We start from the raw sequence: 131,745 nt of genomic DNA on the forward strand, positions 1-131,745 counted from the left end.
GGAGAAGAATGAACCACGAGCTTGCGCAACTCTACGGTGAACCCAGTATCACGAAAGTCGCCAAAGCTGGAAGGGTACGATGGGCGGGACACGTTGTGAGAATGCCGGACAACAATCCCGCAAAAATGGTGTTCAACTCAAATCCGGCCGGTACAAGACGAAGGGGAGCGCAACGAGCTAGGTGGTTTGACCAAGTGGAGCAGGATCTTGGAAGTGTGGGGCGATCGAGGAATTGGAGGTTAGCAGCCATGGACCGAGTTAGTTGGCGTAACATTGTGGCGCAGGTCATGTCTTGAAGGACGTAGCGCCAGCAAAAGTAAAAGTAAAAAGTAAGTAAGATTTGATATAATTTAGTTTTCCGCGACTTCTTCACGCAGCGTAGCAAAAACCCGCCATCCTCCACTCAGTATGGCGTCAGTACTCCCGATTCAATCTCGCTCTCTCCTTTTCCCGTTCAGGCTCCCACCAGGGTTCAATCCATAGGGTTACAGTACATGCGCCATAAGGCTGCATGCAAGATGTGCGTATATCGCCTCCACATTTGTACTCTTATATCGCATCATTTACGATGGTGTGTTTACTGGGAACTCCATTTTAACCAAATTTTGAATAGTTTGTGGAACATGAAAATTGTCTAAAACTATAACTAACAAAGTAGTTACATCCATTTATTTTTAATTCATGAAAAAATGAACTTTGCCCTTAAAATTATTTGATTCCAAATCATTTTACATACTTTTGAATTGTTTTGTTTTTTGTTATTCTACAAAAATTACCTTAAAACAAGAACTTCCAGTAAAGAGTCATGTCAAATAGATATTATTTTTTTTTATTTATTTACTATTGTATTGGAGTGTACCATCTTATGATATATACGAGTTGAATAGTGCACATTGTAACCGTTCGTAAAACTATACAAGAGATTATTAGCAAACTCGGTGGCTTAAGCGCCACTCTCAATGAGAGACCACCAGTCGTGTTCAGATTTGCCCGACGTTTAGAGACTTTTTCTCTCTGGGAGAGTTTTGAACGGTTCTTGGTAAACAACACTAGAAAATCAAACGCAAGAATGACTTTTACTCCTGCACAGCCTTAAAGTTTAGGAAATTCAGAAGAGGATGCTTACTCAAAAGAGCTAATAAACGGAACGAAACGTAATGTAAGTTAGCGAGTAGTTTTATTTAAGCATAGTTAAACGTAACGGATAAAGTAACTAATCTTTCTTCAAAACTTTTATTTTAGGAATCGAATTCACCATTCATTCGGGTTGGACAAAAGAAAACCGTACGGAATGGAAAAAGAGCAAACATGGCCATGTATATAAAGCTCTTCACGTACCTGCGCAGGCTTTTACGTTGACTCGATGAAGGTTTGTTGACGGGGAACGGAACGTCGACTCCGCAGACTCGATGATGGCGACGATCGAACTCGGCGATGGCGGTAGCGAGATGGCGACCACCGTGCTGCAAATTGGCGGGCCGCGAAGTAACCCGCGTGCAAAATGGCCGAAGTATCGTTGCGGAGGGAGTGGCGGCTGGAACGGAAGCTTCCGATTTCGAACTGTTCACAGAGTAAGACGGCGATTTCGCCGAGTAATAACCGGGACGATCCGCTCCTGCCAATAGGAATATACGTACCCAGCGACCCGGCTTCGCGTACCTGTCCGCTAATCCGAGCGGGGAGTAATGCAGCCCTATCTTTGGGTTAGGATCGAGGTTCGCGGCGTGTAATTGGCGTCACGCTTCTACGAACCAAACTCTCGGAAATTGGTCCACTAGGAGTAACGGAATGGGACCTTACCTTCGGTAATTGGCGTCCGAAGGAGGAAAACTCGCTACAAAAGAGTTTTAGCGACTTCACTCACGTCTCCGTTTAGCTACCTAATTAAAAGGTGGGCCTTTGCACTGCACACGGGTCTGAACGATGAACGGACTTCCAGAATTCTCGACGAACGGACTATCAAAAATCACGATTCGGCGGTGACGGATGCCGAATGCTGACGTAAAATCCAGCCGTACGGAAAAAACGCAGAGCGCTGCATGTCCAACGCGATATCACATTAGTTTTAAGTTTTCAATCTTATAATTAAACATAATTACCTTTTTCCGTATTGAAATAAAATAAATGAACACTTTTGTGCAGAATCGCTCTCGGTCCTCTAAAGAAAGAAATACACAAAACGTTTAACACAACTTATTACTTTAACTCGCTCACTAACTTTTACCTTAATATTCAACTTTTCTTGCACCAGAATTAACTTAAAATATTTGAATTTGCCTGAACTGAACGTAACTTGATCACTCGACTCGCGCACTTCTGCTTTCCAGCCAACTTCGTAGCGAAATGAACGAGTTGAAGAAATTCTTGCGCCAAGAAACTGCCTTCTAACCGTCCAACTATTCAAACAAAAAGCAACTATTATAGAAAATCGCGCCAACTGCTTTTGCATGGCGTATGGTAGGTATGGCGACAAATCTGAATTACGCCTGTAGTCCGCCAAAATGTGTACATGGCGCTTTGCTAAGCTTTCACCAATTCGTTATGGCAAACGCAATCCACATATGCTTATGCTACATGGATCGCTGCATTTTACGAACGCAAACAAAATATTTTTATTCAACGCTATAAAAACTAAAATCCTTTTTTTGTTTTATTTTTATTTGTTTATTATGTATGTTTTTAAACTAAAATAGGGAAAACGTTACAACATATATTTCATTTTATGTAAACAATGGTTGTTTTAAAATGAATTTAAAATTGTTTTGAGGACTTTTCAATAGCTTTACAAAGTCGAATTATGCTTTATTCAAAATGTTTGAAAGCAATCAAGTTGTCTTCGAAAGCAATAATATTTCTGACTCAAGTTTAGAGGTTCCTTTTTATGTAATTTGTACCAATTTTTGGATTTGACAACTTTCGCAAAATAAGCCGCACCCTAGTGCACAGTCGTCGTATACGTATGCGCCCCAAGTCTTTAGAATGGGGAAAACGCTCCAGCCTCTTTCATGTCCGTGCCCATCTTGAGAAAACGATACTAAATCGGATAAACGTTCCGGAACACGGAGAGAGCAGTTTATTTTTCCCTTTTTTATCCTATTACGGCTTTTGAACCCTTCTTTCCATCGTTTGTCACCGAATAAGCAAACAATAAATAAAGGGGATTCATCTCGTTTGAAGCGGAGCTGGAGTACGATTGTGAGGGTACATGCCGGATTTAGATGCAGGATATCTATTTCGTAATAACTCAGACTACAATGGGGGGAGCTAAGACTTTGATTTCTCTCCAACAATTAACTTATTACAGTTACCTTTTTAGCTGATCATCATATACTGTTATACAAGGACTAACTGTTTGGCGTATTGCTTATTGTAGGAAACGAGTTTACAAAACTTAATAACAAAGAAAAACGCATAGCTGATCAATAAGTATTATTTTTACTTTTAAATTAGACACATAAATTATTCAAAGGTTAACACACTTGCTGAAAAGCTGAACACACTAAAAATAAATTTACCGGCAGTTCTGAAATCTAGCTGGCGACGTAAAAACCTGGCTGGAGAGTTCCAAATGATTTGACCCTCTAAAACCCAACCCCTTCTAGACGGAGTACTTTTTGGAATTATACATTTTGATTTCTGAGCTTAAAAAATACACATTTAGTTCGTTTCATGCTTGTGATAACACAATTTTTCTTGAAAGCGTAACTTTTATATAATATTAAAACAAACTTTAAATGGTTCGTCACTTTAAGTGTCGGCATTATGCTTTTTTCTTATACAATTTCAATAAAGATATATTTTTCTCTTTTTGACATTATTAAAATTACCTTTTGAATTGTTCGACATAGTGAATGTTGACGTATTTTTAAAACTTCTACAGTCACCCCACAGTTATGGATAGCACACATATATGGATCAAAGTTGCATTAAAACGGTAATATCTCGTCAAATATAGTCGGAATTACCCAAAACACATTTTACCTACATGAACCATAAATCTATATATCATCGCAATCAATTATAATATACTTAAGCATACTTTTTTCCGTCCGTAGGAAATAAAATGTTAACCGTGTTCCCAGAAGCGTTGAATCATAACTGTGGGCCAATGAAAAATATACCACAGTTATGAATCAACGATAAGACGATTCCGAAACAAACGCCAAAACGTATGCTTTCACTAACACACCATTCGTTTTCCTCGCAGATAAATTGCTGTTATAGTGATTTGATCCATAATATGAGTCGATTTGATCCATAATAAGGATCCTCCTCTCCCACTGATCCACATCTGTGGGGTGGACATCGTTTGAAATTTCTATCGAAATTGATATTTTTTCGTAAATAATCGGGAATTTTAAGGTGTAGTCTCAAAAGCAAATATATTCGGCAGTGCCAGGAAGGTAATTTTGTTTTGTACAGCGTCACCATGATTTTTAATCACATTTTGTTCTGAAAAATGACCCTTAGTTGATCCATAACTGTGGGGTGACTGTACCATATCGTGACAAAATGCACAGTAATACTCATATGTAATTTTCAAACAAACTATGTGTAGTTCGTCACTACAAGTGTCGGCATTATTCCTGTTTCATATAATTTAAAATGTATACATGTAATTTTCAGTTTTCGTCATTAATAAAAACATCTTTTGAATTGTTCGACATTATAGATATTAACGTATTTTTTAAAATCTTCTACCAAAAACTTCTCGGGACAAAAATACAAAACTAGCTTTAAATATAAGTATATTTCCCCCTTGTCCATGGATCGCATCACCGACCAGAGGTGACTCCCAGATCTTTTCCTCCCTCACTAATAAACACCCTTCCCGTGGTGATTGTGGAGATGCAGAGGTATTCTCGGTCTCTGGAAGCAATAATCATTACATCCTAACATTCCTTCCCCATCCCAACTGACTGTAAGGACTTGGCCGGCGCCCTTATTGATCAATAATATTAGATCTGCTAGATTTGCACTTCGAGAGCAAGCGGAAACTCTCATCCCTTATTCATTTGGATCGTAGTGCAATTATTACCACCGGTTCTGTTCCGGAAGTCTGATTCCCCCGAAGAAAAGGCTTCTTCGCTACATCTTTTTTGAACATTCAAATGTAACTGCGCAGACTTTGCGTTTTAGGAATCCCCGCTCAACAAACTGGGAACTCAATTCCGATTTGACTAGACTCAGGAAATAATGTAGAAGGAGTTGGAACAGACGCCGTTCAGCTGGATCAGAGTCGTTCAAGTCGGCTCGCAAGGCTTACAAGAAGGCTTTTCGTTCTGCTGAACGATCCGGCTGGAAAAAAATGTTTCCAGTTTGAGTGAAGTCAGTCGGCTGAACAAAATCCTTGCAAAATCTAAGGATTTCAAGTGAACGAAATTCGCTTACCTAATGGTGACTTTACTTCTTCCGATGAAGAAGTTTTAGAATGTTTATTCAATACACACTTCCCTGGATGTGTGGACATAGCATCTACGGATGAACCAAATGTCTTTTCATGTAGTTATGAGTCTCTGGCTTCGGCTCGCAGTATCGTTACTACTAAATCGATTCAATGGGCACATAATAGTTTTGCTCCTTTCAAATCTTCAGGAGCGGATGGGATTTATCCTGTTCTGCTCCAAAAGGGATTTGAGTTTTTCATACATATTTTGAAAAAGCTACTTGTAATCCGTTTTGCTACATGGTATATTCCCAGATCCTGGCGTGATATTACTGTAAAGTTTTTCCCGAAAGGAGGACGTGCGTCGTATGAAGAAGGGAAGAGTTTTAGACCAATCAGTCTGACCCCTTTTCTTCTGAAATGTCTGGAACGCATTATCGATCATCCAATCCGTGATGTTTATTTGGCAAACATGCCTCTTCATGTGAATCAACATGCTTACCAATCTGGAAAGTCCACAGTGACTCTTTTACACAAAGTTGTATACGATATCGAGAAAGCATTCGCTCAGAAGCAATCCTGCTTGGGTGTTTTCTTGGATATTGAGGGTGCCTTTGATAACGTGTCTTTCGATGCCATATTGGAAGCCGCACGAAACCATGATGATTACCAATTGGATTCATCAAATGCTCAAAAACCGACATCTCTTCTCGACATTGCGTCAAGCAGCGATTCGAAAATTGAGTGTTTGCGGATGCCTTCAAGGGGGAGTCTTGTCACCACTTTTGTGGAATCTCGTAGCAGATACGCTATTGAGGCAACTCAGTAATAGCGGTTTTCCAACTTATGGATGTGTCTTCTAATATGGCCATTCAGTTAACCCGAATAAAACATCTATTGTTCTTTTTACGGAAAGACGAAACCGCGATGGAATTCGACCTTTACGTTTTTTTGGCACTGAGATTAATGTAGCTGATCAGGTAAAGTATGTCTGAGTCGTACTAAATTCCAAACTTTCTTGGACACCTCACATTGATTTCAGAGTAAAAAAAGCTTGCATGGCGTTCGGTCAATGTCGGCGAACCTTTGGTAAAACTTGGGGCTTCAAACCCAAGTATATTAAATGAATTTACACAACAGTTGTTCGACCAATATTGGCATATGGATGTCTTGTGTGGTGGCAAAAGGGCGAAGTTAAAAAAAAATCCAATCAAAGTTGGGTCATCTCCAAAAGATGTGCTTGATGGCGATGTCTAGTGCGTTCTCTACAACTCTTACAGCAGCGCTCGAGGCCCTTTTCGACGTTATGCTACAACACACATATGGATTGGGACAAAATTGTCCTTGATCCAAGTGATCTCACAATTGCTTGTCACTTTCCTTACAGGAAATTTACCACACAATTCCCTTCACGGGAAGAATGGACGTCTGGCTATTTGGAAAGAAGTATATCAAACAATATAGTATGTTACACTGATGGCTCCCTTCTTGAAGGTAGAGCTGGTGCAGGAGTATATTCTCGTGAGCTAAGGCTGAATCAGTTTTACTCACTTGGTAGAAACTGCACCGTTTTTCAGGCGGAAATATTTGCTCTTATGTGTGGAGTGCAATCAGCAGTTCAACAGCGCGTAATGGGTAAAGTCATGTACCGTTTTGAATCATATTGCGGACAGCTTCATATTCCGGACACTCTACTTTGTATGGAAAACATTTCACATGAAATGTTTCAATTTTTGTTATTCAAAAGTTCTCACTTTCTAAGGCTTGTTTTAATAAGCTTTTTCCATAAAAATCTATGCACACTTACAATTCCCAACTGCCTTAGATGTCTCTTTAGTGGCTTGACGACTTCAATTGATGAGTTGACTTTTCTATTAATGATTTTCATGAGCTGTCCGGAATTCGAATCAAAGTGTCCGGAATAAGAGGCAAAAGTAAGGAAGCGTCCGGAATAAGAATCATGAAAAGGCCACACATTTCGATTGATTTTAAATTATTCAAGTTGTGGAAGCATATTCTTTAAGCACCATCCAAAAGTTAAAGTTTTCCGACGCTCGATAACGCTAAGAAATTATAGAGAATGATTCATTTTGTATGCTCTATGATGAGTTGTACTTCACTAAGGCCTTAAATGTCCGTAATATGAATCAAAACGGTACTTCTGTTCAGATACCGTTTTGATTCATATTATGAACAGCTTCAAATTCCGGACACTCTCGTTTGTATGGGAAACATTTCACACGAAATGTTTCAATTTTCGCCGTCCAAAAGTTCTCATTTTCGAGGCTCGTTTAATTAGGTTTTTTCCATAAATATCATTGCAAATTTATAATGCCCAACTACCTTAGACGTCTCAATCATAAAAAGGCCACACGTTTTGATTTATTTAAAATTATTCAAGTTGCGGACGCGTATTCTTTACCCACCATCCGAAATTTAAGGGCTTCCGACGCTTGATAACGCTAAAAAATCATACAGAATGATTTATTTTGTATGGTCCAAACTGGGTTATACTTCACTGAGGCCTTAAGTGTCCGTAATATGAATCAAAACGGTAGTCAGGCTGCTATAAAAGCTCTCGCTTCGGCCAAATCAAGGTCGAAGCTTGTTATTGCATGTCGAACTCAAATTGAGTAACTGAATTCAGTCAACTCTGTAAACCTTGTATGGGTATCTTCCATCGCTGGAAATGAATTGGCTGATGAGCTAGCTCGCGATGGAGCATCGCATGACTTCATTGGCCCTGAGCCGGCTATTCCAATTTCTAAGTGCTGGGTGAAGCTTCAGATAAACTCTTGGGCGGCAACTCAGCACAAGCAATATTGGAATAGTTTGGGTTCGTATCGTCAAACAAAACTGTACATTACTGAGCCATCTCCAAGGGTGGCGAATTATTTATCATATCTGTAAAAGCAAAATTGCAGTCTCTTGGTCAGAGCGTTGACAGGCCACTGCCGACTCAATTATTACATGGCAAATATTCAGTGCGCTGACTCATTTGTGTGTGATAGTTGTGACTCCGATTATGGAACTTTGTATCACCTGATATGTGATAATGAGCTATAGGCTCTCTTTACGCTCATACGTTTTACAGTGCCCTTTTTAGGGCGCTGTTTGAACCCATTGTTGTATGGAGCTACATGCTCTCAATTCGCTCTTGCGATTTTTCCTCTTCAAGGGACCCCGCTCCTATTTCCTCCCATCTTTCCGTTCCTTTTCTTCTCCCATCGCGTAGATGATGAAATAGGCTCAAATATGACGATGGCACAAATCTCTAAACTGGTGGGGAACGTACCTTTGGAGCCGGCTTTCTGATACCTGATCATCATTATCATCATTCATTCACTGGATTTGAGGACACTGAATTAGAATCAAGTCTCAAAAATTTTACAACTTTTTGATAAACCAGGAAGTTTTAGAATTGAATTTTGTGGTTTGGGCCTGATTCGCTGAACGGTTGTTTCTAGGCATATCCTGGATAGTTCGTTGCCTGCCGGCACGAAGCGAACGGCAGTTGAGGAAGTAAACGACGACTCCGAAAGAAGCGCAGACGTACGAACTGCAGTAGGCTTGAGCTTTAGTTTCAACTGCTATTGTTTTTCTGGAAATAAGGATTATATCACTAAGGTCAAACTACTAACTCTATCATAAATGGATAACGAGATCATATGAAACCATTGACTTACCATTGAATTATAAATTTATCGGCTAAGTGTCCGGCACTGGGGATTCTCTTGCTATTGGTACAGGGTGTACTGAATAAGTACGGACTGTCATCACTTTCTTCAGTTGGCCAAACAAACATGCTGTTTTAATTAAATCGTAACTTTTATTCAATAATTATTTAGATTGAATTTACATTGTGTTTGTTATTTTGATTATGTGTATAGATTGACAATTTTCGTACCATTAGGAGATAATTAAATAATTACATTAATTTTACTACATTATCAACAAGTTGCTATTCTAATCTCCAATCAGTTATAGAACATATTATGTTTGTCCATTATCATTTCGGTACGAGTTCTTATCCATAATTGAAGATAAAATTTCCATTTCGAATCGAGTGCGTACGAATAAGACTACGCATTTTGGGTATTTATATCTTGAAGGGTATTATTACAGAGCATCATCGAGTACATTCAATCCCTAGTGTATATTGACTTTGATACAAAAAGTTGTTTTTCTACAATCGTATCATTTTTATGCAGCAGGAGGGCTGGAGATTAGATTTGTTTAACAAATTAAAGAATAATATCGTCGATGATAACCTTGCAATATGAGTAGATGAACCCTGAATCGCAAAAAAAAAATCAATTCCCTATCAGAAGTAAGTCGGACCGTCGGGGTTGGGGTTGGACTTTTTTTCCTAGAACATATCAACCACTACATGATTCACAGCGTGCATGTCTTCAGGACTTGATTTTGAGACTGTTGTAATGTAGCGTGGTGAAGGTGGTACTGTTCCGTTTCCGCAAAGTTAGCGAGCGAAGAATGAGAAAATGGTTCGTGGCGTTCCGAGGTAATGTAACACACAGCCCGTAGCGATTTGGGGGAAAACATTTTTTACTTTGCTTCCATTGCTCTTTTGAACATGGTTAACTTTCGCTTCATCTGCTGACGTGCCTTTGTTTGAGATTCATAACACAAAACAATAAAAAAATGTTAAAAGTAATATACTGTTTGAAAATCATTATCTAAATATGTCGAACTAGAATCTGTAAGCACCGTAAAATGAGGTGTAAAGAGATGAAAATAAATTCAACTAAAATCTAGAGCATCTTCTAGTTTGTCAATAATTCAACAAAAGGCAGTTTCTTCTTCCGGCGTCTATGAGCCTTTGCATGCTCTCTTGATGAATGCAGATGGTGCTCCAAAAGTTTTCTCTCTCTTCCCTTTGATAAAACCATGAATACAGTAAGTTTTTTTTTTTCCTTTTTCTCATGCGTATTGTGCAAGGTACGAATAAATATGAGTAATTAGGTAGGTAGGTAAATTTGAATTCCTTTTAAATCGATTGTATAAACAATAGGGTAAATTGCCAATTATTACACAGGCTAACAATTGACCCAATTATTGCACACCCATAAGAAATACAAGGGATGTGTAATAATTGGCGTGTTTTTAGCCTGAGCAATAGTAGGCAATTTATCCTATGTGTTTGATTTTTTTACGGTAGGGTTGTACCGATCAATGTTAACCCGCTGATCAAATGATACCCCGTTTTACGGTAGTTTATACAGGCAATGCAACTCGTAATCCTCCGAACAAAACAAGAATTTCAGATGACTGATATATTCATCTTCTGGAGACTGTAACTTAAAAGACACCGACACGTTAATGCTTCCAGTGGACGATTTGCCCTTTGAAGGAAGCACCACACTAGACAACGGACTAGCATGCAACGCCCAGTGGCACAGTCGAAAAACTTTCCTGACGAAAAATTTTCCGGACTGAAGCGGGAATCGAACCCACACCCCTTGACTCGATGCGGCTAAATGCTTGGTAACACTAACCGCACGGCCACGAAGCCACAAACTTGTCAAACTTGATAGAGAACAACAACCGAAAAGCTAAACATTACATATAGTTTGCATTTGGATTAAATGGACAAATTGATGTGAAGTTTTGCGAAAAAGTTGCACGTCTTCTCAGTGAGAATCGAACTCACGACACCCTGATCTCTAGTTAGGGCGCGTTACCCCTACGCCATGAGAAGACTCATGATCGCAGAAGTTAACCTGAATTCGATTTCAGCTCAATCATCACGTGGTCTTTTTTCCGCAAAGTGCACCTCTTTCGGAAGAATTAGATGCCCATCCAAACACAATGCTTTCTATATGTATACAGTGACCCCACGCAGTTGAACCACCCACAATTTATGAATCGGCTGATTTCAAAATACAAAATTATTGTCAAACTTGACACAAAACATCACAGAATTATTTTTACTGATAAGAAACTATGTGTAAAAATAATTCTGTGATGTTTTTTGACAAGTTTGATAATAATTTTGTCTTTTGAAGCCAGCTGATTCATAAATTGTGGGTGATTCAACTGCGTGGGGTGACTGTATCCAATGCCTAGCCCGAGAGCGCATTGTTTTTTAGGTATAGGAATAGCACACTACACTAGCCAGCAACTGCGCTGGCTGAGGTTTCTATTGTGTGGGCTTCCAATGGGTTGCGACGTTCTCAAACGACTTCTCTCATGGCGTAGGTGTAACGCGCCCTAACTAGAGATCAGGGAGTCGTGAGTTCGATTCTCACTGAGAAGACCTGTAAGTTTTTCGCAAAACTTCACATCAATTTGTCCATTTAATCCAATTGCAAACTATATGTAATGTTTAGCTTTTCGGTAGTTGTTAAACTTCCACTCGGCTGGTTAGCCGTAAACCACGATTCATAATTAAAAACAAGTATTTGATAGAGAACTTAAATCCCTCAATACCCCACGCGTCCTTATCACCCTATTTTACGGTTTTGCAAACTGATTTATATAGTGTTTATGTTTAACTTAAAGTATATTCGCGGAAATTCATGACAGTGGTTATTTCTATCCTGGATGTTTCTTCAAATTTTGTTTTTCATTTGTCCTCCCTATGAACTACATACCCCTCTCACGCTGATGGGAAATGATGATTTCGTTCGCACCTGGCCAAACGATTAATGCTTCACTGACGGTGTACCGATGCTGACTCCTGGTGTGCCGGTTTCGAGATCGGTGTACTTTTCCATCTGATACATATCGATTAGGAGCCGGGAGATGGGCACGGTACCTATGGTTTCTTTGAAGAAAAGCGTTTCGATGGTTACGGAGCGGATTGTCCGCAGCAGTGGGAGCAGAAGCAACAGGCGCCCAAATCGGGTCGGCTGACGGGGATAGCGCACCCGTACGTGATCTGACAGGACACACTGGGCCTGGTCTTGCAGCATTTCCACCGGTTGGACGTCGCATAGCTCGGAAGTTTCTGAGAAGATAGATATGAATCAAAAAACTTTATAAATTATACATGTTCGTGGATGATATATTTGTTTCAGGAAATATCATAGATTATCAAGGTAGAGGGTGAGTATGCATATTTTATGACTTAGATACTCAGGGGCCCAGATAGCCGTAGCGGTAAACGCGCAGCTATTCAGCAATACCAAGCTGATGGTCGTGGGTTCGAATCCCACCAGTCGAGGATCTTTTCGGGTTGGAAATTTTCTCGACTTCTCAGGGCATAGAGTATCTTCGTACCTGCCACACGATATTACGCATGCAAAAAATGGTCATTGGCATAGTAAGCTCTCAGTTAATAACTGTGGAAGTGCTCATACGAACACTAAGCTGAGAAGCAGGCTATGCCCCAGTGGGGATGTAACGCCAGAAAGAAGAAGACTTAGATACTTAGGGGTCGTTCATCAATTATGTCACACTCTGAGGGGGAAGCGGGTTAAGGGCAGTGGTGGAAAGAATCATGCCGTTTACGCAAAATGAACCAATATTAAGCAGGATCCACGCTCACACGCTCATGAACCAACAGCGACCGATTTGCTCACAGATTTTTGGACAGGAGAACCAGAACAAAACAAATGTAAAAAAGAGCGTGATTGCTGGATGAGCAGAGTCTGCTCACAGTCGTTCTTTTTCCGTTCATAGCTATTTTTGTGAATAATTGGGTGGATATGAATAGATAGATTACGAACTAATGTACGACAGTATTGAGAAAATTGACCGATATATGGTGTTATTGTAGAAATATCACAGGGAATCGGGCGCGTGATTGCATGTCAAAATAAAATGTTGAGATGCCCTCTACAGTATATGTGTTCGGGTGATCGTGAGCAAAGAAAGCAAGAACGCTATCGCACAAAAAGAACTACCGATGCGATAGCATTTTTGTGTCGTGCATGAACAGTCTCTGTTCACCGTTTTACAGCACTGGTTAAGGGAACCGTTACAACCCATACACAATTTTCGAAACCTTAATACAAAATGTATGAAATGACGGGGGAGTAGGTGGGAGGTGTGGCATTTGAAAATGGCGTTACGTAATTTATGGACGTTCCCTTACAAATGTATCTTGAAAAACATATTTGTCGGACTTTAGACTAGGCCAAAATGGGCGAAAATTGGTACTTTTATCCTAATTCCATCACCCACAGTTATGGATCAATTAATGGTAAATCCAACCTTTTAGTTTGAATAAAACGAAAAAGAAAACATAAAGTTTAAATGGAAAATCACGAATTGTTCGCATCGCGAAGCACCTCACGAATAGAGACCAACGAACATGACGCAGGATTTGTGTGAGTGAGTTTGCACCCGCCTGCTCGGTAGAACATACCAAAGAAATAGCAAAAAGTTGGCCAACATGCACTTGCGAGCTACCGAGCAAGGTGTGATTTATCACGGGTTTGGCAAAAAAAATCAATTGTATATTTATTAATTCGGTAGTGAACTACCAGTTTGTAATCTGAAATATTTAACAATCAAAAGCGCAATTGTCTATGAACAGCTCAGAACACGTACACTGAAAATATGTATATATTGTTTTATATTACGAAATCGTTCGTTTGAACCACGAAATTATTCGTTGTTTACTGTAACGAATCAGTTTCGTAAAATGTATGCAACAAGCTTCGTAATAAAAATTAAGCTCCAAATCAAAACAAACAATGATTGTTAGTATGTACTAAACATTTCGTAATCGAAATTCGTTTATTTCGTATTGAGAACGAATATTTATAAGCAACGCATGAATCATTCGTAAAAAGAGCTAGAGCTTTAGTACATTGAAAGAAATGGGTTCGTGCATTTCACAAAGTACACAATTTGCTGGGATATATGAAATATTTGCTTCTTGTACTTCAAGTCAAGTTGGTAAATATTGATCAAAAGATAAATTGAATTTAAAATACTTACTTATTAAAGGAGGTTTATTATTTATGAAATATTTTGCAGTCGATGTATCATTTGATAGCTTTTAAACAACTTGATGTTAAAACAGTGCACTGTACGTACTGTAGTCATTTTATAGTATTTTTTGTATTTTCTCCACCTGCATTTCGGTCTACTTGGGCATTCTTCTTGGGTTCATACAAATATTACGTAACACAAAATTTGTCAATCTCATACCCCCTCCCTCTCCCACGTAACAGCTTTTGTATGGGAAATTTTATTTTTTTGTATGGACCGTAACGCCATGCAAGACCCCCTCCCTCCCCCTGTTGCGTTACGTAATATTTGAACGATCCCCTTGGGCTTCTTTATAAGGAACTCGGGCTTCCTGCTTTCAGTGTAGTAATTCGTATTGCGGTGATATGGAGATGAGTTGATAATGTGCCATATTTTATGAAGAAGAAAAGCAGAACTGGCGACTGGAAGCCCTAGTGATGTTGATACTGAAGTAGTACTTACTGGGGATTTGTTTGAAGTTGTTAAAGACTTTATTAATCTTCATACAAAATGTATGACATAATGTTTCCCGGTAATTCAAATCATGTTGTGTCTGAGAATGTAGAATAGGATAATTTGAAGTGATGAGGATAATTCTCGATGGAAAACTAGACGTAACCATCAAGAGTAGTACCAGATGTACAAAGAAGTAAATTTTATGAAGCAAAATAAATACGGCAGACTTTAGTGCGCTGATCGCTTAGTGTTGAAGTCGAAAAATAAGATAATATTCAGCATTGAATGTTTCACCTGTATCGAACATAACATCATTATTATATTGAAATTTATTTCTTTGATTTATTTCTATTAAACTAAGCTTACTGGTTTAAGTCATATAAAAACGTATTTAAGCCACTCTGGCAAGTTAAGTCAGTTGTAAATATTCAGCCATTCCATGAAGAACCGATCTAGTGGGGAAATAAGAATACACGTGTTTTTGGATTTTTTGATTAGGGTGACCATTTCCGAAAAAGGGTGACCAGAAAAAAGTTATTTTACAAAATTTTTATTTAAAAAAATATTATAACCGATTTTCAATCTTTTGGGACAAAATGAAAGCTAAAGACTTTGGAAGTTTGTTGTTTTGTAGTGCTCTAGTGTGCTGGTTGTTGTCATTATTTCCAAGCTTCTGTAAGGGACAATAAATCTCTAATGTTTTCTGTGTTTTTTTTACAATCGAATCCTCCAAGCCTAAACTTTCATCTGATCAAATGGTTTTGATATATTTATGTACTGTTTGTGCTCAACTTGTTTGAAAATCTTAAATTGTGCGTTTGTCCAATCCGGACCTTTTGATATGGGTCAATAGGGACCTCTTGATTTTCAACGAGCACTCAGTCTATTCCAAGAGCTCCATCCCATAAAAGTCTTCTCGGCTTTGTAAATAATCACAGAAGTAGTAATATTGATAGATGATTTCTTTGTTTCTGGTGCAATCAAGAAAAAGTCACCGAAAATATCTAAAATTTACGGTAGACCACCAACAAATAAAAAAAATTAATAAACCACTTACTTGAAAAGCTTCTCCTGCCTATTTTGCATACAGCTTCCCAAAATAGTTTGACAATACGATACAAAAAAAAGTTTACGAGTGCTGAAAACAATACACTCAACTTTCCTTTACTCTATATAATGTGTTTTGAGCTTGAAAATTTGGAGTTTGGCTTCGTTTTATAATTACTTTAGTATAGTGTACTTTGACCCTAAAATGTAAGTCGATACTTCTTCAACTTGATGTCCCGAGACTCGATGGTGTCTCTTTCAGGATTCCGTACAAGTTCACCTTGTAAACCCAACTGTTTCATGCAAAGTTTTAATGTGTTGAAATTTAACTACATTCAAAGCTGAAATGATTTTTTTATGTATTTTGCCAAAGCTCCAAAAAAATGTGTTATCCTTCTCCCATACACGACCATTTAAATCGAGTTACAGAGAGTTGACTGTATTTAATTTTTTATCAGTTTCGGATTTCACCCTAGTTTTTTTTTTAGAAATTCACATTTTACTTGAGCTAGTTCTGAATTGAATTATATTGAATTTTTTCACGTATTTAGTTTATTTTTTTATATTTGAGCTTTCAGAAGAAGTTCAATAAGCTTCGATACCAAATAAATCGCAGTTTTTTTTTTAAAACTACCATAGCAAAAACAATCAAGCACAGGGTGGTCCTAATTAGAACATGGAGGGTCCGAATTAAAATAGGTTTGGACCTTCTGCAGAAAATTTTGTGCAAACATGTCCTGATAGGAAGTATCACAAAACTCTCTGAGAAAAAAGTGCGTGCGCTTAATCAGGCTTTTGGGAAAATATTTCATGCCGTTCATCGTGCTGAAAAGATGTGGTCCGAATTGAACCATGTTTCCCTAAGCATTTCAAAATTCCCGAATTTTGCACATCCCCGATTTTGTAACATAAAAATCACGCATTGTTGCCAAAATCGGAAGGCACTGTACTTATCAACGAATCTCAAAATACTTTCGAAACTCAATAATTATTTTATTATGGGAAGTATGCACTTCAACAGAAAAGTAATCGCCTATCTCGATGTGTGGGAAATTTCTTGCGAGAAATGCTCAAGAAAAGCATTTTTCTTTGATTGCAGAACGCATTTGAAGAGAAATGTCAATCCAAATGGAGCTCACTGTAGAAAATTTCTTGACCATTTCTATGGCGCTCTGCACAAAAATCATTTGCTCTCTTTCACCCCTTCGTGAGATTAGTAAACAACAAGGTCACTAGACGTCAAAACCCCATACAAAATCAAAACAGTGCAGAGCTCTATACCTCATAGCAAATACCTCGAATGACATATTTCTGCCATTTGTGTGGTACTGGGGACGATTTTCAGCCTTGTTTTTATACGATCAAAAGTGCGAAACAATTTTCACCTTCAGCAAACCAGCCAAAATAAGAACAATTCTCAAATTATCACCTAAATCCTTTGTTTTATGCCTAAGCTCAATAATCGACGCAATATATAAATATGATTTTAATTCTTTCTACAGAAACCGTCAATTCGGTTACATATCGATGTGTTGCAAGTTTCAACCCTGCACAGTGGTTTAAAACTCAAAAAACACGATCATTAGCTTTTTCAGTTCCAAAGAGTGAAAATATTGCTATACTATGTTCGGCAAAGTTACTGCATATGTTAAGCGGCAACTTTTTACATTTTTGACAATTTGTCTTTATTATTTTTAAAGATGACCGTATAATTCGTAGTTGCTACTCCGTGATTGACCAGAACAATCGAAGTTGCACAGGGAATTATTAAATGGGGCTTGGGATTAGCTTACCATTTTTCAATGTGCACAAATCGAGAGCTCACATAACTCCCATACACCTAATTTGGCCAGGGCAGTCCTAGTTTGACCACTCTCATGAGAAATCAATGCGATTGGCCAATTTAGGAACCAAAGATAAATCTCTAGCCGAAACTGGTTCCGTTGGCCTATATTGACCTACGGGATTTTCAAAGCGAAACAATGGTTATAGCTCTGATATTTACACACATAATATGGATTGAAACCTTGCATTTGACATATTTGTAGTATAATTACGGCTACCCATTTAATTTTTATTGACATTTTCTCTTAGGCTGGCCAAAACCGGTGCTTTTACGCTACCTATATTTTTTTTTCTAAATTTCTGGTATTTCAATATTTACATCATGTGCTAGCAGAGATTTGTCCTTTTAGATAGCCTTTCATTATCTTCAACGATTGTAGAGATCATCTCGTCGAATAGGTTCTGAGCAATCAAAGCAGGCCGTAGGTTCGTTAATTACAATGAAATACAGCGACTATGGGGCTCTGCACTGTTTTGATTTTGTATGGGATTTAGACGTTTACTGGCCTTGTTGTTTACAAATTTTATGTAAAAGTATAAGAGAGAGGAAGATTGTTGTGCAGTGACCCATACGTTGTACCACTGGGACCGCGTATTCGCGACTACGAAGCAAAAAGAGATTCCACAAAGCACACGCACCAACGGAAATCCTCGTAAGGAACTGTCATCGTATGCGTGAAAAAAAATATCTCTCTCTTTACATGTTTTTAATTATGAATCGTGGTTTACGGCTAATCAGCCGAGTGGAAGTTTAACAACTACCGAAAGCTAAACATTACATATATTTTGCAATTGGATTTAATGGACAAATTTTTGTGAAGTTTTGCGAAAAAAATACACGTCTTCTCAGTGAGAATCGAACTCACGACTCCCTGATCTCCCTGAACGCAGAAGTTAACCTGAATTCGATTTCAGCTAAATCATCACGTGGTCTTTTTTCGCAAAGTGCACCTTTTTTGGAAGAATTAGATGCACATCCAAACACAACGCTTTCTATACATTCCCGAGGAGGAAAGAATAACTCGCCAATAACTTATGAATACCATATTTTGGTATCATACCACAATAGGGTATTGTTCAGTTATCAATACCTCATTTTGGTATTGTAGTGGTATTTGAAAAAAATATTTAAAACAATTTAAAATAATTCATTTTGGTATTCGACAGCTATTGAGGACTGCTGGAAGTATTGAACTAGTATTGGAAAATTTCACTTTTATATGAAAATCCATCAAGTATTATTTAGGTATTACAATACCTGATCTAATTATCAGCTTGGTATTTGTAGAATATGCAGAAGGTATTATTTGAGGTATTTTACCTTTTATGCAGGGCTCATTCATACCTCATTCAGGTTGTAAGTATTGGAAATTATCTGGTATGGAATACCTCAATTTGGTATTCAGTAGTTATTTTCTTCTGCTCGGGTATCCAATGCCTAGTCCGAGAGTGCATTATTTTTTTAGGTGCCGTAAACCGGGGTAACATTGATCATTTTTTTGAATATTTCTTAAATATTTCGTTTGAAAATGCATATGTTGCATGTTTTATATTTTTAAAACAAGTACTGCCAGCCATAGCTCGTGACTACATACTGCATTTTGTTTTTTGAAAGATTTAATCATGTTTAAAAAAAATGTTTTAAGTAATTTTTTGGTATAGTCGATATGGGGTAACATTGATCACCTATGTTAACAATATTCGGTATTATTGAAAATGTCGTTACTTACTGAAATCATGGCTCCCGAAGCCGAATATGAAGGTCAAACGTTTACAAGTCATTTACTTTTTGAGTTATTTTAAAATTAAAAACACCCCGACCTAAAAGTAGGCAATTTCCTAAGGAAATTCTATATACTTTACAGTAATTCGTTAATGCTGCCTAATTGAGCATACTTATGATAGTTTTGACAACGGAATCGTTTTCGGCGATGCCATTTTTAGTAAGAACCGCATTTTCCTTGCTCATATCTTTTGCAGAACTTATGTAAGACATGAATCTTCGTAGTGTCATCCTTACCCATTGAATTAATTGTTTCGAAAAATTGACAAATTTACGCACAAGGTAAACGCAATTTCCGCAAAAATCTTCACTTTCATTAGCTCATGAATACAAGAAAGAGAAGCACCATTCATGATTTGGAAATGTTCCATCAATAAAAGATGATACGAACATTTTACGAGATGCGTCATTCCGATCAATGTTACTCCGCTGATCAATGATACCCCGGATTACGGTATTGAAATTGCACACTACACCAGCCAGCAACTGTGTTGGCTGAGGTTTCTATTGTGTGGGCTTCCAATGGGTCGCGAATGTGTTTACTATGTAGCAAACACTCATACACATGCAAGATAGGGAAAGTGTACCAGTTATGGCCATAGTGGTTCCCTATTTGGCGATATGTGAAATTTTGATTACTTTCACATTTTAAATCGTTTTGAATGTTTTAACATCAAGATATATCTTAAATCTAACTACTACAACGCACAAAAGTTTTCAAAATTTGAAGACATTAAAGTAATCACGTATGGCGAAATAGGGAACCACTATGTCCATAACTGGTACACTTACCCTATAGGGCGTCCCAGAAAGTATTTTTTTTCTATCTTTATTAACGAGATTTTTAGTCCTGGGCTAGTTCATCTCGGGACCAACGGCTTTACTTCCCTTCCGAAGGAAATCGTCACTGAAATTTTTAGTGACTATCTCGGGGATGGGATTCGATCCCAGGTCCTCGACGTGAAAGGCGTGTGTTCTAACCACTACACCAGGTCCGTCCCCTGAAGTATGGGCACAACTTTGATAAAGAGAATCACAATAATTTTTCAAACAAATAAATATTTTTATGTTGTTGTATTTTTTCTTGGGGCATTGCAAATGCTACCTGTTGAAGCTTTGTTTGATAAAATAACTTTTAACATTAAAATTTGTGATTTAAAAAAATCAATTCCTATCTAGCCAGTACAGACTCTATTTTTGTGTTTTGTTGGAACTTAATTAGTAATGAATGTTTTTATGAAAATCCTGCGATGTGGTGAGTTCAAGCACATTGTATCTAACATGTTCCACAAGAATTTTTTTTTATTTAGTTTGGCTTTGCTAGGAATTTTTTGATAAAATGGTAAAATTCTAAAAAAAAATCGTTAGTTTTGCTCTTCACATAAGATAACTTCACGAAATCATAGCTTTTCAGGTATTTTATGTCAAATATATAGACTCTTGGATATTGTTGCCTAGATGTTATATTTTTACATGTTTTAATGGATATATGTATAAGGACTTGGTTTTGACCCTTTTAAGAATCGACCACAGCTGATAACGGATTTGAAGTTTCTTTTCGAGTTTCATATACTAAAGTTTATCATTTTCAATAAAATAAGCGATAGTCTGATCATTTAGCGTATCGGCAATAACAAATATACTTTGTCAGATTTTTGTTGAACGTACCTAGCACAAATTTCGTACAACAAAGACACCCAGATTTAACGCGGTTTGTGAAGAACTGATAAGTGGAGCTTCCAGAGATATAACACCATCAACAAGCAGGTAGCGGAAGAAATAGTCCAAAATTTAAAATATGCTTTTGATAAGTGCCTGAATTAAAATGTGTGAAAATAAGATTTTATCTGCACTATTCTCGAAATGGCAGTATGGTAAAGTCATGCCCATACTCTATGCCCTGGGTCGACGTGATTTGAGTCCATGATCCTCTGGTTGGTTTTGCTGAATAGCTATCCGTTTAGCACTATGGCTTTTTGGGTCCCTAAGATGCATATCTGTTCTATGCTAAATAAAAACATAGATTCATGAAGTATTTATCTTTCTTCATAGTTATACATTTCCCGCGTTAAACTTCGGTCATTTGAATCTGTTTTGCTGAGCTACACAGCTAAAAATATGTTGTAAATTTAAGTTTATTTTCATGTACATATTTGGAGCATCGAAATAAACGTAAATTTCAACGACCAATCCATTATTTTTCAATTGAATTCACTTTAAATTTACACGATCATATAATTTTCAACCATTTTTAGTTGAAAATTGAATGTATATTTATTTAAATTTACATGATGCTGTAATAACACACGAATTTGATTTATATTTACAGTAGATTTCAGTTTAAATCACATTGAAAATTAAATATTTTTTTCTGTGTACGCCTTAGTATTCTGTTCAACCATCAAATTGTATATGTCTATTAAACTGAATAAAGTATATACACACCTGGAGAAAATAGTATCACTGCCTTCATGCAGCCTAGTTCGCTGAGATCCGGGGAAATCTGCCGGAAGCGACACAGTATCTCTTGCATCGTTTTCATTTCCATCTGGGTGGCAGGATCATGCGGTATTCGATCACGCACCTGTGGACTCTCGAGCAATGCACTCAGATCCCAGGGAACACTCCATTGGGCGAAATTTAGCAGAAACAGCTCCTTCCACGATTCCTGTTGGTAGATTTGAGGTAAAAGGGGAAACGTATAAATGTCCATACAAATTCATTAGTCATCGGTTCGAACAAACCTGTAGCAAAAGATGCTGATCATTCTTGGACAGCGTTTGGAAGGGGATCAAACAGCGTACCCATCGCACTGACATGAATAAAAGTCGGGCGGTGGTTTCCTGTAATTGGAATGTTGACGATAATATCTGTTCGATGGTAATTTCTTAACAATAAAGGAAATACCTGTAGAATTTCCCAAGTGGGTAATCGTATTCCGGGGCTGTCAGCAGTCAAAGGTGTGGGATGTGGAATCAGTGGTGGAGGCGGAGGAGGTGGTTGGGGAACTGTTTCACCTGTTTCCGGTGAATTGTATCCTGGGAACATCAGATTGTTATTGTGCATTTGATACTGGATGAATTCCTGGCATTTATCGGAACTCATTATGATATCTAACACCCCAGTTTGGGACAATGGTGAAGGAAGACTGAGATTACTAGCATTGATTGGGGTAGGGCTAAGGACACTGGATCCACAGTCTATCGTCGAAGGTTGTGGACTGGTTAAGCCTTCTGATGGAGAGTCTACACTTATTGAACTTTTGGAATTTGTAGGTGAAGGAGGGAGTTGCTCTAAGGGTTTGTAGAATCGATGACTCGATGGCGGGAAGTCGAACGAAGACATTTTGTTCTGTTCTAGTTTGACAGAGGGTAACAATGAGGGAGGTAACTGTCCATTGCTGGTGGGAGGAAATTCAAATTTAGTTTGTTCTAATTTTACTGGAGGCAGGAGCGTTGGAGGCATGTGGTGTCCCAATGGGGCAAAGGACAAAGGCTGTGGATGATGAAGGATCGAGCTCTGTTGCATTGCTGAATGGTGCAGGTTGGCAAAATGAGGAACGTGGCCGTAGGACGATGTGTTCACGAATGGTCCTCCCAGATGATGTGGATGATGTCCATTTGGCTGAAGGTGTTGCAGCTTGGGTTTCCGCGGACCGCGTTCGTGTTGAACAGCTGGAACGGGAAAAAATCGCAAAAAAGGCACTGTAACCAAAGCAATGAAAAATTAATTACACTCGCGTCACGGAATGGAAGCATTAGTGGAAGCAAGAGTCTACCCAGAAGCCATCGTTCGATAGATCCGCAACTATACCCCAATCGATTGGTGAATGGCAAATTAAAATTGAACTTTTCCGGCGAAAGGAATGTTGAAAAAAGATCGCCTGAGGTGGAAATGGATGCATTTTAGAGCTCGTCAGACGCGTCGTCGATTAGAGCTGGGAATTTCAATCTGCTTTACTTGCAAGGGTTGATGGGGAAATCAGGAATTGTGTTTGGGTCTAGTAGTAGTACCATAATGATGTCTCTATAGATACTGTCGGTGCTAAAGGACATGTGAAACTGAAGCTGTCAGTGGTTGGAGTTTAACACCCGTTGACGAACGGGGTTCCATTAATTGTTATGTGTGAAACTTTGCAGCCTTTATTTTATATGAAGGGGAAAATATTTTATAGTGATTTATCAAAAAAGTGACTTAAAGTGACCTTCACAAAGTCACATCCAGAGATGTAATTGAAAATAGCTATGTCATTTGTTTAGCCTAATTCAAGCTGGTTGCACTATAGATAATCATTGAACCTGTTAAAATTATTTTGTTAATAATTAATTTATTTGGTTCTTCATAAATTATCTTAATAAAACATCACCAGTTAAGTTCGAGTTGGTGGATAAGTTTGTGTACCATGGGTCATAACATTAGATGACTACTGCAGCATAGAAATTCGTAGATGTCTGATTGCCGTGCTAACTACGGACTCCACAAGTATGACAAGTAAGTATGAACTACCGGACATATTTTTTTTAAACATACAGCATTACAATAATAGTTGTTTGCTTATAAAACCATTTATTCTCGAATAACACGCTTATTTCAAGGGAAAATGCCTACATTTAGGCGTATTCTACAGATTTACAATGTTTAATTTTGCAATAAAATAATCCAATACACGAGTTGTATAAATTTTGACATTATTTTTAAATTCAGGAGACCCAAATTCAGCATACAGTGTACTTTTTTATTCCATTACCTGTTTTATTATATGTTGATCAATTTCGCCACAATGTGTCATTTACATTTTTTTATATTTAAACAAAAGTTTATGAAATGATACATGGTAATCCACAAAAAAAAACGATTTCATAAACTGATAAATATTCGGACGCTAACAGCTGCACATGTTTAAAATTTAATATTTTTGAGTAGATGAAAAACCCGAATTCAGTACTATACCATTTAATTCCACTAGAGTTTGTATCCTTTGACAATTACGCGTATTTCGACCTCAACTGTAAGGCCGTCTTCAGTGTCGTGTACTAGACTTCGAATAAATCATTTTTACCAGAAGCCGTGCAAATTCGGGTTGCAGTATATTGTTTGGCATCTTTTTTGCTTTTTTTTGGCATCCCTGGATGCAAATTCATTTTCAAGTGTCGTTAAGTTTCTAGAAAGAATGGAGCAATATCAAAGTTTTAAAAGCGGTTTTCTTCGGGTTGGTCAATAACTCAAGAAAAACAAGAACGTCCAAATACCTTGGCAAATTGAAGAAACATTGTTATTTTCTACGATTTATTGTCCATTCTGAGGAAAACTTACTGTTTCGTTTTTGCTAAGACAAAATTCTATATGAAACCTTAACTTTATCGAATAATCATTTATAGTTGTAGGTGAGTCGAATAAAACTAAGGAATCGATTGAAAAAGATTTCTCTTGCCTAAGTCTGCCGTTTACGCAACTGACTTTTCGCAGCGGAAACAGTGCGCATTTGGCTGAAGCATGAATATCATGGTGCAAAATTTGTTTGATTTTTTCAGAGTTACTCACGCTATGTCCCAACCAACAAATTATGATCTGCTGTTTTAGACATAGCGTGTTACTTACGATACTTAATAGTTCTTCTATGAAATTGAAATTTAATCAATAACTATCACTATTTTTACAAGTTATTAAAAAAGTGCACAAAGTTAGGCTCTAGGGGTGCAACCAATGATGCGTACACAGGAACTTGAATATTTTTGTCATGGGACATATTTGTCACTCAAAACGGCTGAAGTTTAGCAGTAAAATGTACGTAACATATTGAATGACACTGTCCAAAGAAGTGACTTTTCGTGCATGTATAGCAAAATTATCACTACACAACAAAATTTCGCGGAAAATTCAGAAAAATTTCGTTTTGTTTCGAAGCATTTCGTTAGGATTTGAATTTCGTATCGGGTTTTGCGGAATATTTCAATTATTCGTTTCATTTTGCTACGAACAGTTTTGAAAATTTCACATATCGTTTCGTTTTGTATCGCCGTGGAAAATATTCATTTCACATATCCTTAGTTACGAGAGTGTGGGTTGACATTGGACCCATTAACGCAAGATATGGAAGCAGAATGTTGTCAAGGTCATTGTATAATTTTAAAATCCAGCTCAATCCATTCTTGTATGTATCCATTTATATTTGCAATGTGCAATCGAAGTGTTTTTAGTTTCTGGAGATATTTATTTTAGTGAGTATATGACTTTTTTTGTTTCTAATACGTAATTGTGTTAATTCTAAAGAAGGGAAATCTTCAATATAAATACATGCACTTAAAATGCAAATGATTAACTTGAAGACAACAATCAAGAGTCATGTCAAAAATTTATGTTACGATAGGTGAAATTATTTTCAACAATATTTTTTGGTAGCGTGACAACCATCTTCTTGGCGTTGAATTCCCATTCCAAATCTGCTCTTCAATTTAATGTAGTGAAAAAAGTTCCTTTACCTCTGTGCAAACAATTTTCACCACAAAATATTTATACGTCGAGTAAAGTAAAATTTGATTGAGTAGTTATTTTAGAAACAGAAGTCAAGTTCAAATTTAACGTAGCACAATATTCAGAATTTAGCATGGCGTGCATTCAGGTTCAAAATAATATTCTCGATTTTATTGCATAGAGCGTACAACTTATTTAATTCCCAAGTTTTCCCCATAATCATTCAAGAACAAGTCGAAACGAAATTTTCAATGAAAATATTTACATTTACGATTCCAATAACCATAAGAATAGCAAATACCCAAAGAAAACATATTAATGGAAGAAGTTGATTTTCCAAACAGTCCAGTCATTGAATTAACCATACAAGTTTGAAGAATAGCCTATAAATCAAACAAGCGAAAATGTATGGTAGAAGTACTAAGAGCTAAAATTACATTGATTATTGAATTGGTATGCCCGGACGAACGGCTTATTTATAAAAGCATAAATTTTGGTTAAAATATTAGCAGCACTAATTTCAATAATTTTGTCGACATTATAACTATAAAGAACAGCCTTCAGTTTAAAGAAGAGATAATCTCTGATGAAGTTTGACAGTTATTTGTGTACAACCAAACTCAAAAGATGAGCAGCAGGTCATATACAGCTATGTTCTTATTTTTTTTTTTTTTTTTTTTTTTTTTTTTTTAAAGGCACTTCGTGCTCGTGGCCACTACTGTGCCGGAATCAGTTTATCTGTATCTTCCTTACCGACACAATTCTATTTTTAGCTAATCTATATTTACATCTGCTTTTACTCTCTTCTGCTCTTTTGCTCTCACACCGAGCAGGTAGGAGAGTGTTCTGCTGTTGGTCCAATCGATTTCCATAAACCATAGTCAATTGCTCTTGCGGTGGTTCCTTTTGCCGTGTTCCTGAGTCGTTTGAGGCTAGCTGCCTGCGAAGTGGGTCAGTTTGTCTCAGTCACCATCTGATACTGACGGAGGATGGATGTGTTCCCCTAAGCACGGTCCTCCGTGCGGCGTCTTCTGGTGGCTAGACGGGTTATTTTTTGGAGGGGCTGGGAATTGAATCCATGACCTTCCGCTTATGAAGCGAAAGCGTTACCTCAAGGCTACGGACCCCCCTCAACTATGTTCTTATTATCCTTCTTATTCTTGGCATTAGGCCCCAGAACAAATTCTTAGTTTAGTTTTCTAGGAGTACTTTCACATTTATTAGCCAAAATTTTGCTATGCTAAAGGAGCTATTTTGCATTCTTATTTGGGCACACTGCATACTTCATGGTCAACGAAATGAAGGAAACGAAAAAATCCTGGATCGACTAGGAAACGAAAAAGTTGATACCTTCAACATGGATTTGCTTTATGGTCGCAGAAATTACCACAAAGCTAATGCAGGCCCTTTAGAGCATTATCATGCTGATCATTTATTCAAGTTTTGTCCTAGAAATTGGCCTCAAAGAATTTACAACTATATTACGACTGCAAAGCAACCGTATTTCAAAGGACATACTTTTGATCTTTGAAGCTCTTCACTTCAAATAACAAAAAATATAGCTAACTTTTCACATAGACGATATATCGAGGTTACGTTATATCGAGGCTACCTTATATCGAGGTATGACTGTATATCTGTGATTACACGTCCAATTGAAACTCTCTATTCTTCTTCTTGGCATTAACGTCCTCACTGGTACAGAGCCTGCTTCTCAGCTTAGTGTTCTTATGAACACTTCCACATTTATTAACTGAGAGCTTTCTTTGCCCAAGTTGCCATTTTCGCATTCGTATATCGTGTGGCAGGTACGATGATACTCTATGCCCAGGGAAGTCAAGGAAGTTTCCATTACGAAAAGATCCTGCACGGACCGGGAATCGAACCCAGACACCTTCCGCATGGCTTTGCTTTGTAGCCGCGGACTCTAACCACTCAACTAAGGAAGGCCCCAATGAACTCTCTATTGCGCATTCGAAAGGCAATGAGTTATTCTTACTTTGTATAAATTTCCCAAAAAACAATTTTTGAACTTAGTATACTCAATTTTAGATCAAGCTGAGGGTCGTGGGTTCGAATCCCACCGGTCGAGGATCTTTTCGGGTTGGAAATTTTCTCGACTTCCCAGGGCATAGAGTATCTTCGTACCTGCCACACGATGTACACATGCAAAAATGGTCATTGGCAAAGTAAGCTCTCAGTTAATAACTGTGGAAGTGCTCATAATAACACTAAGCTGAGTAGCAGGCTCTGTCCCAGTAGGGACGTAACGCCAGAAAGAAGAAGAAGATACTCAATTTTTACTGAAAGTTGTGACATTAAAAAAAAACACACTGAAATATTTCCAGCATATACATACAAATTGTATGAAAGCCAAAATAATCACCTAATTTTGTTATTTTTTTCTGTTGAATGGAAAACATCATCTGATAATGACATTTTCAATGTGTTTAAGTCAAAACCGACCATAATGTCACTTACACCCCTTTGCATTTAAGCAACTTATTTTTTGTAGCATAAAATTTTCTAACTTCCTATAACTTAACGGGGCCTCCCTTACCTTAGTGGTAATGTCGGCGGCTACAAAGCCATGCTGAAGGTCTGGGTCTGGGTTCAATTTCCGTTTGGTCCAGGATCTTTTCGTAATGGAAATTTCCTTTCCTTCCCTGGGTTGAGAAGCAGACTCTGTCCCATTAGAGACGTAATGCCAAGGGAAAAAAAACTCAACGACAATCATCGTAAAGTCACACTAATATTATTGTTGAATAGATCGCACAAATTTTCCACGCCAAATAATAAACGTAATGAATTTTCCGTCAGCTTATTCAAGATAGTTATAACTTTAGTATTCTCTCAATTTCTTTCACTTGAAATGTTTCCATCTTCAACTCATTCCCAACTGTGCAAAAGCATTAAATCAACCACAACATTAATGCATCTGGAGCGTTAGAGTTCATCTAAAATTATAGCGCATATCGAAAACAATTTCAAACACCGTGAAGCCCATCTATTCAACATTTAGGGGTCGCAGATCGTCAACACTAGGTATGTGTAGGCTAGCCTATACAATCGTCACTCACATGTGCTTCTCGGTCGGTGGCATCAAACCAAAAGCCGACCATCAAAAGCGCGTGGGAACAGAAGCACTTGCCAGAGCCGACAGCACTCACCCCATCCATCCACCCACCCACACCAGAGCATAAATATTTACTTACACATGCTATCCACAACAGACACCTTTGGCCGAACATCCCAACTGATGGCAGCAGGATCGTATACAGCTATTTACCTTTTCACACATGGCACAGAGTTTCTCTGCTTCCCCCCATGCGCTGTTGCAGCATCAGCATCAACCCCGACCAGCCGACGGGATGGAAAAACCGGAAAATCATCATGAGTAGCGTACTTGAAACACGAAATTAGTTAATTTATAATTAATTTAACCTCGGTGGGAGAAACGAAACGTGAAACTGATATTTAGATCCCACGTTGGGTTTTGTTTCCCTTTTTTTTTCGGCGAATAGGTGAACATTTGTGGGTAAAACGAAATCAGCGGAAACATACAGCTCCTACCGCAAAAAATAAAACACAATTTATGGCAAGCGCCGCACTAGACAGCGGACTAACAATTGTTAACCAACAAAGCACTGTGACAAACAGTCGAAAAATATTACACATGAAAAGTTTCCCAGACCTAAGCGAGAATCGAACTCGCACACCAAAATTTTATTTCTTTAAAACAGCAAAATTTTTGCTTATATTTCTTGTGTTGTAAATTCAGCAATCGATCCAGTAAAATGAAATTTGCTGGATCTTTCAGCAACTCAAATTCGCATAAAAATAATAGCATGTTTACTGCCCGAGTAGGTGGAAAAAGCTAACCAATATCATAATTTGTTGTTCTACAGTAATTAATGACGATAATAATCAGCTATTGGTTTGTTGGAGATAAGAGGTAAATGATCATAAATAATATCAAAAAATAATATGGAGAAGTATTGAACAATATCTTGTTAAGATATTATAAGATCAAAACAATATCTGGTAAGTTCATTGATTGACCAACAAATCAATATCAAAATATGATCTGACAGATGACGATGAATAAAAATAATCAAAAAGTCGGCAACCTAGATCGATACCTTGACCTTCGGATCTATAAATAGAGATGCTAACCAATCGGCTATGCCTACCAGTTGGAAGTTAAAAAGACACCGCATGCTTCCAGTGGGCGATTATGTCCTTTGAAGGAAGCACCACACTAGACAACGGACAAGCATGCAACGCCCAGTGGCACAGTCGAAATACGTTCTTGACGAAAAGTTTTCCGGACTGAAGCGGGAATCGAACCCACAGTTCATGAGAATGAGAGCATCGTTGTCTTCGCCTTCTGAGACTACTTTTCGCTTCTAGAGATTGTCTTGACGTCACACTGTTCAGTAGACTGATGCAAATTTTGAAGTTTTTGCTCCCCTATGCTTAAACGGTGTCAATTATGATGAAAATCATTCTCCCAAAATTTGAAGTGATTTGGAAGAAATTTGGTTGTGCACACGCCATTTGAAGTTTATATGGAAATTACTATGGAAAAGCCAAACCTTTTTTGTTCAGTCCTCTATCTGCTCGTCATAATAATATATGAAAAAGCGAACACACTCTTCCCATGTAAAATTTTCCCAGCTACAACTTTGCCGAAGACCACATTTTGTTTGGACGTAAGGATAAATTGTTATTCTTGATTTCAAAGTCTAAACCATGCTGAGATGATCATTCAATTACCTTCAGAGCAACACTGCTGTTTTGCTGTAGAACATAGTAGCCTGGATTACTTAGATCTATTCTTCCCGCCAGGAGCACCACTGTTGCCTGCCGAATAGTTGGTGAAGCTTACTGAAGGCAAACCCACTTTATGATGATGAATAACAATTTTTCCTGACGTGCAATCAAAATGTGGTCTTCGGCAAAGTTGTAGCTAGAAGAATTTCACATGAGAAGAGTGTGTTCACTTTTCCATAAAATATTATGACGAAGAGATAGAGGGCTGAACACAAAAGGCTGGCGTTTTCCATAGTAATCTCCATATAAACTTCAAATGGCGTGTGCACAGTCAAATTTCTTCCAAATTATTTCAAATTTTGGGAGGATGCTTTTTACCATAATTTAAATCGTTTAAGCATAGGGGAGCAAAAATTTTGAAATTTGCATCACTCTACTGTTCAGTCCTGCCATTTTGTTTTCGGATATGTTTTGTTTTTTTTTACATGTTTTCAGATGTTGAGCTATAGCGCTGAGATTTATAAAATCTTCGAACATATTTTCAATATCAAATTGAGATATGCGATCATAATTTGTTCGTATCGAGATGTGATTGTGATTTTCCGCCTTCCCGGGTGACCATTAGGCCGTCCCTTATTTTTCTTAAATGCGAAATGTTATAAGTTCGTCATTGTGAAGTGCTCGTTTTGGTAAGAAGAAAATCAGGTAAAAATTTGAAGTCCGTACGTGGACGCTAAGTGGTCCCCCAACGACTCTAAAGGTATTAGGTGTAGATGACTCCCGTTCGCCAAATCGAGCTCGCTGCTCTAGTGTACGCAACATGAGTACGAAAAGCCACTTGTAACAAATTGATAATTAGCAAATAACTATATGTAAAACAATATTTTATACTGTGGATAGCTTCATAACACTGCACGCTGACATAAAATTCATAACTACAAAGGGATCGTTCAAATATTACGTGACGCAACAGGGGGAGGGAGGGGGTCTTCCGTAGTGTTACGGTCCATACCAAAATTTTAAATCTTTCATACAAAAGCTGTGACGTGGGATAGGGAAGGGGGTCTAAAATTGGCAAATTTTGTGTCACGCAATATTTGAAAAACTTCTATGCTGATGATCAACGCGCGCAGGACAATTTGTTACTGGTGGCTCTTCGTACTCATGTTGCGTGCACTAGAGCAGCGAGCTCGATTTGGTGCACGGGGGCCATCTGCACCTAATACCTTTAAGGTCGTTGGGGGACCACTTAGCGTCCACATACGGACTTCAAATTTTTACCTGATTTTTTTCTTACCAAAACGAGCACTTTACAATGACGAACTTATAACATTTCGCATTTTAGAAAAATAAAGGACGGCCTAGTGACCATCCAGCAAAGTACATTTTAATTTGCTGAATAATCATCACTTGATTATTTATTACTCTCGTAGGATTTCTTGCTGGTTCAAAGCAATTTCAGGCCGCCAAATTTTGATTGATGCAAAATTTAAGTTAAGTTCGTAAAAAAAACAAATGCTATTCCGTTGCTAAAAACATTTAATTTCACAGTAAACAAAATCCTAAATTTTCTGGGAATTGGGAGGAACCAGTAAAGCCGTTGGCCGTTCCGGTATTGTTACCCTAGAAATAAACACTTGAGTTATTTATCAATAATTAGTGTTTAATTAAATATTGTACTTACTCAGATATACAAAAAAGGACGACTAATAGATTTTTTTTCTCACGAACCTCCATGCTAATTTGCAAATGAAAGTAAGGGATTTTTTTTTAGTTCCTCGGTTGACATGTACAACTGTTGCTGGAGTTCAGTAATTATGTTCACTGGTTTACAACAAAATTTCTAATCGATTGTTGATTATCAATCACCTGTCATATAATTTCAATAATCAATAAACCTGATGATGTTAACAATTACCCAGCAAGTTAAATTGCTGAATTCAGGTAAACAATTTCAGAAGTGCTGTACATTAGTAAAATTGTGTATTGCTGAATTGGTTTCACCGAACGAAATTGCTGGAAGACTGATCGAAAATTTGGTGTGCATACTAGCACAATGCACATAAAACGGGTGCACGACGTTAGGCATAAATACGATAGACATAATGGACGTTTGGCATAATGGACGATAGGCATAATTTCCAAAATCGTAACCTCTTTATAACGTAACTCGATAAAACGTAACTTTTTTTGGTTCCCATTTATTTTTTGAATTTTTATTATAAACATAGTTTAACATTAGTTTACGCTCTCACTGGAACCAAGCCTGCTACTAACTTCAGTTTTATATGAAAATTTTTATCAATTTTTGATTTAGACTTTGCATTAAGAAACAATAGATGAAACTCAGATTAGACTTGTGTGTCATCGTCGATCCATTTAACGTTTATTTTAAAATACATTTTTTTCTAAAACTGCTTGAGAAAATATTGAAGTATAGCTTTAGGAATTTCAACAGATATTCTACAAATAATTTCTCAAAGAATTGATGTTTCTCCTGGAATTTATCCACAGATTTCAACTAGAATCAACTGGAATCAGGCACCCTAGCCTCCAGAGATTCCTCCAATAATTTTTCCATGGACTCATCTTGAACCCTTCTGATAGTCATGTATAAATATTAAGACATATTACTCAAATAATTCCGATAGGGATCTCCCAGAAAACCCACTAGTTAACCCTCCGGATATTCATATTTAAAATTTCTGAGATTTTCTTCAGAACTGTTTCTAGGGATTTCCAGATTTTTTTCCAAAGTGATTTCAGAGATTCATCCAAGAGTTTCTAGGAAAATTTGATCAATATTGGATTAACGGATTCCTGTCTTGAGGATTGCTTGAAGAAATTTATCAGAACAATCTCATTGAGTTCCGCCAAGAAATGGTTCAAATGTTTCTCCAGGAATTTCTCCAGAATATGTTTAAGGACTGTTTTTCAATGAATTCTGGATTCTAGGAATTTCATATTTAGAGATTTTGAATATTTCCAACATTTTTTTTAATATCTCTTTAAATTCAACTGTGCCTTTGATCAAGAATTTCAACATGTAATTTCTTCAAAATATGAAGTGAATTCTTCAAATCATTTAGTCAACGATACTTTCAATACCCGAAGTTTTTGCAGGTGTTTCTATCCAGAGATTCATAAAATATTCCAGCAATTTTCCATGAATGCTTCCAGAACAATCCAGTAATAGTTTGTGGAATGCTCTTGAAATCATTCTTGAAAAATCGTATGGATTCGTCCATAAACCTGAAAAAAAAAAAAATTTTCTCGGAATATCTCCAGCAATTTCATAATTCATTTCTGCAGAAATCTCCGAGGATTTATCCAAGAATCATTCAATGTACTACTGAAATTTCTTCAAGGATTCTATGTGGAACGAAACCCTTCTTTGATAACATCAGGAATTTCTTATGAAAGTTCTTTCTGATTTTTTTCAGTGAGCTCTCCAAGTTATTAAGTATTTGTTTAGAGATTTTTCCATGGATTTTTTATGACACAATTTTATGCAGATTACTCCAAAAACTGTACAATTTCCCTAGATCTTCCAGAGAATTATCCTAGAATACCGCTGATAGTCCCAACAGGTAAGAAACTTTTTCTTTGAAAATCTCTTATGGATAGTTCTACTTTTGGATGAAGATTTATAGCAATTCTTCATGAATTCTTTTATTTATTGCATTGAATAATAATTCATAAATAATAAATTTTAGAATTTAACCATGAAAATAAAATTTACAACGAAAAAATAAAATTGGCTAAATAATGAATAAAAATTGTTATAAAGACTGAAAATACCAGCTAAGTGAATAATATCAATTTTGGAATCATTTTCTCATTAAAAAATACATGCTAAACTAAATTTAGGAAAAAAATTGCTTCTCCAATCACTTTTGGGTAATCGGCAAAAAATTATAGAAGCCGTCCAACCTACTTAACTTTCAATTGCAATATTTTTAGGGCTCAGGTGCCATAGCGGTAAACGCACTGCTCTTCAGCAAGACCAAGCTGAGGGCTTGGATTCGAATTCCATCGATAGAGGAATGTTTTCGTAATGGAAACTTTCTCGACTTTTCAGGGCATGGAGTATCTTCATGCATACAAAAATGGCCAATTGGCAAAGAAAGCTCTCAGTAAATTACTGTATACGACATTAGAGTGATGCAAATTTTGAAATTTTCGCTCCCCTATGTTTAAACGACTTATATTATGGTAAATAGCACCCTCCCAAAGTTTGAAATGAATCGGAATAAATTTGACTGTGCACAGGCCATTTGAAGTTTATATGGAGATTACTATGGAAAACGCCATCCTTTTGTGTTCAGCCCTCTATCTCTTCGTCATGATATTTTATGGAAAAGTGAACACAATCTTCTCATGTGAAATCCTTTCAGCTACAACTTTGCCGAAGACCACACTTTGATTGGACGTCAGGATAAATTGCTATTCATCATCATAAACTGGGTATGCATTTTGCATGCTCAACCAACTGCCCGGCAGGCAACAGTGGTGCTCCTGGCGGGTAGAATAGATCAAAGTAATCCAGGCTACTATGTTCTACAGCCAAAAATCAGTGTTGCTCTGAAAGTAATTGAATGATTATCTCAGCATGGTTTAGACTTTGTTATCAATAATAACAAATTTTCCTTACGTCCCATCAAAATGTGGTCTACGGCAAAGTTGTAGCTGGGAAGATTTCACATGAGAAGGGTTTGTTCACTTTTCCATAGATTATTACTTCGAGCAGTTAAAGGACTGAACACAAAAGCTTTGTCTTTTCCATAGTAATTTCCATATAAACTTCAAATGGCGTGTGCACAACCAAATTTCTTCCAAATCACTTGGGAAAATGATTTTTATCATAATTGACACCGTTTAAGCATAGGGGAGCAAAATTTTCAAAATTTGTATCAGTCTAATACGACATATAAGTGCTCAATAGAACACTAAGCTGAGTAGCAGGATCTGCTCAAGTCGAGACATAATACCAGAAAGAAGTGGATGAAGAACATTTTGCAATAAGAAAAAATGAATTAAAAAGCATGAACATTGTTCACTGCATCATAAATCAAAAATTAATGATGTACTAGTTTAAAGCAAATAAACGCGCTCATGGTGAGCTGTTTTATCAAAATTCCCGCTTAAGCCTTAACAGAACAACTATGATATTCCTGTGGTCACCTACACTGCTGAACCATTTCGCACCATTCCATTACACAGCAATCAACTTTCGGTGGCCAAAAGGATAAAACTTTATCTCCTGCGAGCGAGACATCAACCGTCTTAGAAGCGGAAAAGCGAAAAAGTACAACAGGAGTGAAAATGGCGTTAAAAGGGGATTATTGAACTCAAAATTTTGGTTTGTGGCGAAAGCCTCTTTCTCAGACGTGTTTGTCATTTTTCAACTCAATTTATGGTGGAGTGAGTGGAAGACGTTTCGCTTCGCCAGGAGCAGCTGCCGATGGCTTAGTTGCGAATTATGTTCTTTCCCAGCCTGAAGTTTCATACTGAGGTAGGGAGCCGGAAAGGAAGGCAGTAAAATTCCGACCGAAATTCGAGGGTGGAAACTGACTACCCAAGCATTTCATTGGCACCATAACTCAAAGATCAAAAGCGCGTTGGGTTTTGACTCGATACTAGAACGGTGTTCTCTTCTATCTGCTAAAGAACGCCTAGGTTAACGCTTCATTTGAGGTTGTTTGTACAAATATTTCAACTGTGCATGTAATCTCCAAAGTGAAAATGAGCTGTGAAATCGCTGAAGGATTTCCCGGCTGGGCGAATAAGGTGTGGAAGCTTCGTCAGCTGTGTTTGCCTCCTGTAATGTGATTTCGTTTGCACATCTCGGCTTTCGTCGAACCGCAACACAGATTGATTGGTATTCAAAATCGCGACACTCCATCCTAATGAGTGCGCATTAACCGTGAACACGCTTCAGGCTTCTTGCATGGTAATCCCTCCAATGGTTCACCTCTAGGCGAAACTTGAATCCAACAAAATGGATCCACTTAACTTCATACTACTTTTGCCCACTTACCGTCTTTGTTCATCGCGGATTGGAAGCACTTGGATAATCGACAGGCTCGACACTGGTTCCGATGGGTTTTGTCCACTGGGCACCGACCCTTCAGTTCACCAGCCGCCTTGCAGGTGTAAACTCGATTCCGGTGTATACTGCGTTTGAAAAATCCAGAACAGCCTGTTGGAAGGATATAATATGAACAAATAAAATGATGATAGGATTGATTATTTTCTAAAACATATTAGTACTGCTGCAAAAATGCACTTCTTAAAATTTTTCAATTAATATGAATTGTTTTTTTTAACTTCTTTAAATATTAGTATCATTCCAAACATAACATTCATTTCTTATATCTAGGTGTTCTGTGTTAGACAATACTATCATCCTAATTTGGTAAAACAAATTTTAGATTTTGTTAACATTTTGTTAACAACATATTACATTTCATTTGCCGTAGCAGTTCAGATGTTTTTACAGGTGAGTTGATTTCACCTGCTTATAAGAGAAAAAATAACACGTTTTCAATTTATTAGGGGAATTTTTTTTTATCTCCGTACGGGTTTGGGCCGAAAGGTCTCAGATTTTCATGAAACTTTTTCCACAGGCAGACCTCATCAATATATGAATAAAAAAAATGAGAAAAATTCAGGGTCGCCTATTTTCCCGGAAAACTCAGTTGGAAATTTTTTGTTTCCCCCTGACACTACTTACTTTGAAAAATCATAAGTCAAGAACGAAGCATCATAGAAAAAAGTTTTTTTTTTGTGAAAATGAAAGCAAATTTTCTCAGGAATAAAAAAAATATATTAACTGAAAAAAGTTTTCCACAAAATTTTCCACCGTTGAGAAAATTCGTAAAGAAAATCCGGAAAAAACTATGCTCCAACTCGTGGAAAATTTTCAAAAAAATATTTTTGAGAAAATAATTTCATGAGCTTTAATTGCTGAAATTTTTGAAAGGTAGGTACTTTTTTTTCGTTTTTGAGTTATGGCCAATTTTGTAAAAAATGTGCAAATGTGCAACTTTGAGCCTTTTCTTTCGAAAAATCATAACTCAAGAAAGAAGCATCGTAGAAACAAAGTTTTTTATGAAAATTAAAGCAAATTTTCTCAGGAATGAAAAAAAAAAATATTAACTGGAAACAGTTTTCCACAAAATTTTCCACCGTTGAGAAATTTCGTAAAGAAAAGCCGGAAAAACTATGTTTCAATTAGTGGAAAACTTTCAAAAATATAGTTTTGAGAAGGTAATTTCATAAGCTTGAATCGCTGAAATTTTTGAAATGTATTTTTGTTTGTTTTTGAGTTATGGCCAATTTTGTGAAAAATGACCATATAACCCTTTTCTTTGAAAATCCATATTTCAATCGAAGCATCAGAAAAACAAAGATTTTTTATCAAAGCAATTGCAAATTTTCTAAAAACATCTGAAAAAAAAGATATGGGATTGGTTTTAATGAAGTATAAGTCGGGATGGATGATATCTTTCATGAAAAATTACACTGCTAAGAAAAACTGAAAAAAAACTGTTTCTGCTTCAATTTTTCATTACACTGAAAAGGGATTCTTTCTTTTCTATGGAACAAATAAGATTATTATTATTATTTTTTAATTTTATTTATTCAATTATTCAGTATATAATTTACATTTTCATCTTAATGCAATGTCGGTGTAGGTGCTGAGGCTCATTTTGTTGAGACCAATGAGTTTTTGTGTTTGTTTCGAATTAATTGTGACGAATCTTTTGGACTGATTCGCATTGGAAACTGTTTTCCAATTGGATATAATTTGACTGGACAACCAGCTGTTCAGTTCAATATTTAGTGAACAGTTTGATATGCCAAAGAATGGCTCAGGACCAATGAGTGTATTGGTTAGCTCATTGGCAATTTCATTACCCTCTAGACCCGTATGCCCCGGGATGCAATATACACACTCAATCTGTTCGGTAAAAATAACTGGGTTTTTGAACTACCGAAAAAGTCAGTAAACTAAAACAAAATGTCAGAAATCGAAAAACAGAGATTTTTCACTGAAATTTTGCAGAGAGCTTTCTTTTCATATCATATATCGATAAAAAATAAAACATAATTAAATTTTCTTTTCAATTACGCGTGGCGACAGTTTTCATTTTACTGACTTTTTCGGTAGTTCCAAAACCCAGTAAAATTTTACCGACCCCAGTAATTTAATCTAAGTGTGTAGTTTAACTCGATTGCTAATGGCTAGGGTTTTTATAAGCAAGAACACATTCCCACACTAATTTTGAGTTAAAAGTGTAAGCTTTCAGAGTATGAAGAGCTGCTTGGCTGTCTGAGAAAATACGGATTGTGGCATTTCTGTAATTCCTATTTACGCTGAGCTGCACACATTCAAACTTCAGCCTGAAAAACTGTAGGCCACTGTCCGAGAGGGACAGAGATTTTAGTTCTTGCTCCGTGCACTCCAGATCCAGAACGATTGTTCATTCTCGATCCATCAGTGTAGAATTTGATTGAGCCTGGAGGATTGATCGTTTTAGCCTCAGAGCGCTTTTCTCAGCATCCATCTTTATGAATTGATCTATCCGGGGCAGATTAAGCATTGCATCTAGGGCGAATGAAGAGGTGCTGCGAACTGCACCAGTAATGGCGACGCACGTAGCGCGTTGGATTTTGTTCAGCTTGGCTCTAGCCGTAACCTCGTTTGTTTTTGGCCACCAAACTAGGGAAGCGCAGGCCGAACGATGGTTTTATATATCCACATGATCATTTTAAGTTTTCACTTCTTTCCACAGGTCTTTGAGCAGACCCACAGAGAATTGAGACCTTTATTTACCATGTTTTGAAGATGTGTGTTCCAATTTAGTTTAGAATCACGCGTAATGCCAAGGTATTTGACTTCATTTGAGTAAACCAATTGTGTTTGATTAAGGAAAAGAAGTTGCAGCTGTACCTTTCTGCGCTTTGTGAAAGGAACAATCGTAGTTTTTGAAGGATTTATCCCCAGTTTTTCTTTCAGACACGAGGAGGGCGTGTAATCGAGAGCTGATTGCATTCTTGCTAGGACAACGCTTTCAAATTTGCCGCTTACAATGCACAATGGTCGGAAAAAAGTGAAGTTTGGCCAAAACTATTTTTATCGCCTTAATCGATGAAATATGTAATCTGAATATGTTCTTTGGCGTTTTTGTTGTTTCTGAAGGGGTTATTCACAAATTACGTAACTTTGAAAAAAAGATTTTTTTCAAATTAAAATTGTTATCAAACTGAACTGAAAGCACAAATTCTGTTTATATTTGATCGAGTTTGATCAAAATGTGTATGAATAGTGGTTGTATATATTTTAATTAAACTTTGTATGTAAAATATCGTCAAAATATATGTAAAATATTGAATTATTCAAATAGCTCTAACTTGCAAATCAGCAAATTTCTGCAAAAATTTTGAAGGATTTTTGTGAGATCTAAAGATGCTTTTTGATGTGCAATATTCGAAATGGCGCCGACATGTTCATGTTCAAAATCATCAAAATTACTAAAGTGTAATATTGAATAGTATTAAAACTTCAACCAAATATTTTTTCCATCCTCTTGCTTGATAAAAGTGTTGAACCATAAGCTTTCAGATTGTGGGTAACTTTGGGGAAATATTGCATTCCTAAATTATAAATTTTGTGCTTTATTTTATAGTTACATTTTTTAATTTTTTGACTTCAGCCGGTTTGCCGTCATAAAAGTCATAGAAATTTAAATTTTAGTTCAATTTCAGTTAAGGATCATAATAATATAACACATGAGGTATATTTTAAAATTAAAAAAAATCATGAAAATCTCAAAAAAGTTTTTGGTAGTTTTGGCTGCCCCTTTATATGGAGCCCGACCATTGTGCAATGATGACAACATCATCAGCGTAGCCAACAACCTCGAATCCTCTTTTTTCCAAGCTATTAAGAAGATCATCCACCACTAGAGACCATAGCAAAGGTGAAAGTACCCCTCCCTTGTGGCCATGACAGTGGCGCACGATCCGCTCAACTCGGATGAGATTCGGCGATTTGCTAGCATAGCATGTACCCAGGTAGCAATGCATGGGTCATATTTTCTCCTATGCATTGCTGACACTATAGACGAATAGGAAGCGTTATCAAATGCACCCTAAACGTCAAGAAATGCCACGATGGTGATTTCCTTTGCATGAAAAAATTCCTCGATCTTGTTGACTAGCATATGTAGTGCTGAGATCGTAGATTTTCCACTTTGGTAAGCGAATTGGTATTTGGAAAGAGGCATTGCTTCCATAAATTTTGAATTTATTAACTCTCCTAAGACCTTTTCCATTATTTTAAGCATCACTGACGACAGACCTAGCTTCGGCTGGATATATACTAAAATTGGAACGATGCAGAGAAGATTAACATGGCCCAAAAGGGCTTAGAGCCAGGGTCCAATTGAGAAATATTATTTTCAAAATTTTTGTTTCTTTATCGTGAAAAATGTTTTTTGATTTCTTTCTGCAAATCCTGCCATATAGTTTTCATAGCAGGATCGCGAATGCGTTGAAATTGCCTTCTCCTCACGTTTTTAAGACGGATCAAGAGTTTAAGATCATTGTCTATAATCACGGTTTAAATTTTACTTCACATTTTGGAATTGCAATGCTCCTGGCTTTAACTATGGAATTTGTTTTAAGAGCATTGTCAATATCAAGTTTTGTTTGTAAAGAAATGTTAACATCAGGATTAGAGTTAATATATGTTTCATATATATTCCAGTCGGCTCGAAAATAATTGAAAGTGGAGCTGATAGGATTGAGAATCGCTTCATGGGATATTTGAAACGTAACAGGGACATAGATGACTACCCGAGCAACACACATGTTATAATTGTGTATTATCAACTGATATATGACTAGTTTTGGTCATATATCAGTTGATAATACACAATTATAACATGTGTGTTGCTGAGGTAGAGTCGGTTAAGACCAAATCATTCGAAATTAAAAAAAAAAACGAACGGCTACTTGACGGAAAAAATTAGTTTGTGAATGAGCATGATTATAATCTTCTTGATGGGTATGATTTTTAATCAAGCGATCGTTAACTTAAAAATGAGCATTGTTCTACACTATACCAAGGGAATTCCGGAAACGACCGTTATCGTAACGAACATTACCGTTCATCTGTCTGGTACGAGCCTCGACGACTACGTGAAGGGCAAGCCCAAAAGTTAGACTTATGATTGCCATCGCAATTTGCGCATATGAACTTATCGGTAGCTTCCTTCATAGAACCGACGTCCTTAGCTTGAGAAAAACCTCCGCAAATCATGCAATTAGCATCCATGCGGCAATGTTTTGTTCCATGACCCCACTTTAGGCACCTACAGCACTGAGTGGGGTTTTGAAAATTTCCTCCAGGTTTCTGGAAATGTCACACGGACATCGAACATAAGTCTAGCTTTTTCTAAAGCTTAAATGTTATTTAGATCTTTTTTTTTAGTGAACTAAATAATATTCATGAGAAAGCTCTTTCAGAACAATGCCAGATTGGGTTCCCTTTTTCATAATGATTACTCACTTGAGAGACCATTCAAGACAACTTTGAACAAACGTTCAGTTTTGTCGTCATAAGTAAAAAAATTGTGCTTCTTCTCTTCAAGATGTTTGCGATCAGTTTTCCTTTCGTTGCGATTTGGAAGGAAACCTTGATTCCCCTCATGGAGTTCAAGATCTCCTGCCTAAATCCCCCAAATTCGGAACAACTGACCACGATAGGCGGCACTCTTTCTTTCCTCACTTGAATCAAAGAGCCTGGGCTAGAGGGTGCTTCGATTTGAACTTCGGAAAATTTGTCTAGAGCATCGAACTGATTGCTCATGTCGATACAATTATCAACAATATTCATTTCTCCCTTGGAAGAAAGTTCGCATTCCTGAGAAACGTCCTTTCTTCCATTCTTGCCACGTTGCGTGACAGTTTTAAATCCCACTTTTTTGGAAAAAAGTTGTGAATTCAGAGATTCATCCTTCCTTTTGTTTGTAGTTGCAACCATGTTTAGTGAATAAACGAAAGATGACGAGACCTCCCAAGAGGTTTTTTTTCCCAAGACGGTGTCCAAGAAGGATTACCACCGCTAGCTTTCGCTAACGGGTTCAATGAATAATCGAAGGCACGGGTCCAAACAAGGATCGTAAAGGGATCAATAGTAGAAAGAATAGTACTGAAAAGTACCGTTTACAATTTTAGCACTGAAAGGTACTGTTTTTGTAGCACTGAAAAGTACTGTTTTATTGTTTTAGGTAGTTAATAAAAAAATTCCAAGAGCAGAGAGAATTCGTGTACGCACAGTACGAACGTACGATGCGCACTGCGATGCATTGTTGATGACTGCTTTCATTGTACTCCAGCTGCAGCCCTCAAGTAAGGATTTATCGAGCTCACCCTCTTCCGGTAATGTAGCATCGAGTATGCAGTGGCGACATTCAATTACTTTAGCCGCTTTAAGTCATACCGAGGTGGCGCTTTTTATCCCAGGCTTTTTGAACAGATGTTTCTTTTTAAATCACTCCACGTTTGGCCACGACCCTTGATGCAACATCGGAACTATGCAACTTGATAATGCTAAAGATGAAGAAACGTTATCTTCAACCTGCACATGCTGTCGGTGTCTGGCCAGTGGCCACCACTCGATTAGCGCTTTTGCATGTCACCATCACTATAAAAACTGTATCCAGATGATGATCAGTTCTAAACGTTTGCACAATTAATCCTGTCCAGCACATTTCAGGTGGCGCTACTATGTTGAACTCGTGGACCCTCAGTACGTCGGAGAAATTCTTGTGCTCCCAATGAAGTTTGAGAGATCTACAGTTTCACAATCCGAGTTTTCAATAAAAAGTTCTTACAGGGGGAGATCATCCAGTACCGGACACTTAAGTCACTAAATTCTTAATTCGAAAAATATTGATTTTATGGGCTCGTGTTACCCATTTATGATAAATATTATCATTTTTATAGTGTACAAAAATAAATTTGAAAATATAAATATGAATTTTGACACTGCATTTTAATGATGAATTGTAGTACCAAATTGATCGATCTCGGAAAGTGGCACCCAATACCGGACACGATCTGGAAATGCCTCTAATTCTGTAAATTTAAACATCATTGAATGTGTACACTTTAGGAATAGTTTATAATTACCAATTCAATGCATTTGCAACATTTACAAGAATAATTTGAGTTTTTCTTAGTTCGCAAGATGCCTATCAAAAACCTCTTTCATATATGATGAAAAATAGTACATTTTACGATGTTGTTCTGAATGTTCATTCTTCTTGATTTTATTGCATGTTTGATACCATGATCGACGGAACCCATGAAAAATGAAAGTATTCTGAGACACTGATGCAATAATTACAAAGATATCATATAACAAATCAAGCTGTCCGAAACTGAGGGACAGGAGGTACTTAACCAAAATTGTAATTTGTCCATACATAGTTCAATTATGGTACAAAATACATTCATACTGTCAATTTAGGATTATGTTCGATCATGCTTGCGGGATCCAAAGTATTTTTTCATATTCAAAATATTTACTAAATAGGCTCAAAATTAAGTAGATACGTCAATTTTTAAAAGATTTTCAAACTTTTCTACTTTTTTAAAAAGTTATGCATATTTCAAGGATGTGTTATTCTACGTAAACATTAGTCTACATAATAGCTTTCTTTTCTACTAATACACCATCTTGATTGGACCATGATTTCTCAATGTTTTGATTTTGTCCGGTATTGGGTGCTGTCCGGCACTGGGGGATCTCCCCCTACGTCCCTGTGGTCTTCGCAGATTATTTCGGTCCGTAATTTCGTGTTGATGTTTCTGTGTAAGTGCTTTTTGAGGACTGGTTTGCAAAGCCTGACACCAACCTTCTGGATTACCGACTATGATGCGCAGTTGGATGAAGAATAGCCGGAGTTTGCATGGGGAACAGAGGCTGTTGTAACTTACTCAAAACATAGGAAATAGACGCTTCAGGATTGCATAAGCCATTCCGCTCTTCCCTTTCAGCATACGACGTTTTTGAAACGGTCAGCCGATACCATTTAATTAGGTGGTTTGCAAAGAGAAATTCCCTTTTGTTTATATACAGCCACTACTGGGTATCAAGGGTTTATTTGTAAGATGTAAGTGATTTTCTTTACATAGTGATAATTAAAGATTAGATGATTTCTGAAAATTATAATATTATAATGATTTCAACTCTTACCGTCACAACTGTAGATGCCATAGTGTTTTCCTGAGCTACGATCCCCACACACCTTGCATGGGATGTCGAGTAATCTGTCACCTCAATAATGGAGGAAAAAAGGAATGAAAAAGAAAACAGATTAATGAATTGCCTGCCTGATCAGTTTTTGATCAGGCTCAAAAAAAGCTGCTCAAAACCATTGATATTAGGATATTATGGATCTAATCTCTGCTAATTTTGTTTTTAAACCCTTCCCGCTGGCTATTTTCCGATCCTTTTCGAGAATATACGCAAACGAAATTGAACAAAAATAAAGCATTTACCCTCTTAGACCTAACAACCCCTTTCAATTAAAAATGTACACATCCTCGATCAGAGTGGGCACATTTTTCACCACTTCAAATGAGCCTACATATTTTCCCTCCTAGTCTAGTTGGAAGTTAGAAGGCTTTCTTGACTACTCGACACAGTTGTCTGCAGGGCCTTGGACCTTTTTAGATTGGGCGTTGTTGTTCGTGAATTTTGCCAGTGTAATCCTCTGCCGATGGTGTGTGTTTTCATGTGCTTCAGTTTTTTCCTCATTATACTGTGATACAGTATCAGCTCGCATATTGTGTGGCAGCCAGGAATTTCCCATGCCAAAAACTCGAATTGGCGGTGAAAATGCAAAAAGCGTTAAAGCGAAAAAGTGAGAAAAGGGATTGTTGATCTTTTCTTGCTTTGTTACTTCTTGGCATTAAATGTGGGGTGATTGGAGAAGATGATTTTTTGGCAAGATGATTTCATTTAAATGAAATCAATACTGTACCCGATTTTTTTACATTGATAGTAGATTGTACGTAGCTCAATTACTGAATTATCATGAGGTAAGTTTTACTTGGAAATCGGTGTTACTGAATTGAGGCTAACTTTACATGTTGACTCGATTCATCGATTATACCAAATTCTTTGTATCGATGTGTTCGAAACTAATTATTTGCTGAGATTTTTTAGTTAGAATATTTATAAAAACAAACGATTTTAAAAAAACAAACGATGAAGAATATGATGAAAACCATTTGCATTTCATTTTTTAACACCTCGTATAAAATCATGTTTAAAATTCAAAATAATTCATTGAATGTTTTAATGCTTGTTCAATGCTTAGTTTATTTTTCATAACTCAGTTTCAAAGGGCTTCTTTTCAGGAATGGTTACGAATTGTGGTCAATAAATCTTATACCGATTGATTCATATTACGGACATTTAAGGCCTCAGTGAAGTAGGTATAACTCATCAGAAAGCATATAAACCGAATCATTCTGTATGATTCCTCCGCGTTATCGAGCCTTCAAAACAATTGATTTTCGAATGGTGGATGAAGATGTTGATTCCGCAACACGAATAATTTTAAATAAATAGAAATGTGTGGGCTTTTCATGATTCTTATTCCGGACGCTTCCTTACTTTTGCCTCATATTGCGGACACTTTGATTCGAATTCCGGACAGCTCTTTAAAATCAAAGATAGAAAAGTCAAATCATTATTTGAGATAGGCAAATCACTAAAGAGGCGTCTAAGACAGTTGAGCATTATAAATACTCATAGATATCAATGGAAAATGTTGACTAAAACGAGCCTCGAAAGTGAGAACTTTTGAAAGGAAAAAATTGAAACATTTCGTGTGTAATTTTTCCCATACAAAGTACAGTGTCCGGAATTTTTATTTAAAGAAAAAATTAGGTGCCCAAGCGCAAAGAGATGCAAGTGACATTGTTGTCGGTTTGGAGTTGAGCATGTTCAAAATGTGTATGTTCACTGTTTCGGCTGTTCAAGCTTTAGGTTTTTTTTTCATTAAACTGATAAGTTATACCATGACCCCACAGTTATGGATCAAATAGTGTGGAGTCCAACCTATAAAATTCAATAAAACGACATGGAAAATGTAAAATTGTAATTCTAAATCACGAATCGTATCGTTTCAAATTGGAACTTCGATTAGTAAACTGTTTTGAGTGTAATATTTACATAGAATTACATAAAAATTAAAAATTGTATCGGTTCCTGAAAACCATATTTTGGATCAATTTTCATATTATGGATCAAATTGTGACATGTTACGGATCAGTGAACAAATTCAAGAGATTTTCAACTCAATGCAACTGTATTGCATGATTTGGCGAAAGTTAACAATGCGTCACATATTACTGCAAAAAATAGCAGTGTTAGAGCTGGAAACAAGGGTCAAATGCTCTTTTTTTGTGATACTGCATTGTATCAGGTATCAGGTATCAGAAGGCCGGCTCCAAAGGCACGTTCCCCACCAGTTGGGAGATTCGTGCCATCGCCATATTTGAGCCTATTTCATCATCTACCCGATTGGAGAGGAAAGGGAAGGGAAAGATGGGAGGAAATAGGAGTGGGGTCCCTTGAAGAGGGAAGATCGCATAAGCGAAATGAGAGCATGTAGCTCCATACCACAATGGGTTCGAACAGCGCCCTAAAAAGGGCACTGCAAAACGCATGAGCGTAGAGAGCCTATAGCTCATTACCACAGCCGGTTAAGAATAACAGAATGTCCTGAAGATTCAAGCTTCTGAATTCAGTTTCACTTAACCCTCTAATACCCAACCCCGCCTTTAGACGGGGTACACTTTGAAATTTTGTGTATTTTTTCGTAGCTCGGAAATCAAAATGATTTTATTTTTGGCTTATACCTTGACTCATAACACGCATATAAGAAAGGTTTTTTATGACTTTTGAAACTTTTTTGTATTTTTGGAAATTGTTTGAAAAATTGCATTCTTATATAACCTACAAATGCCTGGGCTTCATTTAACGTGTAATATAAAAAATCGTACCTTTTATATTTTTCTACGATTAACCTATCACAAAAGAAGAGCCTGGTGGTATTAAAATCATTTCAAACCTGTTTTTCCGTTAGTTACACGGAAAATAAAATACGCTCCGAAAAAAAATAAAAATTTAATATTTTTAAAAATACCGTAACAATTTAAATTTTTATTATTGCCAAAAATCAACAACTAGAAAAGGCTTCAAGAAAAAATGAAAAAAGCTAGGGATGTTCAAAAATAAAAATTATAAAAATCAAAAACCAAAATTTAAAAATTTGCGAATAAAAATAAATAAATGCCCAAAACGTGTTTAGAACGATTTTAAATAACGAAAAATAATACTTAAATCGAAAATAAAAATTTGGGTATGAGAGGGTTAATAAGTGTTTACCAAGTAATTGGAATCGCATTTGCGCAAAAACTGGACAGTTACATATCAGGTGATACGAAGTTCCATAATCGGAGTCACAACTATCACACACAAATGAGTCAACACGCTGAATATTTGCCATGTGATAGTTGAGTCGGCAGTGTCCTGTCAACGCTCTGACCAAGAGACTGCAATTCTGCTTTGACAGATTTGTTAAATACTTCGCCACCTTTGGAGATGGCTCAGTAATGTACAATTTTGTTTGACGACATGACTCCAAACTATTCCAATATTGCTTGTGCTGAGTTGCCGCCCAAGAATGTATCTGAAGCTTCACCCAGCACTTCGAAATTGGAATAGCCGGCTCAGGGCCAATGAAGTCATGCGATGCTCCATCGCGAGCTAGCTCATCAGCCAATTCATTTCCAACGATGGAAGAATGGCCAGGTACCCATACAAGGTTTACAGAGTTGACTGAATTCAGTTACTCAATTTGAGTTCGACATGCGATAACAAGCTTCGACCTTGAGTTGGCCGAAGCGAGAGCTTTTATAGCAGCTTGACTATCTGAACAGAAGTATATGACTTTACCCATTACGCGCTGTTGAAGTGCTGATTGCACTCCACACATAAGGGCAAATATTTCCGCCTGAAAAACGGTGCAGTTTCTACCAAGCGAGTAAAACTGATTCAGCCTTAGCTCACGAGAATATACTCCTGCACCAGCTCTACCTTCAAGAAGGGAGCCATCAGTGTAACATACTATATTGTTTGATATACTTCTTTCCAAATAGCCAGACGTCCACTCTTCCCGTGAAGGGAATTGTGTGATAAATGTCCTGTAAGGAAAGTGACAAGCAATTGTGAGATCACTTGGAGCAAGGACAATTTTGTCCCAATTCACTAAAAGTGGAAACAACGAAGTGTGTGTAGATCTACGATTCACTGGATTTTTCTCCAGTAGATCCAGTACCCATAAACGGTAAGAGCAAGAAAGTGCTTCTTGTTTAAGATATATGTGTAGTGGCGCAACGTCGAAAAGGGCCTCGAGCGCTGCTGTGGGAGTTGTAGAGAACGCACCAGACATCGCCATCAAGCACATCCTTTGGAGATGGCCCAATTTTGATTGGATTGTTCTCACTTTGCCCTTTTGCCACCACACAAGACATCCATATGCCAATATTGGTCGAACAACTGTTGTGTAAATCCATTTGATATATTTGGGTTTGAGGCCCCAAGTTTTACCAAAGGTTCGCCGGCATTGACCGAAGGCCATGCAAGCTTTTTTGACTCTGAAATCAATGTGAGGTGTCCATGAAAGTTTGGAATCTAGAATGACTCCGACATACTTTACTTGATCAGTCACATTAATCTCAGTGCCAAAAAGACGTAAAGGTCGAATTCCATCGCGGTTTCGTCTTTCCGTAAAAAGAACAATAGATGTTTTATTCGGGTTAACCGAAAGGCCATATTGGCGACACCAACTCTCGACTCCCTGAAGAGCACTTTGCATTAGGTCGAATAGGGTGCTTATGCACATACCAACTATCAGAGCTAGATAGTCGTCGGCAAATCCATAAGTTGGAAAACCGCTATTATTGAGTTGCCTCAATAGCGTATCTGCTACGAGATTCCACAAAAGTGGTGATAAGACTCCCCCTTGGGGGCATCCGCAAACACTCAATTTTCGAATCGCTGCTTGACGCAATGTCGAGAAGAGATGTCGGTTTTTGAGCATTTGATGAATCCAATTTGTGATCAATGTAGGTAGCCCATGGTTTCGTGCTGCTTCCAATATGGCATCGAAAGACACGTTATCAAAGGCACCCTCAATATCCAAGAAAACACCCAAGCAGGATTGCTTCTGAGCGAATGCTTTCTCGATATCGTATACAACTTTGTGTAAAAGAGTCACAGTGGACTTTCCAGATTGGTAAGCATGTTGATTCACATGAAGAGGCATGTTTGCCAAATAAACATCACGGATGTGATGATCGATTATGCGTTCCAGACATTTCAGAAGAAAAGAGGTCAGACTGATTGGTCTAAAACTCTTCGCTTCCTCATACGACGAACGTCCTCCTTTCGGGATAAACTTTACAGTAATATCACGCCAGGATCTGGGAATGTACCCGGTAGCAAAACTGCTTACAAGTAGCTTTTTCAAAACATGTTTGATAAACTCAAACCCCTTTTGGAGCAGAACAGGATAAATCCCATCCGCTCCTGGAGATTTGAAAGGAGCAAAACTATTAAGTGCCCATTGAATCGATTCAGTAGTTACGATACTGCGAGCCGAGGCCAGAGACTCGTAACTACATGAAAATCGGTATCGGTTCCTGAAAACCATATTTTGGATCAATTTTCATATTATGGATCAAATTGTGACATGTTACGGATCAGTGAACAAATTCAAGAGATTTTCAACTCAATGCAACTGTATTGCATGATTTGGCGAAAGTTAACAATGCGTCACATATTACTGCAAAAAATAGCAGTGTTAGAGCTGGAAACAAGGGTCAAATGCTCTTTTTTTGTGATACTGCATTGTAGTAACTGAGACATGAACTGTTTTCGCTCCACACCAAGTTTTCCACCCATGTTTGTCTGCTAAAAAAGGAAATTTACAAACCTTGATGTTTTATTAGTTTTATCCTTAGTGCTATTGTCTGAAAATGTCGAATCCAAAGCTTAAAATAGCAGAAATCTACATTCTTTGGAAGTGATCGATAACAGTGGTAAACAATCATTTCCTGGTCCATATTATAAATCAATGCTGCTAATATTGGGTATTTAGAACCAACAATCAAGAAAAATGTTTTCCGAAGATAAATTCATACTAAATCGAAGCGAACTAACATAATACATGCTACAGCATTTGAATGTTACCACCTGTGGGAGCTTATGAATGCTGACGGTACTTCTTACAGAAAACGATCAGATAATGACAGCTGTGTGGTACCAACTAAACATTTGACAAATACACCGTTATTTAACGGTTGAATGTTGTGGTTCACATTACAAATAGTAGAAGACAAATCGTATAACATGGGAAAAATATGTTTTACGTCAACGTTTATGTTTTGAGCGAGTTATCCGATGTTGAACGCCAAAGTGATCCGTAACTGTGTGGGCAAGGTACGAGACATTTAATTTTTTGCGTGAGTGAGTCTTTCTCGACCACAGCTTCTTTTAGAGTCTATAGTAGGACTTCCACAGATGATGCACATTCGTATAAACGTTTAGTTTGGTGTTTTGCAGAAGATTACTGAACTATACTGCCACTCACGTTTTCAGCATATATTTGTTATTTGAACGACAATTAACTAATACCGTCACCCCACAGTTATGGATCAAGAGTCATTTTAATGAATCAAACATGATTAAAAATCATAATGACGCTGTAAAAAACATAGTTTAGCGTTTTTATTAACACTTCCATAGTTATTAGCGGTGAGATGTCTTTAATCCAGGGTAACACTGATCAATCTTTTGGATATTTCTTAAATATTTCAGTTGAAAAAGCAAATGTTTTATATTTTTAAAACAAGTATAGCTCGTGACTTTATACTGTATTTTGTTTCTTGTATGATTTAAGCATGTTTAAAATAATGTTTAGGCATTTTTTTTATTTAGCTGATATGGGGTAACATTAATCAACTATAAGTCATATCGTTTTTGAATTATTTCAAAATTTAAGACACCTAGAACCGCGGAATACGCCTAAAGCTAGGCAATTTCCTAATTACATTCTTCATTGTTAACAGTAATTCGTTAATGTTGCCTAATTGAACATTCTCATGAAAGTTCTGATAACGGAATCGTTTTCGGCGATACCATTTTTAGTAAGAATCACATTTTCCTTGCTTTTATCGCTTGCAGAACTTATGTGAGGCATGAATCTTTGGTAGTGTCATCCTTACTCTACTATTGATACATAGCAAAATTATATCAGCTTATGTTATTATGATATGGAGATTTTCTGTCTAATTTTCAGCGATGTATGTTTTTTAGTTTTTGAGATATATTTGTTTGAAAATAAAAAAAAAACAGTTATTTTTCATCGGCACACACTGTAGGTCTCAGCGCATTAGATTTTTTTATCTTCAAAAAATCATAACTTTTGAACAGCTCAACCGATTACCATTTTTTTTTTATAGAATTAAAGCTTAAGATTTCAACTTTTGAGAAAAAATATAAAACTCTGAAAAATAAATCTTTTAAATGAAAAAATATAAAAATTTCCAGTTTTTTTTATATTTGCTCACGTCAAATTTTTTTTAAGGGATTTTATATTTTTTCTGAAAAGTTGAAATTCTAAGCTTTCATTCCTTAAAAAAAGATTGAAAATCGGTTGAGCTGTTCAAAAGTAGGGACAATGTACCAATAGCCGCATAGCTAAGGATAAATATGTATGTATGTATGTATGTATGATGCCACCATCCTTGCTTGAGTCTTGCTCTGCTTGTGGTTCCACTCAACAGTAAGGTCAAATTTCATTACCTATCTGAATTCAACATACCATTGTATAAAGGGCCAAAAGGGGGGTGGCGGACCCGTAAGCAGAGACACTTACGCGAAACCCGCGGGAAGAAGAGAATCTCCTTCCAACAGTATGATCCAGCAGATTGAATATTGAAATATGCAGTACTTATCGAGCTTTCCACGGGATGGTTTGTTAGAAGAAGGGCGCGTCAAATCTTTTACAACTGTTGGAGAGAAAAGTATTAGCCGCGAACAATTAACATTTTTCCTCCTGACTCCGATTGGCACTCCACTTCATTGTCCAGTTGTAATTTCAATGATGCCCTGATGCTCCCTCCCTTCCCAATATATGTTTCATATAAAACAATATGATATAATATAATGAAGAATTTAGAATAATAAAATATATAATATAATGAAGAATATAGAATAATAAATTATATAAAATAATATAATAAAATGTAATACAATACAGTCAGCTCTCCTTTAACCTATAATTACTGAACTTAGGAAGGTATCGATTTATTAGGAGTTGCAAGCATTGATTGCAGCAAGATTGATTCGCCAATTTCATTAAGTTTAGGGATATCGATAAAGGAGAGTTGATTGTACTATAATATGATATAACACAGCACAATATACTCTAACACAATATAATATGGTATATCACAATAAAATGTCCATCCAGCTAGCGTCCTGCGGTTGAATGTTTATTATAGATTATTTTTTCAAATTTAACATGGTGCATTTTGTACATACCGTAAAACGAGATGAATAGAAAAAGTGAGGCGAATAGAAACAAAGCGGCTTACAGTGAGAGATGCGACTATTTTGTAATGATAAACTTATTTAATAGTTTTATTTGTTTTCTTCACAAAATAAAAACTTTTTTATATTTCATAAAGATGCACTTTACTGAACAGTGTCCCATAATGGGGCGAATAGACACCATTTTCATAAATCTTTGCATGATATAATTTTTATTATTTTAACAGCAATTGCGATCTGAGCCAAGGAAGATGCGACCCATATTTGAAATTAATAAAATTGGGTTTTATCCAGACGGTTTAATTTGTACACATTCGAACATGTCGGACAGTGTTTCTATTCGCCCCATTTTACGGCACTTTCAAAAAAGAAGCTATGGTCTTCGTTTGGTATCCTATTCGTCCATGTTCCACCTATCCTGAAGAAAAATTTATTATAAGTGATAAATTATTCATTATAAATGTATAATTTCAATAATGTCACGAACGATAAACATTTTTACCCCTAACTCCGATTGGCACTCCACTCCTTTGTGCGGTGGTAACGGATGCTTCCTCCTTTCCCATTACATGGTTCATATGCATAATATAATATAATATAATATAAAACAATGTAATATAATAAACAATAATATAATATAAAGCAACATAATATAATGTAATATAACACAATACAGTCAACTCTCCCTTGACGGACATCGAAAGTTTCATAGAGCTGTGAGGTATTAAGATTTTGACCCTAGGCTAGTTCAGTCTTATATCCATACCTTCGAAAGAAAAGTTTAAGTTGGCTATCATGTTCATCGTTGTTTCACCTATCCTGAAGCGAAATATATTATAAGTTATACAATTAATCATTATTTATGCGTCATCCAATGAAGTAAATAGAATTTCAATCATCATCTCTGAACAATATCCTCGATGTAAGAGGTCCTATTCACCAATATCATAAAACTTCAGGAGCTGGGTGGGTTTCCTTCAGATGTTACAGCTCATACAAAATTCATAGAACACTGAAAAAAAAACATTACAAGGGAATAGGTTGTGCCGAAAGTGGTGGACTTCTGGAATTAAATTGTTTATTTCAATTTCATCATACTGCCCATAAAGGAATAACTGTCCCATATACAAAAGAAGGCTTTGAGAAAATCGCACAGTTTGTCTTTTCAAACAAATGTTCATTTAACACAACCAGGTTTTGCAGTTCCTATTTGGGTTGCTAAGTTCATCTATAGACTATTTTTTAAATGGACTACAACAACTTAGTATATTCCCACAACATTTTAAAAGAAAGTATGTTAATTATTATATGCATAGTAAATTATATAGTAAAACATGATGTTACGATGAAAAAAGGTGTTGGTTCTAAAATCCATATGGGACAATTATGCCTTTAAGGGTAAATATCTTATTAAATTATTTGCGAATGTTGGTTCAGTGATTTTAGATCTGCGTATTAGCGCATCGCATAGTTCCTCATGCATTCTATTGGAGATCTACTAGGGTAAATCGCCAAATGTTGAACGGTTAAGATAGACGTTTTTATGCTATTTGATTTTAATGGAAATTCTGATAGAAAGGTTGCTAAAAAAAAGCATTCAATACTGTAGGCGATTGTTTAACATTATTCCTGTTACATTTTTGGCACTTTAATGTCCATTTTGAATTAAAAAAATATATATTTAGAAAGATAGTTCTATACCCAATTGTTGAACGCATACATAACCCATCTTATCCTAATGTTGAACGATTGTCGCCAAATGTTGACCGCTTTACTCCCGCATTCATTCAACTTTCAAGTTCGCGCTCCTCGTCGGTTGTGAGGACAGGGTAAGGTCCGCGAAGCACTTTCCCTGACTACTCTGGGCTGAGACGGAAGTGAATCGTCCCCTTCGGCACTCCATAGACTTAAGCGGCTTCTCCTAATGTATATTACCTTCGACATTACAGCATCAATCGCGAGATTGAGGTTATACTCCGGATAAATTGGCAGCAGATGCGTAATTTCAATCATGATGTAAACAAACAAACGGTGATGGCATTGCCCGGATAAAAACGTATCATTCAGTGAATAGAATAAACCATTAATGTACAATATAACGTATTGGATACAATACAGCGTATTGTAATTGAATGTCGAAGCAATATTATTCATGTTTGGATATACAATTCAAAAACAATATAATATGTTGTAACAGAACATTGTATTGTTTTTAATTGGTTTTATACCTTACAATTTTGGTCAAATTTCTATTTTCGCGTAAAACAACTGTTGCTTTTTTCTATGTAGCTTTGCTGAAAGAAATAAACAAAACAAGTTCAAAAAGCAAGAAATGTTGGGTGGAAAATATTCAAAAAGTCAAAATAAGTAGTTTTTTAGAAGTCACTTGATATTAGCTGACATGCAACCATGATACAGTTTGTTGAATTGTTTTTGTATTGTACAACAATACACGAATTGCTTATCAAGACAATACATGAACAATATATCATATTGTGTTTTCAAAATATTTGTATAAGAAAATATCTATATTTGTATTGTTACGATACTTAACCACCCATACATTATATTGCAAAAATCTCATATACCATACAGTGAACTGTTGAAAACAATATATTGTACTGTGATTGTATTGTCATTTCACAAAATACTGTATTGTATTTCCAATATATTGAATGGTACTGTTTCAATACGTTATATTGTTTTTGTATTGTATTTTTTATCCGGGTGATGCCATAGTGAAGATAGCGAAATTCGAAAAAGATTCAGGATATAGCCAGGGATGCCATTAATTATACTTTACTGAATTGCGTTTTTCATCATTGAAACAGACAGCGTTATAGGATTTTTTATAATAATTATTCAACAGATATTTAAAGCAATAACCAATACTATATTGTGTAATGCAACATTCCATTTGAATATAGGTATTTGCTACGAAAATTGAAAATCTGGCAATACTGTTGATGAAACCAAGACGGTCATGTTATGCTAGTGTTCAACAATTGGAAAATGTGCAATTGAAAATGTTTTTATGTGATTAATAGGTACGAGTAAATTGTACGGATGTTTAGAAAATAACTATAGTAGACTTTTAATGATATCGTGAATAGGTGCTTAACCCAATAAGCAGCCCCAGCTTAAGTTTTTTTCTAAGAGAATTGCAATTTTCGTTTCACCTACCGATAAAAAATTTCAATCAATATTTCGTTTAATAAATTAATGTGCTAATTAAATTTATTGTGTCCAATAGTACAGCTAACTTACAAAATAATATGTATAATTTATTGAAACTGTTTGAAAATGGTTCAATTTCCTGTTTTAACATGGTTTTTACAGATCGTTCAACATTTGGGTACCGTTCAACAATTAGCGAATTACCCTATCTGGAATTTGAAAACAAGATGTTTTTATGGTATATAATAAGCACAGACAAACAGACGTAACACTTAGAACAAATCTCTATAAAAATCATAGTCACGAGGACATCTAAAATCGATATGTTTGGCCGACGGACCAACAGATGGCACTAGTGTGTAAACGTCAAACGCGAACAAAAACGATACGAGCGCATAGCTAAGGATAAATATTCGTATAAAATCGAAAAATAACGCTAGTATTATTATTTTTACATCATCTGAAAGCTTTTTATCTTGGTTTTGTGGGAAAAATATGAAAACTACGAAAACTCATATGTTTGTATTTATTATCGTTTGTGCCACTTTAGGAATACATGTACCTATAGAAGCACTATTTCTAATTTCTGTTCCTATAGTAACACCAGCACCACGGCGTTGGCAAAATACTAATCAAAACTGTATTTTTACAAAACTTTTATATTTTTCCTACAAAGTGTGGATTAAAAGCTTTTGTTTAGTGTAAAAAAGTTCTTAATTCATCAATTATTTCGTATAATAAAAAATAGTTTCTATCAGTAGTGCTACTATAGGAACAATAGGTTTACTCTAGGGCCTAGGCGCTAGGGAGCTCAAATTTTAAGCAAAACAAATTATTTAGATTATTTTTTGAACAAAATTAAGCTGTGTATCAATGGTGCTTAGATAAATAGCTCCTGACCGTCATGTCAAAAAATATTTTGAAAAGATTTATAGCAAAACGGGCGTAAAAAGCCACTAGTGCGACTATAGGGAACTGTCCACTAAGGGAACACCGACCCTACTGATTTTTTTATAATAAAAAATATAATGCGCCGAGACCTACAGTGTGTGCCGATGAAAAATGACCGATTTTTATTTTCAAAAAAATATATCTCAAAAACTAAGATTGTATGTTACTTTCTATCGCAGAAAATTTGACAGTAAACGTAATATTTTCTGAACTTTCAAGAAAAAATAAAAAGAGCAATAGCTTGTTTTGTCCCGAGGCCTTCAAAACACGAAAAAACGGATTTTTTTTTGTATTTTTTTATGTTAAAAAAACAATGTGCGTGAAATTTTATATTTTTCTTGAAAAGTCAAAATCTTTAGCTTTCATTTCGTCACGTGTATCCTTATTTCGTATAAAGAACAAAAGAGCAAATTTTCGGAATTCGGTCACCCACTAGATCGGTGTTTCATGGAATGGCTGAATATAGATTTATTTTGTGCAAATGTTGAAATTACGGAGAATGGTTTTCAGAAACAAACAAAAAAACATATTTCGCTTTGTAAATCAAACATTGAAGTTGATTAAAATAAACTTGATGAAAATTATCGTTAGAATAGAAGAAAAGGCAAATATAACACATTATGTTATATTTTTGGTCAAATATTTTTTATATATAGCGGTTCCCACAAAATTCTATCATAATATGATATGTACATCGGTTGTATGACATTTGCCAGAAAGTCGTTTGCCAGAATCAATTTGCCAGAATGGATCATTTGCCAGAAAACCATTTGCCAGAAAGGACCATTCCCCAAAAAGTCATTCCCCAGAAAGACCATTTCCCAGAAAAAAATACTTCCTTACTTTGCTTTGTATAGCAATACTTAGGCATGTAAAATCCTTCGAATTATTATGCTTTTCAGCGTACGATATATTTGGAAATTATTGTTATCTTATATATTTGTTTTGTAAGATTTTTAGATTTTTGTTTGATCAGATGTAGCTATTCAATAAGACCAAGCTGAGGGACGTGGGTTCAAATACCACCGGTCGATGATCTTTTCGGATTAGAAATTTTCTCGATTCCCCAGGGCATTGAGTATAATATTTATAACTGCTATACGATAAGCACATGAAAATGATCAAGTGGCAATAAAAGCCCTCAGTTAATAACTGTGTAAGTGCTCGTTAGAACACTTAGCTGAAAAGTAGGCTCTGTCGCAGTTGAGACGTAACGTCAGATAAGAAGTTAAACTTCCGAAGTTTTCATAGTTTCTAAGAAATAACTATTTTGTAATGTTATTATGATCATTTTCCATACTATTTCATTCAAGCTATTATAGGCAACTGTATTTTCAACATTGTCATTATGATTTTCCCTACTTTAAATGTTATGTTGTTCTTCAGGGCTAACAAATACAAGGACTTATATGGTTCATAGGAGATTTACCCTTCTTTATATCATTGACTGTTCTTTATATTTGTACTGAAAAGGTGTTTTGCTGCCTGCAGCTAACAGTTATATAAACAATATTATGTCAACTCAATTTTCAACAACTAGACTGCTGTGAATCGCAAGTCAATCCCATCTCTAAAATGTAGGCATTGAGAAAATGGGCTGTGAAGTTTTCAAACTCGTTTTCCATACGAATATTCAAAAAATTCCAGGGGATTGAAACATGTTCCAATCTTAATGAAACTTTCACAACTTGATTTTAACCATGACGTTTATCTAATTTGTAATCTTCAAAGGCTTAAGTGATTACTAAAACATAAATCTTCATAACTGACTTGTTTCGTTACAGCAAGAGACTGAATAAATAAAAAAAAATCTGTGAATTTTTCGGTTTCCACCGTGCATCATGGCCACGTACCAACCCCTCAAGGGATTTCTGAATATCCCAGGTACCAGATAGCAGAAATACTGAAGATTGAAGGGTTTTTTGGTAGCCTGTTGCAAATTGTGTAAAATTATTTTAAAACAAAAACACACGTGGGTCAAATTAAGATTTAAAAAGTTTAACTTATTTTTCAATGTTTGAATCATGTATATAAATTTAAAACCAAAAGAACGTTGGGCTGAGTCATTAGATTTATACTGTTATAATTATTATTATTATTTATAATTTTCCATTCTTTCAATAAGAGGCTTTTTTTTTAGTTTTTTTGCGATATTTCGTAAAGATACATTTCAACAATATTCATTCGACTAAAATTATTCATGCTAAACGTCTCAGCTCTTTTTTCTCAGGTCAGCTATATAATAATCTTACATCAGTTCTGCGACACACCTTGGATGTTGTAAAAACTGCATAAAATTGTATGCGAAGGATTGTAACAAAATAAACTAAATTACATGAATCGATCAATCGCGTTGTTTTATATTTGTTATTACATTACAATGATATGAATATTATTTGGCGCAACATTTGCGACGCGATTTATGTACTGCAGAAGTGACGTTAAATTTCAATTCATTTTTCGCTGTAACTGTGCAGTACTATATACTTTGCTATACAATGTTTCATGACCTAAGTACAAATAATATGAATAAATTCAAGATACCAAAATAGCAAGTATCGAAAAAATTTGGTAGTCTCAAATTTTCTATAAATTTGTGGATCAATAGATATCAAGGTTGAAAATAAATTTAAAAAAATGATTCTGGGGAATGGTTTTCTGGCAAATGGTCCATTCTGGGGAATGGCTTTCTGGTGAATGGTACATTCTGGCAAATGGTTTTCTGGAAAAAATCATTCTGGCGAATTGTTTCTGGCAAATGGTTTTCTGGCAAATGTCACACAATCATGTACATCATATTCTAATATAAATAAATAAATAAATATGAAGTTTTTTACGAGATGAGTAATTCCGATCAATGTTACCCCTCTACTCAATGATACCCCGGACTACGGTACGAAGATACACTATACCAGGCCTGCTTAAGTTTTTTGAGCCACAGGCCAAATCTCAGCAACACAACTTGGTGGCAACCCAATTTTTGTTGTTGTCCTCAAATAAATCCATTTTCATAAAATCGAAAAAATGTCAGTCAATTAAAAAACTTATTTTGTGAGAATTTAAACAAACTACTTGCTGCTGAGCACCTTTACCGATGGTTTTTTGAGCATTGGTTAGGCCCAGTTATTTTTTTTTATTTTTAAATTCTTTCCCCAAAAAAACCAGAACCGATACTGGATTCCCAGGATCTACTCTGTAATCCAACAATTCACACCGGAATCCTAGGATCCACATGGAATTCCAGGATTCACCATCGAAATCAATAATCTAATTTGCATTCCCAGGATCCACACTGAAATCGCAAGATCCACACTGGAATCCCAGGGTACACTTTTGAATCTCAAGATCCTCACTAAAATTTCAGGTTACGTACTGGAATTCAAAGATCCACAATGACTCAGTACCATCCACAACACAGTTCCAGGAGCCGCACTGAAATACAAAAAAAAAAACACTGGAATCCCAATTTACATTTAAGAAGCCTAGAATGTACTATGAAGTAAAGCAATCCACACTAGAATCCTAGGATCTAAACTGAAACCCAAAGATTCAGACTAAAACACCAGGATTCCGCACTGGATTCCCCGGATCCATACTGGAAACCCAGAATCCACACTGAAATAACAGTATCCACATCTATACTGAAATGTTAGGGTCACCAATGGAATTCCAGGATCTACACTGAAAACCTAGTATTCAAACTGTAATAAAAAAAAATCCACACTGGAATCTCAAGTTCTACACTGGAATCTCAGCATCCACACTGGAACCCCAGAATCAATACTAAAATCCCGGAATCCACACTAGAATACCAGGATTCACAAAGGAATACGAAGATCCACACTGGAATCCCAGAATCCACACTAAAATGTCAGAATCTACACTAGAATATCAGAATCCATACTGGAAACCCAAGGATCCACAGTGGAATTCCACTATCAACTCTCCAATCTTAGGATCCATATTGAAATACCAGGATCCATACTGTTACACCAGGATCCACACTTGAATCCCAATGTTGTAACTGAAATCCTAGCATCCACACTGAATTTCCAACATTCACATTAGAGTCCTAGAATCCACAAAGCATTCTCTGGATCCATACTGAAATCCTGGGATCCACATTCGAATATCAGTATCCACACAGGAATCCCAGAATCCACACATAAAATCCAGGATCTACACTTGAATACCAGGTGCTCCACTGGAACACGAGGATTTACAGGATTCCCATAATCCACACCGGTATACCACGATCTATACGGGAATCTAAGAATCTACACTGGAAACCTAGGATCCCTGCCGAAATCCATTGAAATTTTGCGTTTCAAATTACATTCACAGGATTCACATATAAATCCTACGGTCCTCGCTACAATCCCTGGATCCACACATGAAACCCAGGATCTACAGTGAAAATCGGAGCTCTACACTGAAATCACAGGATACACACTGGAATCCCAGAATTCATATTGAAATCCAAATCAAAATTCCACATTTTGATCCCAAGATTTACATTGTTATTAAAGGATACACACTGAAATATCGGAATTCAGGTTGGAATCTCAGAATTCATGCTGTGATTCCAAGATTCACACTGAAATTTCAAGATTAAGACTTTAATCCTAAGATTTACACTCTTACCAAAGGGTTCACACAGAAATACCAAAATACATTCAGGAAGTTCAGGATCCACACTGGATTCCCAGGATCTACACGGAGATCTCAAGAACTACACTGGAAGACTTGGATTCACACTGGAATTCCAATACCCACACTGGAATTCCAATACCCACTCTGGGATCCAAGGATCAACTCTAAAATCCTTCAATCTACACTACAATCCCAGGAAAAAAAGGTATTCACACTGAAATACCAGAATCCACACTGTTGTTCTGGGATCCAAACTGGTATCCCAAGACCCACATTGAAATCCTGCAATCCTCATTATTATCTACATTGTTCCACAAAGGATTGTTCCAGGATTCATATTTTTATCAATGGATTCACACTGAAATACCAATATTTACACTGGAGTTTCAGCATCCACACTAGAATCCCTAGTCCCACAATGATTTTCACCGATTCACACAACAATCCTAACTGGAATACTGAAATACCAGGATCCATATTGGAATCCCAGGATTGCACTGAAAACCTGCGATCCACAATACAATCCCAGAATCCACACGTAATTCCTACTATCTAAATTACAATCCCAGGATCCAAAATGTAATCGCAGGATCCACACTAGAATCCATGATCTGCACTGAAATCCCAGGATCCATTCTAAACTCTCAGAATTAACATTGGAATCTTGGAATCCTCACCGGCTTCTAGAATCCATTCCACAATCTTTCATCTCAATTATTGTAACATAAGACGAGCGTATTAATGCCAACAAAAGCTGCTGACAAAACAAATCAACAAAAATTAAATATTTTGTGTTTACATCGCAACCTAGTGGAAGAAACCTGAATTTAAAATCCTGTCATTAGACTACCCTTGAGCTTTTTACAACTTTGCCGAAGATACCATCCATCCATTCTGTCTAAAAACTTTACTGTTTACATAAAAGTAACTGATCCCAAAATAGATCACTGGGCGTTATTGGGCTAATTAGACTACGATTTCTGCAGTTTTCGACAATGTCTAGTATTGGGTGCTGTCCTATACTGGGGGATTTCTCCTAATTCTCTAAAGCTTCTTACTTCACAAGTGATACATTTCCGTTTGCTACAGTGATTTCAAATCTAAATTCAAGCGAATTAGATAAAAAATCTTCCATAATAATCAACAAATCTAAAAGTAAGCACTAAATAACAGTGGTTAAATATTCAAAACAATCTTTTTCGCATTTTTTAAGTTTTTTTTTTAATTTCCTTAGAAAAATGGTTAAAGTACTACAAAGTAAAGCTATGCTGAAAGTGTCTGGGTTCGATTCCCGGTCGATCCAGGATCTTTTGTAATGGAAAATTCGTATCGTATACACGATATACGAAAGCGAAAATGGCAACTTTGGCAAAGTAAGCTCTCAGTAAATAACTGTGGAAATGTACATTGGAAACTAAGCTGGGAGGCAGGCTCTGTCCCAGTGAGAACGTAATGCTAAGAAGAAGAAGACAGACGATGCATCAAATATATCTATCGATTTGTCAAGCTTCACCTAGACAAAAGCTTGCAAGGATACCACATAGGCATTCATCTCACAACAGTTGTATGTGAAGCGTACTGCTGGCTACTCCCGCAATGTATACCCAATCTGTACATAAACCCATTTTCCCCCAACAACTATCATGGTGACCCACCCCACAGCAAAAAGCCGAATTTGTCAATTCAATGATTTTAGATCGTGACTTCCTTTCGGTGTCGTCCTGCTTGTGTAAATATAGAAAATAGCTATATCAATCCATTCGAGAGGGCTTCTACCTCAACACGTTCACCACTCACTCAACGATTGAGTCACACAATCCTGCAACACGTTGAAAAGTGTTAAAATCAACAAAAATTAATCAAAATTTTTATTTATCTTCCGCTTTCGGTACACCATCCGCATCGTTTTAAAATGGCTTTCTTGTGTTTATTCTGTATACAGAAAGCATATTGTGCCACGCATCCGGACCAGTTTTCAGGAACGCGCAAAACCATCAATCCAGAGGTAAAAAAGGGGTGAATGGGCGTTGAGCCCAAAAGTGAGCATTAGAGTTGCAGCCGCTTTGAAGTGCCAAAAGTTTTCCAATCAAAACACCGTGAAACGGGTTGACGCGTGCATGCGATTTCCATTTCAATGCTACGCTGACGGGGAAAGAATAACAAGCTCAAGTGTTTATTCTTTAAAATCGGCTTTCGGTAGATTAGCCGCGTTTTACACTTCACCGTGACGAAAATTTCATTTATTATGTCAATGAGAGTAACGACAATCTTTTCATAAGTTTATTTTGTTGTAAACGTGGAAAAAATTAAAGTTTAGCTTTACTTTTTATAAATTTTCTGATTTTTAAAACCAGAGAGACTCAAATTTGAAACTGAAATTCTTGGCTAATTTCCCAACCTACTCTTCCCGCTTCCTTATAAAAATATTAAGTAGTAACAGTTTAATTTAGCTTGCAGAAGTGACAATTCATCTGTGCTGAAAACAAAAAGAGATGGCAAACGGTATAGTTATTTTTGCAATTTCTCATCGTAATAGGCTGTTTTTATCACGCCAATCTGTCATGAAACGGCCTACTTTCCTGCACTGAATTATGCAGTGCTTCAATTATCATTACGCATCTGAAACCAGTGCTGTAATGATTCATTACGCAACGCTTTCTCATTACACAATTATTTTGAGTTGCGTAATAAATCATTACACTACAATATTTCAAAAATTGTAAAATAATGGTGAATGCATTCCGATATAATTTGTGATACACTACGAGTTGTACGTAACTCGTTGCAGAACTCGATTTTTACAGCACTCGTCGTAATTATCCTACTCGGCAAGCAATTTACGACTCGTGCTGTAAAAATTATCATTCTGCAACTTGTTTCGTTAACTACTATTATGTAACAAGTTGCAAAATGATGATTTTTTCAGCATGAGTCGTACATTTATCAAACGAGGCTTGCCGATTGAAGTTCGATTTCAAAATTAACTTTGTTATTCCAGTGAAAGTTTAGTTTCAACATTTCGCATTGCAAAATACAACAATATTTTTAATTCTCGTTTTTGAAAAAAAAAAAAAAGGAACGGTACATCTTTTTGAGTTGTTGCAATATTATGGATTGGAGACCCAAAATAACTATGCAGTTCTAAAATAATATGGTAAAGTGGTGGAGAGGGGTGGTTCGGTTTGTTTTTTTTTTATTTTTTAAAACCGAATTAAAAAGTAGTAGTACCTTTAATTTCCGCCCTAATTGCTTATCTTTTGACAGATAGGATAAGGTGGGGCAAATGATTGACCTTAGTGGAATAACCAATATTTCCAGAAAATTTACAGCGGTTATCCAAGAAACCAATCAAATTTCTTCAGTGCTGTGCGTAGGGTAGAAGCACCGGTTTTGGCCATACACCGGTTGTAGCCATAGTGGATTATACACCGTTTTACATAGCCAATCAGCATGGAACCTTTTGTGTTCAGTAGATCACATTCATATGATAGAGCTATATTCATTTACTCGTCCAAATTGATTTAAAACATAAGAAAAACAATTCATTTTCCTTATAATTTAAACTTCCATACACCTAATTTGGCCAGGGCACTCCTAATTTGGCCACTCTCATGAGAAATCAATACAATTGGCCAATTTAGGAACCGAAGTTAAATCTCTGGCCGAAACTGGTTCCGTTGGCCTATATTGACCAACGGGATTTCCATAGCGAAAAAATGGTTTAAGCTCAGTTTTATTATTTTACACACATAGGGTAGATGTACCAATAGTGGAGGTACTAAGCACTATTGAACTTCATTTAACCTCCTAAATTCAAGAAGCGCAATTAATGTACATGTTAATGTTGTAACGGGAAGTAACGACCATTCATTCAATGAGAAAAATGATTTCATCACAGTAATCCACGGCATGTCAGTGAAAAATAATACCTCCACTATTGGTACACTGTTCCTTTAGTTGCGGTATATTTTTAATTTGTGTTCCTATAGTTGCGGTATCCGTGGTTTTCTTATGAGATCCTCCACTATAGGAACACTTTACCACAACTATTGGTACAAGCAAGAACAGTTTTAGAAATTTAAGTGACATTTCATCAGTTTAAAGCACGTTTTTTCAACTATTCCGTGTATCAACAAGCCAACACGTCGATTGGCAGTGTCAGTTCTGTGGCTAATGTAATAAAATCAGTGAAAACGGCACTACCGCAACTATAGGAACACCCACAACTAAGGGAACACTTACCCTAATATGGATTGAAAGCTTGCATATGACATATTTGTAGTATTAATACGGCTTGCAATTTAATTTTTATTGAAATTTTCTCTTAGGCTGGCCAAAACCGGTGCTTTTACCCTACACGAATTCTCTCTGCTCATGGATGTTTTTTTAACTACCTAAACCAATAAAACAGTACTTCTCAATGCTACAGCATCAGTGCTTTTCAGTGCTAAAATAAAAAAAACGGTACTTGTCAGTGCTACTAAAACAGTACTTTTCAGTACTATTTTTTCTACTATTGTTCGCTTTACGATCCTTGTTTGGACCCGTGCCTTCGATTTTTCGTTAGACCCATTGGCGAAAGCTAGCGGTGGTAATCCTTCTTGGACACCGTCTTGGGAAAAAACCTCTCGAAGGTCACGTCTTCTTTCGTTCATTCACTAAACACGGTTGTAACTACATACAACTGGAAGGGTGAATCTCTGAATTCATAACTTCCTTCCAAAAAAGAGGGGTTTAAAACTGTCACTAAACGTGGCACGAATGGAAGAAAGGACGTTTCTCAGGAATGCGAACTTTCTTCCAAGGGTGAAATGGATAATGTTGATAATTGCATCGAAAAGAGCCAGTAGTTCGATGCTCTAGACAAATTTTCCGAACACCAGATCGAATCCCAGGCTTTTTGATTCAAGTGAGGAAGCAAAGAGTGTCGCCTATCGTGGTCAGTTGTTCCGAATTTGGGGGATTTAGACAAGAGGTATTGAACTCTATTACGAGAATCAAGGTTTCCTCCCAAATCGCAAAGAAAGGAGACTGTCGCGTTTTGCCGGAAACTCTTAAAGATAGCGAACTTCTTCTCAAACATCTTGAAGAGAAGAAGCACAATATTTTACTTATGACGACAAAACTGAACGTTTGTTCAAAGTCGTCTTGAAAGGTCTCTCAAGTGACTATAAGTCACCTGAAGAGATCAAAAATGGAATAAATGATTTACTTGGATTTTCCCCAGTCCAAGTAATTATTATGAAAAAGAGAACCCAATCTGGCATTCTTCGGAAACGGCTTTCTCAAGAATATTATTAATTCTGTTCCGTACAGAATAAGCCGTAAACATGTGCGACTTCAAACGCATCCGAATGTGGTCCCTTATCCAGCCACCGTGACTTCGCCACTGAGTTCACGAGTATCAATAGTGAGCGTGAGTACCATGCACACTGGGCCAGGAGCAGAATTTAGCCAGACAAAACCTCAGCTTTAGAGGTGCATTTCTCCGGGATGGTGTCAAAGGAGACTTATCTTGAATTTATTTTTATCCTTGAAATTGATGATAAAAGTTAGTTGGAAATTTCGTCGCATAGGTGGCGCTGCGATGCAATCTTTTTTACTTCGTGCAAAGTTGTAGAACGTGTAAAAATAAGACAAGTTGTCGAAGACACCAAAGTTCTAGGACTTTAAATAATAAATGTTAGAAAATGTAAAAATCACTTAAATCTTACGTTTTTTACATTTTATACGTTGAAATCGTAAAATGTTTCATTTTAAACACATAGCAGGGTGCAAAATTAATTACAGTAGGCCTCAGCGGAGTTAATTCGGCTATTGCTGGGGAAGACAAAGGAGCCTCACAACAATAGAAAATTTCAAGACACTTTAGTACATGACTAACAAAAAGTATTTGATTAACAAATCTTAATTGACGCAATGGGCCAGAAATTTAGTAGTATAATGGTCAAATTAATTACAAATCTATTCTATGATTATTTTGAATTCAGATTTCTCAAACATATCAAAATATACATCCGGTAAACATTGACATTTGGTAGAACATTTCGGAACATCATTAAGTTTTTGCCAAAACTTGCAACTTTTAACCAAAACTTGAAATACAACTTTTAATCTGCATATAGGTCCCGTCGCAAATGTGCTGTATAACTAGGAGATCGACCAGTACAAGACAGTACTCAATATCGGACATTGTTCAAAATTTAAGATTTCATAATCCTAACAAGATGCTGTATTAGAAGCAACGTATGTTTACCTTGGATAACATCTCATTGAAATATGCTATTTTTAGAAGTTTAAAATGTTAGGAATCTAAAAATAAGCAACGTAGCGTCTTTTATATGAACATATTAAACAATCTTTTTGAATGAAAAGGAAAAACTTTGGGGGATATGGACTGCATGGTGAAATAAGGTATTCGGGGAGATTACATTCGGGGAGCTGGCGTTTGGAGAAAAAAGTGCAACCTTGAGCGGAATACTGTTGTAAAGTTGATGTGATCGGATTTACGGATTTTAGTACACAGCAAAATATAAGGTAATCTCTGATATCGTAATTTTTGGCTATGTATGAATAATCTAATATAACCGAATTCAATCATATCCATTTTACAACAATATTCCCCTCAAAAAGTAATCAGTTTCGATCGACGAAAATGCTAAGAAACCCATTATGTGTAGCATCACAAAACTTTTGACAAACTGAACTCACTCCCTTCAACGTGGTGAGATGACTGAAAGATATGAGACGCGTCTCTTACTCGCTAGTTCAGGGTTCGAATCCCTGTCAATGTTTTACATCTATTTTGTTACCTTATCAACCTATGAATTGCTAGACCCCGATTTTCAGCAATCGTCGGCTGGTTTTTACGTTTGAATGATGTAATTGTACACCATATTTGCGACGGGACTGATGTACACTGATGACAATTGCAAAGAGGTAGGCACCTATCCCACAAAATATTTATTCCTCATAAAAACAACGGGAAATTTGTAATGAAATTCGTCTGATATCCGTTGAAAATCTGTAGATTATTTCCACAATGTTTTGAGCAGCAAAACTAATATCCTTCTAAATGCGCTACCTGTTCCCATTCTTCGTGGTTGCCAAACGTATTTGAAATCCAACTTGAATTATTCTATTGACGATTTGTCATCAACTGTTTAGAAGAACTAATAATGAACACTGTCACTTTGAAAATTTGAACAAATTTTCACGAGATCCCTAGAAATGCACTCCTAAACGGTACTCTTCAGTGAAGAACACTAAACATCTAATTTCATCAAGTGATAGTATGTTTCACCAACGACGTTTCACTAAAATCCCGACGCAACTGTTTCGACCCGATGTTTCCACTCTAGACGGTAGGAACCGATTGATGTCACTTGCTCGATTGTTCCTGATAAACTGACTCCGGCTGTCCAGATTTCCCGCAATGGCACAGCCAGAAACGGTAGAAGCTGATTACCGACTGATGCTGTATTGACTTCATCACAATTCACATTTGCTACAGTTACCACTGGCATCAGCAACTCACTTCAACCGGAACGGCAGGCTCTCTTCCCATTTCCCTCTAGTTTCCAACAACACCCCATAAACCGCTTTTCACCTCATCATGTCGACTTTATCATTTGCCGTAGAGCGAGGAGCATTTTCCCCCTCTCCTTCAGCGGCAGTCAGAGCTGTATCCTTGCTCTCGAATCCTTATGTTCATGCTCACATCCCGCGTCATCGCTTTGGCTCTGACTGGCGCATCTACACAAAATCCAACACCAGTCAGTCATTTTCGTTTTTCCACCCGTTCAACCCACCGCACCGGCGATGTCACATTTCCCATTTCCCATTCCTAATGGCAAACGAGCGCACTCTGGCTCACTCTGAAGCTGTTCAAGCCAACCGCAGCATCCGACCAGCCAAACTCGGCAGCCCGTGATAAGATACTACTTCCAACTTTTTCTTTTTTACCACTCAAAATTGCAACTTTGCAACATATATAAAATAAAACATGTGACATTCATGTTGTATATATTGGCAGGAGGCGTGGCCACGGCGGTTGATATTCTCCATACTGTGATTTCCACCTGGCAAGGATATTGCCACTCTCTCGCAGAGGCGGAGCATGTTCTCTTCAATTTTACGTTACTACGCTCATTCATTCATTCATTCATAGCGATATTCAATCGTAAAGGACTCACCCATACCGTCGCACTTCCATAAAGGATCACACATACTTTCCCAAAAAGGACATCATAGGTCCATGGCAGCTCAATATGCTTTGGGATGAACGGGACCGTACGAAAACAATCTGGTCAATTTTTTGGCTTTCGACATTCCATTGTGTAGCTTTTGGGTGCCTTTCCAAAGAAGGGTATGATTGCAGTAGATTGTTGCCACTGATGAACGGTCAAACTGTACATACGCAGATCCAAAAGGTCAAAGCTAAGCAGAACGGACATGTAATTACGGGTGAGGAAGGTGAGTTTCCTTTTTGAAAATGAAAATGTTTTTGTGTAAAGAAAAGCACGTAGTTTAACAACAATGCAATCAAAATAAAATCGTGATCATAAATTTGATTAAAATATACTCGCTGAAAATTTTCTGAACAAATATCATTTAATGTTTATTTATATGAGACAGACAAAATTTCCATCAGAAAATCCTGCAGGATATTATTCAGAGTTTCGATTGATTCCTTTTTTTCAATCATCCTAACTAGATTAGCCTAGATTGAAGAACTAGACCAAAACTAGATTAGCCTAGATTGAAGAACTAGATCCTAACTAGATTCAATCATCCTAATCAACTAGACTAGTAACCCTTATTAATTTTGTGTGACTTAAGAACTTACACAAGTTTCATCTAAAGTTACTTCAAAATAAGCTTGAGAAATATTTCATGATTTTTTAAAAACATTTTCTCATCAACTTTCTGGGAAATTTTAAGTCACATATTTATGGAAAAAAATCGTGGAACGCTTGGACACATCTTTAAAGACTTCGTTGATAAATCTCAAGGAATTGAGTTATTCCTGGAGATATCTTCAGAAAAATTCCTAATTAGAATCTTAAAGAAATTCTAAAAGTCCATTTTGTAAGAAATTTCTCAAGCCACTTTTGGAGATTTTTCTTGTTGATTTTTCGAAGAAGTTCTAAGAGTCTTAAAGAATGTCTTAGGGAAATCAATGGAAAATCCTGGATGACTTAGAACTTCCTGGAAAACTATCTGAGACAATCTTTAAGAAATTCCTTATGATCTCGTAGTTAATTTAAGTGGTTATATTTGGAATAATTAAGGTTGTAATCCTGAAATATACAAAAAAAAATCTTTGATGAACTCCTTAGGAAAATTATTGAAAATATTCCATGGGAAATAATCACTGAAGGAACTTCTGAAGACGAGTTCACGGACTGTAAATTTCTCAAATAAATACATCTTTCCTATCCTTTGGGCAAATATAAGAAATAATTTCTGATGAAATTCCTTGAGAAAATTATTGAAAATGCATACCGTAATACGAGCAGTATTATTTATCGTAATGATACGAGGAATTAAAAAAAATATCAGAGAAATCTTTGGTCTCATTTCATGAGTAATCTCTTGACTCTTATCTCCTAGGTATTGTTTCGATGTTTTTTTTTGTATTACTGTTAGGTCTCTATTTCGTTTCTTATTTCTCAGGCAGTAGATCTGTTCCTATTTTCACGATACTCAGTCGCTATCCGTACAAAAAATAAATAATCTTTCGGTTATTTAAAAGTTGTATGGATTAATAGTTGTGTTTCCTTAGATAGATACCTAGATAGATTCAAATATGTAGTAGATTATTTTTTTAAACATTAACACATTTCAATGAAGTAATCAGGCTTTTTGCAGGAAATATGATTACAATTTTATGATTACAATTTAGAAAACAGCGGTAAACGTAATTCTTATTGTAAAAAATTGTCAGACGCAGAAGTCAATTTATTTCATTTTTACGCCCATTGACCTGTCTCAAGTATCCAAACGGCCCACAGTGCGTTGAAAGATCAAGCCATTTGAACACCTTGGTATGGAAGAGAAAGTGGTTTCTGGTCAAAAGAGCTACAATTTGCATAAATGACATATAACATACGCATAATCGCAAAAGTGTCCCAAACGCCAATTTCATTATTTTCCAAGAAAATCTTTGCAATTTGTTCTTTTATTGTTCATAATGATGTAAAAACTTATTTGCAAACATGTCTTTTCTCACTCGTTGCTGCAAAAGTGACTTATACGCCTTTATGCAAAAAAATTTCTTTTTTTATATATTTTTTAAGTTTTTCATATAAAATTTGAATAAAATCTTGGAAACTACATTCCAAATATATAATTCAAGCATAGACTTGCTCTGGTGTAATTTCTGATTGTGTAGATACCACATAGTGTTGCAAGATTTTCGGATTTTCTATCACAAACAACTCATTTTCATACTTGTGCTTATTAAGGAGTATACCTAAAAATACTCTGAATCGATACCCAAAGTTACTTATTAGTATTTCATAAGTTTGATTCCATAGCCAACTCAACGTGCCGATTTCTCATATTCAAAGCTAAAATTTGTGTTCTTATCCCATCAAACATACTTTAACAACCTTCAGAAATGTTCTCTTTCAAATTTGGATTGAATAGATTGGTTTCAACTGTTTCCGTACTAGTGGAAAGGAATGATGAAAACATGCGACAAAATTTAGTTTTTCTGCTACTCCGACGACTGTCACTTTCGACGCTTGTTGTAGTAGTTTTTGTGCTTTGTATAGCTTATCAATACTTGTTTCAATAACGGATGGTATCTACAAACAATCGTGGATGCTTATCATCGCCGGATAAAATAACTTGAAATTTGATTTTTGTCTATGGAGCAACGCACTGTGGCGGCCCATGGATACCATACGAGGTTTCTCTACTATAAACGGACCAAAAATGAATAGTCCATGATCTGTTTTCGCGCGACTACGCAGTAATTAAAAAACTTTAAGGATGAAGCATAAAGATGCACTTGAAAACTCCAGCTTCAGTTTACAATTATGATCAGATCTCTTACAAACGATATATGTGGGCTTCGTAGCCGTGCGGTTGGTGTCACCAGGGCATTTAGCCGCATCGCGCTAAGGATTGTGGGTTCGATTCCCGCCTCAGGCCGAAAAACTTTTCGACATGAATGTTTTCCGACTGTGCCACTGGGCGTTGCATACTAGTCCGTCGTCTAGTGTGGTGCTTCCTTCAAAGGGCAAATAGCCCACTGGAAGCCTTAACGTGTAGCGTCTTTTTCAAAAAAATGATGGAGTCTCACTATCAAATAGAATTCAGTGAAGCTTTGATATTTTTCCATCTTGAAATAGTTTCAAAATGTGTGTTAAAAAATTGGTAGCTTGACAAACTATAATCAAAAAAATGTTGTCATTAATTTTTTATCCATATAGAATTATTGTATTTATCGAGCCTGAAAATGTTTTGCAAAACCTGGAAAATATCATGAAATTTAATTTCTGTAAACGAGTAGACACCCCGTTGTATTCGGAATATGATCAAATCAGTTCCCGTAAAACTAAAAAATAAAATATTTATCATTATTTCGTATTTTTATGGTTAAAGGCATCTTCAGAGTTACAAATCGTATGGCGAATTATAAAAGTAATATAACTCGACATACAATTGCAACGATGCTGAAGATGGATAATTTAAACAGAATTTCCGGATAAGACATTCTTGCTAAAATGTTGGCGTTTCAATGAACCTCCATGAGTCATATTGGAGGAACCATCAATTCATAGAAATATCGATTCATGGAACAAAAATCCTTTGGATAGCTGTTTCGATGGACCATAGCAGTAACTAGAACAGGCATCGGAGTTCAATTCCAAACCTTCGCTAAAGTAAAGTGACACAGATTTTAGTACGGCCCACACAAAATTGTATTCTTCTATCCAAACACATGTGTGGATTTTCTTGAAAATTCTTGGAAAAATTGTTTGGGTACCCACGACGAAACATTTGAAAGTATGTATTCGGTATATTATCCTAATAGAGAATTCACCAGATATTCCTGCGAGACTCTTCCACAAGTTCTTCTTATTCAGCTATCTCTTCTTCGAGGCAGAGCTATCCCACAGGAATTTCCCGAAAATTCTCCAAATGAACTATCTGAGGATCATCAGAGAATATCTTCCATTTCTTCCCTGCCGTTTTCTGAAACATTCCTTCTGGTTTCGCTCCAAAAATAAAACAGGTATCAGAGAGTTATGGATTTTTTGTCATCAACGAAATTCCATGAGTCAGAAAAGAGCAATCTTTCGTTAGTTATTTCTCACGACAAAAATATATCATATATTTTAATAATATTTTCGATAATCTGTCATAATTGCTGATATGGTTTCAGACACAAAGCGTACAGATGTTTCGGGAAACATCTAAAAATATTATAAGAGTAATTGCTGCGTAAACGTTTAAAATGAAATTAAACGTTCTAAAAGTAAAAATTCGAGTTGGTTAAGAGCGGAACGTGTAGAATTTCGTCTGAGGAACACATAGGATTGATAAAATAAGCTTTTCTGACATGATTCTGTTTGAATAAGTTTTCGAGAAATGTTGATGAAATTGTTAAAGAATTTTATGGAAGTTTATGGAAAATCGTTTGAGTAGCCAAGATCAAATATTTCTAAGTATGTATTCGTGAAAGTGTCCTGATAGAAAATTATTACGTTAATCCTAGAGACTTCAGATATTCCTGCGAGTCTCTCCCACAAATTCTGCAGCCATTTCTTCTCGGAGGAAAAGCTTTGTTGCAGGGATTGCTCGGAAAATTTTCCAAGTGAACCTACCAGGATTATTACGGTTGTCCACCAATTTATCTAGTTGTAATAAAATTTCTTTAAAGATTGCTACTGGAATTTTTCTAGGAAATCCGCAGATATACGATTTCTCAAGCAGACTTTTCATGGATCCTTCAAAAATGTCTCTTGGGTTTTCACAAATGATAAAGCAATAATTACAATTTCCTAAGATTACTCCTGTATATTACCTCTGTGTATCGTGTGGCAGGTACACCTATGTTCAGGTAAGCCAAGGATATCTATTATGAAAAGATTATGGACCGTCCGGAAATAAAACCCAGGCACTTTCAGCATAGCTTTGCTCTGTAGCTTCAGACGTGGTCGTGTTAACTTGGTTGTGGAAGGCCAGTAATATTTTTTCCAATAATTATTTCATCAGTTTATCCAAATAATCCTTCTAGACTTCCTCAAATGTGCTGAAATTCCTTCAGAGAAGCTGGCAAGCTTCTGAACTATTTCATCAGGAGTAGTGTTTGATCCTTCGACCTTGACGCTTGCTCCAGCGGGGGCGGGTGATGAGGGCAGGATCAAACATATCGCGCATCGGTAGCGAAGTAGTGAAAAAGTGATCGGTTCGTTAGTAGTGTTTGATCTATTGATCGCGTCGCTTGGGCGAGTGACGAACACTTGTTCGGCGTACAATACGATTATCGATTATCGTTTCGCGAATCCGGTTAGGCGTGATTATACCATGGATCGCATCACCAAACATTGGTGACTCTACCTTATCCCACTAACCCAATATCCTTTCCATGACAACCGTGGAGATGCAGAGGTGATCTCAGTCTCTAGTAACAACGGTAGTCACACTAACATTCCTTCCCTTCTCCGATGACCGTAAGGACGTGGCCGGCGCCGTTATTGACTTTTGAATTTGAGCTCTTGATTTGTGCACATTGAAGAATGGTAAGCTTTCATTAATTCCCTGTGCAGCTTCGATTGTTCTGGTCAATCACGGAGTAGCAACTTTGAATTGTACGGTCATCTATGCTTATGCTTATTAATATTAGACAGACAAATTTTAAAGTTTTGAATCTTCGATGTTTCAACGGTGTCACTTACGAAAAATATTATCCTCCCAAAGATCGATATTTTTCGGAAAAAAAAATTGGCAGTGCACATCTAAAATTTTTATGAAGATTAATATGGAAAAGACCAACTTATTGTTTCGTCATAAATTCTGCGGAAAATGTTTTGTAAAATGATACTTTTTCCCGCTACCGTTTTACCGAACTCTACATTTGGTTGGACGACGGGATTATTGTTCAGCACACATTGAAATAAAATTGTTGCGTGAAACACCTGTTCGCCATCACTACTCCTATAATTCCTACGAAAGTTGTGAAATAACATTAATGTCGGCTAACCTTTCATTAGGGTAAAGATGATTGAAAGCCGAACATGAAATTTTTAAAAACAGTTTGTAGAACCAAACTTTCGTTGAAGCTGAAAAATCGATCGATTGGCCACTAGCTATTTATGATCAATCACTCAAACGGATTTTCGGTTCTCCAAATTTGTGCTCGGAAGAATTTGAGGTTTGGCTGCGATGAATCTTCACCTTCATTTTGTTTCTTTTTTACTTTGAATTTTTATCTGAAAGGATTTGTTTTATTTAATTGAGAAAGCTTTTTACTTTAGGTTTAAATTGTGATAATTAGGCATGTACATGAAACTTTAAGGTAGCCCGGGGCAAGTGAGAATCCGGGATAAGTGGGACCTTCCGTCATAGCTCATTTAGGAAAAGTTTTTCAATGGGGTATTCTTCTAGAATATTGAAGATACAATTATACGGGATGTGTTTAGTACTGTTATTTTCTATACCATGTGCTCCAAGCAACAATCGTCAATTCAGCGCCATTATCAACTTGCTCGATACATTGTGAAACATTTCACAACTTGCTTTGGCTTGCAACAAATAATTGTGTTATAAATCGAATTTCCATCAGTAAGCTACCCAGGCAACAAGAAATCGTATGAAAGTTCACGTTACAAATCGATGATTCATACTAATTACATCAAACCCGCAAAACACTGTGGATAAACTCGTCAGATTGATGAGTTTTCTCGCATAAAACACTTCTTTTCTGAGTTCATTTGTACATTTTGCTTCGTCCTGTACACTCGTACAAAGTAAGTCAAATCAATCCGTAGCAGCTGTCAAATCAACATTTGTTAGGGAGTCGGATCCTATTCTTGGCACTTTTGATTCACTTCGGCAGTGGGGTTTTTCGAAAGCCACAGAGCTCATTTTTGGCCACAATATGCGTCGTAAATTTTGGTCGTCTGGGTACAATTTTAAGTATTTTAATAAGCTGCTTACGATATTCATTTATATAGTTAATAACTAAACAGATAACACTAAACCAACAACTCTCCATCTTCGGTTCTGCCCCACGCTCGCCAAATCGATACGCACTGATCCGCCCACCTAGATCGCTGCGCTCCACGCCTTCTTGTACCAACCGGATCTGACACGAACGTAAGAATTGAAAACATGATTATAGAAGAACAACTTTTCTCATGGCTAATTCTACTTTGAATCAATAAAACATCATAGTAAGAGTATACTAGGGTAGGTGATACTTACAGCAAAAATGTACAAAATTAAACAAATACACAACTTGCTTCTTGTTAACACAAAAAGCAACAAAGTTATAAAAATACATTTGAATATTGTGTGAGACAACCCTAATGTCACATAACTATAATAAATGAGATTTTAACTCAATAAAACTCAAACAAACATAGTCATACAAGTTTTGAGTCAAACGAATGGTTTTTGAAGAACTCATCTGAATATTAGCCTTTTTATCTACAAGCGTAGCCAGTTACCTATCTGATTTTAATGAATCAGATTTACACCTAAATACGCTCAAATATGTTAGATCAAGTTTTGAGTTCAAATATTTGTTTATGTTTAGGGTAACTGATCCATTAGTTGTGGGTGTTCCTATAGTTGCGGTAGTACCATTTTCACTGATTTTATTACATTAGCCACAAAACCGACACTGCCAATCGACGTATTGGCTTGTTAATACACGGAATAGTTGAAAAGACCGTTCCAATTGCTTTAAAACTGATGAAATATCAATAAAATTGCGAAAACTTTTCTTACTTGTACCAAAACTTGCGGTAAAGTGTTCCTATAGTGGAGGATCCCATAAGAAGACCACGGATACCGCAACTATAGGAACACAAATTAAAAATATACCACAACAAATGGAACAGTGTACCAACAGTGGAGGTATTATTTTTCACTGACATGACGTAGGTTACTGCGATGAAATTATTTTTCTCATTAAGACAATGGTCGTTACTTCCCGTTACAATATTAACATGTACATTAATAGCGATTCTTGAATTTAGGTGGTTGAATGAAGTTCAATCGTGCTTAGTACCTCCACTATTGGTACATCTACCCTATCCAAAAACTCTCTTGCCAAATCGGTATGATGTCCGTTACTATCAGAAAAAATCTCCATCAAATCTGTGCTCACCAGTTGATTTCTATAGCTAAGCTGCATGTCTGGGCAAAATTTAAAAAAAAATTGTAGGGCCCGTTTTGAAGTTACGCCCTTTTGAATGTGTAGTGTTCAAAGGAAATCTGAGATATCTAAACGAGTTTTCATTTGCCGTCATTATCAGAATAGATATAGTATAAAAATGTGAATCAAAGTTGGTTTATATAGTTATTTGTAACTTCTGAGAGGAGTTTTTAATGAGAAGATAGACGAAATTTGGAGTTACGTCCTTTTGGAAGCGTAACCATTGAAAACACTGATTTCCAATAGATTAAATAGGAATCTTTTTAAGCAGGCATTCCGTTAAGCATGTTCAAATGTTTTCAATGACACATTGCACTTACATATCACCAAAATTTTTCACAGTAGATTTTTTTTTCAAAGGCTTAAGCACTGCAAGGCATTACGGAGCAATTTTTGTGTCGCGGTTACAAAGCAAAGCCATGCTGAAGATGTTTGGATTCAATTTCCAGTCGGTCCAGGATCTTTTCGTAACGGAAATTTCCTTGACTTCCCTGGGCATAGAGTATGATATAGTGTTTTGTTCTACTTCGTCGTAAGCGCTCGTCGTATTCGTCGTATCAAACTTTAAATGTTCCACTACGGCGGATATTCAAACTTACCTGCAACATAGATTCATTATCCAAGTGTAATTTTGTGAAAGCTGTTATGGTTTGTTCACTTGTACACCAAAAATGCAATAAAACTACTGTATTTCGGTAAATAGCTTCAGTTCAATTATCCACTTTGCACTTTTTCACCGAAATCGCATGGACGAACACGATGTGAGAGAAATGCTTAGCGATCGACTGAGCCACACCACTTTCCAACACAAGTTTCTTCCCGCCCCCGTGGGTGACTTACTTCGCCGGGCACTTGTTTTCACTATGGAAAACCTTCGTACTTCTTCACTGAAGGATTTCATTCCAATCACACGCCGTAAAACTTCAATATGTCACCAAATTTTACGAAATTTCCTCAACCGCCGCGTATAATTGAGAATGTAAACAAAGTTCAATCCGTCGTACTGAGTAGAAAAAGCTTGTGCGCATCAATGTGTGCGCGACGCTCGACGTAAAAATACGGTTCCTTTGATTGTGTTGTTTTCGCTGTACTGTGAGCAAATGCCAAAATTGTTCGGTCAAAAGGAATTGTGTTCGTATGTTTGGGCTGAATTTAAATGACGAACAATCATGAATCATGAATATATTCTAGTAAAACATTTTATTATAGCGTTGATATGTTGTGTTTTAACCACTCAATAGATCACAGTGAGCCGTAAGTTGTGAGACGAATCTAGAAACTGATTGCGACGGAGTTGAAAACGATACGACGGATTGAGAATACGGTAAGATGCATTTTCTTTGCATTATTGCCAAAAAGAGATCAAGATTTATCAAAATGTTATTGTACAATGCTAAAGCCGTTTAGATAAGGAATTGTTTGGCATCGGTTTGTATCAGCATCATTCACTGCAATACTGAGAAAATTGCAGTTCTCACTGATCAATGCTTAATACGATGGATACTAGCACATCACCCTACTATGCAAAAATGACAACTTTGACAAAGAAAGCTCTCAGTTAATAATTGTTGAAGTGCCTATTTGCGTTGCGTTGCGTGGTAACGGAGTATTTCGTAGATTGCCTACTGAAAACTGTCATGTTATTTACTTTGCCCCTTTTATTCCAATTACTTATGAAAAGCTATTTCTATTGCCGGCCACGCCCATCTTCTCCGTTACAAGGAAAGAGAAGGATAATGGTGGTATGACACCTACTTAAAGAGAGGCCAGCGGCTCACTGACACCCTCATGGATGTCAAGGAGTTGGATAATAGGGAAGGAAATGGTCTAGAAATCATAATAGGCGAGTAATATGACCGGATTCAAATTCAGTGTAAGTGTAATTTAGCATATTTTTTGTAATTGTGATAATTGTTGAACTGCTCATTGAAGTGGAGAAGCAGGCTCTGTCCCAGTGTGGACGTAATGCCAATAAGAAAAAGCAGAAGCTATCGGCTATTGCGGCTAATTTCGTACTGCCTCAGAACATAAATTTCAATTGCTGAGTAATGCACAATTGGTCAAACTATAGTACTCTAGACCACTGTCAATACTTTTGTGATCATTTTTAGCATACATTAGTACATTTATATTTTTCAAAAATCTACAATTTTACCATTGGGTTTCTCAGTCTTTTCGATTACACAAACACGTAAGAGCTCTGTATAAATACAATGTATAAAGTGAAAGAATTGTATAAATCAATCAATCCATTTTCATGCTCAGCCTCAGCCTCAGTACAGTCACCCCACAGTTATGAATAGCACACAGATATGGAACAGAGTTGGATTTAACGGAGAATATCTCATCAAATAAAGTTGCAATTACGCAGAACACATTTTACCTACGTGAACCATAAATCTAAACAGCATCGCAATCAATTATAATGGACGTTTACGCATTTTCCCTGTTTCTAGAAGCGTTGATTCATATTTGTGGAGTAGTGAAAACCATGCCACATTTATGAATCAAAGATAAGGCGATTCCAAAAGAAACGCCAAAAAGTATACTTTCACTAACACTCCATTCATTTACCTCGCAGATAAGTTGCTGTTATAGTGTGTTGATCCATAATATGAGTCGGTTTGATCCATAATAAGGAATCACCTCTCCCACTGTTCCACATCTGTGGGATGGACAACGGTTGAAATTTATATCGAAATCGACAATTTTTCGTAAATGAACGCAAATGCTGTGGTGTATTTCTTAAAACAACTATATTCCGCAGTGCCAGGGAGGTAATCCGGTTTTGTACAGCGTCAACATGATTTTTAATCACATTTTGTTGTGAAAAATGACCCTTAGGTCGGTTTCACCGGTCGTGGTCTATTCTAAATATTGACAGTTAAATAGACCAAACCAAAGTTTTGCATCTCCACCGGGGCGTTCTAAATTTGATTTTCGGACAGTTCTGGTTCAAATAAATGAAACTGTCATACGGTTTCGTTTCATTCTGCACAACATTTGGAACGGCAACCAGCCCGTTCCAAATTTTGTAAACCCTACAAAAGCAAATTGAAATTTGCTCTGTTTGGCGACGTTTGTGTTGAAGATGTGATTCTGGTTTTGATTTCAGAATCGATGTTGTGGGCGGAAACGTATGCTGCGTTGTATCTGCGGTTTTGTTAAAAAGCGTTAACTGTGCTGCCACAGTACATTTATCAAATAACTTATTTTCACGCCCTACTAGCCATTGGTAGCGTAGCAATTATCTCGTTGTGTTTTAACAAATCATTGGACCAAGATAAATATTATCACCACTGGGAGATAGAGGAGTATTTTCTCTTCATCGTAGCATTGTTAATTAACATGTATCCATTCGTTTGCCCAATAACAAGAAGATACACACATGGTTACCAATGGCTTTTAGGGCGAAATCATAAACTAACCAAGATTTGCCCTAGTAGTTCCTCCTACGTCGTTGTTGAACACACTGTTGAAATGGCTGTAGGATTCCACATAGTTCTCCAGAACGATTGTTCAAGAAATTCTGGGGGGAGGATTTCCTAGAATAATTTCTGAAACGATTTTTCGAAGGAACTTCTGTGGTATTGGCTTCAAGAATAACAGAAAAAAGACATGAAATCCTGGAGGAACTCTTGTAGAATTTTAATGCATCATTGTGAGTTATCCTGTCAGAATTTCTATTGGAATCTTGGGAAAGTCTCCTACAGTAACTACTGCAGAAAACTGCGGAAAATCCCTGGAGGAAATTTATTAGGCTTTCCTCGAAAAATTACTGGAGTAGTCCCTGCAAAACTGGCTGGATGAGTTTTTGAGGATTTTAAGCGGAAATCCGCGAAACTCTATAGCCTTTTGAATTTTTGGCCAAGATTCTCCATGAATTCTTGCAGAGAGAGAAAATAGGCGCGCGACCCGAGAGGGAAAATAATTGACGACTGCTCGGGCTTTCTTGAAGCACTGCCCAGGGGCAGGCGTCAGCGTCGAAGGATCAAAAAGGACTTATCAAACGCGGCACTTTTTCATTTTGCTCGACCGATGCGCGACATGTGTGATGTTGCCCTCAGCGCCCGCCCCCGCTGGAGCATGCGTCGGGGTCGAAGGATCAAACACTACTAACGGATCACGCCACTTTTTCACTTTCACTCGTCCGCATCTCTACACAAAAAACTGCTTTCTGGATCATTGTGCACTGAACAGCACATGCAATAAGCAGTAGATCAATAGAGAATTTTTCATATGATATTTTCAATGAATATTCTGAGAATATTTTCGACAACTCTCCGACAGATTTTTCAAAGTAATTGTCCAGAAATTTATTTACTGCCCGTTATTTTTGAAGGCGTTTGGATCGCTTTTTTCAGCGTCGCGAGTGAAAAGTGGTGATTTTCGGAGTGCTTTTTTCAATCGAATTTCTCGACTTTCCGAGCTTTCTGCATTTTCCGGAGCAAATTTCAGAGTGTCCGCGGCCAATCCGCCGGCTTCCGTAATTTTTTTCGCCGTTTTTCCGCCGAATTTTCGGTCGCAAAAGTGCCCACTCGTGTAGAGAAAGGTGCTAAATTGGGAAGAAAATAAAGAAAGCCGCGTGTGTCTTTTCTGGGGTTTTAACCCGGGATTGTGGCGAAGAACCGGTTTTACCGACCGGACAGTGAAAAAACGGTGAAAAAGATCACCCACGTGGTCCGAAAAAGTAGTGTAATTATTTTCAATCAAAAGCCACAAAGACAAGTGAGCGTGGGTATTACGCCAAGGGGCGAAGAAAGTTCCGGATCTTTTTCGGAAAATAAGTGGTGCTAGGCTACGGGGCCCAAAAATCTTAATTAATTAGCTCTCGTTGGTGGTTCCGAAGAAGAAAGTGTTGGCCATTTTTAGGGCCCCATAAGAGCCCCTGAGTGCCAAATAGACCAGTGACACCCCCCCCCCCACTTTTTGTGAAGTGTTTTTCCCCTTCCCCCCTCAAATTATTCCCCTCCCCCCCCCCCTCCCCCTACGATCGGTAGTGCCGGTTAAGGCCGTCGTAGAACCTTCTCTCTTAAGCCACCGAGGTGTACAGAGGCGAGTTTTTTGCATAAAAACGTCAGTGCGGTAGACGGAGTTCTGTTTGATCTTTCGACCTTGACACTTGCTCCTACGGGGGCGGGCGACGAGGGCAGGATCAAGCATGTCGCGCGTCGGTCTAGTGGGTGGAAAAGTGGCGTGATCGGTTAGTTCTTTTTGATCCTTTGACCTTGACGCTTGCTGCTGGGCGGTGCTTCAAGAAAGCCAAGTTTTTTTTTTCCTTTTCGGGTCGCGCGCCTATTTTTTTCTGAGTGCTTTTATATAGCCGAGCAAACGAGTAAGGCTGAGAGTGGATTGTGGCTGCACAGTGAAGGATAAAGGATCAATTGGTGAGCTCGTTTCATGCTACTATTTCTAATCTATCAAATATGTATGACTGCACATTTAATCGTTGCAAATGTGGGACGTAAATATGAATTTTCAACAAACTATGAATTGTTCGTCACTGTGAGTGTCGACACAAACTCTGATTTATGAATTATTTATGTTTCACATTTTTTTTTTTTTCAGAACACCCCTTTTTACCTTAATTTTTGTAATTTTAATTAAAACTTTGAATGGTTCGACACTACAAGTGTAGACTTGCGAAAGGTTCACTTTATTCGACAAACTTTGGATGGTTCGCCACTGTAAGCGTCGGCATAAGAATAAGAGTGTTCTATGATGTTCCAACCAATCGAGTTTTTTGTTTCTTTTCAAATAAGTAAAATATAAAAACACATGCTTTCGTCCTGACAGCTGTAGGAATGTTACATTTAGGCATTTGTTCAACAAACTTTGAATGGTTCGTCAGCTCAAGTGTCGGCATAATTTTCCACTACATAGAAATTGTTCATATCAAATGAAAATACTATATTTACAAATAAGCATGTATATATCTCACAAATCATTATTTATCATGGTCTAATCGCTTATCAAAGTGAATCCTGTGACCCAACGATACTTCCTATTAACAAACATCCCTCCCAGTAACCTTTGTGGAGATGCAGAGGCAAACACGGTCTCCAAATAGCAAAGGTTACACACTAACATTCCTTCCCCCAATCCCACCTGACTGCAAGGACGTGGCCGGCGCCGTTATTGACCCTGTATAAATAGAGGCACTGAATTATGCACATTGAAGAAGATTATGGCCAATCCCAGCCGAACTTCTAGTTGATTCTTTGTGCATTTTCACTGACTTCGGTCAATCACGGAATAGCAACCATTGATATGTGTAGTCAGTCTAAGCTAAGCTAAGCTAAGCTAAGATTCTCCATGAATTCTTGCAGAAATTTCGTCTCAATCTTAAATTAAAGATAAAATGAAAATTCTAACATTTTTTGTTAATTCTTAATTCTAACATTCTTCTTAATTCTTAATGATTTCTTGAAGAAATCCATAAACATAACAAATTTACTGCTTTTTCATTATTTTCTTTGAGTTAGATCTGTGCGTCGTTATCTTGAGCTTTACATTTACCTATACAATATGTGCTTATATTGATTTTGCAATGGTCAACTCTCTGACTTTTGGCAACAATGGTTGCGTTATCTTGTAGCCTTTCAAAATAGAATCAAATTTTACGAAAATTAAAAAAAAAGTTTAATTTATGATTTTAAGTGGACATATTCCACTGGTGAATAAAATAAAATTTAGTTGAATTTTCTTCGTGAACTGTAGTAGCTTTAAAGTAAACTGAAAGATACAATTAGTGCTGTTTTCAACAAACACATTTTTGAATTTATGATTTTTTTTCCGTAAAAAATGATTCTAAACATTAGAAGAACACTTAAATAATGGAGATGAACCATTCTGACAAGATTTTCATTGTAAGTTTAGATACAGGATTTTTTAATAAGAGTTTCTCGATTCATGTAAGTTCCCTAAATATATCCAGGCGCAAATGGTTGCATTATGAAAAAATCGATAATTAATGTTTCTTGATATCTGTTTGGTCATGTTTGTCATAACAAATCATAAGTGTTTATCTGATAATACCAGTTGTCTAATATCTAATACAATATTGTAAGGAATGAATAATAAAATTAGCCAAAACACTAAAAGTCATATAAAACATCATTGAAAATAAGTCATTTTATTTATTTCTCCCTTCTGGATTTTCTCTTAATTTAATGGACGAGGTGACAAAAGAAAAATTTTGAATTTGTTCCGGCCTTATTTTCAAATTAAAATCAAATTAAGAAAATTGGGTATTCTTTGTAATAATGCATTGATATTGCTAAATTGAATATACTTATAAAAAAAATTGACAACGGAATCGTTTTCAGTGATATTATTTTTAGTAAAACATGATTTTTGTTAATTATTTGCAGCATTCATGTGAGGCATGAATCTTCAATTGTGTCATGAGCTTCTAAGAACTAAGGTTTTTGCCAAAAATGAGTTTTGTTTTTGAGTAAATTTATTTAATTCGAAACAATGATTGCAATTTTTTGACGATGAAATGCATTTCGAACAATGTTACCCCGGTGATTGATCGGAAACGGATATGTATATTTACCTCTAGCATAAATATTTGAATTATTTGTTTTTCGAGGGATCTGAAGAGAAATTGAAGAAGAAACTTCTAAATGATCATAGAAGAAACAGTTTGAAGAATTTCTCTTAAGTGTAATGCCTCCATGTATTTTTCGTGGGATTTTTTTTTCCAGTGTTGTTTATTAATTTTTCCAATGAATTCCCCAGACAACCAAAATGTACGTATAACCAAATCACCTTTTGCTTTATGCGATGCTTATATGTGCAAAGTATCACGCATAACGATCAACGCTCCGTCATCGTAATCATCGTCATCATCGAAACTTCAAAAGCAGTTTTTCTGTTCAAAACTAAAAACAATTCCATGAAAATGTGTTCCCTGTGTTTCGGTTGGAGAATAGAATACAGTGAACACATTTTCCTGTAAACATACTTGATTTTGAACGAAAAAACTGCTGTTGAAAATTCCGAAATCAATGACGGATCCTGCCCCCATAAGATGTCGCGAAAAGACCTTATGCGTACAAAAGTGGAGGCGATTTACGTACATATTTTATATGATGAAACATAACATGCAATGCGAGTGTGTAGATTTTCTTGCGAATTGGTCTATACTCTTATGCGACTTTATTTATGATAACAAAGTTTATTTGACAGCTGCTACGGATTGATCCGACTTACTTTGTAAAACTATGCGGAACGAAACGAAATGTACATATGAACTCATAAAATAGCGTTTTATGCGAGGAAACTCATCGATCAAACGATTTCACCCACCATTTAGTGCGGGAGTGATGCAGTTTGTACACATAAATGACTTTCGTCGTATACTGCTATGCGACTTCTGGTTGTCTGGGTCTTAGTGATTTTTTTTTAAGATTCTTCCATGCCTTCTTTCTGCCAAAGGATCTTCAAAGACTCTCGTCATCGATTCATCTTAGGATTCCTGTAGGAGTTATACAAGAAAACAGCCATGCATTCTTGCTCTGATCGCTCCTTATGCAGTATTTACCTCCGGAATTGCTGATAAAAATTCCTTGATGACTTCCTGAGCAACAACTTGGGAAATTCCCGAAGAATTGCCTACAGGAATTAATGTGGGAATTTCAAAGATAGTTCTTGAAGAAAACATTGAAGGTACTTTTAAAGGAATATCAGAAATTTCTGAAGAATTTCAGTAGTTACAACTTCAAGATTTCCTGGCAGAATTTTTTAAGTATAACGTCTGGTAGGAAATTGGGCTCTAGCCGAGACTGTGATATGGTAAAAAGATACAAAATAAAACATGCATCTGCTCGGGTATGTAGTACGTAGTTTAAGAACCTGGAGGAAACTGGACGGATTTCTGGAAAAATATATGGGAATATTAATGAAAAAAACTTGAGAAGTCCTTGGAAGAACATATGGAAAATTTTTTGAAAGAATCTACAATTTCTGGAGAAATTTATAGAGCAATGTTTGAAATAAATCCTGATAGAATCCATTGAATATTCCCTGTAGTTCTTGAAGAATAAATGTAGAAAGGGAATACAGATAGACCTTCTAAATCCAAAGATAAATTTCTGAAAAACATCATAGAAGATATCCTGGAGCGGTGTCTGGAGGGGGTAAATAATTGGAATTTTCTCGAAAATATCTTGAGGAATCCTTGGTGGAATTTTTAGCGGAATACCTGGTGGAATTTCTTCAGGAATATTTGGTGGAACTTCTGGAGAAATCTCTGATACAATAGATAGTGAAATCCTTATGTGAATTGCTGTAGGAATCCTTGAGTGACTTCCTGAAAAAATACCTTATAGGATTCCTGGAGAAATCTGTGATAGTTTCCTGAAGGAATTACTAGCGAATTTTCTCGAGGAATTTTTAGCGAAATGTCTGGAGGAATAACTGGCGGAATTCCTGGGGAAATTACTGGCAGAACTCCTTAAGGAATTACTTGCAGAAATAATGGAGGTATTGTTGATGGAGTTTCTGAAATCACTCCATTTGTGATTTCTGGAAGAATCCATGATGAACTTGCTAGATAAATTTCTGTTGGAGTTCTTGAGGTTATTGCTGAGATTACTGAAGTTGTCACTGGTGTGTTTGGCAAAAGACCACGGTTCATACAACTTTCAGCAAAGTTATATGGAGAAATTTAAGTTGAATTCCTTAAAGAATAAAATGGTTAAATCCTTGGAGAAATTGTTGAAAGAAGTTTTGGAAGAATTCCTGAAAAAATACATAGGAGAAAGAAGGAGAACATTCTCTGGAGAAATCATTGAAGTAATTTTCTGGAGAAATTGTGGAGTGTTTACTGAGGAAATCCCTGGCGGAATTACTGATGAAACTCTGGGAGAAATTCTAGGGTTAATTCTCGGAGGAGTCTCCGAAGTTATTCCTGGAGGAACTTCTGGAAACTATCTGAACTTCTTTCTTGGTGAAATCTTTAAGAAATTCTTGAAACAATACTTGAATCGAAAACATTTCTTATTTCTTGCCGAAATGATCTTAGAGAAATACATTAAGCAGGTATTACAGAGAATGCTCGGAGGAACCCCTGAAAGAGTCTCTGGAGGAAATCCCAGAAGAAATTTTTGGAAAATGTCAAGGTAAAATCTATGGAGGAATTACTGAGATTCCTGCAGGAGTTTTCGAAAAAATCTCTTTATTATTTAGCGGTGAAATTTCCCTAGAGCAATTCTTTGTCAAATTCCTGAAGGAGCTAATGGAATTCTGTGGAGGAATCTCTGAAAAAAAAAATGCTGGAACTCTGGGTAGTCCCTTTGGAATTTCTCGGGAGAATTTCTGGAAATGTCTCAGGTGTACCCTTTTCAAAAGTATCTGAAATATTTCATTGAGGATTTTTTCAAGTAATTCTATGAGTATGAGCACGAACATGATTGACCGCCCGTAGTTGCTTCTCCGTTATTGCAAAAAGAGCTGTACTTACACAGGGAACCAACAGACACTACCAAGGACGCTTCTCACGATCAGTAGCATCCTCAATGTCGAAGTACTGGTGCTCTCCTTATTACAATAAACAATAACAGCATCGGCTGTTGTTACTTGCTTTATGGAAGCCGAGGAGTCCTCTGCACTTCTACAAGAAAACACTGGGAGTTTGGTTTTGAGAAAGGATTAGTTTTGAAAAACGATAAATATCGTTTGAAAAACGATTAAGATTTATATTGAAATGATTATGTGACCTTATAAACGGATGAACGATACCGACAGCGCGGTTACTACGCAAACCAGACACGATTTTGATTTCGTCGCTAGTCCACAAAGGAGTATGCAACAGATCCCGAGCAGGAACAAATAACTCCCCAATAACTTATGCATACCATATTTTGGTATCATACCAAAATTAGGTATTGTTCAGTTGTCAATACCTCAATTTCGTATTATAATAGTATTGAAAAAAAAATCTTTAAAACAATTAAAAATACTTCATTGAGGTATTAAACAGCTATTGAGGTCTGCTGGAGGTATTGAACTACTATTGAAAAATTTCACTTTTATATGAAAATCCATCAAGTATTACTGAGGTATTACAATACCTGATCTAGTTATCAGTTTGGTGTTCGTAGAATATGTTTGAGATATTATTTGAGGTATTTTACCTCTTATGCAGGGCTCATTCATACCTCATTCAGGTTGTAAGTATTGGAAATTTTCTGGTATGGAATACCTTAGTTCGGTATTCAAAAGTTATTTTCTTCTGCTCGGGATTCAATGGACCAAACTCTACTCTTCATTTTGAAGAAATTCTTTGAAGGATTTACTGCACTGTCTGGATAAACTTTCGAAAAAAATTATTGAATCATATCCTGTTGAAATATTCCTGATAAAATTCGTTGAGAACTCCCTAGAGGAACTTCTGGATTAATTCCTCAGAAAAATCTAGGACAAATTCCGAAAAGAATTTGTAGAGGGATCCCTTGAGGAACTCTGAAGGAATGCCATGGAGAGTTCTTGGAGGAATTTCTGGACCAATACTTGAAGAAATTTTTAGAAATTGAATTCAGATATCCGTCCAGGTGAAATCTTCGAATGAATTACTGCAATGCCTGAGTTACTTCTGTAGGGATTTCTGAAGGAAATATGAGGAGGAATGCTTATAAGAATTCTTTGAAGACATCTTTTGAAGAATTACTAGATGTTTCTTTAAAAGAATTTTTGAGAAATATCTGATATATTTCTTGAAGACATTTTTTAAGGAAATCCTTGAAGAAGTTTTCGAAAATATTTCTGAAATATAACCTGGGGATATGTTATTAGAGAAATTCGTTTAAAAATCTCTGAATGAGCCCTTGGAGGAATTTCTGAGGGATTCTTAGCACAAATTCCTAGAGGAATCCTTTTGAGAAATTCTTCAGAGCAATTGCAAAATAGAGAAATTGCAGATGGAATTCATGGAAAATTCTTTGGAAGTCTGGAGGAATTCTTGAAAAAAAGTCTAGAATAGTCTCTGGAAGAATCCGTTGAGAAATTTCAAAAAAAAAAAAAAATATTATGTCTAGGTCTAGGTGAATTCTTTGAAAGAATTACTGAAATACTTCGAGAAGTTTTCGAAACAATCTCTAAATTTTTTCGTGGAGAAATTTCTCTAGAGAAATTCCTTTTGCTGAATGATTTTCTTGAGGAATACTGTGAAGGTATCTCTGGAGACATGTCCTAAAGACAATCTCTATAGGAATCACCATGGGAAATATCAAGGTTAAATCTATGGAGGTAGAATTGATAAAATTTTTGGAGTATTCTCTGGAGGAATTCCTGGTGGTTATATTTAAATTATTTCTTGGTGAGATTTTCCAGAAAGGCCTTGAATGAATTACTGGAATACGCGGAGAAGATCTCGAAATTATCTCTTATTTCCTGGCAAAATGATCTTAGAAAAATTCCTCGATATATCTTTGAACTAGTAATTCTCGAAAGAATTCTTGGAGAAATTTCTGGAAAATATCTGAATCATGTCGCAGTGAAATCCATGTAGTAATTACTGAAATCTCTGGAGGAGTTTTCGAAAAAAAAAACTCTGAATTATAAGGCAGTGAAAATTTTCTAGACCAATTCCTTGAAAAACCGCTGAATTACTGACTAGAGGAATTCCTGAAGGAATTCATTAGAAGAATAACTCGAGACATTGTTCCCTGATAGAACCTTGGAGGAGTCCCTTTGAAATTTCTTGGAAGACACTCTGGAGAAATCTGTGGAAGAATTCAGGAAGAAGTCTCAGGGGAAATCCATGGAGATTTTTTGTAAAGTATCTGAAATATGTTAAGATTATTTTTTTTGAAAGATTTACTGATATCCTTGAAGGAGTTTTCGAAAGAATCTTCGAAAGAATCTCTGAATTATTTGGCGGCAAAGCTTCGCTAGAGGAATTCCTTAGGAAGCCCTGAAGGATTTTTTTGAGGAATACCTTAAGAAATTGAAGAAGAAAATCCTGGAGGAATCGTTGATAGAATCCTGGAGAAATCTCTATGAGAATTATCGGAAGAATTTCTGGTCGAATCTGTGTAGGAATTTCTGGAGAAGTTTCTGCATGTATCCTTGGAGGAATTTGTGGACAATATCTGAATTATTTCTTGGTGAAATCATTTAAGAAATCCTTTAATGAAACATTTAAGTGCCTAAAGAAGTTTTCAAAAATAATTTTGTTATGTCGCTAGAGATCCTTGATAAATACCTGCAGTAACTTTTGGAGAAATTCCTGAGGGAATCGATGGACAAATTCCTTTCTCAACAGCACACCCATAAGGAATCCCTATTATAATTCCTGGAGGAATCCCTGGTGGAGTACTCGGAAACGACCCTGGAAGAATTCGTAGAGAAATTTCTGGAAAATGTATACACCATTAGGCGAATTCCGGCGCGTATTTTCTTCGAAGAAAAGAAAATTTTCTTGCTGGTGGATTATGGAAGAAAATTTCTTCTCTTCGAAGAAAATGTGCGCCGGAATTCACCTACATGTCTATTATTTGAAGGAAGTTTTGCAATCCATGGATGAGTTTCAAGAAAATCTCTGAATTATTTCGTGGTGAAATTTTCCAACATAAATTCCTTGAGAAATGGCCAAGAAGATATCCTAGAAGGAGTTTTTAAATAAAAAAAATGAGGCATTCTTTGAAGAAAAGGCAAGAGAAATTGTGAAAGAGCCCCTTTGAGAATACTCTTTGGAGGAGTCATTGGAAGAATTTCTGAAGAATGTCTGACATATTTATTGGTGAAATTTTCGAAGAAATAATTGAAGGAGTATTTGCATTCTCTGGGCGTTTTCCCTGAACTATTGTCTGCATAATGTCTCTTGATAAAATCCCTGACAAAACCATGGTTTTTATTCTGATATGGTTTATATTTACTCTTCACAGATATTGTTGATATGGTAGAAAAACAAAACATTCCTATCGCCCCATAAATTTTCATCTAGAATATGCAAGCATTTTTGGTTGATAACCAACAGTAATTGCAGTATTCCCGAGAAAAGCTTGAGATCATATTGAAAACTAATTTTAATGTTGTGATATCGTAGATTTTGATAATTCAGTTTGTTGTCATTTTGGTTAAAGTATCAAAACTGAGAGTAGAAAAATGTTCCCATGAAATCTAGTTGAAAACTATTTTTGCCGTCAGTTAAAGCGAATTGAAAACTATTTCTGCTATCATGGACAGCAAATTGAGAACGCACTGAGGTTTCGTTTGATGAAGAAATGAGTCTGCGTCAAGATGATTGCTTTGTTTTTTTATCCTCATATTCTCATATAACAAAATATGATACAGAATAAATAAATGAAAAAATTATATAAACTTGATGCAGATAACAAGATATGTTTTCGATTTGCTTTCTTTTTGATGTTGGACTTTGCTCGGTTCACTGCGCAACATTTGGAACGACAACCAGCCCTTCTATTTTTTTAGAACCCTACAAAAGCAAATTGAAATTTTCTCTGGCGTGGTTTGTGTAGAAGATGTGATTCTGGTTTTGATTTCAGAATCGATGTTGTGGGCGGAAGGGTATGCTGCGTTGTATCTGCGGATTTGTTAAAAAGCGTTAACTTTGCTGCCATAGTACATTTTTCGAAAAACTTATTATCTCACTCTACAAGCCATTAGTAGCGGAGCAAGTATCTCGTTGTGTTTTAGCAAAACATTGGACCAAGATAAATATTATCACCATTGGGAGATAGACGGATTCCCCATGGATAGAGGATTCCACATAGTTCTCCAGAAGGAATCTTCAGTGATTTGCTGTAATCCGGGGTAACATTGATCGAAATGACCCTCTTTGTTTGAATCTACATTTTTGCGTGAATTTGGAACTTTTTGAAACTGTGAATTATATGATTATGGATGACACTATCGAAGATTCATGTCTCACATGAGTTCTGCAAACGATATGATCGAAAAAAAAAAAATGCTTTTGGTACTAAATTTGGCATCGCCAAAAACGATTCCATAGTCAAAACTTTCATAACTATGTTCAATTAAGCTAAATTTGCTAATTATTTTAAATAATGCAAAACTTCCTTAGGAAATTGCATACATTTAGGCGTATTCCGCGGTTCGAGTTTTATATATATTTTTGGTAAAATTAATAGTCAAATCCTTATGTGAAAGAATCCTAGAGTGATTTACTCGAAGAATACTTTATGGGATTCCTAGAGAATTCTCTGGCAGTTTACCCGAAATAATTTTTGAAGGAATTATTGACGTAATTTCTCAAGGGATACTGGCGGAATTTTCGCCAAAATTCCTAGAGAAAATTCTGGCTTAACTCCTAAAGAGATTTTTACTGTCAGAAATAATGGAGGTATTGCTTGTAGAATTTCTGAAAGATCCCCAAGTGTAATTTCTGAAAGATCCCCAAGAGTAATTTCTGGAGGTACGTATGTTGCTGAGAAAATTTCTGTTGTGTTCCTGAGGTTATTAGGTTATATTTCCTTTTCACCATCTTTGGAATTTACTGAAATTATCACTGATGGGTATGGCAAAAAACCATGGTGCATACACATTTCAGTAGTATTCTATGACGAGATTTAAGTGGAATTCCGAAGACAATATCTGGTAAAATCCTTGGAGAAATTTTTGAAGGAAGCCTTAGAAGAATTCCTGACAAAATCTATTGAAAACTCTGAGGAAGACCGTTCTCTGGAGGAATCATTGAAGGAATTTTCTGGAGAAATTGCAGGTGAAACTTTGAGAGGAATCTCAGAGATAATTCTCGGAGAAATCTCCGAAGGTATTCCTGGAGGAATTTCTGAAAATTATCTGAATTTCTTTTTTGGTGAAATCATTGAAGAAATTCTTTAAGGAAATACTGGAATTCATGGAGAAGTTCTCGCAAATATCTCTCATTCCCTGTCGAAACAATCTTGGCAAAAAATCCATGAGAACTACATTAAGTAGCTTATGGAGAAATTCCTGAAGAAAACCTTAGAAAAATTCCAAAGAATTCTCGGCGGAACTCCTGGAGGAATCCTTGAAGAAATACATGGAAAATGTCAAGGTGAAATCTACAGATGAATAATTGAAATCTATGCAGGAAAATAGAACTCCTAATTATTGAGCAGCGAAATTTTCCAAAAGCAATTTCTTGAAAACTTCCTGAAGAAGTCAAAGGAATTATGTAGAGGAGTCCCAGATAAAGTACTGGAATCCTAGGGAACCCTTCTTGGAAGATTCCCTGGAAAATTCCTGGAAAACTCTCAGGTGTATCCTTTTGGAAAATATCTTAAATATTTTATTGGGAAATTATTAGGTAAATCTCTAAAGGATTCAATGCATTCATAGGACGAGTTTTCGAAAATAAAATCATTGAACCATTTCCTGTTTCCATGTTCCTAAATAAATTCGTTGAGAACTCTCTGAAGGAATTTCTGGAGTAATTCTCAAGCAAATCTTAGGACATTCCTAAAAGAATTACAGGAGGAATCCGTAGAAAAATCGTTTCTAGAAGTTCTTGAAAATATCTCTTATATCCTGGCAAAATGATCTTAGACAAATTCCTCGAGATATCTTTGAAATGGATTTCGAAGAAATTCCTAATGGAATCACTGGAAATTTTCCAGGATAAATCCCTGGAAGATCATCTTTAATAATCCCTGGATAAATTGAAAGAGTAAATCTTAGAAGAATCTCTGGAGGAATTTCGGGTGAAATTCTAGAGGAATCCCGAAAAAATCCTTGGAAAAATTTCGGGAAAAAATCTGCATTATTTCGAGATGAAATCTATAAAAAAAACTCTTAATTATAAAGCGGTGAAATTTTCCTAGATCTATTCCTTCAAAAATCGCTGAAGGAGTTTCTAGACGAATCCCTGAAAGAATCCTGTCGAAAAATCCCTCGAGAAATTGCAGGACTCCTTGATGGAACCCTGGAGGAGTTTCTGAATTCTGTGGCGGCAAAATTCTATAGAGAAATTCCTTGGGAAGTCCCTTAAGGGTTTTCTAGAGCAAATCCTGGAGAAATTGAAGAAGGAATTCCTTAAGCTATCCTTGGTAGAACCCTGGAGGAATCCTCGGAAGAATTCCTGGTTGAATCCGTGTAAAATATTATGGAGAAGTCTCTGCATGTACCTTTGGAGGAATTTGTGGAAAATATCTGATTTAATTCTTGGCGGAATATTCGAAGAAATCCTTCAAGGAAAAACTGGAGTACCTGAAGAAGTTTTTAAAAAATATCTCTGAATCATTTTCAGGCAATATGTCCCTATAGAAAATCCTTGAGAAATTTCTTAAGAAAGTTCTGAAGAAACTCCTAAAGGAATCGATGGACAAATTCCTTAAAAATTCTCAGCAGGATTCTCATGAGGAATCCCTTGTCGAGTTCTTTGTAGAAGGAGTTCCTGGAGGTATCCCTGGTAGAATTCTGGAGAATTTCTAGGTGGAATATTTGCAGAGATCCCTGGAGGATTCCGTAGAGAAATTTCTGGAAAATGTCTAAACTAGATGAAATCTTTTCAGGAACTATTGAAATCCTTGGAAAAGCTTTTGAAAAAAATCTCTGGATTATTTCGTGGTGGAATTATCATGAACATCAAGAAACACTTGAAAGGGTTATGGGTAAAATATGGACAACAGCAGGAGGAATCCTTGGGGACATCCTGGAGGAGTCCCTATGAGAATTTTCATAAAAATCTCTCGAGGAATCTGTGGAAGAACTGTTAAAGAAGTCTCTGGAGCTGTCATTGGAACAACTTCTGAAAATATCTGACATATTTCTTGGTGAAATTTTTGAAGGACTGCATTCTCTGAACAAGTTTTCGAAAAAAATCTGAACTATTGCCTATTGAGAAATTTCTTGACAAAATCTTGGAGAAATGCGTTTTTACTCTGATATGGTTTATATTTACTCTTCCCAGATATTGTTGATATGGTAGATAAACAAAGCATTTGTATCGTCAAATCAATTCTATAATTAATTTAGAATATGCAAGATGTCCATGTTTGGTAGTAGAGATTATGAATGCTCATCAGAATACAAAAAAAAGGCGCCGCTTCCGAAGTTGGATACATACGTAGACTTCGAGAAAATATATTCTTGGTTGATAATGAGCAGTAATCGCCGTATTCACTATCACAGATCGCCGCAAACATATTTTTGATTTGCTTCACCATCAGGCAGGAGAGCTGATGTTGAATTGAGGACAAATTTATTTGAAACTGGCTTTACATCAAACTGCGGTGGGAGCGGATGAAATTTGATCTATTTTTTGTGGTCTATTTTTTTAGAACTGTTATACAATTGGACCAAAAAAATAGAGCACCGGTGAAAACGACCTTAGTTGATCCATAGCTGTGGGGTGACTGTACTTGAAATGGTCGGCGTTAAGTCAGAGGGGACCAAGTACAAAACTTGGAAAAATTGGATTATTCTCTCATTAGATGCGAAATTAATTAACCTCCGTTACGCTTTGATCAGATTTAAAGAATGCTGTAAACTGCGAGAGAAATGTAATAAATTTACTTTGGATGATCAACGAAAATCGATAAAGTATGCAGTCAGAATGGACCAAGTGCTTATTACCATAACAGCGAAAATGATCAGCGCGCTGAAGAATGTAAGGAAATGAAAAATATTTCAGGAGATTTGTCTGATTTTTCGACATCGAATCATTCTTCTACTTATCCATCAATAAAAATTTATAAATATTGCTTAATTCGATGCATTTGAATTTGATTTTTGACCATTTACCACATTCGGATGGGTGGTCAGAAATTGCAACAAATTCTGTGCAGACAGAGCGGACCAAGTGTTGAAAAGCAATAAAATGATAGATTACTGCATTTTTTGAGTTAATTTCAGAGTCCGATAGAAGTTTACGGTAGTCCTATACTGTATGTATGGCATGTCCTAGGACCCGCTTATTGGGCCAGCATATTTTGGTCGGTACTCAATATATTCACTTGGTCCACTCTGACGGAACGCATATTTGAATTTGTGGTCTTCAATGCCCTGACCCTGGGAAACCTTCATTTGCAAGCGATCGTAAAGTCACTGATTTTGGTATTTACTATATGCATTATTTAGGAATTCACCATACCCGTGTCAAAGGGTCTCGATAATCTGTTTATCTACGAGATATGCACCCAATTTGACCATGCAAGCATTAAATGATTATTATTTTCCTAGAAATTGTTCAGTCAGAGTGAACCAACTCACTGAACGGTGGTCTTTAGTTCAGTCAGAGTACACATAGTCCATCAAAAAATCGTTCTATTAGAGGTTTGGATTATGATTTTTCATGATTATCACTTCACATTATATTGTTTGAAAGTAACATAAAGGCGTGTAGAAATATTGAACCTAAATTTAAACGAGTTCAAAAATTACAGAGCGTTAGACTTTAAACTCATTTTTCTCAAAATATCAAAAATGTCACTTGGTCCACTCTGACTTAACGCCGACCAAATATGCTTAAGAAAAGTAAGAAACATTCGTTATTGTTTGGATTCATTGCATTTAAAATCATAACACTTTCAGAGCTTTATGTTACATATCTCCCTTGAAAATCAAACTCTCTTGAGAAGATTCTATTCCGTTACTTCACTAAGTTTTCCAAATTGTTTCCAAATTGACAAAGACAAAGCGCTGAAAATGCTACAATTTTGAACTCCATTAAACAAAATAACAAGGGATGTTCCAAACTTTGCATTGCTTTCTTCCATTTTGCATCACTGCTTTCTACGTTGTTAATTTTATTTTACTCCATACACTGCTACCGGTAATCGAAAATTTGAATCGTAAAGTATTCTTTGACGTATACTTCGCTTCGATGTGCAACAGGTAACAATCAATTGCATGTAAAATAATCTGAATCGTGAGTACATGGGTTCACCAAACTAGCCAGAATATTGTGCTTCAAGAACTTATTTAGTTACATAATGAAATTAGCTCCGTAATGCCTTAAAATATATGAGCCTATTGAAAAACAGTTGATTGTGAAATACTTTGGCGGCATTTAAGTGCAATGTGCCATTGAAAACATTTGAATTTGCTCATAGGTATAATAACGCTTAATTAATCTATTGGAAATCAGTGTTTTAATGGCAACGCTTCCAACAGGACGTAACTCTAAATTTCGTCTATCTTCTCATTCAAAACTCGTCCCAGAAGTTACAAATAACTATATAAACCAACTTTGATTCACATTTTAATATTACACCCGATTCTGTTTTTGCACGGATTTTTTTTTACACGGTCGTGCAAAAAAAGTTTCCATACATTTTTTTCGCCAAAACCTTATTTTTGCATGAAACGTCGAGAAATGATATTACTTTTTTTGCACGGTTTTTGAAATTTTGAACTGAAAACTTTTTTTGCACGGTATGCATCCCCCGTGCAAAAAAAGAATCGGGTGTATATCTATTCTGATAATCACGGCCAATGAAAACTCGTTTAGAAATCTCAGATTTCCTTTGAATTAGTGGCAGGGTTGGGAAAAAATCTGAAACTCACTCTACAGTAGCCAAACAAAGCCAATCACAGTCAGCGAAGCCAGTGAAACTCACGCCCATCGCTGCTGTAGGCAAAATGCCTTGAAAATTGCAAAACACCCGTTGCTAAGGGCAACCCGAAATTACTGTAGAAAAATGTTCTATTTCCCGCTGCATTTCCCGCATTTAGAGCCTTCAATGACACTCATGATTTAGAAAATTCGTGCACCCAACAAAGGCTACTTGATGAGATTCACGTTTTTGAACTACTGTACTGGGAGAGCCACGTGATTTTCGCGAAAAGTCAAGCCTACTACTATTACCATTCCCAGCACTGATTACACATTCAAAAGGGAGTAACTTCAAAACGGGCCCTACAATTTTTTTTAAATTTTGCCCAGACATGCAGCTTAGCTATAGAAATCGACTGGTGAGCACAGATTTGATGGAGATTTTTTTTTCTGATAATAACGGTCAGGGAAGCACCGTGGTTGTTGCATTACACAGAACACCTAGTGGGAAGAAATGCATGTAATGTTTAAAATAATAATAATGAGAAAAATAAACAAAAAATTGAAATTGAAACCAACATTGCTTTCAAGAATTGAACCTACCCAGACTTGATATTCCTCATCTTTTGCACCTGAAAATAGGGCAGAAATAATAAAATTACGCTTACTTTAAAATTTACTGTTGTTATTACAGTACGGAAAACTTCACGACGACGAGCTGAAGGCATGGCTCATTAGCCATTACTAATCCGTAAGTACGTACTCATTCAATTCGCAATCGCTTTTCGAGCACCGAAACATTCAAACTTCTAACTACAAGAGCTACAAACCGTAAAGCCATACAGACTCACAGAGCTCAGCAGGTGGATATTTTCTCGTGTCCTGACCGCATATCCGCTGTGTGGCGTGCTAAATTGATCCGAAACACAACAACCATCATCTCTAGGTTGGTCTTCCTTCCATCATCCTGAACACTAGGGTGCGGTTTATTTATCGAATGTTTTTAAAAACCGAAAATTTGCGTGCTCCTCCTAAATATATTTGGAATTGGTTGAGTTGTATTGTTGTTGAAGCTATGGTAAAAAGTTGAATTTTTATTTAAACCAGGAAAAATATGCAGAATATGAGTTTTGATTTTGATTTGATTCAATGTTCTACAATTTTTTTATAACATTTTGAAGAGAAAGATGATAAAAATGGTTTAAAATAAAAAAGTTGTGTAAACTTCACTGAAAGTGATATTTTATAATATGCATATTCACCTTCATGTCGCTTGCACCATCACTAAATTTTTATAGTTTAAGATCAAACTTTAAGATTTCCTTTTACCTGATTTGAATTCAGAAGAGCACACAATAGATTGGTTTTGAAAACTGTCGAATATTAAGCTGCACCCTGCTGGACACCAAACACGGCGCTATGGGCTACGATGTGATGTCTTATCGTTACGCTTGGCACGATGATGGCGTACAGCCGAATAGCTCCTTGGCCTTAGATTAGAGAACATCCGAAAGTTATAATGTTTGTTTGTTTCAGACAAAAGGTAAGAATGATTAATTGCGAACATCTGGTTTTGGGTCCGTGCTCAACGAGTCGTCCCTTCCTCGTGTTCCAACTCAGAAGCGGATGGTTTTCCTCGGTTGGGGAGGATTTCGGTGGGATTTGTAACTGCTGCTGCTGCTGCTGCTGTTGGAAAAGTCGTAGCGGTTGGTTTTATGGTTGTTCATCACGGTAAGCATTTTTCGCTGCTTTTAATGAGGAAACTTGCTTCATGGGTTGATGTGCGGAAACATTTACTAGATTTTACTTTACTTGGCGGAAAATTAAAGGTGTCTCATGAAAATATTGCTAGGTATGAACTGCAATGATTCTTTTATACTAAGAAAGAGGCATATAAGGGAGATCCTCTAGTACCGTCCAGCATAGAATTTCGTCGGAGTCGAAAAATTGAGTAACCATGGTCCAATCAAGATGGTGTATTAGTAGAAAAGAAAGCTAGAGTAGGGGAACATGGACCTAGTAACAGTTATTTGGCCATATCTTTTCAACACGATGGGTGACATGAAAAGTTTTATGTTTTCTTTAAAGCCTGATTTAGCGCGCACACTTTTCTCTCAGAGAATTTTGTGATATCTTCTACCAGGACATGACTAGACATGTTTGAACAAAATTCTCCAAAAGGTCCGAATTGGACCAACTCTGTTCCAAATCGGACCCTCCATGTTTTAATTCGGACCAACCTACAGTGGCTCAATTTCATATTCGTACAGGATACTGATTCCACATCAAGTTAGTAAAAAACTATTAAATGAAGTATTGAGCTACAAATACTTTATCCACATTGAAGGTAATAGGTGTCATCTATTGTTTGCCAATCACAAAATGTTTCCATTTACATTCATCTTTGGATTAATAGAAAAGTATTGAATTGATGTCTAAAATTCACCCAATTCCATATTCGTACACCTACCAAAATTCATACGCACAACGTTCAAAACTAAATTAAGAAGCTCTATTTGATTACTGAAGTGCTTTATTATGATGTAGTGATATACATTTGGACAATTTATTAGTGGACATATATGAAATTTAGGTAAAATTATGAGAAATGCCAGTTTTCCAATGATTTTTGCTATAAAATCCAATAATTCGAACAATTACGTTTATTTTTGTCATTGGATCCAATCTATAGATTATACTCGTAAGCTCTGATAGAAATTTAGTTGAAATATATACACTTTACAGAAATCATAAACAGTTTTTATCCCTTTTGAGTTCAGAAAATTGTTGTGCCATAAGTTCAAAACTCTTCTAAAATGATATTTTTAATCAATGTAAACCAAATTTTCATTCTAAACAACAGGTAAATGTTAATTTCGAATTTGACTGTAAAAATAATTTGAACTACGAACTTCGTTTTACAATAAAGTACCCTAAACTACGCTGTACATACCTCCACATAATTGATGTCATCGTAATATTCAATTATCTTTGAAATAATATTTAAATTATATTCAAAATAGCTCCCTATTTTGCAATTTATTGATTTTATAAGAAAAATACAAAATAACTTGAATGAGCAGAAAGCATTGATACACTATTTAATAGAATGTATCCTGTTGTTTTCATCATTTTAAAAACACGTTTGTGTTGCGGTTATGGCAATAATATTTATTCTATATATCTCTATAATCATGTTTGATAGTAAAATGTAAATTAAAAATGATAATTACGCAATGTTTTGATAGGAACATTAACTATGGATTATGTATATACATTTAGGAGCCAAACATAAAGGAATTGACAAAAATTTTTGGTTTTGGATTTGTTATAAATATTATATTACCTAAGATTCAAAAGTATAAGTTGTCGATATCCACTCTTAGCTACCCTAAAACTGATTATAATTTTTTGAAACTTGTGCAATATTCGCAATTATCATTCTTAAGGAAGTGATGATGAAAAAAAATGCAATTTATTGTTCGACTTACCGAATATTTTAGCAAAAAAACATGGGAAAACTGGTATTTTTCTTAAATTTACTTAAGTTTCAAATATATCCGTTTATAAATTTTCCAAATGTATTCTACTGCATCTGAACAACACAACGAAGAGCTTAAGTAGTCATCTAGTTCATTAAAAATTAGTTTTGAATGCTGTATATTTATTTTTTGTTAGGTGTACGAATATGGAATTGGGTCAATTATAGACACAATCTCAATACTTTTCCATTATTCCAAAGATTTAAGCAAATGAATACAGTTTGTCATTGCCAAACAATAGATGACACCTATAACCTTTATTATTGATAAAGTATATCGAAGTCCATGCACCATTAAATAGTTTTATACCAACTTGATATGAAAACAGTGCCCCGTACGAAAATGAAATTGAGCCACTGTATATTTTATCGTTTCTTGCTACGGCGCTAATAAAATATAACTTCAATTTGTTTGGTATCAAAGCTTGTTGAACTTCTTCTATAGGCGCAAGCAAAAAAAAAAAATAACTCAATGCGTAAACAAATTTTGCGACCAGTTTTCATTGATCTTTTGTAGTATACCCGTGTCCTTTGTTTAGTGCATGTTGTTCTACTCCATTACTATTGAGAAATAATGAAGTAGTCGTTTTTTATACAATTATCATTCTTTACCATTTTGCATAGAGCTTCTTTAGAAAAAGATACCGCTATTTATACCTTTTGGAGAAAACAGTTTGTCACCATTAAACTCTCAAAAGCGCGCCCCTGAGTTGTGTTTGATCCTTCGACCTTGACGCTTGCTCCTGCGGGGGCCGGCGATGAGGGCAGGATCAAACATGTCGCGCATCGGTCGAGTAAAGTGAAAAAGTGCCGCGTTCGATAAGTTCTTTTTGATCTTTCGACGTTGACGCTTTATCCTTGGCATTGCGTCAAGAAAGCCCGAGCAGTCGTCAGTTGTTTTCCCTCTCGGGTCGCGCGCCTATTTTCTCTGTGTGTTTTTATATAACCGAGCAAACGAGTGAAGCTGAAAGTGGATTGTTGCTGCTCAAGGATGACGGATCAATTGGTGAGCTCGTTTCATGCTACTATATCTTATCTATAAAATATGTATGATTGCACCTTTAATCGTTACAACGGTGAGACGTATGATTTTTCAACAAACTATGAAAGGTTCGTCACTGTGAGTGTCGACATAAACTCTGATTCATAAATTATTTACGCCCAATTTTTTTTTTTCTCAAAACACCTTTTTCCTTTTACTTTTATTTTTGTAATTAAAAAAAACTTTGAATGGTTCGACACTACGAGTGTAGACTTGCGAAAGGTTCACTTTATTCAACAAATTTTTCTCTACATAGATATTGTTCACACCAAATGAAAATATTATATTTACATATAAGCATATTTATAGCTCACAAATAATTATTTATCATGGTCTAATCGCTTATCAAAGTGAATCCTGTGACCCAACGATCCTCCCCATTAACAAACATCCCTCCCAGTAACCTTTGTGGAGATGCAGAGGCAAACACGGTCTCCAAATAGCAAAGGTTACACACTAACATTCCTTCCCCCAATCCCACCTGACTGCAAGGACGTGGCCGGCGCCGTTATTGACCATGTATAAATAGAGGCACTGAATTATGCACACTGAAGAAGATTATGGCCAATCCCAGCCGAACTTCTAGTTGATTCTTTGTGCATTTTCACTGACCTCGGTCAATCACGGAATAGCAACCATTGATATGTGAAGTCAGTCTAAGCTAAGCTAAGCTACGCTATTAAACTCTCGAAAGCGCGCCCCTTAATCAGGTTCGGGCACTAAGCTGGTTGAATGATACTGATTTTGACCATGCTTCAGTACTCTAGCGTGTCAAATTATTGCTTCTACTTATAAGGTTCAAAGTCGTTTTTTGAAACTGTGAACAGGTTTCATCGCATGAGACATTTAGATTCCTTGAAACAAAAAGCTTATTTTAGAAGTTAAAAGGTCTGCTACTCCACTGATTCGGAATCGTTTCCCTTCTAGATATCAAAAGAAAAACTTGGAAAGAAATTGTCTCATGCGTTGAAACCAACCTCAGATGTTGATTGAGCCGTTTTTCCACTTTGACCTCCTCATCATCTAGGACAAATAGGTGGGTCTTAGTGGCTTGTTACTCTCTTATACTCTCCCGACCGTAACTTATAAGTATTCACAAGAACAGATAGGGAAAGTGTACCAGTTATGGCCATAGTGGTTCCTTATTTGGCCATATGCAAAATTTTGATAACTTTCACATTTTTTATATTTTTGAATGTTTTAACATCTAGATACATCCTTTATCTTACTGCTAAAACACACAAAACTTTTCAAAATGTGAATAAATTTAAGTTAACACGTATGGCGAAATAGGGAACCACTATGGCCATAACTGGTACACCTACCCTACAGCAATAGTACAATTTGGTAGATCTTACCCCGTAACGCACCTCGAAAAGGTGATCTACCCGCGTTACGGGTAACCACGTGGGCCTACATCCATGTGTAGAATCATTTCAGCGTTTTTCAATCGCGTAGGCTGCGACTTAGTAGTACAGCTAATGCTCGATAACTGGGTGCTATTTAACTGGGCTGCTTTTTAACTGGGTGCTCGCTAACTGGGCTGTAGCCCAGTTAAAAAACAGTTAAACGTCAAAAACTTTCACCATCCCGTAACTGACGAGGGGCGTGCAAATGCAAAATAAGGTTTCGGCATTATTTTTTGATACAGTTTTTGTCGTAATTCTTTTCGGTGTTTTAGGAAGCGAGTCACCGAGGAAGATCCTACGCCATATTTTCTGGCGAGCGACTCGTGCGATCCACCTCCTCTTTCGAAATCGTCGATAATTTTAACTTTTTCCACCAACGTAAGGGTTTTTTGTTTCCGTTTGCGGTTGGTGCTCGGTGCGATGTCCATTGCAGGAACGAAAACTGTTTAATTCACCTCAAAATTTACAAGACGGTACGATTAAAACGCGAATTCAATGACGGAATGACACGAACACGACGCGATTCCAAAACCGAATGACGCCAACCAAAACTTTGCATCTAAGTCCCCCTCGATTTTTATTTGAATGTGTGTGTGCGTTAGAATGGCAGTCCAGTTATCGAGCACTGCTCGCTAACTGGAAGGTTCTCTCAGCCCAGTTATCGAGCATAAGCTGTATCTACGAATGTCACAAATTTTCTCGTTCACATAATGCAAACCTATATTCCCTATTGGAGGGCAGAACAGATGCGTACATAGCGGGTTTTGCTGCCACCCCTACGAATGCTGGATCGATTCGTTCCCAGACAAGTATTCAGATCGGTCTGAAAATGCAGTTTGCCTAAAATGGATTTTTCTCGGTATCCATGCAAGATACCCTATTTCGGAAGTAGGGCATATTAGAGCGCATTCGGATGCAAATCGAATGCTCCACTACCGAAGTTAGGTATCTCGCATAGAATCTGACAAGGGAAGGTCACGATGGTGTTACACGGGGTTTTCAACCAGACTATTTTTGTTAGATTCTACATGTCGAAATATGAAAACCCCCAAAGTCTTTCGGGTGATGAGCCAGTGGTGTAGCCAGGAGGAGCTCTATAAGGGGCAATTCAGTACGAATATAATATTATTGAGCTAATTGAAAATTTGACAAATATATTTTTTCAGTATTTATTGTGATGGTAAAGAGCAGAATTGACATTAATGTATGTTTAAGATGTATTTTTTCCATGCCATAGGCACAATCGGGATGGGTTTTTTCTCGGTATATTATTCTAATAAAACCCAATTTGTTTTGATGTCTATATTCCATGCTAGTTACGCCTATGGTATAAAAATACATTATAAACATACCTAAATGTCAATTCTGTTCATTACTACCACAATACAAACTGAGAAAAATCTTTCTGGCAAATTTTCAATTGACTCCATAATATTATATTCGTACAAAATCGACCCTTTCAGAGCCCCTTCTGGCTACACCACTGGTCCATCACCCGAAAGGCTTTGGGGTTTTTCATATTTCGACATGTAGAATCTAACAAAAATAGTCCGGTTGTAAGCCCCGTGTAACACCATCGTGACCTTCCCTTGTGAGAAAAATCTAACTTCGGCGAGAAACTCATTCTAACTTACTATCGCGCCGACAATATCACCAGTCTTGTATCTGGATCACACATCACATATAAAATCAGATGCTACGGCAGAATAGACTGGGATATTTGGCTGATGCCTCACAAACAATACTGAAAAGTGCTACTTTTCAGCACCAAAAACAGTGCTGAAAAGTAGCACTTTTCTGTTTTTTTTTTTTTGGTAGGAAAAGCAGGCCATTATGTAGTGCAATTTATCAATGAAAAAATGATTGATTTGCAACGGAATCGCAAAAATGAATATTACAACTTCTGTGATATTCTAGCAGGTCAAGAAGAGTTTCACGATGTGGAGCTTCTAGACTGACTGCTCGTTGAAAATCAGGAGGTCCGTATTGAACCATATCAAAAGGTCCGGATTGGACCAACACACAGAGATATTCAAACTAGTTGAGCACAATCAGTGCATAGACATATCAAAACCATATGGTCAGACGAAAGCTTAGGCTTCGGGGGTTCGATTATAAAATAACACAGAAAGATTGGAGAATTATTGACAATCACAGAAGTTTGGAAATAATGCTAACCAATTGCACACTAGAGCACTTTAACAGGGTGCGAATTGGACCAGCTTCCCCTAATGTTTGCATAGAATAACACATTCTTAAATTATGCATTCCTTTAAAAAAGTAAAGATGTTGGAAAATCGTGCATGGCCTTAAATGTGAGCCTTATTAGTAATTATTTTGAATATGGCAAAATAGTATGAATGTATTTTGTACCATGTTTAAACTCAATGTGAACAAACTAAAATTTTGGTTAAGCACCTCCTGTCGGCCAGTTCCGGACAGCTTGATTTGTTAAGAAGTTTTCCTCGATTTTGGCTTTTCCGGACAGGAATTACAGCGAATACAGAAATACAGTTTACAGAGTCTGGACGCCATGTTGGTGTTTGTTATACAGTTGTTTCTCGGTTTTATCACTGCTCGTTAACCCATAACGCGGGTAGATCTCCTTTTCGTGGTGCGTTTTGGCAATAATAAAAATTCAAGTTTTTACGGTACTCTTGAAAATAATAAATTTTCGATATTTTTCTGGAAATATTCTTATTTTCCGTGTAATTAACGGAAAAACAGGTATGAAAATACCACCAAGCTCTTCCTCTGTTATAGGTTGGTAGTAGAAAAATATAAGAGGTACAATTTTTTATATTACACGTTGAATAAATCCCAGGCATTTGTAGGTTATATAAGAATACAATTTTCCAAACAATTATCATATATACAAAAAAGTTTCAAAAGTAATAAAAAACTTTTCTCATATACGTGTCATGAGTCAAGGTTTAAGCCAAAAATAAAATCATTTTGATTTCCGAGCTACGAAAAAATACACAAAATTCTAAAGTTTACCCCGTCTAAAGGCGGGGTTGGGTATTAGAGGGTTAAAGTAATCAAAGGAACATTTTTTTAGTCCTTGTTACATTTTTGAAACTTTTTTGAAAGTGACAAGTCTCGGTTTTCCCAGTTGCCAATGATCTTTAGCCAAGGAAAAAAAAGGAGTCGAATACAACAATTTGTTTTCTAATCTTTTATTTATTTAGATCTCTAGTTTGAGGAAGTAAGGACTAGGATTCTGAAGCATGGACAATATCGGTGTAATTTCTTGACTTTATCAAGGGATCCGATTTTGAATGATAAAGGAGAGCGCCACATCTTTCAATTAGAATCCTTTCCTGCGATCAAGTTAAGAATTACAACCGTAAGAAAATCGAATACTTTATCACGTCTCAATAGTGATAAGGTAACACGACATGCACTAAACAAAGGACACGGGATATACTACAATAGATCAAATATTGGTCGCAGTGGTTTATGTTCCGAACAGAAAAACAAATCACAGTTCGTTCTAATATCACTTCATTATATCACTCTCGATTTTAGCACGCTTTTCTGTTTGATTTTGTCACGCCACAAAAATTTTATTAATGTCATACATTTTGCATTAAAAAATAACTCTGAACAACCAGCTTATATCTATTTGACCCATCTATCACGTGTTTTTTATTTCATTTGCACTATTTCGCTCAAATTAGCTCAAATTTTGATGAAAAGTATACGACAAGAAAAACATTTTCATTATATCATGCTTCGGGGGAATCGAGCACTTGTGTGAAATTTAGTGATTTCAATATATTTATTGACTGTCAATTGTTCCTCTATGTAGAAGGGCTCTCCATCAATCATAATAGCTAAGAAGAACCTTGCTGAGTTCGTTACTTAAATTCTTCAACCGCCTTGCTTATATGCTTATATAACAATTTGAAACTGAGAAAAACTTAAAGTCAAATTTCAAAGGATAATTGAAGCAAAAAATAAACTTTTATACCGTCAAACATTCCAAATGCAATACAGATTTCATGCAGTGTATGAAGTTTTGATGAAGTATACATATTCTCAGAGATAATGGGGGTGTCCATTTCGCCCCGTGTGTTCATTATGCCCCTAATCCCCATACTTACAAATAGGCAATACAAGTGAAACCCAACTTAATCCGACAACTCACAGCCTGGCAATCGGCAATGGACTAATAGCGGTACTTCCTTTACTTCCCTGAAGAAGACCCCAACCAAGGGTCAAAACATTGGATGTGATATAATCAGTCCGCTGTATTTTTAATTCCTGACCGAAAAAGCCAAAATCGAGGGAAGCTTCTACATTAATCCAGCGTTCTACCTTCAATCAGCTTGATTTGTTATAAGATATATTTGTCATTTTTGCACCAGTGTCTCATATACATTCATGTTTTATGGATTCCGTCGATCATGGTATTAAACAATAAATATAGGAAGGAATAAAAATAGGAAGAATGAACATTCAGAACAATATCGTTAAATGTGCTGTTTTTCATCAAACCTACAAGGTTGTTTATGGACATCAAACTAATAGTAATATTCAAATTGTTCTGATAAATGTTGCAAATGTATTAAATTGGCTATGAAATACGATTCATGTAATAAAAACATTCGATTATGTATAAATTTTCAGAAATCCAGCCATTTATAGATTGTATCCGGTATTAGGAGCCACCTTTTATGATTGACCAATTTGGTATTACAATGCATTATCAAAATGTAATGTCAAAATTCATATTTATGTTTAAAAAAATATTTTTGTGCAAAAATGATAATATATAGCATAAATGGGTAACAGGATCACATAAAACCAATATTTTTTTAATTATGCATTTCGTGGCTTAAATGTCCGGTACTGGGGGAGCTCCCCCAGAAAAGGAACAAATAACTCGCAATAATCTATCCATACCATATTTTGGTATCATACCATTATTGTTCAGTTATCAATACCACATTTTGATATTAAAATGGAATTGGAAAAAAAATTAAAACAATTAAAAAATCCTGATTTTGGTATTCGATAGCTATTGAGGACATCTGAAGGTATAGAACTACTATTGAAAAATTCCACTTTTATATGAAAATCCATCCTGTGTGGTGTTTGTAGAATATTCATGAGATATTACTTGAGGTATATAAGGTATATGAGGTATAATAAAATGGTAAATTTGGGTAACATTTAGTGCGGTTGGTTTAAAATCCAACACACACTTACTCAGGCTGTTATCGCTGAAAAATGTTATTTCAATAGCTTAGAAATAGTTTCCCTGCATATAATATGTGAAATCATATCAAAAACCTGATAAATTGTAGAATTTGGGTAAAATGTGCATGATATCGATTATTGCGGTCAATTTAAATTATGTACTTCCTAGACTGTTGTCGCTTAGAAAACTGTATATCAGTAACAACTACCGAAAGCAAAACATTACATATATTTTGCAATTGGATTAAATGGACAAATTGATGTGAAGATTTGCGAAAAAGTTACACGTCTTCTCAGTGAGAATCGAACTCACGACTCCCCGATCTCTAGTTGGGGCGCGTTACCACTACGCCATGAGAGGACTCATGAACGCAGAATTCGACTTCAGCTCAATAATCACGTGGTCCTTTTTCGCAAAGTGCACCTCTTTCGAAAGAATTAGATGCCAGTAGATAATAAATGGTTTTCCTGTATATAATATGATAAATCACATTAAAAACCTAATGAAATGGAAAATTTGCTATGCAGTCAGCTACAACTTGTGGCAGATAACACTTAATCAGCAATTTCACGCCACAATATTCGGTTTGTGGCCGCATCTCTCCATCTTCAGTTCTGCTTCACGCTCGCCAAATCGCTGCGCACTTGATCCGCTCACCTATCTTGCTACGCTCCACGCCTTCTTGTACCAACCGGATCCGAAGCGAACACCATCTTTGCAGGGTTGTTGTCCGGCATACTTGCAACATGCCCTGCCCATCGTATCCTTCCAGCTTTGGTCAGCTTCTGGATACCGGGTTCGCTGTAGAGTTGGGCGAGTTCGTGGTTCATCCTTCGCCGCCACACATTGTTTACCTGCACATCGCCAAAGATCGTCCTAAGCACCCGACATTCGGAGACTCCAAGTGCTTGCAGGTCCTCCTCGAGCATCGTCCACGTTTCATGCACGTAGAGGACTACCGGCCTTATGGGCGTTTTGTACATGGTACATTTGGTACCGGTGTGAATCTTTTTTGACCACAGCTTCTCGTGGAGGCCATAGTAGGCATGACTTTCACTGATTTTGCGCCTCCGTATTTCACTGCTAACGTTATTGTCAGTCGTCAGCAATGATCCAAGGTAGACGAACTCGTCGACCACCTCAAACGTATCCCCATCTGGTTGTCTTGGTCGCTTTCACCACCAGTTCAACTTTTGCTGCCTCGCGTTTCAGGCGGGTGTAAAGGTCTGCAGCCTTCTAAAATGTTCGGCCGACAATGTCCATATCATCCGCGAAGCAAATTGACTGGATCTCGTAAAAATCGTACCCTAGCTGATAAGCCCGGCTATCTACATTACATCTTCTAGCGAAATATTGAACAACAAGCACTAGAGTCCATCATCTTGTCGTAGTCCCAAACGAACTGGAGTGCTCGCCTGAAACCTTCAGACAGTTTTGCACACCTTCAATCGTCGCTCTTATCAGTCTCATGAGCTTCCCGGGAAAGCTGTTCTCGTCCATGCTTTTCCATAGCTCAACGCGGTCGATACTATCGTATGCTGTCTTGAAATCTATGAAAAGGTGATGCTTTGGGACCAGGTATTCACGACATTTTTGGAGGACGGCAAAGTGAAGATCTGGTTCGTTGTCGATCGGCTGTCAAGGAAGCCGGCTTGATAACTTCCTACAAACTCGTTTACTGCTGATGACAGACGACGGTAGATGTTCTGGGATAATACTTTGTAGACCGCATTTAGAATGGTGATCGATTGAAAGTTCTCACAATCTAACTTGTCGCCTTTCTTGCAAATAGGGCATATTACCCCTTCCTTCCACTCCTCCGGTAGCTGTTCTGTTTCCCAGATTGTGCCTATCAGCCGATACAGATAAATGGCCAGCCTCTCCGGGCCCATCTTTATGAGTTCAGCTTCGATACCATCCTTACCAGCAGCTTTATTGTTCTTGAGCTGGTGAATGGCATCCTTAACCTCCCTTAAAGTGGGTGCAGGTTTGTTTCCATCGCCCGCAGTACTGACGAAGGCATTACCTCCGTTGACTTGACCTTCATTGCCTATGCTCTCAGCGCCATTCAGGTATTCGTCGAAGTACTGCTTCCACCTTTCGATCACCTCACGCTTATCCGTCAGATTGCTCTCATCCTTATACCTGCACATCTCGGCTTGCGGCACGAAGCGGTTGCGGGATGCGTTGAGCTTCTGATAAAACTTATGTGTTTCTTAAGACCGGCACAGTTGTTCTCCTCGCACTCCGCCAGACGGAGTTTGAATTCATGTTTTCCCGAAAGAGGCGGGTCTGCTGTTGCCGTTTTCGTCTATAACGTTCTACGTTCTGTCGGGTCCCTTGCTGCAGCATGACCGCCCGCACTGCATTCTTCTTTTCCAGAACCTGCCTACATTCCTGGTCGAACCAATCGTTCCGTCGACTCCGTCCCACGTACCCGACGTTGCTCTCAGCTGCATTGCTGATGGCTGCTTTTACTTTTCTTCAGCAGTCCTCAATAGGGACCTCATCCAGCTCACCCTTTTCCGGTAATGCAGCTTCGAGGTGCTGCGCGTACGCAGTTGCGACATCCTGTTGCTTTAACCGCTCTAGGTCATACCGGGGTGGCCGTCGGTTCTGTACGTTGTTAACGACGGAGAGTTTTGGGCGCAGTTTAACAGTCACCAGATAGTGGTCAGAGTCGATATTGGCGCCACGATAGGTCCTGACATCGATAATGTCGGAGAAGTGCCGTCCATCAATCAGAACGTGGTCGATTTGTGATTCTGTCTACTGTGGTGATCTCCAGGTTTATCGGTATGGAAGGTTGTGCTGGAAGTAGTTGCTACAAATTTTAGTGATCTTGACTGGTATTTTTGTGAACTTAATTTTGGATTTCGGCTTGCAGTCACAATCAAAAGCGTTGATAACTTCAAGCCCTGAAGAAGATCCAAACCATAGGATCGAAACGTCAGCGATGAATTAAAATTATCAACGCTTTTGATTGTGACTGCAAGCCGAAATCCAAAATTAAGTAGTTGCTACAAATGGTCATATTTTTGGGTCGGCGAAATCAATTAGTCGTAGGCCTTTTTTGTTTGTCTGCCAGGTGGCGCTGACGTACTCGCGTTCGAGTTGCGCGTAAAAAGCGTCTTTATCATCATCAGTGCTTCCGGAGTGAGGGATGTGCACGTTTATTATGCTGAAGTTGAAGAACTGGCCTTTGAGCCTCAACTTGCACATTCTTTTAGTGATCGACCACCACCCGATCACGCGCCTCTGCACATCATCCATCACTATACAAGTTGTTCAGCTCGTGTGAGTTGCCGCAGCACTGGTAGATGTATGGTTACCTCTAAACGGTCGCACCATTGATCTCTTCCACCACATTTCCTGCAACGCTACGATGCTGGATCCGCGGTCCTTCAGCACGTCGGCGAGTATGCATGTGCTCCAGATGAAGTTGAGAGATGTACAGTTCCACGTACCGCGCTATCAATCGCTAGTCCCTTTACGTCGCTGTGGTCTTCGCCGATTGTCCCGATTCGTATTCTTTCGTTGATTATTCGTTGCTTGATTTTTTACGGCTGGCTTGCAGTGTCACCAATCCACTAGATTTCCGTAGGACCATTCCCCGTAAATGTTCGTAGGACCATAGTGCACAGTTTAGCTTAAAGTCCTTCTCTGGCACTCGGACGATGAGCAGCCACCCCTGACATGGGAAACAGGCGCTGTTGTGATCCGCTCCTAACATGGAGTACAGACGCTCCAGGTTTGCAGAAGCATCACCCCCCTCCCTTCCCTGTCAGCACACGATCGAAATTCTCACCCGGGTTGGTTACCCGAGGAGGTAGGGATAGGAGTTGCTGAGCAGGAGGCTAAGGACCACACGAGGGGTCTATTTTATTCCTTTAGGTACGCGAGGTATCCAATGTACGCTGTGCCCAGCCAGTTACCTACCAAAATTATTATCGAAATAATACAGAGATAAACTTGCTATAAGCATCACGGTAAAAAATCTTTTATGGGTATTTGGTGGAGTTCCCAAAAAATAATCTGTTAGGATTGCTGATGGAATATGTAATGGCTGCCTTTGTTGAATATCTGAATACATCCTCCTGACATTACAGGTATCGAGTTTCCAATCATAGTCCTTATTTCATTACCAGGTCGGTTGTCAAAAATATCGTTCGTTATTTCTCCTTTCTCCATTTTTCGTGGTAGCTAAGAAATTCGATATGCTACCTTACCAGGGTCGCGATACCTACATCACGACGGTGGGGCTGCCACCTTACGTGTAGCTGACGTGATACAGCATTTTATTCTCAGTCGCTGGATGCCAGAACAGACGCTGTTTGAGCCGCACCTCGTTGGTGGACAGAAGCTCGAGAAGCACCTCCTCACTCTAGCTGATGTTAGAAGGACAACAGTGGCTGCACTACCAGCTAAGTACGCAACCCTTAGCTGGCGGTCTTTGTCATCGTTTAACCTGTGGAAGCGTGAGGTAGGGACTTGTGAGAACCAGAGCTATGTTGGACGCTCCTTCCCAGCTTTCGGCTCACCATTTCACAGCCCACATATTTTACAGATTTGAAATAAAAGCATGAAACGAGCTTCACTTAATGCGTACAGACTAACTGAGCGGTTCCATTTGAATTCGAATGTCGGTTTACTTTTGTATTTTTTGATTTGGCTGAAATTTGGCATATGCTTTCTTCATACCCAAAAATGCCTATTTGCATCATCGGTTCGCCATTTTTACCCTAGCGTTACTTTCGAGAAGGGCCTAAGAAAAAAAAGCCTTAACAATTTTCAAAAAATTAAAACTTAGAAACTTTTTTTTTCTTCCGTATAGTTTTAGGTTATTGTTGGAACTATCTGGAAAAAATATACACTGTAAAAAAATGTTGTAATTTTTTTTATTCCGAAAATAAAGCTTAAAAATCAATTTTCTCAAACATCATTTTTTTGATTTTTTTTTTAATGTTTTAAAATAGACAAAAAATGGAGTGTTTTGCGCAGTGGGTCAAGATGGAGAAATCATGGACAAAAAAGTTATGATTTTTTTTAAAAAAAAAGTTGATTATTCAATATGGTCTAAATAAACTTTTTGAATGCTTTTTGACCCGATTTTATGAAAGTACGCAAAATTTGCAACAAAAAAGGTATATGAGAAAGTTTTGCTAATTGCTACCGTTTCCGAGATACAGCGATTTTAAAATTAAATTTACTGAAAATTCACAACTTATGATTGTTTTCGGATGTTTTTCGAGTTGATAAAGTAAAGAATATTTTTTTTCTGAAAGCATTTTATTTCATGTTGTCATACAATGATGGAGCGTTCTATTTTGATACAGATTTCTTACTTTTTCATAATGTTTACAATTTTTTTACTATCATTACAGTTTGAAAATTGCCTAACTTCTATTTTATCTACGGAAACTGGAATAAATGAATGGTATTTTTGTGTTCCCTGAATAGTTATTGCTTTCGAATATTGTTCATTAAGCTGCTCCTTGATATGTTCATTCTCTGTTGTAGTTGCATAAGAAAAGAAAATTTGTTTTAGTTCGGTAAACCCAGATTGTATAAAATGCACGAATTCCCTCTACAGGGTGTCCGCAAATTATCCGAACAACAAAATATTGGAAAGATGATTTCGCATTGAAAACAATGAAAAATCAATGTCCATGTTCCTTTTATAATACATATATATGTTAACACAAATACAACTTTAAAAAATTTCGAAATGCTTGCTTGTTACTGAGATAGGCAAATTATTTTTTTTCGGAGACATTTTTCCTGAGGGCCGCTAGTCATACTTGAGATGTGTTATCCCTAAAACCTAAAAGTGATGAATCCAAATGTTCTATTATTATTTTAAGTAATCTACAGGTTAGTGGCTTCAAGTTAGACTGGATATAGAAAATTGTACGGTACAAATCCAGTGAGTTCTATGGATATTTCTCTTCCGTCATAAAGCTCAGAAAACAGCTCCGTTTAAGACACCTCAATACATTTTGCAGTTATTTGAAATCGGAAATGTTTCAAACTTACTTCTTAAGAATATAATAAGCCAATGTTTAAAACCATGCAAGAATATTGAATTTATTATGCTTGTTGTATAGAGCCATGTCTTTAAAGTTTGTACGGATAATTTGCGGACACCCTGTATTGGCACAAATCTGGAGGCCATATACGTACATTTTAGAGAATTTATCGTGGTCAATACAACTCCAGGCAATTTTATTTGGCGTTCACTATAATTTCATGTATGATTGTGTATTTCAGTTTATATGACTTAAATTTTACAAAACAAAAAACAAATAAAATATAACGAGAGAAGCCTCGAACCTCTGACCATTCGATCACTAGTCAGAGACACTACCACTACGCCGAATAGTCTTTAAGCAAATATAAATGAAACACTGTAGAACATCGTGTTTAAATATTACCGAACTTAACTGTCATTTGGCAAATTACCAAGCAAGTGCAACATTGAGGGCTTCATGTTTTATCGATTTAACGTTTGGAGTCGAAACGAAATGCAGCAACTCATTAAAGACATTGTACAAAAATACTTATGCAAAGTGATGTTATCGTGTTTCGAACGGTGTTGAACGGTGATGTTCTTTTAACCGGTAAGTCAATATTTTTATGAATTCCACTTTTTGGAATGGCAGTTTGAAGTTACATATTTGGTCAGAATAAAGTGGAATTCTATAAGATGCAAATTCAAGTCAGATGAAATTAATGGCTTCATTAGCGATTTCAACCAATTAAATTTTGAATCATATCCAATACCAACAAAAACTGCATATTCACACAATTTGAAATGAATATCCTTATATGATCTCTGTTTTGCTGGCTTCTTTGGTTGGTAATGTCATCCATGACCATGAAAATCATTGTTTTGAAAAATTGAAAAATTTACGCATGAACAAAACTCAATTTTTACAAAAACTTGTATTTTTATTTTTAGTAGCATACGAATAAGGGGCCCAGATAGCCGTAGCGGTAAACGCGCAGCTATTCAGCAAGACCAAGCTGAGGGTCGTGGGTTCGAATCCCACCGGTCGAGGATCTTTTCGGGTTGGAAATTTTCTCGACTTCCCAGGGCATAGAGTATCTTCATACCTGCCACACGATATACACATGCAAAAATGGTCATTGGCATAGTAAGCTATCAGTTAATAACTGTGGAAGTGCTCATAAGAACACTAAGCTGAGAAGCAGGCTTTGTCCCAGTGGGGATGTAACGCCAGAAAGAAGAAGAAGAAGAAAAAGCATACGAATATAAAAAGAGAAACAGCATTCATGCAATGAAAAAAAACCATCGATAAATGTTTATTCTAGCTTCTTACTAGGAAGGACATGCCGATTAATGTTACCCCGCTGATCAATGCTACCCTGTTTTACGGTATACTTAACTTAAAACCGATCAAAATGTCACTTCCTTTTTTTTAGATTTAGCCCCATAATTGTAAAAACATTTATTTTATTTTAAATACATATTATATAAAAAAAAGTTCATCCTCACTGTACGTGCATTGATCCAAGCTTCTGTTTCGTGTTTCGGCCGAGTATTCATGAATCAAAGCTCATTATTAGCCGAGAATGGATACTTTTTACGTGTTAATTAGATGGGGCTCTCTTTACTTCTCTTTGCGTAAGCCAGAATCAATTAGGACCATTTTGTCGAATGGTAAAAAATTCTTTTCCACCGCGAGGATTCGTCAGCATATTTTTCCTCCTTCAGAGGGAAACAATTCGAATGTATTTCAAATCCTTCATTACCATAAATAAATCAAATCTAACTCAATTAGGAAAATCCTTACGGCAAACATTTTTTTTTTTCCTTCGAGAGTTTATATGGTGGTGCCACAGCGAAACGGGGTGATGGCAAAGAAATGTGCCGTAAAGTGTAGAAAGCATTCCCAGACATACTTCAAGGGCGCACCCCATCCAGAACCAAGAGCCTTGGCTCGTTGTTTGCGGGAATGATGGTTTGCCGAGGCGCTGCTGAAATGCTGCCATTGTTGGATTCCATCTGACGTTGATTTCATCATCACCGTATCTCGAAGTCGTCCTCGGCGTCATTAACATTGGAGGCGTATGGCGTTGCGGTGTCACATTTTCACGCGTTTCCATAAGTCTGGGTGCCATTAGTGGATGGCGGGATCCCACGGATTGAGTGGGAATATAATGGTTAAAAGCATGCCGTTCAAAATACAGTAAGAGGTTTCTAGTTAGATAGAAAGGGTGTTTTGACACATCACAACTTTTTTTTATTGTATTATTCTAAACAATAGTTTCATGCCTCATATCTAAGCTAACAGTGTTAATCATCTTAATATGAGCATGGTCGCGATTGGCCGCCGGCAGTTATTACTCCGTTATTGCTGAATTGCGATATTATTGCGATATTACGATGCAGTTCAAAAATTTTCAAGAATAGTCTTCAGTGATAATGTGGTATCCTATAAATAACGAGAAGCAATCAAAAGAAAAATATAATTGGGCATTCTTGACTGAATATTCATACCAGAAATGCGGAGGACGGTGAAACTTGAAAGAATCGGCAATTACATAAAAATAGGCTCATACTAGATGACCGGTTTTTCCACCAGCTTGAAATGTAGAAAGTTACGACAATTTATGAGTGGCAAAAACTTTTCGGAGAAATGAGGGCAACAGGATATATGTAGGAGAACTGGCATTAGGGGAATCGACATTTGGGAAAACGGCTTTTGGGGAGCCATCCTTAGGGGGAAACAATACTTGGTACAGATATGTACTCTACAACGAATAAAAATCATTGAAATAAATATCAAACAAGCTCTCCAATATTCGATAGAAAATTGTCAATCTTGATAATTTGAAAACCTAAAAATTATGTAAAAAGATACTAAATACTGATAGCAACTTCAATGACAACATAGTATACAAATATAAAAAAGCATCAATTTTCAAACCTTAAAATCAGAACTCAAAATCATGGGCTCATACTGCATTTCAATCGTTCCAGTACCGAATAGTAGAGTGAAGCCAAGAGCCACCGCAAAAAAGGTACCTCTCAGTCCGGATGGTTGCAAAAAATGTCACCTCTCTGCAAGCGTGGCATATTCACGAAACCGCGCGGGAGTGAGCATTTTCCCGAGAGTTGATCGCAAATTTTGCATAGTCACGGAAAGGAAAGCTCACCACTTAGCGATTTTATGCTTTTTTACTTGACGCTGCCACTGAGATATGGATTGGGTCAATTAAAACATTATGCATGTTTTTCGCTAGTTGTCCCAGTGGCACATCGGTCTGTTTGGTGGTTTATTCTGAGAGATCTAAAATCCTATTTCAATGCGAATATTTGCTTAGTGCTGTAAAATCGTGTAATTGCTTCTCGGATATTATTTTCATTCTATTACGAACCCTTGATTAATCTTGCTGGTGAAATGTTCCATGAACAACGGCCGTAACGTAAAGAGAGATTCGTCATCTTCCCACCACCAAATGTATTTTGTTTGCCCGAAAAGTAATGACGAGTGGAAATTGAATGTAAATAAATTGTCACTTTCGGTCCCACTTTCGCGGTGCCCTCAAAACCGTTATTATTAGAAAGAAATCTACATGAAATCTGTGTTCACTAATCGATTTCTACGGCTAACGGCATGTCTAAGCAAAATTTGAAAAAAATAGTGTTCGTTTTAAAGTTGCACCCCTCTGGTCCACACATGAAAGCGCGTTTAATATCTCCACGGAGAGTGGCGGGGAGTACGATATAAAGAAGCTCTTCTTCACTTTTTTTAAGTACAACAATAAGTATTAATTTAATAAAATTAACGACACTTGAATAAAAATTTGTATTTAAGAATGAGTTATCGATGAGGAAAAAAAATGCTGCAACTTAATTTGCATGGTCTCAGTGGAAATGAATTAATTGAGTTTTGAAGCAAAAATTAAGATTTTTGAATATGGGCAGTAAGTGTGCGGCTTGTTTTTCAAAAGTTCGCAAAATCAAAAAGTTGTGTGCTTTTATGAATTTAAATCAAATAAAAAGAGAAACTTCAAAATTCGAGCGAAAAATATAAATATTTAGTGGTAGCGCAAGCGTCTTGAAGATGAATTTTCAAGTTATAAAATATGACCTTCAGTAAAGTCACCATAACTTCGTTATTTTCAAACCGATTTCTAAACTTTTAGCACCATTCTCTTCATAGCTATATTAATGGAAACTTTGTAGAACACCTAATTTGTTCAACATCAAAACTAGTCTCAGTCAAAACTAGTTTTCTCTAAATGTTTGCTCTTTGCACTGAAAATAATATGTTTTTTAATCATAACTTCATGAATATTCCACCGATTCCAAATATTTGTACTTGCTTTTCAAGCTAATACAGTTGTTTTCAAACTTTGGATACAACACATTTTACTTTTAAAATGGCTATGTCTTAGTTATTCAACAAAAACTACTAAAAAATACGGAATGGAAAAAATGTTTTCTTTTTGTATTATTTAAGTTTTTGGCGGAAATTGCATTTTTACTGTAAAACTAAAGTTAATAAAGCATCTTTTTTTTAACACGAGGTGAATAGTTGATATATTTTTAACACATGTAGAAATATTTTTATTACAAAATTATTGCAAGTTAAAAAATGAGAAAAACAATTTCAGATAACTCTATAAATAAAATTATAGAATATGTTTAATCGGCAAATTTCGTTAAAAATATGTTTTATGCAGTTTTTGTTCAATACCTTAGTCAAACCTTTTTTTTAGTGAAACGTGTTATAAACACAGTTTGAGAACAACTAAATTAGCTTCAAAAATATGTAAAAAAAAATAGGAATTGGTTGAGTATTTATGAAGTTATAGTCAGCCAAAGATAATTTTTTAGTAAAATGAAGAAAAAATTGGAGAAAACATCTTTTAACCAAGACTAGTATTGATTTGAGACAAATTTGGTGTTCTACACACTTATTTTAGAATGCCGAACCTCGGCTTATTTAATCCGAGATTCGTACAGCCAAGTAGTCGGCAAACAAATTTCTTGGGATCTCAGGAAAAAAAAACGAGTATAAATAAATTGTGCTTCGTTGCTAAGCAACCGGACAAATTGTTAGCTGAGTCTCGGTTAAAATTGGAAAACCAAGATCCACACAGCCGAGCCCGTGACAAAAACCTAAGTGTGTACAAAGTTTTCATACATTTTATTTTGAAAGTATGCTAAAGATTCAAAATTGGTCGAAAAAAAAAACAAAGATATGTTTATTTCACCCAAATGTGCAGCTATTTAACGTCCGAATATATAGAAAAATATTTTTCTTGCTAAATTCTCGTATGTATTCTTAACTATCTGATATAATTAATGAATGTTTAACTTTGTTTTTCAACTGAAAACTAAGTTTTGAAATGTGGGTTTTGCCGTTTTTTTCGATAATCTGTACCATTGTGCGTTGGTCCCGAGATGAACTAGCCTGTTAAAAATCTCGTTAATAAAGATAAAAAAGAAATAAACAATTAAACTTTGTCGTCATTAAATGTGTTCAAAGATTTATCTCAATAACATGATGCCATTTTTTGTCTTTATAACCTATTTTTTTAAAGCTCAGGCGCTATGGCCATTACGGAGCGAATATCATTACGTAATAAAATATTGTGTGTAGCACAACAATTTGGAAAATTTGGCAAACTTGAATACACGCGTTTGATTTCTTTCAATTTTTGTATCCAAAGACCCTGCTTTAAAAATTTGTGAACCCTAGGGCTATAGTCTGGTGGGGGCCTTCTTCCCAGAAAACTTTATTTGATGCTGTGTTGAATGGGATAAAAGGCAATTTCCATGATAATTTTACTGTTTATATTCTAGGTAGGTTTCTAATTATTAGTTGTCAATTTTGAACTACTTTGAGAGGATAATAACCGTTATCATATTGCACATTTTCTAAACCAGTTATTTCGTTTAAACTGAACCAATGCTCATGAAAACCTGTACACCAGTGATTCCCAAAGTGGGTGAATTTCAGGCTCGAGGGGCGAAAATTTGTAAAACAGAAATTGGGGGACGAAAAATCCAGAAAGGGGGCAAAAAAGCTAACACTGGAGCATTTTGAAAATATTTTTTTCCTTCACTGGACAGACGTCCATGGCGTGAGAAGAACCTCCGCAAATCATGCATTTAGCATCCATGCAACAATCTTTTGTACCATGACCCCACTTTTGGCACCGACGGCACTGAGTGGGGTTCTGGTAATTTCCTCCAGGTTTCTGGAAATGTTCCCACGTCACACTGACATCGAGCATAAGTTTTGCTTTTTCTAATCACTTGAGAGACCTTTCAAGACGCTTCCTCACTTTAATTGAAGAGCCTGGGCTAGAGGCTGCTTCGATTTGGTGTTCGGAAAATTTGTCTAGAGCATCGAACTGATTGCTCATTTCGATACAATTAACAACATTATTCATTTCACCCTTGAAAGAAAGTTCGCATTCCGGAGAAACGTCCTTTCTTCCATTCTTGCCACGTTAAGTGACAGTTTTAAATCCCACTTTTTTGGAAGGAAGTTGTGAATTCAGCGATTCACTTTTTCTTTTGTTTGTAGTTGCAACCATGTTTAGTGAAAAAACGAAAGAAGCCGTGACCTCCTAAGAGGTTTATTCCCAAGACGGTGTCCAAGAAGGATTACCACCGCTATCTTTCGCCAACGGGTCCAACGAAAAATCGAAAGGCACGGGTCCAAACAAGGATCGTAAAAGGATCAATACTAGAAAAAATAGTACTGAAAAGTATTGTTTCTGTAGCACTGAAAAGTACTGTTTTATTGCTTTAGGAAGTTTTTAAAGAAAAACTTCTAAGAGCAGAGAGAATTCGTGTACACACAGCACGAAAATACGATGCGCACTGAGTTCAGACCGACTATTGGAAAGTTCAGCGCCCACCGGCTGACAAACGAAAACGGCTTACGATCAATTGCTGTGTGAGCTAGATGACGCCCCTCTTGAGGACTGCTGGAGAAAAGTGAAAGCAGTCATCATCAATGCAGCTGAGAGCAACGTCGGGTACGTGGGACGGAGTCGACGGAACGATTGGTTCGACGAGGAATGTAGGCATATTCTGGAGGAGAAGAACGCAGCGCGGGCGGTCATGCTGCAGCAAGGGACCCGGCAGAACGTGGAGCGTTATAGACGGAAACGGCAACAGCAGACCCGCCCCTTCGGGAGAAAAAACGCCGCCTGGAGGAGACGGAGTGCAAGAAGATGGACCAGTTGTGTTTTCTATCTGAAGCTCAACGCATCCAGCAAAGGCTTCCTTCATGCCGCGAGCCGAGATGTGCAGGGATAAGGATGGGATCAGCACTTCGACAAGCACATGAATGGCGCTGAGAGCACAGGCAATGAAGGACGGGACAATGGATTAAATGCCTTCGTCAGTACTGTGGACGATGGAAACGAACCAGCCCCCACTTTGAGGTTGGTTAAGGATGCCATTCACCTGCTTAAGAACAATAAAGCTACAGGTAAGGATGGTATCGGAGCTGAACTTATAAAGATGGGCCCGGAGAGGCTGGCCATTTGCCTGCACCGGCTGATAGGCACAATCTGGGAAACAGAACAGCTACCGGAGGAATGGAAGGAAGGGGTAATATGCCCCATCTACAAGAAAGGCGACAAGTTAGATTGTGAGAACTTTCGAGCGATCACCATTATAAATGCGGCCCACAAAGTATGATCCCAGATCATCTTCCGTCGTCTGTCACCTGCAGTAAACGAGTTCGTGGAATGTTATCAAGCCGGCTTCGTTGACGGCCGATCTATAACCGACCAGATATTTACTAAACGGCAAATCCTCCAAAAATGTCAGGAACACCAGGTCCCAACGCATCACCTTTTCATCGATTTCAAGGCGGCATACGATAGTATCGACCGCGTAGAGCTATGGAAAATCATGGACGAGAACAGCTTTCCCGGAAAGCTCACGAAACTGAAAAGAGCGCCGATGAAAGATGTGCAAAATTGTGTGAAGGTTTCAGGCGCACATTCCAGTTCGTTTGGATCCCGCCGGGGACTACGACAAGAAAATGAACTTTCGTGCCTGTTGTCCGATATTGCACTAGCAGGTGTTATGCGGAGAATCGGGCTCAACAGCCGGGGTACGATTTTTACGAGATCCAGTCAATTTTTTTGCTTCGCGGATGATATGTGTATTGTCGGCCGACCATTTGAAAAGGTGGTAGATCTGTACACCCGCCTGAAACGCGAGGCAGCAAAAGTTGGACTGCTAGTGAATGCGTCCTAGACAAAGTACATGCTAGCTGGTAAAGCCGAGCACGACAGGGCTCGCCTACGTAGCAGTGTTACGATAGACGGGGATACGTTCGAGGTGGTCGACGAGTTCGTCTACCTTGGATCCTTGCTGACGGCTGACAATAACGTTAGCCGTGAAATACGGAGGCGCATCATCAGTGGAAGACGGGCCTACTATGGCCTCCACAAGAAGCTGCGGTCAAAAAAGATTCACACCCACACCAAATGTAACATGTACAAAACGCTTATAAGGCCGGTAGTCCTCTACGGGCATGAAACGTGGACGATGCTCGAGGAGGACTTGCAAGCACTTTGAGTCTCCGAACGTCGGGTGCTTAGGACGATCTTTGGCGGTGTGCAGGAAAACGGGGTGTGGCGGCGAAAGATGAATCACGAGCTCGCTCAACTCTACGGCGAACCCAGTATACAGAAGGTGGCCAAAGCTGGAGAATGCCGGACAGCAACCCTACAAATATGGTGTTCGCGTCGGATCCGGTTGGTATAAGAAGGCGTGGAGCGCAGCGAGCTAGGTGGGCGGATCAGTGCGTATCGATTTGGCGAAAGTGGGGCAGAACTGAGGATGGAGAGATGCGGCCACGCACCGAGTATTGTGGCGTGAAATTGTTGATTCAGTGTTATCTGTTTAGATGTTTACTAAATTGATGGAGGCCCCTAATATGTGGAGAATTTATTTTATACAGATAAATTTCAATCAAACTATGTATCACACAAAAATTTTAAATCAATTCTCCATAACTCTATGATCATGGGACTATTGATTTATAGAATGAACGAGTTATAGTGATATAGAATACACCAATACAATAAAACCTAAAATCAAAGGATCAACTTTCTGTATTTTCAATACATTTATGATAACTTCTGTAAGAATTTAATATTATTTTGGTGGTAGCTTTGAAAAAAAAATATTATTCGATTTTCAAATGATTTTTTTTTTCAAATCACTTGAAAAATCATATTTTTGTATTGAAAGTCAATATATTTTATTTTCATGTTTTTCACTTTGATTTACAAGATTTTTTACACATATAAACAAGACGGAATCAATGTTTCCCCGAATAACTTATATTATTTGTTACTTTTGAATTGTTACAGTGTGTGGAAATATTGATTATATTACTAAGGTCGAACTTTTGTCCCACTATATTCTATTATTTTCAGAAGAGATCCGGAATGAGTGTAAGTATAGTTTTGTAAATAAAAAACACATAATATAATTGACAAAATAAGAACATATCTTTAAATTACGCTGATCAAATATTCAAATATCCATCTGGAAATTTAGAACACCTAGGGTAAGAGAACCAGTTTTGGCCAGCTTTAAACAAAATGTCGATTAAAATTATATGGAAGGCCGTATTTATACTACATATATGTCAAATGCAAGCTTTCAATCGATATTATGTATACAAAATATTGAAACTGAACTAACATCATTTTTTCGCTTTAAAAATTCCGTTGGTTAATATAAGCCATCAAACCAGTTTCGGCCAGAGATTCAACTTCGGTTCCTAAATTGGCCAATCGCATTGATTTCTTATGAGAGTGGCCAAAAAAGGAGTGCCCTGGCCAAATTAGGTGTATGGGAGTTAAAATTATAAGGAAAATGAATTGTTTTTCTTATGCTTTGGATCAATTTGGACGAGTAAATGAATTTAGTTTTAGCATGTGAATGTGATCTACTGAACACAAAAGGTTTTATGCTGATTGGCTATGTAAAACGCTGTATAATCCACTATGGCTACAATTGGCGTATGGCCAAAACCGGTGCCTCTACCCTATACAAACAAAGCTTGGACCTAGCTTTGATGACGTTTTTCTCAACATTTCAAATGTTATTTAAAACCATGTAACTATCATTGTTTTCCTTACAATTTGTAGGGCCATTGGAGTCGAAAGATGAGATAGATTTTTTTCTGATAATAACGGTCTGGGGAACACCGCGACTCCCGTACCCAAGCAAAGGAATTGATAATGGTTTGGCGAGGATCACCACCGGTATAAATACAAAGCATCCATTTTCGCTTTTCAATTCGGTGGATTGGCTACGGTGTGGTGCGGCAAGCCTGGTTGAAATATAGAGGTCTCCAAAACGACAACGACGAACAGAGGAAAAATCACACGCGATGAATATTCAAAATGTATAGCAGAATATGAGGATGGCGCCCACTAATGGAATTGTCATCTGTCGACGACTCGCTATGATATGGTATTGTATGGAGCTGCTGAGTGCCTTTTGCTTCGTAGATATGCTATGTGTCGCTGATATGGATTGTTGTCAGAATGATAAAAAATGATTTTTACAGATCACACAATGTGCTGGCAGATTAAGAAGTAGGAATGCTGTTTAGCACTTTCCGATAGATGAAATTGTAGTAAATGAATTCTGTTTGAATTTATGAAGTGAAAAATTATATTGACGGCTTCTGGAGCCATAACTGAATCAATCATGCTACATATGTCATAAAACATGTCTCTGCTATAAAAATAAACAATCAGAAATCAGTTAAATTGTTGTTGAACTGAATAATTCTTACTGAATGTTTAGTTAAAGTTTGCTTTGCTTAGAAGTTATTTCCAAGCGAAATCATTTTATAAAAATATCGTTACATTCCAACCTTCCCTTAAGACAGGAGGATCGTAAAACAATCAAGATTAAACATAGCCCAGAACAAATAAAATCGAAACATAAAGCCAACGGTATTAAATGTTAACTGCGAGCTTTCTATATTGGTTTTGTAAAAAAAAAAATCCACGAGAAATCATATTTTTATATATTTAATATAAACATAGATTTGATATGAAACTTGTAGGTATCATGTTAAAATGATAGAAATGCAGATATTGCTTGGATATATAACGAAAAATAACGAAATTTACAGTAATCAGGTTAAATGCAATCCTGAAGTTCGAATTGAAACCGTAACAATAAAATGGACAACTAGTGCACTAAACAAAGCCAACATATTTTTCTAACGCAGTGCAAAAAAATCGAGACACTTCACTGCGAAGCGAACCGCGTCATCTGCAATTGCAATTAAGCTCTATTAATTGAACTGAGGCAAACTTTGCGTTGACCGTGTCTTTGGAACGCCGTCGTCGTGACATCACACTATCTATTCGATCAGTTTCGCGCGACCCACTCGGTATAGATATTTATTGCGAAATTATTTCTATAATAGTTTTTCCGTCACGCGTTTCAACCAAGGGTCGCTATTTTCGCTGTTGGGAGAGCGCATGCATGAGAATGAATAACATGTACCTAGTTCTGGATTCCGGCGATTCTTGCTACTGTGCCTACAACAACTACAAAAATGTTCTACGTGGCGAACATATGGAAGAGAAATTGACTTCTTTCGTCGACAATTGCTATCGCAAGTCAGCTCAATACATTGTGGGTGATGCTGCATAGTGGGATATGGTCACAAGATTGTTTGTTGAACACAAACCACTCACTCTTAAAATCAGATTTACAAAATTATTTAACGATTCATACAAAAATCGACCTTTCTGGTTGTTTGTGCAGGTGTGGATTTTAACAGATCCAAAAAGTCGTTTTTGTTCTGAAACATTCTTTAAAGATTTTTTGAAACCTCGTGTAAAAAGGTGAAAAACGTCGAAAAATGGTACATATCTAAAAAGTGTAGGGACCTTCCTTAGCCGAGTGGTTAGCGTCCACGGCTACAGAGCAAAGCCATGCTGAAGGTGCCTGGGTTCAATTCCCGGTCGGTCCAGGATCTTTTCGTAACTGAAATGTGCTTGGCTTCCCTGGGCATATAGTATCATCGTACCTGCCACACAATATACGAATGCAAAAATGGTAATATGGCAAAGAAAGCTCTCAGTTAATAACTGTGGAAGTGCTCATTGAACACTAAGCTGAGAAGCAGGCTCTGTCCCAGTGAGGATGTTAATGCCAAGAAGAAAAAGATTTATATAGAATAATTCACGGCTTTGGCATCATTCGACTTTTATCGGCAATCAAAATCAAAACGCCATACTCACGATATTTTCCTATTCAAGTACACCAATGAAAACATTCATATGATTTTTTATCCTGACAGGGGAAGCTAACGAAATTTCCGAAATTTCTTGGGAATCGACGTGTAGGCTATAGAAGAAAAGCGCTACTTGAAACAAAATTTTGATGACAGTTTATAGTGAGAAAAAGTGAAACGATTTCGATAACCATAACTTTGTTCTTTTCGTGTTTCTTGCAGAAAACTATTGTTGGTCCGTTTTTAGAGATACTAATGGATAAATGACAGTAGACCCTGAAAGAAGCATTGCTAAAAACATCTGAATTCATTCCAAACATTGTATACAATTTTCGCCGTCAAATGGAAAAAGTCGACGATGAAACTGAAAAAAAAAACGTCTTCGTAACTAAACCAACGTCAGATGACTATTTGATACAGTGATCCGTCACGTCAGGCTTTGCGCACGAAGAACAAATTAGCTGGTGGAGAATCGACTGCATGGTTGTAATCATTTATGCTTTTCGGCTACGCAGTCTTATTTTTTACAACGGCTTATTTATTTGCCCGACGTTTCGACACGGGAATTGTGTCTTCATCAGGGAATTAATATTGTTGTCGTTTGTAGTCCTATGTTTTGTTTAACTTTAACTGTCAGGTCAGGGGAGGGGGCGGGTACATGACTTAGTAAAAATAATTATCTTGTTAACACAGCTTGTACTAGCAATGGCGCAATTTCTCTTCTTCAAGTTCAAGTTCAAGTGAAATGAAATAAATTTTGTGAATAATACAGGCCAAACTCGCATATATGCTATATGTCCTGAAAGGTGATGCTTTGCGACTTGTGCAATCAATTTCCGTCTCGGCAGCGAACTACGCCATCGCTTGGGACTTACTGAAGAGGCGGTTTGATAATAAAAATCTGCTAATAAAACAACACTTTTCCGCATTGATGTGCATTCCATCGGCGCGCAAGGAATCATCATCAGCAAGGTTGTACAGTGCAGATGATGATTCCTTGCGCGCCAATGGAATGCACATCAATGCGGAAAAGTGTTGTTTTATTAGCAGATTTTTATTATCAAACCGCCTCTTCAGTAAGTCCCAAGCGATGGCGTAGTTCGCTGCCGAGACGGAAATTGATTGCACAAGTCGCAAAGCATCACCTTTCAGTACAGTTTTCAAGTATTGAAATTTCTGGACTGCCGAAAGTTGGACATTGGTGTGAATTAGAGTGGTAAAAAGATCGTGAAAATTCATCCACTCATCATAATCTCCACTGAAATCAGGAATTTTCAGTTCAGGGAGGCGAACAGAAGGAACATGTGCAGGCGGAGCACCAGGGGAACCGAAAGACCTATCTCCTCTTTCAGCACCAACGGCAAGTTTGCTGGCTAAAGAGCCTTTCAACTCGAAATATTGAGTTTCGAATTCAATGCGTTCAGCGGAAAACTCTTCTGATTCCTCATCTTCAAACTCAATTCCGACTTGCACTTCATTGAATTTGTCCCACATGCTGTCTAGCTTTTCGATTCTAAACTTTAGTTGAGGGAAATCGCGATTAAACACGAGAACTATGCGTATTCTTTTATTAATTGAAAGGAACCGATGATATTGTTCCTCTTCAAAAGAAGCTTTTTAGTTTTCTTGGTATGCTTATTCACCATATTGGGTAACTATATGCCGCACGTTCAGTGGGGTGAACAATCAACAGCAGGAGAACAATGTATATTCTTAAAGAATCGAAATGGTGGTCCACTAACCTTTTGTCTCCTATGCGTTTACCTGGCCTCACTTGGCTTGACCTACGTCCTTTGCTCGCTGTTACTGTCCACATTAACGACTTCTCCGTGTCCAAGCCGCCGTCTAGGTCAAGATAGGTTGTTGCAGACGAATGAATCCGACCGATGATCACGCGGGACTTGCAACAGCGACAAAAATCCCCCAAACAGGACCCGCTATTGTTCAAAGTTGATCCTCGCTGACTTCTACGGCCGGTCGATAACGATGGAAGGGACCTGACAGTCCCGGGTTTCGGCACCAAAAATGTTGGCAAACCTGGAGAACGACGACGGAGATCACGGCCCAGATTGTGATGGCAGCAGAACAGCAGCAGCAGAACAGCAGGAGCAAACAGCAGCAACACGACGAATCGAACGGTACGGCCGAGAACAAGGCGAGTAATACTGCGGCAAACCGCTTATAGTTCGAAGGACTTCTATGGTTCTTTCTTTCGCGCGAAAACGAGAAATGCACCGGAGGCGATTTGTACTGTGATGTTTATTCGATCAGTATCGAAGCAAGACTAACTCTGCCCTAGTGATATTCTCTAAGAGAACCCCAAATGGCCTACCTAACGCTATCGCGCAAGCTCGATCGGCACGGCACCGATCGGATTCTCCCTACATTCTCTCCTAAATTTGTGGTGAGTTACAAATGCAGTACTAGAATACTATTTCACGTGTCTCAAATGGGGTAGTTTGATGATAATTTGATAAAAACGAATTCAATTAATTCAATTTCAGCATGATTACGAACACTATAGTTTTCCCAAAATATGGATGTTTCAAGGTAATAATAAATACACATTTAATTTTTTTTTTGAAATAATTAACCCTTAAAATGTTTCAATATCCACGTTGATCAATGAAATATTCATAAAACATTATACTTTTTAGAATCACAGGGAACTGATATATTTTTTTGCAAAATTGTGTACGGAAATCGTGGTGGTCGCTCTTACCCCGTCGCTAAAGATAATTGTGATAAGACATCACTTTTTTAAATCTCCAAGAAATAAATATTTTTTAGAAATACAACACCTGTGATATTTTTTGATCATGCCTAAGGCTTCGAAAAACGACATGCTGCGCCGAAAAAAGGAATTATTGATTCTTGATTTTGACATATGAATTTAATTGCTTAGGCGGGCGGTCTTACCCCCTTCTTCCCCTACCGGTCTAATCAACGTCTTGTAGATGGTCAACTTCGTGCGATGGCGAACTTTGCTCGATCGAAGCGTTCTGCGGAGTCCAAAGATGGCACTATTTCCAACAACGATGGGGCTCTGGATTTCTTTGCTGGTGTCGTTGTAGTCGGTCACCAGTGAGCCCAAGTACACGAATTCTTCGACAACCTCGATTTCATCACCGTCAATATGAACTCGAGGTGGGGGACGTGCAGTGTCTTCTCTTGAAC

The 131,745-nt window shown here is 36.9% G+C and overlaps 1 protein-coding gene across 1 annotated transcript; it reads right to left on the minus strand.

Annotated features, from left to right (window-relative positions):
- Positions 1-11,890: 11,890 nt before the first annotated feature.
- Positions 11,891-70,067, minus strand: LOC5566448 (nuclear receptor subfamily 2 group E member 1). The gene is made up of 7 exons (XM_021844852.1): positions 69,287-70,067; positions 44,983-45,063; positions 36,748-36,909; positions 22,368-23,134; positions 22,205-22,303; positions 21,906-22,128; positions 11,891-12,356 (listed from the first exon to the last, which is right to left on the minus strand). The coding sequence occupies exons 1-7, from the start codon at positions 69,294-69,296 to the stop codon at positions 12,052-12,054; spliced, it is 1,647 nt and encodes a 548-aa protein (XP_021700544.1). The 5' UTR covers positions 69,297-70,067; the 3' UTR covers positions 11,891-12,051.
- Between the last annotated feature and the right edge of the window lie 61,678 nt (positions 70,068-131,745).

This window comes from Aedes aegypti, chromosome 2 (assembly GCF_002204515.2).
Source record: "Aedes aegypti strain LVP_AGWG chromosome 2, AaegL5.0 Primary Assembly, whole genome shotgun sequence".
NCBI classification, from domain to species: Eukaryota; Metazoa; Arthropoda; class Insecta; order Diptera; family Culicidae; genus Aedes; species Aedes aegypti.

Coding starts and splice junctions, on each gene's coding strand:
- LOC5566448 (XM_021844852.1), bottom strand. Junction 23,135..36,747: donor ATCCGCGATGAACAAAGACG/GTAAGTGGGCAA, acceptor TTCCCGTTCCAG/CTGTTCAACACGAACGCGGT. Junction 22,129..22,204: donor ATCAGCATCTTTTGCTACAG/GTTTGTTCGAAC, acceptor ATCTACCAACAG/GAATCGTGGAAGGAGCTGTT.